Genomic DNA, 101,007 nt, shown 5'->3' with positions numbered 1-101,007 from the left:
AAAATTTTGTAAGCTAGAGTGTACACAAATCCGAAAAAAGTCGTTGTGAAAAACGCGTTTGAAAAAAGCTCGACCGTTCCGTATTACATGCCACTACATATACACTTAATCGTTTATAACTTTGAAACGACTTGGATTTTGACTTGAAATTTTGTGACATATAGTTTTTTAATAATTTTTTAACAAGCGATTATAAAAAAAATTAAATTGTGAAGCCTCTACACGTATTTCCCCCTTAACTAGACATTAGAATACATAGTAAATAAAAAAAAAGAAAATATGATTAAAAAAACAGAACAATGTAGGAGAAAATAGAAAATTAGTGGAAACAACAAGACATTTAAAAATACCGGTAACTAAAGATAAAAAGAGAGTTGTTGAAAATAATTCTATTAATCTTCTAGATATATTCCTCAGTATTGAACGAAGGAATAGATTGAAAAAAATTATAACTATTTTTTTTTACCAATTTAGAGCGAAAATTGCAGTCAAATACGAAACATTATTTCAAATAGACCCATTTTGTCAAAAATCAAAACTTTTATTATTCCTTCGTTCAATACTTTGCAATTATCTATCCTTTAAAAGAATCCACCATATTTTTGATATTAGATAATCCAAAAACGCTGAAATGGAGGGCAGCTGCTAAGGCGCCTTTTTTTAGAGGACGTTTCAGGAAATCATCTACAGGAGCGGTGGGCAGATTAATATTTTACATGATCGACGCGCTATTGAATTCTTAAAAGTAGGCTCCTATTTGAATTACCATCACTTATAGTTGATAAGTTAAAAACTTTTTCTATAAAAAATCATAAAAAGACCTCTTTTTTGAGCCCGCGCCAACTGGTATAACCCCTTAGGGGTAATAGTTGTCATCGACTTTATTGACAGAACGGTTAGGGACTTTGTGTCTATAATACTAGCGAGACTGACCGCTAGGATTTTTATTTTCTACAACTTAACACAACTGCCTTTTGACTCCGCCGTCACGAATGCATTTTCGAACCACGTTGTCGCATAACCTATGTGCAAGTAATAATAACGAATCATTTTGAAATCATTCTGCTTCCAAGTATCTGATTTTTGAGGAGGTTAGGAGACTAAAGGAAAAAAGTCCTGGGAAATGTGAAATTAACGTATATGGTCATTTATATACATAGAAGTAATTTTTACGAGTTTAAAAATTCTTCTTACAATTATAAAACGATTTGTAATTTTAAATTTTAAATAGAAGTATAATTCCTCTCTCTCTTTTTACGTAGAAAAAATCCGTAGAACAATGTTCCTCGATGTAGCATAAAATCATGGAGCAGGACGGGTTTCAAAAGGTATTCAGAATTAATTTAGTTAATTAAACTTAAACGCCAAGCTTTTTTTTGTTGAGCTTTCATTAGGCTATTATGATCTGCCAGTCATAGAAAGGATAGAAATAGTGGTGCATTAGTGATCGACATAGCCGGATAGAAAGTCTAAAGCCAGTCCCTAGGGACTAGCACAGCATTTAACATGTTTTAATTTATTAAATTTAATAATATTAAATTTAAAGGAAATACATAGCAAACCACAGAATATTGCAATCTGGTTATCAAACGCTGGCTTTAGATATAATGCAAAGAATGACGCTTCTTCAAGAAGCCGCTTTGGAGAGGTGATACAGATGACGCAGAGTCAATGTAAATATATAGAAAATGAACAGTTAGCACATTTACTGTTAAAGCGATGAGTAAATTGCAAGATAGACCTATTCTATTCAAGTACGTTGAACTATTTATATTTTGTAAAATAATTAATTTTTTGCAATTATCATTAAAACTTTTTATCAGATATATTTTAGATGAATATTGCGCTAATAGAAGAACAGCTCTTATAGGGTCTTTTATCAACGCTTAACGTTAGGTGAATCCATTGGTGGAACAACCAAATCCTATAGAATGCACGCTCATGATCTTAAAAGATAAGTCGGCGACATGCTTGCTTGGTTCATCAAGCATCCTATTGAAAAAGAGAACATATTTTTTAATTAAACAGGTAAGAAATGCTATTCATAAATTTCTAATAAGATACTGTATAATTATTAGGAATATTATTTTAGATGTATGATCAATTAAGCAGTGTCTAAGTAATTACGGAAGGATTTGTCATCCTCACAATCAAGAATAGAACACATAGTCTCTGTCAAAGCTCCAGCTACTGTCTTATATCCTGTTACAACTCTAATAAGATTTTATCGTGCTATAATTCAGCAAGTTATACCAGATAGCATTCTAGTTTCAACTTTGTATGATTTGTTAGTATTAAGCGAGAAATGTTTTCTCAGTAGATTACAAAGAGAAACTAGAATAGCTCTTGGGAAACGAGCTGAACCACCAAGAAATGATTTGGTACCGGCTCCATCAGTTTCAAGATTACTATACCTCTTGAATGAAATTCTATCCGTGGCTAGCATAGCTGAAGATAGAGAAAAGATATGCTTCAAGTAAATTCAATCATATTGATATAATACATTCAATCATATTGGTATTAACGCAAATTATATTTTACAGATAGTATCGTGTATCATCGATCCATTACTACAAGAAGTTAATGAAACAGCTTCGAGGTTACCTACGGTTAATAGGCTGTGTATCTTCTTAATTGTATGTATCAACTAGAATCAACATTAGGATTATATGAATATATGGATCAAAGATTAGAACGATGCAGGTAAACAATTAAAATGTAAATGTCTAATTTAAATCTTAATGTAATATTTTATTATTTTTTTCATGTATAATTTTTTAATTTATCAAATATAAGCTCACTCAGATGCTCAATTGATATGCTTACATTGGAACAAGTTAGCTCTTAGTCGCAAACTTAAATCTGCGATCAATTTATACTATTTACAAGGATGTAAACAGGGTCCTCTTTCTGATATTCCTGGAATGGATCCATTAAGTGTTAACGAATTCACGGTAATAATAAATCATATTTTCTGAAATTTTCAATTTAATTTTAATAAATAATTTTTATTGATATTTTAATATAATTTAATATTCTGATATATTAACATGTTTTGTAATTTCATTTAGAACAAATTGGAAGCATTTTAGTAATGCCGGATGTATTATTATTACCTCAAATAAATTTACTACAAAGTAACAATCATCGTGAGGCTACCATAAACGTCCATTTGAAGTAATTGGAGCTATTTACAAACAGCTTTACAAAGCTTGTCACGATCCGAAAAATTTATATAAAAATCCGACTGGTTTATTTACGAGATCACCGGATGAACTTTACAAATATTAGTTTCCCAATGATTGTGACCTTGGAGAATGAATATATTTAATAAAGATGTAAATATATAATCAGCATATATATAGTTATTAAAATAATTTATATTATTCTAACAATCGTAAAAAAACCAAAAAGGCGAAAGAATGATTAAAAATTGGATAACAATGTTTAAAAAAAATCTATTCTGTGTGTCATGTCTTACTTTTTAACTCGAACTGTTCTTATTCGTCGTATTTATTATATAACGTAACGCAAAGCATATTTTCTTCTTCAATCGCTTCGTAAGCATACTATGTACCATGTTTGTGTTCATTATTTTTGTAAATTCCTTTAACAACGTTTTCTTAAGCCATTTCCACAACTTACTGCACTTTCCATATCGCACGATTAATTTCGCCGATCTCCGCAATAGCTAAGAGTTTACTATAGACAAACAGCAATAAATCAATCCCTTGGTACTAGGCTGAGTTTCATAAATATGACTGCAAATCTAAATGTACCACAAATAGGCGTGCTTGTCATAAAAACCAATCGCTATGTGATGTAAAGTGTCACCAATCTTTAGATTGCACTATTAAATAAGCATAATTTTCTTTGTTTTGCAAATTCATTTCCTTAATTGTAATAAAATTTAAACCGTTGATTCTCTTTCTATTATAGTTTTTTAATTGATAGATGATTGATTCTATCAACTAATTTGTTGATTGTTTGATTGTATATTAACTTGATTTTTAGATATCGAAAAATAAATAAATAACATTATGTTAATTTAAGCATACAGAAACGTTTCTGTTGTTTCAGCAAAGATTTTATTTTCAATTTAACGAGTGCCTAGTAGGGAATGTGCAGATTATCTAGATAATTTTTAGAATAACTGATTCTGTACTTTGTCGGTAACATACATATAATCCGAGTAATACATTTTGTATTTCGTTGTTATTTATTATATATATATATAGAGTATTTCATAAATATATAACATAACAAATTAAAAATATGAAAAATTTTGAAAACAAACAATATTTAATTGAAAGTATATTTATCATTTAAAACATTGGTGTTTATCAAAACATATTAGATGAATTCTTTTTTTATATTGTACGCAAACTACAAGTACTGACAATAAACTGACAAAACTGACAAGTACGAACTACGAAGATGAGGTCTCGTTTTTCTTTACATAGGTAAAGATAAGCCCTATCGCGCTGCTGGATCTTTTCTCATTTCATTCCTAAAGCTCTATTATGCTGTTCGGCTTTGATCGTATTTTTGAACCTTTGGTACTTAAATAGTTAATGTTGTTAGACTTTTAGTTTATGCTAATCCTTTTTATGGCGTTACTATTTAGTATAATGGTATAAATGTTCGGCCCCCATCCATCCCGCAAAATAGGTTTTGAGGCTCCAAGAAAACAAAACAACTTATTATATAAAGAAAAAAAACTTGCATTACATAAAAAAACAATTATATATTATATAAAGATTATTATAAGACTTCTTATTAATTTTTTTATTTATTATTTATTAATGTTTATTAATAGCTTTTCTTAACAATTAAAGAAAAAAGAGGACAGGAATTATATATATAAATATATATTTATTTAAAGACTTGTTAGTAGAATCTCTCGTCGTATCTCTTAACGTCGCGTCAAACATAATTAATGTACTCTCTGAAAAGCCTTCAATCCCCTATCCTTAATTTATTTTTTTTTCATTACATTTATATATACGCTATCCTTCTCTATTGTCTATCGTCTTTTCTTTTTGGCGTATTTCACCTTACCTTCTTTTCTTTCTTCGAAATCTCTCCCTTCGCTCCATTGCGGATCGTATAATCTCTGTTTACGTACGATTATGTACGTATAAAAACGCACGGACATACACCCTTACAACTCTCTTATTCCTTTACACATGAAAAAAAGAATATTTCTTATAGCTTTACTTTCAAGAAAAACGTCTTTGACTATTCTAAAAATATCTAAATACTCACTTACAATACCGATAATTCTCTAATATAACGTCTTAAATTCTCTTGTTCTTATATGTATGTACACTTTTACTCTCGAATTTCTATTATCTTGACAATACAGTAAGTATGTGAAAAGTAAAAGATTTGTATTTTTACATTATTAATTTTAATATAATATAATATTTGCATGTCACTTACTAACATTAATAGTAAGTTATATAATAAACAAAAGTTTTAATTATATATATTTTTTTAAATTTAATTCTTGTAATATTTTATAAAAAAAAATTATTTTAAAAAATGCTCTGGTATTTAAATATAACTATGGATTTTATATTTGGAAGTTATACTTCTTTTGGCGCGTTTGTGGTGTGTGTGTGTGTATGGTAGCGTGGTATGGGTTGTTGTTGGTGGGGAGTCCGTATGTCTGGCTGTGCCTGTGCGCGATAATGTATTCTTTTCAATGTGCTTAAATAGTAATTTGATATTCTTTAGGATACCAAAGTTTTAAGTTGGTGCGTATGAAATGTCGGATTTTTAAGTGAATATTTAAAACTGCATTTTTTTTCAAAAACGTTTTATTTAATCAAAATATGCTCCATTCGCTTCAATATACTTTCCCCAACGAGATTATAGCACTGAAGTCGGTCTTAAAGAAATTCTGATCTTTAGAATCAATAAACTCTGATATTATTTTTTCAGTCTGCCTTCATCTTTAGATTGTTTAGCACGTAAAAATTGTTGTAAAGTTTTAAAAAAATGAAAGTTAGTTAGCGAAAGATCCGATGAATAAGATAGGTGCGCCAAAATTTCATATTTTCATTTATTTGAAAAAATTGGGTTAGTAATGATGAGAATACGTTTAATCGATCCAGTTTATTTCGCTTGGTTAGTTAGTACGGTATCCACTTATCCACTTTTTTCACCTTGCCAATTTCAGAAAGGTGTCGCAATATGTTGTATGATCAATTTTCATTCTGGTAGGAAATTCCCTTGTAGATAAAGTTGAATTCGTTTCTAAATATCGTTTTTCACGGACGTTTTGGGTCTTCGACGCGGTTCGTTTTGAAGGGAAAATTCACGAGACCGAAGTTTTTCAAACCAACGATGCACTTTTCGATCGTTACCAGTATTCTTCCTAAACGTCTGGTTTATATTGCGTGCAGATTTTGCACCATTATTACCAAGTTTATCATATTAAAAAATTAAACATTTTTGAGAAAATTTGTTTTGTTGAAATGTAACTCTGGCTGTCGACAGTACTACTATAAACGAAGTTATGCCAAAAATAAAAGAATAACGAAAACAGGGAGAACAAACATTCACATTAGGGTGCTTTTCTTTTTCAACTATTTTTTTTTTCAGTCTCATCGTGAAATTTTGTTGCAAGTACTCAAAAAAAATTCCCTTAAAGTTTGGGCCTTAATATTAATATTAAGTCCTCGACCAAGGCGTGTAAAGACTTCCCATTAAAAAACACAGAAACTCTGATTTTATATCTTTAAATTTCTATAGCTCAGTGGCATTTCATAGCATCGCTTCGACCATGGACGGGTTTTTTTCAAAATCGAATGCTCTATAAAAGTGTCCATTGCGGCCAAGCCGTAACTCGAACTCGGCGAGGTAGTACAGGCCTCTAAATTTGATTTTTCCATGAAATTCGCGTTTTTTCGCATTTATCTCGTGAATGAAAAGAGCTACAGAAAAAAAATGTGAATGATAAACTTGTAGAAAATTCAATTTCCTACAAAAAAGGTTTGTATACTCTCTCTCTCTACCTTATTCTCTCTCACTCCTGTATATTACTCTCTCTACTTTATATATCTGCCGTTAGCGACAAGTCGGTTTTTCCTTTATCACTTTTCAACGAACATATTTTTAATTTTGACAAAGAATCTAAATCATTGGTAACCGGTACGATTATATCGTCAACATACGTAAATACAACTTTGCGGCAGATAAGCTTCCTAAAAATATCTGCTATGTACCGCAAAAACTTGTAGGACTATTACATAACCCAAAAGACGGATCAAAGCTTTTTCTTCTCGTTCCGTTAACTTCTTTAGTTGACCTGAACAGTATTTATTTCTTATAATTCCTTCAGATTTCGATTTTTTAAGAATGTGTAATGTATCGTAGATCTATTTATATAATAATAACACCACCATAAAGCCCTGATATTAATTCGATTGAACATCTGTGGGCAATAATAGGAAAAGAATTACCAAAATTTAATATAACATCAAAAACAAATTTGAAAGACAAAATACTCGAAGTATGGAGTTCTATATCACCAAGTTTTACGAAAAATTTAGTAAAGAGTATGCATAATCGCTTAAAAAAGTTATTTGTGCTAAAGGTGGTCCTATTAAATATTAAAGGCTTAAAAATTATCTGTTCAAATACTTTTGTGGCTTCAGCAATCGTTAAGTTTGTAAGAAATAAATCATAACTATTGAATAATATTTCGATTTGTTTGAAACTATACCTGTATAATCTAGAGAGTCATAATTCTATCCAATATTAATAATATGTCGGTAAATATTCCATAATATACTTATTATAATTAATAAAATATATCATGGGGCAAATGTTTAAATACTTTCGTGAGTCACTGTAAGTTGTATTTAGAACGTATTAGATATATTTATAAATTGTAAACATTCGAAGAAGACTCGATAGAAATCAAAAAAGAAAATAAATATATTTCAAATTAGATATTTCAAAATTTGAATCTAAGGATATATAAAAATAAATTAACGCTATATTATGTTTATATTTATATTTAACAATGAGTAACATTAACGAATAAATATGTGACTTTTCCAACTTTTAAATAAAATTTCGTTAGAAAACTTATTATATATTTTATTATTATATAATATATTTAATATTTTATATAATTTTATTTATATAATATTTTAATATATTTATTATATAATAATTTATATAATATTTTTAACATACTATTTTATATATATTTGATTGATCTATATTATCTATATTAGTTTCACATCTGTATTATTTATAAATATTATTTTTAACATAATTTTAAAGTTACATGAGATAAAGTATGCTTAAAACTTTACTAAGCGTTAAAGATCATTTTGTGGAAGTTGCGTATGTGAAGAGTTGCACGTTGATGTAATCTTAATAAAATATGTATATATTTAAATATATTAAGGTTCATTTAAAGTGTGAAAGTGATGCAGATATTAAAAGGAATAAAATAAAAAAAAAGTAAAAAATATAATACTGACAATTCAAAACAATGAACCCATAATTATTGAAATTTTTAAAAATTATTAAATCTACTTCTTCTAAATACCAGAGCATTTTTTGAAAATAATTTTTTATTTACAAAAAATTGCAGAGTTGAATTAACAAAAATTTATATATAGTTAACTTTTGTTTATATTTATATTACTTGCTACTAATGTTAACATATATAACATGCCAACATATATATTATATTACAATTAAAATGTAGAAAATACAGATCTCTTTCTTTCATATACTTATTGTACGAATACTATTGTCGCACACTGTATATAATCTTTTACATATATTTGCTTTCATTTTTCTGATTTTTTTCTTTTATTTCTAAGGGAAATTAATAAACAATTATTAAATAAACTATAAAATTTAAAAAATCTTATTAATTCATTTTATTTTCATAATTAAATTGTAAATTGGAAAGCGATAGTTTTCTTAGTGATATTATTTCTACAAATATTCAATGAAAACGAGTAATTACAACAGATAATGAAGATAGTAATAGTGATTTCTATGAAATTGTTTTTTCACTTCGGAAGCAATGTAAAATCATATCTGATAACAAGGAAGAATGTAAAAATGATTGCGAAATTAATCTTATATCTCTAAGAGGAATGTATATGAAGAGACATTGAAAATATGAGCAAAATATGGTAATATTCACGAATTTCTAGAATAAACATAACGGTTAAACAAAATGTCATTTGCTTTACAAATGGTAAATGGAATACTATTACGATACTTTTGGAAAATCGTTATGAAAGAATCTAATCATTACGCGAGTCAAACGATCTAATTGTAAGATGAAATTCGCAAATTAAAAAAGTTTGAAGACAGTTTAAGAGATAAAAATATAAATGAAACAATAGCTCATTTTGTTTCATCTATTTGATGTTACGAGTGAAAAAATCAAGTGTTCAATCTTATTAGTCTAACAGAAACATAGTCGAGACTACCATATTTCGAAACACAATGCCATTTTGGAGATTTGTCCAACTTTCTCGCTTTTTACATTTCACTAACAACGAAGTTGTAGACAAAAATAATGGTCTTTTATATAAATTGCGAAGTATAATCGACTGTTTAAATAAAAAATTTAAGACTATTACATTCTCGAAGAATATGTATGATATAAGAGAAAAAATAATCAAATACCAAAACATAAAGACGTTTATAAAATACAATCTTCCAAATATAATAAAGTAATCTTCGTTTAATTCAAAACGCTAATTGTTCTACATATATTTATACATAAAATATATATGAATAAATATATCCTAATAAAACTTTAAAATTACAAATTGTCTTTGTAACTGTAAGAAATTTTTAAATTCGTAAAAATTACTTTCTAGTTTATATCAAAATGATTATATTCGTTAATTTCATATTTCACGGGAGTTTCTTCCTTTCTTCTCCTAATCTCCTTAAAATTTAGAACCAAAAACAAAAAATAATTATGTTACTGTGTTGTAGAGGTTGAATATGTACTCATTATGTTCAGACATATTTATTAGGTTTTTAATTTCTATTAGTAAGGTCAGTAAAGTTAGTAAGATCATAAATGGTTTCCAAAGTAAACGCTACCAAGCGGATTAGCGACTGGTGAAATCTGTGCAGATACAAACTTACTGGTACAAACTTGCGAATGCAGCGCGGAACGGCTGCGACGAAACGGTGGAGAGTGCTCGGTCCGCAAAGGGTTAAAAAGAAATCCGCTGAAAATAAACGATGATAGACGATAGAGGGGTATGACGTACGTATATAAATATATAAATGACAAAAAGAGGTATAACTTCAAAAATTGTGTTAAGAAGTACGACGTGAAAAATAGAGCAAAATACGACGATAATTAGTTAATGATTCGAGAGATTATAGACACTTACAATTCTATCAATTATATTTCATTTTTCTTTATCTACTATATCTGTTTAAATAAATGTATATATAGTTATATATAATTCTTTTTCGCTTTTCTTCAAATATTACATACAGCTATTAATGATATTAAATAATAATAAAAAACTTTACACTAATACTGTAATTAATATACTAATATTAATACTATATATATATATATACTATACTAAAATCCATGTATTTAACTCTTACAAAAGATTTACGTTCGTTGAAAAAGTTTTTTTTTTGGTCAAAGAATATTACCAAAATTATTCACATTTATTAATAACAGATGTTATTCTAATAACAAGAAAACAGTTAATATGATATATATGTACCTACATATAGATTCATATTTGGAATAACTGTATGAATCATATTCTGTTGGAGAATCAAAGCGCCCGTCTATCCTTTTAAATGCGACTTATTACCGGGAGGTGACAGCATCTACCGGTACAACCTATTAGGAAGAAAATTGAGCTTTGCTTGCGCCTGCGCTGTGATAGCTCCCGCGCTTCTTCTTTTCCGGCAATTTTCACATTCATTCCGTCTTAGAAGGTGATAACGTGAACTAGTGTTTTAAGAAGCAATTTTGTTCTTGGCTTTCTTCAACGGCTTTCGCCACCTTGGTCTCCCGAGTATAGTTAGTTCATTTAAATTCAGTCTACCTTTTTTTAATTGCTTGTGCAAAAGATAATTCATATTCAGTCAATTTTTACGTTACTCAATTTGGTACCGTTTCGCAGCTGGAATTGCAGGTGCAGTAGCTGCTCAACTTGAAAGCTCAATTCAAAGTCAGGTAAGGGATTATTTCAGCTTTGATGAGAACAAATCAACGATCCTCTTATCGAATGTGAGGTGATCTGTCTTTCTCGCTTACACTTTTGTGGCAGGATCTGCTTACCGGATTACATTAGTTCTGGTTTTTGCAAAAATAAATTTGCGATTTATTTCCATTTATCTTGCTTTGTTTTCCCTACTTATATCATCTTCTCCCCATTACCACCTCTTATCGTTAAGATTCGCCAAAATATTCATATTCTGATACCAATGATTATAACATAAATAATTAATTACAACATCATATATATATATATATGGGATTGGAATAAATATAGAAGCAAGAGACGTTGAAATATGAATATTCAAGAACAATCGAGTGTAAGTAAAATTGTTGTTCAGTTAGGTAAAGGTATAAGAAATGTTTTCCTTTTTTATTGTAGAATAATATAGAAGCAAGAGACGTTGAAATATGAATATTCAAGAACAATCGAGTATAAGTAAAATTGTTTTTCAATTAGATAAAGGTATAAGAAATGTCTTCCTTTATTATGGTAGGATAAATATAGAAGCAAGAGGCGTTGAAATGTGAATGTTCGAGAATGATCGAGTATAAGTAAAAAGTTTTTTTCGGTTAGGTATAGGCATAAGAAATGTCTTCCTTTATTATTGTAGTATGAAGGGAATGAGAGAGTATGTGTGTATGTATGTATTTAGCGTGGATGCGGGGAAGACAAAAGGAAGAAAGGATATAAGGTGAGAGAATGGGCAGAGGGGTACGAGTTTGACGAGTGTAATCTGAGTGTATTGATGAGTTTAATGAGTATGAGTTTGATGAGTTTGACGAGTGTATTAACGTGTGTAAAAAGTATCGGCGAGTGTAAGAGTTAAAAGAGTAAGAGTACCAATCAGAGTAAGTAGAGTAAGAGTTAAAAGAGTAGAGTACCAATATCAGAGTAAAGAGTAAATTAGAGTATCAGTAGGGTTAAAAAAAAATATTTCCTATATATATATGTTTTTTGATTTTATAGTTATTGTTTTATAATATTTATTATAAGGTTTTTTAACAATTAAAGAAAAAAGAGAAAAGGAATTATACATATAACTATATGTATTTATTTAAAGACTTCTTAGCAGAATCCTTCGTCGTACTTCATAACATAACTTCATGACATTTGGTCACCAAATATATTCTATCTACACTCTGAAAAACAATCTTCAATTCTATATCCTCAATCCTGTTGTTGTTTTTTTTGGTACATCTATATACGCTATCTTCCTCTATTATCTATCGTTTTTTCTTTATGGCGTATTTCACCTAAACGTTCCTTTTCTTCGAAATCTCCCCCTTCGTTCCATCGCGGATAACAGTGGGTCGTATGATCTCTATGTTTATGTTTAAAAAGGACAACATTTTTTTAGCTTTTCTTTCGAGAAAAACGTCTTTGACTATTCTAAATATATCTAAATACGCATTTTGAATAGCTACTGTTCTCTAATATCTACGTCCTTAACTTTCTCTTATTTTTATATATATTTTATGTACACATTTACTCTCGAAATTCTTTTGTCCTTGCATTATTAATACTAGTATTTAATGTTTTAAAATGTAGGATCTTATTTCGAGATTTGAAATCTGCAAAATTTAACTGCATTTTTTTTTTGTTCATTTCATTTACAATTTCAGATTCTATTGCTAAAGGAGATAAAATCGTGGAATTGTTCTTTTTTACTGGAATTTTCTAAATAATATTTTATTATCTTTATTTTTGAGAAAGATTTTTGTTACTGTCACGGTAACCGGCAAAGTGAAAAATAAAAATAAAGTAGTAATATAACATCAGCAAAATTTAAAGAAGTTGGGAAATATTTAACTATTAACAACATCGCAAATTTTTTTATATTTGAAATTTGAACAATTTATTCCCTCAGCATCGCAAAAATATTATTAACTACATTAGACTAACTGCTATTGATAAATCATTTAAGTAATTTGATTGGAGCGTCTCGGTAGATTTTTAAAATTCTACCTCACTTAATTTTGCTAATTTTACATGGGCATGAATGAAAAAAAAATCATGATATATTCTTCCTACGCTCTTGAAGTTAATGTATTTTTGTACTCCATTGAGGTTGCAAATTATTTGGTAGATCAAGAGGGAGAGGGGGGAAAGTAGCCTTATAAAAGAGATGGCCCTATAATGGTAGCCTTAGAAAACATAAACAAAAAATTTTTTTATAACTTTTTTTTATTGTAATGTACAGTCAATCAAAAACTGATCAACTTTCGTTTTAAGTATTTTTTGTCAGGTTATAGCAAGTACTTGAAAAATCGTGAAAAGAGTTATATGGGACACCTCGTATATATATACGTATTATAATATATAATAATAAAATATAATATATAATATAAAAATATATAATATAATAATTAAGTAATAAATAATATAATAAATATATAATAATAAATGTAATAATTAATAATATCTTCTTCTTCTTCTTCTTCTTTAATAATCTTTAGTATAATCTTTAAATAATAATATAAAAATTAATATAGTCTTTTTAAATAATAAATAAAAAAATAATGTAATATTATATTATTATTTTTTTTAATTTATTATAATAGAAATATTTTCTTTACATTATCCCTCCCCCTTGCCAAATTTTTTCTGTAGCTCGGACACACACACACAATATATTGGATACATACACAAATTTGGTAGATTATCTATTTTGTTTAAAAGTTATTAACCTAACATTTATGTTAATCCAAATTATTGTTCGTTAAACAAATTTTTAATGGAAAAATTGAGTTTTTGTAAAGTATGCTTCTTTTTTAAATGTTTTTACACACTTATATTGATGCTTTTCATAAAGTAATGGCTAAAAAATTGAAAAAAGTATTGTTCTTATAAAAAAATATAAAAATAAAAAAATAAAAATGTTGGTAGCGATTTTTGACGGAACGTAAACGATATAACCTAATTTCTTGTATATTGGATATAAATTAGAAATAAATTGATATTGTTTAAATTTTAATGACATGGTAGTTTTAGGATTTGTTTGTTCAAATATGTATGTGTAATTTCGAAGTTTTAAAATCAGTATTTAGAAAACATAAATTAATATTTATACGATAGTGTAAAAGGTTTAGTCACGTTGAGTTACGGGTTTCCATTCGATCATCAAAGTCAAGCAACTCTGGTCACGTTTAGGAGATGGATGGGTGACCCGTTCCGTTGGTTGGATTCGATTCCAGGAAAGGTTGGTTTTATACACAATGATGATAACTTTAACAGTTTGCTGAGATTCTAACGATTGAACCTCCAATAGGGGGATCTTGTTGAATCTATGAGATCTAGCAGCTGCAGTCATAGTTACTCTGAGTGTAAATAAAAATTCGAAAGAAATAGAAAATTCAGAAATATTTTTATAAAAATTTGTTTTTGTATTAATATAATAGATATGTTTATCTAATAATTATTATTATTTGTTTTATATAAATGAATATCTTTTGGAGATGAAAGAAATTTATTGCTGTACATTTTTTTCTCATTTAAATTTTATTCTTATTAGTAAATAAAATTTTTTTTAGTATTTTTATATTTTTAAAAAATATTGTTTATATTCAGCCAAAAGTCATTAACTACAATTTCATTTTTTTTTTATGAGAAATTTTTTTTTAAATTTACTAGGCATTGTTCCATAAAAAGTTTGTTTGACGAGCATTAATTCGGATTAGCATAAATATTAGTTAGTAATATTTAACTGAACATAGACTATATTTTCTTATACTTTCATTTTTAAAAATGTGATTGTTTTTTAGCAATTTTTTATTTATCATAAAATATATTTATATTATTTTATACTTGTTTTATGCTTATATATAATTATATATAAAGTATAATTTTTTTTTATAATTATTAGGTAGAACAATTAATATTTTTGTATTTATTAACAAAAAATATTTATTTATTATTACAATAGGACCTTAATTAACTAGCATTATCGGGATTAATAAATGACGTGATTAAATGAAAGTTTAACGGAAAATCGAGATCATGGTATAATTTTTCAAAATACGTTTTTTGTATGCAAAATAAGATTTTTTCTATGTTTTTTTTTTATTGTAATAGAAATATCGATACATTCTAATGAATATATTTAAAAAAAACACGAGTATGTGTACTTATGTACGCACGTAAAAATTTATACTTCTTTGCCGTAGCAAAACAAAATATAACCTCAATAACCTCAAAAATAACTTCAAAAATAATACCTAAGATTTTAACCCGCGTGCCAATATACTCTACATTTGTAGAAAATACAATAAAATAATAAAATTAAGATATTAAATACAATTTATAAAAGTTTAATTAATAAGCATAATCTAATTTATTTGTACATTATATTGTGCACAGATTTCTCCAGCATGGAGACCTCTTGCGATTGCGATAAACTATGATGAGAAAGAAGAATGGTTTAATTAAAATAAAAATAAAACACTTGGTTGAGTCAATACTAAATATAATACTTTACTACTGGTCAGGGAAAAGCCTTGTAGCATAAAACTTTGGTTGATAATTTACATAAATTGAAAATAACTTCAATAACTTCAAAAACAAATTACTTCACACATGACAAAAAAGGACAACATTTTTTTAAGCTTTTCTTGCGAGAAAAACGTCTTTGACTATTCTAAAAATATCTAAATACGCACTTTCAATAGCGATTGTTCTTTAATATCTACGTCTTAACTTTCTCTTATTTTTATATATTTTATGTACATATTACTCTCGAAATTCTTTTGTCCTTGCATTATTAATACTAGGATTTAATGTTATAAAATGTAGGATCTTATTTCGAGATTTGAAATCTGCAAAATTGAATTGCATTTTTTTTTGTTCATTTCATTTAAATTTTGAGATTCTATTCCTAAAGGAGATAAATCGTGGAATTGTTCTTTTTTACTGGAATTTTATAAAAAATTTTTTATTATCTTTATTTTTGTGAAGGTTTTTTCTGTTGCTGCCACGGTTATCGGAAAAGTTAAAAATAAAAATAAAGCGAAGAATAAGATAAATGAATTGAGGCCACTTTCACAGTCTGACATAAGAATTGGAATGACCAATAAGCATTGAAATCATAGTTAAGTTTGTTTATTTAAAACCTTCGTAGAAAAGTATCTAATATCCAATAACGTTCTTTTCTCCTCGCAAAGAAATCATCGGGAAGCGGTGACTGCCATGTTAGTCATATATGACCGAGCCCCGGTTTTTTCTATGGCTTCACGGTGGTCACTGGTGAACTTTTTACAATTGTAAAAATTCAATGAAAATTGTCAGTTAGTACGTTTTGAATATAACCGAGAGATAAATGAAGGATATTTATTTATATTTTCTTGAATACTTAGTATTTCTACTTTAACCCTTTACACTCGAGCGGCGTTGATACGGCGCCCGGCCGATTTCAAGTGTCAACTCAACCAAAACTAATTACAGAGTGTAGTATTTATCAAAGTTTGTTTTTTTCGACATATAAATGAATAAATTGATGATATTTTATTATTTCTATACGCTTGTTTCTTTATAAATGTTTTTAAAGTACCTGTAAAATGTCTACTTAATTTGGCCGAAATCGTCTCGAGTTGCTGGTTCGCGCAAGCGAAAAAGGCCTCGAGTGCAAAGGGTTAATACAGGGTGAATATTCAATACCACTAAATGTGTCAGATTTCGTAGGTTCTGTTATTAGAAGTTGTAATCGCAAACGTCGAAATTACGATAATTTCAAACTTCCATGTCAACTCTTTATCTAAAGATTTAATTTACATGGTTCACAATGGTAACATAAAAACTTACCAAAACGTAACAAAAAAAAGGTTAAGCGTTGACTGCTCAGATTGTCCAATAATTGAGAGTTTTTGATCTACATTATTTCATTTCGTAAAATGGATGCTGCCGTTTGTAAAATATCCTAGTCTTTTAAAGGATCGAATAATGAGTCGTTAATAGTAGTGATGCTATGAAGTGCAATTACTATTTTATGATGGAATTTTAATATTTGAATTTTACTAGCAAATTTATTACGAATCTTATCTTCTAAATATTATGCTGACAATATTGAACTTGATGACCCTTCCCTGTCGTCATTTAACTCTTTGAATGAATCAAGATATTTTTTATATAAGAATGAAAGAAAATAACAACGATATTTTTAATAACATTTTCTTCGACCACATCATTTATTTCCTCAAAAACAATTGCATGATTCTTTAGATAATTTTTTTATGTCTGTTCTGAATAATTTAGATAATTTTTGTTTGTCTGTTCTGAAAATGAAGCCGACAATTATTTTGGTATAAAAAACTTTTTCTTCAGTAGTATTTTGTAGTTTCTCTGCTATTTCATTGTATTCATTTGTATCAGCCTTCAAATTTTTCATAATACTTTGCTTAAACTGTTCTACATTGTACATAATTTTTTATTTAGTAAACATCGATAGAAGCATAAATAATATCAATTAAAAAAAAAAAAAGGTTTTGCTTGCCTCTACTGCAGACAGCTTGTATAACATTTATTTTTTTATTTCAAGTTGATGGTATTAGCAACTGTCATGAATATTGGTATTAGTTGTCTCGGAGACACTACAAAATTAAGATGTATATGCCATCTCATTAAAAAAACTAAAATTATTTGGTAAAATGCCGAAAAATTATCATGTTACCTGAAAATAACACTGACCCATAGAGGGTTAGTAACAATTTTTACTGTACTTTCTCTTTGATAACTTTGTCTAATTATTTTCTTTAATTTATATTCTGCATTTCTTTTTGTTGTAGCTGTTGCATCAGGAGAATAGTCCATCAACTTTCGTACAAATGCAATGGAATTCTTGTGACTACTGGAAGAGCTGGCCGAGAAATTTTATCAAATGTGTTATGCTGCCAAAATTTGGCACTATTGAAAATGTCAACGGCCATACCACGCTGACAACATTAGTTCCCATTCGATCACTAAGTCAAGCAGCGCTGGGCACGGTTAGTACTTGGACGGATGAACCCGCTTTTAGGAATACCGTGTGCAACCAGATCCAAGTATGTGTCCGGTCCTATGGGACCCCCAAGTCTATTGGCTCACAAAGCCATTTGCTCACTTCACCAATCATGTCCTGCTCAGGAATATAGGGCAAATATCCGCAGCCCAACTCTCCCCAATAACACTTATACCTCCAAACACGTGAGATGTTTTCCCACCTCATTTTCAATAGCCCCATTCGGAACATGAGATATTTTTTAACGCCATGCCGACACGTCCCCGCCGTGGCCGCTCGCACATTACGAGCAACTCGGGCCAAGTGCGCGCGACAATGTGCGGCCGCTGCGTATATGAGAATGTGAATGTTGTCTTCTATCACATCAGAGCCCAGGAAGCATACCTCACAAGGGGGTTGGGGTGGTATAGTATCACGCCGCAACTCCGTAAGAAATACATCAAACTCCATTCCCCAACCATTTACCCCTCAACCATAGTCTAGTTCAGTATAGTCCTTGTACTCGTATCACTTACGGGAAAGTACCGATGAAAATGATTCGTATGTCCATTCCGGCTCAGCGATTATGTCCTAGGGTCTTCTCCACTTACCTATTCTGTATCTGCACGACGGGCAGCAGCATCCTCGAACGCTGCCTAATCCCGTGGCAGTCCGTGTTCCTCCATGACCTCCAGCCTGTTCTCCAGTCGGGAAACGTAGCGCGCCGAGTTCCTTCACCTTCCAATTCTATGGATGCCCTCGCGTCCGGCCTTGCAATGACATTTGTCCCGGCAGGCTGGACTGTGCCAGGGGTATCTTTGTCCATTCGTAGACGTGTTAATTCGGCTTCCAGGGAAGCTATCTTCGCTAAGAGACCCGCACTGGTGGTTGTGCGAGTCTCCAAGCCTTTTCCCTGGGCGTCCTCCCTTACTGCTCCCAATGATGCAAGGGCATCATCCGCGACTTCTCTCCGAATATAATCTTTAATGTTGCTGTCTGGCTTGTGACACATCCATTACCAGTTAGTAAGGTAATGTTCGGAATTCTAGTGCTCCCCCCCCTAATCGCCGCATATGTCTGGTGTTCCAAAACCAAGGTCCGTAACTGTGACATGAGAAACATCTGTTACTCAAGAACAATCAACAGTTTCTATAGACGATGACGTCAATGTCGTCGTCGTGGGAGCTGTCATCGTAGCTGCGTAAGACGAGGAGACTCCGTTAGTATTCCCAGCACCCTTCCTAAGCATATAATTGACCGTATCAACAGCCAACAGCTGTGGCATGGCCGACGACTTAGCTTTCGCTTCATCCTCAACGTCACCGTAATGGATGACGATAACGCTGTAACTAAAGATTTAACACCTCCAATACCCTTCAATACCGTAACATCTTCATCCGCACGAGCATTCGATGGGTTAAGGAGAAGATTATGTATCTTCCCCTGTTTAAAAACCCTACCGGTTGTTGTATCTGTTCTTTGGGATAATGTAGCAAGGACTAGGTCTCGTAAAGTGTTATCACAAGCAGCAGCGAGCAATCCCTCCATCCTTTCCACTCCAAGAGAACAGCTTCACATTCTCAACATTTTTCTATTTCGCTTTTCTCGTTCCTGAATCCTCGTTGATTTTCTCCCTGAAAGTATAAGAATCTATTGGAGACTATGACGTTTCCATCGATGTTAACTCTACCAGTTCCTCTTGAACGTTCTCGCAGAACGGAATCGTATCTTTTTGGTTCTAGCGTGGGACATCTATCAGCCTCTTAACGATTTAAGACGAACCTTCTTTGGATTCTTTCAAAGGGTATCACTGCTGAAGCAAGAAGACAGAGCTCTTCGATCCTTTCTCAATGTTTATCACCGCTGCCAGTGTGTAAAATATTATAGGATTGTTATTCTCCCTCGTCCATAATAAATTTGTCACTGTTTAAATCTAAAATTGATTCTAAGTTGAATCTAAGTTGATATAAGATAAGTAAGATTTCTAAGTTGATTCTTAATACGGTGAGTGTTGAAGTGTTAAAGAAAACGACAGATTTAAAAAAGTGGCGAAAATACTCAAATTATTGTAAACTAAAAAACAAAGTACTTAAAATGCCTTATATATTGATAAAAAGATGTATTTGACAAAATACCGAAGACGAAGTTTCGAAAGCAGCAGAATGAAATATGGAAAAAATCAGTGGAGTCGTTGTTTTATATAATTGCCCTGTGATATAAACGTTGTTTATATATTTGCCTGATGAGTATTTGAGTGATGAGTACCGATATATCAAATCTTAATGGTACTCGATCTTTGGAGCTGCCACGAAGAGTGCAACGCCAGGATGAGCCTCTTGCGCACTGAGGTAGTCTGGTATTGCCGTTTTGTGTGGCTAGGAGTCCATTGATTTGATCATCCATGGTGGTGTCGTCCACCATAAGGGATGATCTGCGAGCTGTTGAGTTGTGAGGCCGCTTGAAGGGCCATCAGCTGGGTGGGGGTGCCAAGAACATGTCGCCATTGAGTCTAAGACACGAGTGATTGCTTTCTATGAAATGATTCGCCAAAGCTCTAGTTGAATTAACATGAGTAGTCCCAAATCTTTGTTGTAAATCTGATACTTCGTTAGATTTGTCATTAGCAGCTCTTTGAACGGCGGGATTGATCGTAGAATCTGCTGTTGTTTCCGTATTACTTGTTTTCGATGGATTTTTATTCGAAGTTGGTTATATTTTAGTATTCAAAGTATTATCCCTAGTCGTAGGTGAAGAAAAAGTTTTGATAATTTTAACATTACCCGACGGAGATTATTTTTTCTCCGTTAAGTTGGCTTCCTTTGATACGATACATTAGCATTGCTGGCGCTTTTGTAGCCCTCGACAACGTTGATGATTTTTGTCTTTGCGTTATAGGTACTACACTTAATTTATGGTTATTACCTAATACGCCCGGTGATTTTGTAATATTTTGATTTGAATTTGAACAACTCGAGACTAAATCTGGACTATTAAATTTACTGTAACCATCCTTATTGTTAGTACTAGAAGGCACACTTTTTACGGATGATCCATTAAACTCGTATTATTTGAATCTAATTTTTTTTTTATCTATGCTATTATTCTGTTTATTAATATTGCCATTAGATTTATTTTGAATTGACACTTGTCTCGCCTTAATATTTTTATATAAAGTATTTTTGATAGTAGTAGTTATAATATTGTTACCACCATCGGGTTTTTGTACAGACAGAAACAAGGAAACGGCTGAAGAATAATCCTGCCTCGAATGCGCTGAAAATTGCATTTGACGCGTTCATACTAAAAAATTTGTATCTCCGTCAATTTCCCTCGGATCGACTTGAAACTTTCACGGAATATTGCTGAAATATGGTATTTTCACCTTAAAAAGATTCAAAAAAAATACTAAATACCCTACCCCCCCTCCTTAAATAAAGATTCGCGTGAGATTTCAAATGAGACGCCCGCACCAATCACGCACTTACACGGTCACTAATTCTAACTTTGTAGTGTATCCCGGCTTGTAGGATCAAATTTTTGAAAAATTCCTCTGCCGATGGTACGCTGGGAACAAAGGGAATTCGCTACAAAGGTCTAAAATAAATACACGATATAAAAATGAGCTTTATGCCGATTGAAGCACCTTGCTTCAATCGCTAAATAAGGGGAGACTGTAGAATTCAGATAAGAATTTTAATGAAACTTGAGTGCGCACAGTAGAAAAAAGTACTATGAAAAATGAGACAAAATCAAGTACGTGCTTTCGAGATCAGGAGTAGGTAGACAATGGCCGATAGTGGCCGTTATTAGGAGAAGGGTGGTGGAGAAGTAAGAGAGTTCGGTGAAGCGTATCGTGGAAGGGGTGGTGGAGGAGGACGTTGATTATAAGCCAGCTAGGTTTGCTAGGCTTGTTATAAGTGGTTAGACTAGGCTAGGACTCGAACCACGTGTTGTTAGAATCCAAATCGAAGTAATGATGATGACGACGACAATGATGATGATGATGAGAAAGATGAAAGATGTTTTCTACACACCGGTGAAAGATATTGCAATCTTGCTTGCGATTATGTGATTTGAAGAATTTTGTTGGCTGCGTTAAGAATTATTTCGAAATCTTTGCTATTGCTAATGCTGCTAGTACTGCTTGTGCCGCTGTTAGCTGCTCTGGAAATGTATGGTAGTTTTTCTTCTTTTTGATATACGTGTTAAATCCCACCTCTGCTAGTAATAATTGTTAAATGATTGAGGAAAAATATCTTATAATATGAGTGGTAAAAGTTTAATAAATCTATATGTAGGATTTTTAAATGGAAAAACAGTTTTATTACAAAACGCAGATCCTCTCTCTTACAACGCTCAATACTCACTACTTAATTCATTTCATTATTTATAATAACGGAAGAAGAAAGTCTTTGTAACTATGGAAACATTAACGTTCCCATAGAAACGTTGTAAACCGTGATAGAGTGCTATCGCTAAAGAAGCTTTGCCCAAAGAATCAGCGGTGAGGATGGCAGCGCCAATCGTCGCATAGGATAAGATAGAAATCTGCTTAACGACAGCAGGCCGTACTCTTTGTCGCCCGTGCATTCATTTGTCGCATTCACACCGTCTTTTATTTCGTCCGCCGTATCAGGTTACCCAAAATCTAACCGATATTAGACACAGATAAAAGATAAGACGGCGACGCTTACCGTCTCCTACATATATATTATATCTATTACAAGTTCTTCCGTGCCACGTGCTATTACTTTTACTTTAACTATTTAATTCTTCTAACAGAGAGAGCTCTATACAGCTAGTCGCTGTCCCTTATATACTAATCTTACATGAAGTAAAGTGGAGAGATTTACATGTGTGCGTCTCTCTCACGAACAGTAGTACACCAACACATGCTCTTGCGCTACAGCACATACATTTAACTTTACAATAGAAATGTACACATCTCAACACGAATAATGAAAGCAAGGAATTCTTGCTTGGTAACGTCGCGCCACTTGTGCCAAGTTGATTTATGCGATAATTGTTTGTTTCTTATTTTCTTGTTGGCATAATAGTTTTTTTTATATTGTCTATTAATTCATTTGTAAAATATAAAGTAAAGTAATCTATGGGTTCTTTTATATCACCAGGATTTGTGGTATGGTTGTTTGGTGATGTATGTCAAACTATGCCAAATACTTAAATAAGTATTCGTGAAGAGATTGGATGGTGGGCCCTGGATAAGCTCAATGAATAAAGAGCAGTCGCCCGGAAAGCGAAAGATCCGTGGTTCGAATCCAAGTTCAGTCAGTCCAGCGGCCTAGATTTTTTCACGAATCTTACACTATCATGTTCTTCTACTTGAATATTTATTTTGCTAAATCTGTCTGTATAAATGTCTACCTAAAACTCGTCTTCATTACTGCTTGCTTACATCACGAGACTCACTGTTGTTTGATCGTTTTGCCAGTTTTATAAAAAAGAAAAAATAATAATTATAAAATGAAAGAAAGGATAAAAAAATGACTTGGAAATTACTAATGGTAAATTACGAAATCATAACACTGTCTTATTACTGCAAAGATGTTTACTATTCAACGCTTCAATACGATCTAAGTTCTTGTAAATTTCTTTCTTCTTTTTCCGGATTTCTTTTATCTAATAGAAAACTACAGGAAAACATGTGTTTCTTAAGGAATTACGGTGGAATAAGTTTATTCTCCGTAATTGCTAATAAACTTTCATGCCCCCTTAGAGGGGACAACCGAGTGCAAAGGGTTAAATAATTTTTCTCACATTTTTCGACGCCAAATCTTTGATAACATCATCAAAATCGATTGAATTTACTACTTCACTTTCTATTGACAAAATAGCCAGAGAAGAAAATTTCTCTTGGTTTATCGATGATCGCAGATAATTTTTTATTAGTTTCAATCGGTGAGCAACTATGTTCTGTTGAAGCCCCACGGTTACTGGCGTCGTTAACATAATTTGTAATGCGATTAATAAATTTGGATAAATTTGGAGAGTGGTATCATTGCTTATAATAATAATAAAAAATAAAATATTTATTTCTAAAGATAATTAAGTTAGTATTACTCTTGAGACGAATGGTCAAATAAGCTCCCTATCCTTTAGCATTGAGTGGCAAGCCGCTGGAGTCTTTTCTACATCGCTTGTTTCTTCTTTGTGCGCTTCCTCGACATTCACATGTTAGCCCACGATTTGCGCATCAATAACTAACGCCTTAGTATTTTTCTTGGCGATTATAACGGGCTTTCGGAGACCTGTCTCTGTTGCAAATTGAGGCTCCTCTTCAACCGTTTTAATGCGTTTTCTTGAGGGCTTTTTTGATGTACGCTGCGACGCCATTGTGTCTATCGATGCATGATCTATGCGTTTTGTAGCACTTTTGTAGGAAGTGATGTAATGTCTCTAGAGCCCTGGTACCCTGTATCCTGCATCCTGAATCCTACATCCAGCTCGATATGTACGGTCCACTCAGCTTCTCTTTCACAGTCCTGGATCATTTTGGCATTGGGTTTATCCTAATTTTTGCAGCATTGACAAAGTCTGCTCGATATGAATCGTGTTCCTTCGTGTATTTTCGGTTATCCCCTGGTTTTATTGTGCTATACTATATGATTATTTGCATGCCTTTCCATCAATCTAGTCATGAAGTTGTTTTGCCCATCACTTCTCGATATCTTTAGTGGAGCATATTTCCTCCCTTCCTCCACGTAGTCTCTTCTTCGATTTGGGGAGAGTTGTTGTTTCTCATTTTTGTTTCTCTGTGGGCGTGTACAATTATGGAGTGGCGGTACTGAGGAAAAGAGACTGAAGAGTAAAAAAGGAATCTGGAACAAATTATTCATGAGCTATCTCACAAATGGCACTGTCAGTCCCCCGTTTTTTGCGTTAGCGTGGAAGGTCAAGCCATTTCCTCATTGCCTTGCGCACCATGCTGTCATTTTTCTTGAGAAAGCTGAAGTACGTGATTCCGAGCGATAAAAGATGGTAGAATCCGAGTAGTACCATCACCCTTAGCGCAAACAGTCTCTATTGGGGCTTGAGCGGCGCTTTAGTAAGCGTTTCCAGAACTTACGTGAGTTGTTTATTTTCCCTACGACTCGATCGGCTTTCTAGTGTGAATGGAACCCACAAATATCTTCATTCGTCTTCTCTTTATAGAGCCGATAATACCTGTAAAACATCTGAATCGCGTAGATCCGTCAACTACCGATTTTTTATATGCGGTACATTTCTCATGGCAATTATGAACGATTCGCCTGGTGTTGATCGTAAGGGCAAATTTCGTCAAGTAGTTTGTGGCTATGTCTAGTAATATTTGGAGCCATTGAGGGGTGGCTGGAGGCAAAGAATACCAAATGTCTGTGAATGTCAATACATTGTAGTGTTCACCAAACACAATCACTTCGACTTCTGATGGTATAAGTCTGAGGAGCTCAATCATTATCATGTTGAAGATAGTTTGCGATAAGGGGTTTCCTGGTTTGACTCCTTATAATGGAGTAATCTGGTCAAATTCCCATCTGCTGCAAGTGAGCCTTGTTGTGCTTCTCACGTATGGGTCCATTATATTATTATATACCCGATTAGATGCCATGGAATGGCTTTTGTGGTTAGTGTATCCCATATGGTGTTATGGGTCACTGAGTCGAATGTCTTAGTCACGTCTATCGATGTCATATATAATGGCTTGAAATTCTGTCCATGATACCGAAGTATTATGTCGAGGTCAAAGATGCTTTCTGCTGTTCCATTTATAGGAAGAAATGCTCTCTGTCGTTTGTTGAATGAAATGAGCAATGAGAATTGTTATCTGATTATAGCCAATAATCAACGGCCATGCCGCACTGTTCCCGCAGCACTAGTTCTCGTTCGATCACTAAGTCAAGCAACGCTGGGCACGATTAGTGCTTGGACGGGTGAACCGCTTTTAGGAATTCCGTGTGCAAACAGATCCACGTATGCGTCCGGTCCTATTGGACCCCCAAGTCTATGGGCTCACAAAGCCTCTTGCTCGCTTCACCAATCATGTCCTGCTGAGGAATATGGGGCATATATCCGCAGCCCAATTTCCAATAACACTCATAACTCCAAACACGTGAGATGTCTTCCCACCTCATCTTCAATAACCCCGTTCGGAAGATGAGATATTTTTTAACGCCATGCCGACACGTCCCCGCCGTGGCCGCTCGCACATTACGAGCAACTCGGGCCAAGTGCGCGCGACAATGTGCGGCCGCTGCGTATATGAGAATGTGAATGTTGTCTTCTATCACATCAGAGCCCAGGAAGCATACCTCACAAGGGGGTTGGGGTGGTATAGTATCACGCCGCAACTCCGTAAGAAATACATCAAACTCCATTCCCCAACCATTTACCCCTCAACCATAGTCTAGTTCAGTATAGTCCTTGTACTCGTATCACTTACGGGAAAGTACCGATGAAAATGATTCGTATGTCCATTCCGGCTCAGCGATTATGTCCTAGGGTCTTCTCCACTTACCTATTCTGTATCTGCATGACGGGCAGCAGCATCCTCGAACGCTGCCTAATCCCGTGGCAGTCCGTGTTCCTCCATGACCTCCAGCCTGTTCTCCAGTCGGGAAACGTAGCGCGCCGAGTTCCTTCACCTTCCAATTCTATGGATGCCCTCGCGTCCGGCCTTGCAATGACATTTGTCCCGGCAGGCTGGACTGTGCCAGGGGTATCTTTGTCCATTCGTAGACGTGTTAATTCGGCTTCCAGGGAAGCTATCTTCGCTAAGAGACCCGCACTGGTGGTTGTGCGAGTCTCCAAGCCTTTTCCCTGGGCGTCCTCCCTTACTGCTCCCAATGATGCAAGGGCATCATCCGCGACTTCTCTCCGAATATAATCTTTAATGTTGCTGTCTGGCTTGTGACACATCCATTACCAGTTAGTAAGGTAATGTTCGGAATTCTAGTGCTCCCCCCCTAATCGCCGCATATGTCTGGTGTTCCAAAACCAAGGTCCGTAACTGTGACATGAGAAACATCTGTTACTCAAGAACAATCAACAGTTTCTATAGACGATGACGTCAATGTCGTCGTCGTGGGAGCTGTCATCGTAGCTGCGTAAGACGAGGAGACTCCGTTAGTATTCCCAGCACCCTTCCTAAGCATATAATTGACCGTATCAACAGCCAACAGCTGTGGCATGGCCGACGACTTAGCTTTCGCTTCATCCTCAACGTCACCGTAATGGATGACGATAACGCTGTAACTAAAGATTTAACACCTCCAATACCTGTCTCTTATACACATCTAGATGTGTATAAGAGACAGCCTCCATTACCCTTCAATACCGTAACATCTTCATCCGCACGAGCATTCGATGGGTTAAGGAGAAGATTATGTATCTTCCCCTGTTTAAAAACCCTACCGGTTGTTGTATCTGTTCTTTGGGATAATGTAGCAAGGACTAGGTCTCGTAAAGTGTTATCACAAGCAGCAGCGAGCAATCCCTCCATCCTTTCCACTCCAAGAGAACAGCTTCACATTCTCAACATTTTTCTATTTCGCTTTTCTCGTTCCTGAATCCTCGTTGATTTTCTCCCTGAAAGTATAAGAATCTATTGGAGACTATGACGTTTCCATCGATGTTAACTCTACCAGTTCCTCTTGAACGTTCTCGCAGAACGGAATCGTATCTTTTTGGTTCTAGCGTGGGACATCTATCAGCCTCTTAACGATTTAAGACGAACCTTCTTTGGATTCTTTCAAAGGGTATCACTGCTGAAGCAAGAAGACAGAGCTCTTCGATCCTTTCTCAATGTTTATCACCGCTGCCAGTGTGTAAAATATTATAGGATTGTTATTCTCCCTCGTCCATAATAAATTTGTCACTGTTTAAATCTAAAATTGATTCTAAGTTGAATCTAAGTTGATATAAGATAAGTAAGATTTCTAAGTTGATTCTTAATACGGTGAGTGTTGAAGTGTTAAAGAAAACGACAGATTTAAAAAAGTGGCGAAAATACTCAAATTATTGTAAACTAAAAAACAAAGTACTTAAAATGCCTTATATATTGATAAAAAGATGTATTTGACAAAATACCGAAGACGAAGTTTCGAAAGCAGCAGAATGAAATATGGAAAAAATCAGTGGAGTCGTTGTTTTATATAATTGCCCTGTGATATAAACGTTGTTTATATATTTGCCTGATGAGTATTTGAGTGATGAGTACCGATATATCAAATCTTAATGGTACTCGATCTTTGGAGCTGCCACGAAGAGTGCAACGCCAGGATGAGCCTCTTGCGCACTGAGGTAGTCTGGTATTGCCGTTTTGTGTGGCTAGGAGTCCATTGATTTGATCATCCATGGTGGTGTCGTCCACCATAAGGGATGATCTGCGAGCTGTTGAGTTGTGAGGCCGCTTGAAGGGCCATCAGCTGGGTGGGGGGTGCCAAGAACATGTCGCCATTGAGTCTAAGACACGAGTGATTGCTTTCTATGAAATGATTCGCCAAAGCTCTAGTTGAATTAACATGAGTAGTCCCAAATCTTTGTTGTAAATCTGATACTTCGTTAGATTTGTCATTAGCAGCTCTTTGAACGGCGGGATTGATCGTAGAATCTGCTGTTGTTTCCGTATTACTTGTTTTCGATGGATTTTTATTCGAAGTTGGTTATATTTTAGTATTCAAAGTATTATCCCTAGTCGTAGGTGAAGAAAAAGTTTTGATAATTTTAACATTACCCGACGGAGATTATTTTTTCTCCGTTAAGTTGGCTTCCTTTGATACGATACATTAGCATTGCTGGCGCTTTTGTAGCCCTCGACAACGTTGATGATTTTTGTCTTTGCGTTATAGGTACTACACTTAATTTATGGTTATTACCTAATACGCCCGGTGATTTTGTACTATTTTGATTCGAATTTGAACAACTCGAGACTAAATCAGGACTATTAAATTTACTGTAACCATCCTTATTGTTAGTACTAGAAGGCACACTTTTTACTGATGATCCATTAACACTCGTATTATTTGAATCTAATTTTTTTTTTATCTATGCTATTATTCTGTTTGACACAATTTTTTTTTCGTCACTCTCAACGAAATTTTGATATGGGACCGAAAAAAAAAAAATAGTCGATTTATTTGGCACAGTCTAATATATATATATATATGATGTTGTAATTAATTATTTATGTTATAATCATAGGTGTCAGAATATGAATATTTTGGCGAATCTTAACGATAAGAGGTGGTAATGAGGAGAAGATGATATAAGTAGGGAAAACAAAGCAAGATAAATGGAAATAAATCGCAAATTTATTTTTGCAAAAACCAGAACTAATGTAATCCGGTAAGCAGATCCTGCCACAAAAGTGTAAGCGAGAAAGACAGATCACCTCAAATTCGATAAGAGGATCGTTGATTTGTTCTCATCAAAGCTGAAATAATCCCTTACCTGACTTTGAATTGAGCTTTCAAGTTGAGCAACTACTGCACCTGCAATTCCAGCTGCGAAACGGTACCAAATTGAGTAACGTAAAAATTGACTGAATATGAATTATCTTTTGCACAAGCAATTAAAAAAAGGTAGACTGAATTTAAATGAACTAACTATACTCGGGAGACCAAGGTGGCGAAAGCCGTTGAGAAAAGCCAAGAACAAAATTGCTTCTTAAAACACTAGTTCACGTTATCACCTTCTAAGACGGAATGAATGTGAAAATTGCCGGAAAAGAAGAAGCGCGGGAGCTATCACAGCGCAGGCGCAAGCAAAGCTCAATTTTCTTCTTAATAGGTTGTACCGGTAGATGCTGTCACCTCCCGGTAATAAGTCGCATTTAAAAGGATAGACGGGCGCTTTGATTCTCCAACAGAATATGATTCATACAGTTATTCCAAATATGAATCTATATGTAGGTACATATATATCATATTAACTGTTTTCTTGTTATTAGAATAACATCTGTTATTAATAAATGTGAATAATTTTGGTAATATATTCTTTGACCAAAAAAAAAAAACTTTTTCAACGAACGTAAATCTTTTGTAAGAGTTAAATCGTACATGGATTTTAGTATAGAATATATATATATATATAATAGTATTAATATTAGTATATTAATTACAGTATTAGTGTAAAGTTTTTTTATTATTATTTAATATCATTAATAGCTTTATGTAATATTTGAAGAAAAGCGAAAAAGAATTATATATAACTATATATACATTTATTTAAACAGATATAGTAGATAAAGAAAAATGAAATATAACTTGATAGAATTGTAAGTGTCTATAATCTCTCGAATCATTAACTAATTATCGTCGTATTTTGCTCTATTTTTCACGTCGTACTTCTTAACACAATTTTTGAAGTTATACTTCTTTTTGTCATATTATATATTTATATACGTACGTCATACCCCTCTATCGTCTATCATCGTTTATTTTCAGCGGATTTCTTTTTAACCCTTTGCGGACCGAGCACTCTCCACCGTTTCGTCGCAGCCGTTCCGCGCTGCATTCGCAAGTTTGTACCAGTAAGTTTGTGTCTGCACAGATTCACCAGTCGCTAATCCGCTTGGTAGCGTTTACTTTGGAAACCATTTATGATCTTACTAACCTTACTGACCTTACTAATAGAATTTAAAAACCTAATAAATATATCTGAACATAATGAGTACATATTCAACCTCTACAACACAGTAACATAATTATTTTTTGGTTTTGGTTCTGAATTTTAAGGAGATTAGGAGAAGAAAGGAAGAAACTCCCGTGAAATATGAAATTAACGAATGTAATCATTTTGATATAAACTAGAAAGTAATTTTTATGAATTTAAAAATTTCTTACAGTTACAAAGACAATTTGTAATTTTAAAGTTATATTAGGATATATTTATTCATATATATTTTATGTATAAATATCTGTAGAACAATTAGCGTTTTGAATTAAACGAAGATTACTTTATTATATTTGGAAGATTGTATTTTATAAACGTCTTTATGTTTTGGTATTTGATTATTTTTTCTCTTATATCATACATATTCTTCGAGAATGTAATAGTCTTAAATTTTTTATTTAAACAGTCGATTATACTTCGCAATTTATATAAAAGACCATTATTTTTGTCTACAACTTCGTTGTTAGTGAAATGTAAAAAGCGAGAAAGTTGGACAAATCTCCAAAATGGCATCGTGTTTCGAAATATGGTAGTCTCGACTATTTTTCTGTTAGACCAATAAGATTGAACACTTGATTTTTTCACTCGTAACATCAAATAGATGAAACAAAATAAGCTATTGTTTCATTTATATTTTTATCTCTTAAACTGTCTTCAAACTTTTTTAATTTGCGAATTTCATCTTACAATTAGATCGTTTGACTCGCGTAATGATTAGATTCTTTCATAACGATTTTCCAAAAGTATCGTAATAGTATTCCATTTACCATTTGTAAAGCAAATGACGTTTTGTTCAACCGTTATGTTTATTCTAGAAATTCGTGAATATTACCATATTTTGCTCATATTTTCAGTGTCTCTTCATATACATTCCTCTTAGAGATATAAGATTAATTTCGCAATCATTTTTACATTCTTTCTCGTTATCAGATATGATTTTACATTTCTTCCGAAGTGAAAAAACAATTTCATAGAAATCACTATTACTATCTTCATTATCTGTTGTAATTACTCGTTTTCATTGAATATTTGTAGAAATAATATCACTAAGAAAACTATCGCTTTCCAATTTACAATTTAATTATGAAAATAAAATGAATTAATAAGATGTTTTTAAATTTTATAGTTTATTTAATAATTGTTTATTAATTTCCCTTAGAAATAAAAGAAAAAAATCAGAAAAATGAAAGCAAATATATGTAAAAGATTATATACAGTGTGCGACAATAGTATTCGTACAATAAGTATGGGAAAAGAAAAAGATCTGTATTTTCTACATTATTAATTGTAATATAATATATATGTTGGCATGTTATATATGTTAACATTAGTAGCAAGTAATATAAATATAAACAAAAGTTAACTATATATAAATTTTTGTTAATTCAACTCTGCAATTTTTTGTAAATAAAAAATTATTTTCAAAAAATGCTCTGGTATTTAGAAGAAGTAGATATTAATAATTTTTAAAAATTTCAATAATTATGGGTTCATTGTTTTGAATTGTCAGTATTATATTTTTTACTTTCTTTTTTTATTTTTATTCCTTTTAATATCTGCATCACTTTCACACTTTAAATGAACCTTAATATATTTAAATATATACATATTTTATTAAGATTACATCAACGTGCAACTATTCACATACGCAACTTCCACAAAATGATCTTTAACGCTTAGTAAAGTTTTAAGCATACTTATATCTCATGTAAACTTTAAAATATTATGTTAAAAATAAATATTTATAAATAATACAGATGTGAAACTAATATAGATAATATAGATCAATAAATATATATAAAATAGTATGTTAAAAATATTATATAAATATATTATATAATAAATATATTAAAATATTATATAAATAAAATTATTATATAAATATATTAAATATATTATATAATAATAAAATATATAATAAGTTTTCTAACGAAATTTTATTTAAAAGTTGGAAAAGTCACATATTTATTCGTTAATGTTACTCATTGTTAAATATAAATATAAACATAATATAGCGTTAATTATATTTTATATATCCTTAGATTCAAATTTTGAAATATCTAATTTGAAATATATTTATTTTCTTTTTTGACTTCTATCGAGTCTTCTTCGAATGTTTACAATTTATAAATATATCTAATACGTTCTAAATACTACTTACAGTGACTCACAAAAGTATTTGAACATTTGCCCCATGATATATTTTATTAATTATAATAAGTATATTATGGAATATTTACCGACATATTATTAATATTGGATGGAATTATGACTCTCTAGATTATACAGGTATAGTTTCAAACAAATCGAAATATATATTCAATAGTTATGATTTATTTCTTACAAACGTAACGATTGCTGAAGCCACAAAAGTATTTGAACAGATAATTTTTAAGCCTTTAATATTTAATAGGACCACCTTTAGCACGAATAACATTTTTTAAGCGATTATGCATACTCTTTACTAAATTTTCCGTAAAACTTGGTGATATAGAGCTCCATACTTCGAGTATTTTGTCTTTCAAATTTGTTTTTGATGTTATATTAAATTTTGGTAATTCTTTTCCTATTATTGCCCACAGATGTTCAATCGAATTAATATCAGGGCTTTGTGGTGGTGTTATTATTAAATATAAATAGATCTACGATACATTACACATTCTTAAAAAATCGAAATCTGAAGGAATTATAGGAAATAAATACTGTTCAGGTCAACTAAAGAAGTTAACGGAACGAGAAGAAAAAGCTTTGATCCGTCTTTTGGGTTATGTAATAGTCCTACAAGTTTTTTACGGTACATAGCAAATATTTTTAGGAAGCTTATCTGCCGCAAAGTTGTATTTACGTATGTTGACGATATAATCGTACCGGTTACCAATGATTTAGATTCTTTGTCAAAATTAAAAATATGTTCGTTGAAAAAAGATAAAGGAAAAACCGACTTGTCGCTAACGGCAGATATATAAAGTAGAGAGAGTAATATACAGGAGTGAGAGAAAATAAGGTAGAGAGAGTGATACAACGACTTTTTTGTAGGAAATTGAATTTTCTACAAGTTTATCATTCACATTTTTTTTCTGTAGCTCTTTTTATTCACGAGATAAATGCGAAAAAACGCGAATTTCATGGAAAAATCAAATTTAGAGGCCTGTACTACCTCGCCGAGTTCGAGTTACGGCTTGGCCGCAATGGACACTTTTATAGAGCATTCGATTTTGAAAAAAACCCGTCCATGGTCGAAGCGATGCTATGAAATGCCACTGAGCTATAGAAATTTAAAGATATAAAATCAGAGTTTCTGTGTTTTTTTAATGGGAAGTCTTTACACGCCTTGGTCGAGGACTTAATATTAATATTAAGGGCCCAAACTTTAAGGGAATTTTTTTTTGAGTACTTGCAACAAAATTTCACGATGAGACTGAAAAAAAAAATAGTTGAAAAGAAAAGCACCCTAATGTGAATGTTTGTTCTCCCTGTTTTCGTTATTCTTTTATTTTTGGCATAACTTCGTTTATAGTAGTACTGTCGACAGCCAGAGTTACATTTCAACAAAACAAATTTTCTCAAAAATGTTTAATTTTTAAATTTTTTTTAAATTTTATAAGGATATGAATTCAACCGATATTCATGTAATTTTTTAATATGAGTATAAACTTGGTAATAATGGTGCAAAATCTGCACGCAATATAAACCAGACGTTTAGGAAGAATACTGGTAACGATCGAAAAGTGCATCGTTGGTTTGAAAAACTTCGGTCTCGTGAATTTTCCCTTCAAAACGAACCGCGTCGAAGACCCAAAACGTCCGTGAAAAACGATATTTAGAAACGAATTCAACTTTATCTACAAGGGAATTTCCTACCAGAATGAAAATTGATCATACAACAATATTGCGACACCTTTCTGAAATTGGCAAGGTGAAAAAAGTGGATAAGTGGATACCGTACTAACTAACCAAGCGAAATAAACTGGATCGATTAAACGTATTCTCATCATTACTAACCCAATTTTTTCAAATAAATGAAAATATGAAATTTTGGCGCACCTATCTTATTCATCGGATCTTTCGCTAACTAACTTTCATTTTTTTAAACTTTACAACAATTTTTACGTGCTAAACAATCTAAAGATGAAGGCAGACTGAAAAAATACATATCAGAGTTTATTGATTCTAAAGATCAGAATTTCTTTAAGACCGACTTCAGTGCATTATAATCTCGTTGGGGAAAGTATATTGAAGCGAATGGAGCATATTTTGATTAAATAAAACGCTTTTGAAAAAAAATGCAGTTTTAAATATTCACTTAAAAATCCGACATTTCATACGCACCAACTTAAAACTTTGGTATCCTAAAGAATATCAAATTACTATTTAAGCACATTGAAAAGAATACATTATCGCGCACAGGCACAGACAGACATACGGACTCCCACCAACTCCCCACCAACAACAACCCATACCACGCTACCATACACACACACACACCACAAACGCGCCAAAAGAAGTATAACTTCCAAATATAAAATCCATAGTTATATTTAAATACCAGAGCATTTTTTAAAAATAATTTTTTATTTATAAAATATTACAAGAATTAAATTTAAAAAAATATATAATTAAAACTTTTGTTTATTATATAACTTACTATTAATGTTAGTAAGTGACACATGCAAATATATATATATTAAAATTAATAATGTAAAAATACAAATCTTTTACTTTTCACATACTTACTGTATTGTCAAGATAATAGAAATTCGAGAGTAAAAGTGTACATACATATAAGAACAAGAGAAATTTAAGACGTTAATATTAGAGAATTATCGGTATTGAAAGTGAGTATTTAGATATTTTTAGAATAGTCAAAGACGTTTTTCTTGAAAGTAAAGCTATAAGAAATGTTATTCTTTTTTTCATGTGTAAAGGAATAAGAGAGTTGTAAGGGTGTATGTCCGTGCGTTTTTATAACGTACATAATCGTACGTAAACAGAGATTATACGATCCGCAATGGAGCGAAGGGAGAGATTTCGAAGAAAAGAAAGAAGGTAAGGTGAAATACGCCAAAAGAAAAGACGAGAGACAATAAGGAGGATAGATAAAGTATATAAATGTAACGAAAAAAACAATAGATTAAGGATAGGGGATTGAAGACTTTTCAGAGAGTACACTGAATATGTTTGACGTGACGTTATGTTAAGAATACGACGAAAGATTCTATTAAGTCTTTAAATAAATATATAGTTATATATATAATTCCTGTCCTCTTTTTTCTTTAATTGTTAAGAAAAGCTATTAATAAACATTAATAAATAATAAATAAAAATTAATAAGAAGAAGTCTTATAATAATCTTTATATAATATAATATAATTTGTTTTTTTATGTAATGCAAATTTTTTTTCTTTATATAATAAGTTGTTTTGTTTTTTTGGAGCCTCAAAACTATATTTTGCGGGATGGATGGGGGCCGAACATTTATACCATTATACTAAATAGTAACGCCATAAAAAGGATTAGCATAAACTAAAAAGTCTAACAACATTAACTATTAAGTACCAAAGGTTCAAAAAATACGATCAAAGCCGAACAGCATAATAGAGCTTTAGGAATGAAATGAGAAAAGATCCAAGCAGCGCGATAGGGCTTGTCTTTACCTATGTAAAGAAAAACGAGATCTCATCTTCGTAGTTCGTACTTGTCAGTTTTTGTCAGTTTATTGTCAGTACTTGTAGTTTGCGTACAATATAAAAAAAGAATTCATCTAATATGTTTTGATAAACACCAATGTTTTAAATGATAAATATTACTTTCAATTAAATATTGTTTGTTTTCAAAATTTTTCATATTTTTAATTTGTCATGTTATATATTTTATGAAATACTCTATTATATATTATATAATAAATAACAACGAAATACAAAATGTATTACTCGGATTATATATGTATGCTACCAACAAAGTGCATAAATTAGTTATTCTAAAAATTATCTAGATAATCTGCACATTCCCTACTAGGCACTCGTTAAATTGAAAATAAAATCTTTGCTGAAACAACAGAAACGTTTCTGTATGCTTAAATTAACATAATGTTATTTATTTATTTTTCGATATCTAAAAAATCAAGTTAATATACAATCAAACAATCAACAAATTAGTTGATAGAATTAATCATCTATCAATTAAAAAACTATAATAGAAAGAGAATCAAACGGTTTAAATTATTATTACAATTAAGGAAATGAATTTGCAAAACAAAGAAAATTATGCTTATTTAATATTGCAATCTAAAGATTGGTGACATTTTACATCACATAGCAATTGGTTTTTATGACAAGCACGCCAATTTGTGGTACATTTAGATTTGCAGTAGACTGTGCCAAATGAATCGACTATTTTTTTTTTTTCGGTCCCATATCAAAATTTCGTTGAGAGTGACGAAAAAAAAATTGTGTCAAAATTTGAGCCCTTTATCTTCATTTTTCAGTTAGCGCTCGCTAAAATAAGAATTTTCGCCAAAAAAAGTTTTTTTTCACTTATTTTTTGGTTATAGACAATTCAATATACCAAATATAAAAAAACCCTTGGTATGGTTTTGTAGGAAATTAAATTCTCTACAAAGATGATTTTTTATCGAACATAAAAAGTCAACAGCTTTTTTTTTATAGCTGATTAAATTACATTTCGTTCTATAATTTTCATTTTTAATAATTGATGAACACTTATTAAACTTCTTCCTAACGAAAAGAACATACTAATGCAATTTTTCTAGGAATATTTATGATCTAAAAAAATAGTTTTTATGCCGTAATGAATGTAAATACTGTTGAGTAATTTATATTCTTTACTTTTAAAATAATGAATTACATGTCAATTCTATTTTTTTTTGTTTTTCACCTTATTGATTCAAAATTCGGTGAAATTTTTCTGTTTACAATGAGAATTGAACAAACCAATGATTGTATAAAAAATCATTAGTATTTTAATAAAAATAGAAAATTACTAAAAACGAAATATCTTAAAAAATTTTAATAAATTAAAAAAATGATATGCTAATCTTTATTATTGTCTTTATTCATATGTTTTACTAGTTTTAAAGAGCTTACATTTTTTAAATAAACATTAATATAATTATGATAGACACACTTTTAATCTTGTTATATAAATGAAACTAATAAGATCTTTACTTGAATTATTTTAAAATCAGTTATGAGATTCGAGTAAACATATTACTCACATAAATTTCGTTTGTTACAATTGGGATATTTTTAGCGATGCTCAGCAACAACTTGTAATAAAAACTGTTTTTGTTCTTCATCACAAGTGAGACTATCATTATATTTATCAATTAACGCTACAGCTCTTTCGGCAATATCATTTACAACTTTTATCGATCGAACAATTTTTAAAGATGCCTTGTACTCGTCATCGAATTCCCATTGATCTACAGGTAAATCAAGAAAACTTGTAGATAAACCGAACTTCTCGAATAAAACCATCGACTTTTGAGTAACAAAATCACTTATATCTTTTGAGCCGAATGATTTTAAATCTTCTTGTTTCAAACATAACTTTCTCGTATTTTCTGTTGTACTCTGTCGATTTTTTATTGCTTGAACCATTTTTATCTTGATGGCCGATGGAATTCTTTCATCGAAGAATGATAATGCCACAAGATCTTCGGCCAAGTACCAGAGATGTCTAAGAAATTTAGTTGATGCAGCTTCTTTTTTTAGATTAGCATATCATTTTTTTAATTTATTAAAAGTTTTTAAGATATTTCGTTTTTAGTAATTTTCTATTTCTATTAAAATACTAATGATTTTTTATACAATCATTGGTTTGTTCAATTCTCACTGTAAACAGAAAAATTTCACCAAATTTTGAATCAATAAGGTGAAAAACAAAAAAAATAGAATTGACATGTAATTCATTATTTTAAAAGTAAAGAATATAAATTACTCAACAGTATTTACATTCATTACGGCATAAAAACTATTTTTTTAGATCATAAATATTCCTAGAAAAATTGCATTAGTATGTTCTTTTCGTTAGGAAGAAGTTTAATAAGTGTTCATCAATATTAAAAATGAAAATTATAGAACGAAATGTAATTTAATCAGCTATAAAAAAAAAGCTGTTGACTTTTTATGTTCGATAAAAAATCATCTTTGTAGAGAATTTAATTTCCTACAAAACCATACCAAGGGTTTTTTATATTTGGTATATTGAATTGTCTATAACCAAAAAATAAGTGAAAAAAAACTTTTTTTGGCGAAAATTCTTATTTTAGCGAGCGCTAACTGAAAAATGAAGATAGAGGGCTCAAATTTTGACACAATTTTTTTTTCGTCACTCTCAACGAAATTTTGATATGGGACCGAAAAAAAAAATAGTCGATTTATTTGGCACAGTCTAATATATATATACTATACTAAAATCCATGTACGATTTAACTCTTACAAAGATTTACGTTCGTTGAGAAAGTTTTTTTTTTTGGTCAAAGAATATATTACCAAAATTATTCACATTTATTAATAACAGATGTTATTCTAATAACAAGAAAACAGTTAATATGATATATATGTACCTACATATAGATTCATATTTGGAATAACTGTATGAATCATATTCTGTTGGAGAATCAAAGCGCCCGTCTATCCTTTTAAATGCGACTTATTACCGGGGGGTGACAGCATCTACCGGTACAACCTATTAGGAAGAAAATTGAGCTTTGCTTGCGCATGCGCTGTGATAGCTCCCGCGCTTCTTCTTTTCCGGCAATTTTCACATTCATTCCGTCTTAGAAGGTGATAACGTGAACTAGTGTTTTAAGAAGCAATTTTGTTCTTGGCTTTCTCAACGGCTTTCGCCACCTTGGTCTCCCGAGTATAGTTAGTTCATTTAAATTCAGTCTACCTTTTTTTAATTGCTTGTGCAAAAGATAATTCATATTCAGTCAATTTTTACGTTACTCAATTTGGTACCGTTTCGCAGCTGGAATTGCAGGTGCAGTAGTTGCTCAACTTGAAAGCTCAATTCAAAGTCAGGTAAGGGATTATTTCAGCTTTGATGAGAACAAATCAACGATCCTCTTATCGAATTGAGGTGATCTGTCTTTCTCGCTTACACTTTTGTGGCAGGATCTGCTTACCGGATTACATTAGTTCTGGTTTTTGCAAAAATAAATTTGCGATTTATTTCCATTTATCTTGCTTTGTTTTCCCTACTTATATCATCTTCTCCTCATTACCACCTCTTATCGTTAAGATTCGCCAAAATATTCATATTCTGACACCTATGATTATAACATAAATAATTAATTACAATATCATATATATATATATATATATGGGATTGGAATAAATAGAGAAGCAAGAGACGTTGAAATATGAATATTCAAGAATAATCGAGTGTAAGTAAAATTGTTGTTCAGTTAGGTAAAGGTATAAGAAATGTTTTCCTTTTTTATTGTAGAATAAATATAGAAGCAAGAGACGTTGAAATATGAATATTCAAGAACAATCGAGTATAAGTAAAATTGTTTTTCAATTAGATAAAGGTATAAGAAATGTCTTCCTTTATTATGGTAGGATAAATATAGAAGCAAGAGGCGTTGAAATGTGAATGTTCGAGAATGATCGAGTATAAGTAAAAAGTTGTTTTTCGGTTAGGTATAGGCATAAGAAATGTCTTCCTTTATTATTGTAGTATGAAGGGAATGAGAGAGTATGTGTGTATGTATGTATTTAGCGTGGATGCGGGGAAGACAAAAGGAAGAAAGGATATAAGGTGAGAGAATGGGCAGAGGGGTACGAGTTTGACGAGTGTAATCTGAGTGTATTGATGAGTTTAATGAGTATGAGTTTGATGAGTTTGACGAGTGTATTAACGTGTGTAAAAAGTATCGGCGAGTGTAAGAGTTAAAAGAGTAAGAGTACCAATATCAGAGTAAGTAGAGTAAGAGTTCAAAGAGTAGAGTACCAATATCAGAATAAAGAGTAAATTAGAGTATCAGTAGGGTTAAAAAAAAAATTTCCTATATATATATATATGTTTTTTGATTTTATAGTTATTGTTTTATAATATTTATTATAAGGTTTTTTAACAATTAAAGAAAAAAGAGAAAAGGAATTATACATATAACTATATGTATTTATTTAAAGACTTCTTAGCAGAATCCTTCGTCGTACTTCATAACATAACTTCATGACATTTTAGTCACCAAATATATTCTATCTACACTCTGAAAAACAATCTTCAATTCTATATCCTCAATCCTGTTGTTGTTTTTTTTGGTACATCTATATATACGCTATCTTCCTCTATTATCTATCGTTTTTTCTTTATGGCGTATTTCACCTAAACGTTCCTTTTCTTCGAAATCTCCCCCTTCGTTCCATCGCGGATAACAGTGGGTCGTATGATCTCTATGTTTATGTTTAAAAAGGACAACATTTTTTTTAGCTTTTCTTTCGAGAAAAACGTCTTTGACTATTCTAAATATATCTAAATACGCATTTTGAATAGCTACTGTTCTCTAATATCTACGTCCTTAACTTTCTCTTATTTTTATATATATTTTATGTACACATTTACTCTCGAAATTCTTTTGTCCTTGCATTATTAATACTAGTATTTAATGTTTTAAAATGTAGGATCTTATTTCGAGATTTGAAATCTGCAAAATTTAACTGCATTTTTTTTTTGTTCATTTCATTTACAATTTCAGATTCTATTGCTAAAGGAGATAAAATCGTGGAATTGTTCTTTTTTACTGGAATTTTCTAAATAATATTTTATTATCTTTATTTTTGAGAAAGATTTTTGTTACTGTCACGGTAACCGGCAAAGTGAAAAATAAAAATAAAGTAGTAATATAACATCAGCAAAATTTAAAGAAGTTGGGAAATATTTAACTATTAACAACATCGCAAATTTTTTTATATTTGAAATTTGAACAATTTATTCCCTCAGCATCGCAAAAATATTATTAACTACATTAGACTAACTGCTATTGATAAATCATTTAAGTAATTTGATTGGAGCGTCTCGGTAGATTTTTAAAATTCTGCCTCACTTAATTTTGCTAATTTTACATGGGCATGAATGAAAAAAAAATCATGATATATTCTTCCTACGCTCTTGAAGTTAATGTATTTTTGTACTCCATTGAGGTTGCAAATTATTTGGTAGATCAAGAGGGAGAGGGGGGAAAGTAGCCTTATAAAAGAGATGGCCCTATAATGGTAGCCTTAGAAAACATAAACAAAAAATTTTTTTATAACTTTTTTTTATTGTAATGTACAGTCAATCAAAAACTGATCAACTTTCGTTTTAAGTATTTTTTGTCAGGTTATAACAAGTACTGAAAAATTGTGAAAAGAATTATATGGGACACCTCGTATATATATACGTATTATAATATATAATAAAATATAATATATAATATAAAAATATATAATATAATAATTAAGTAATAAATAATATAATAAATATATAATAAAAAAGTAATAATTAAGTAATATCTTCTTCTTCTTCTTCTTCTTTAATAATCTTTAGTATAATCTTTAAATAATAATATAAAAATTAATATAGTCTTTTTAAATAATAATATAAAAAAAATAATGTAATATTATATTTATTATTTTTTTTAATTTATTATAATAGAAATATTTTCTTTACATTATCCCTCCCCCTTGCCAAATTTTTTCTGTAGCTCGGACACACACACACAATATATTGGATACATACACAAATTTGGTAGATTATCTATTTTGTTTAAAAGTTATTAACCTAAATTTATGTTATCCAAATTATTGTTCGTTAAACAAATTTTTAATGGGAAAAATTGAGTTTTTGTAAAGTATGCTTCTTTTTTAAATGTTTTTACATACTTATATTGATGCTTTTCATAAAGTAATGGCTAAAAAATTAAAAAAAGTATTGTTCTTATAAAAAAATATAAAAATAAAAAAAATAAAAATGTTGGTAGCGATTTTTGACGGAACGTAAACGATATAACCTAATTTCTTGTATATTGGATATAAATTAGAAATAAATTGATATTGTTTAAATTTTAATGACATGGTAGTTTTAGGATTTGTTTGCTCAAATATGTATGTGTAATTTCGAAGTTTTAAAATCAGTATTTAGAAAACATAAATTAAGTATTTATACGATAGTGTAAAAGGTTTAGTCACGTTGAGTTACGGGTTTCCATTCGATCATCAAAGTCAAGCAACTCTGGTCACGTTTAGGAGATGGATGGGTGACCCGTTCCGTTGGTTGGGTTCGATTCCAGGAAAGGTTGGTTTTATACACAATGATGATAACTTTAACAGTTTGCTGAGATTCTAACGATTGAACCTCCAATAGGGGGATCTTGTTGAATCTATGAGATCTAGCAGCTGCAGTCATAGTTACTCTGAGTGTAAATAAAAATTCGAAAGAAATAGAAAATTGAGAAATATTTTTATACAAATTTATTTTTGTATTAATATAATAGATATGGTTATCTGATAATTATTATCATTTGTTTTATATAGATTAAATATCTTTTGGAGATGAAAGAAATTTATTGCTTTACATTTTTTTCTCATTTGAATTTTATTCTTATTAGTAAATAAAATATTTTTTTAGTATTTTTATATTTTTAAAAAAATATTGTTTATATTCAGCCAAAAGTCATTAACTACAATTTCATCTTTTTTGATGAGAAATTTTTTTTTAAATTTACTAGGCATTGTTCCATAAAAAGTTTGTTTGACGAGCATTAATTCGGATTAGCATAAATATTAGTTAGTAATATTTAACTGAACATAGACTATATTTTCTTATACTTTCATTTTTAAAAATGTGATTATTTTTTAGCAATTTTTTATTTATCATAAAATATATTTATATTATTTTATACTTGTTTTATGCTCATTATATAATTATATATAAAGTATAATTTTTTTTTTATAATTATTAGGTAGTATATTTAATATTTTTGTATATTAATTAATAAAAATATATTTATTTATTATTATACAATAGGACCGTAATTAACTAGCATTATCGAGATTAATAAATGATGTGATTAAATGAAAGTTTAACGGAATATCGAGATCATGGTAGAATTTTTCACAACACATTTTTTGTATGTAAAATAAGATTTTTCTATGTTTTCTTTTTATAGTAATAGAAAAATCGATACATTCTAATGAATATATATGTAGGATTCCTTTCTCTTCTCATCAGTCTTTCTACGAATATCTGAATATTGAAGATCAGGAATACTGGTGTTAATAATAAATTGTTCTTAAAGATGAATAGACCGTTTCAATGTAAATGCAATTTAATCTGATACAATACAATAATAGATGTTCGCTGCTTAAAGGCTAAACGATGACTAACTTAAATCTTTGTGCTTTAGTCCACTGTTTACTTACATAGCAACGTACCGCTGCACGTCGCTACAACCCAACGGTTCTACCCACCATATCGTATTTTGTTTCATAGCCCCTTTGTCTAATTTCCCTTCCCACACTCGGCCATATCTGCATCTCCTTCGGCCCCCGAAGGGAACTCTTCGAACAGTTTCATGTAATCCGCCGCCGTTGTGGTGATCTTTGGTCCTTCATCCCACCAACACGAATCACTTCATATCGGTTATTTCTCTTACATCTAGATATCTTATACGGACCTATAGGCCAGTCAACGCGGGCCTAACTTCCAGATTCTCTGGCAAACGCGTGCATCTTTGTCCTAAGGGTAAGTTGACGACGCTGAATCGAATGGTGCTACTTTATTTAAATTTGATCCCGAGGTTTTGAGAAAAAGGGTAAAAAAGGGTCAAAAATAACTTTATCTTAGAATCTAGGCATTTAATCGAAAAAAGTTTCAAACAAAAGTTGTAGAGAATTGAAAAATACTAAAAAAATGTTCTATGAGTTATCTTCGTATTTTCAAAATAAGCGCATTAAAATTGGATTGAAGATGGGAAAAAAATTGTAAGAGTGGGAGAAAGCAAGCTTATCCCTCCGTCGCGTTTTACACGCGAGCGAGCTAGTGTGCGTGCGAGCGTCCGTGTGCACTAATACACAAACGAAGGATCTTCGGCAATCTTCGGGACTCTCGGTCTTGAATGCAAGTGAGAGTGAGAGAAGAAACCGATATTTCCCTTTTCTATTTGTTTAGGCTATAACGAGTATTATTGTCCTTGGGAGCGTTCTAATATTTCTCTTTTTATATTTTTTCTTTCGGTAGCAAGAATTTACGTCTTGGCCATCGAGCGTCAAGCGTTTTGTATACGAGTGCGAGTGAGAAAGAAAACCGATATTTCTCTCTTTCTATTTTTTCTTTCGGTAGCGAGAATTTTTCGTTTTGGCCATCGTGCGTCGAGCGTTCTATATATCTATATATCTCGGCGTATACTCGCGGCACTTTTAAATCGTATCTTGATGCTTATGGCACGCCGTTTCTTATTTATTGTCAAAAATAATGAACCTTGAGTAAAAAAAAAATAATTCATTTTAACAGAAACTATTATTATTTAGTTGAGAGTAAAAATAATGAATTAATTTTGTGTCTCGCCATAAAATTAATTAGAATAAATAATTGATATAAATTCTTTGCCTCACAAAATTTATTTGTATATCAAATTGAATACGTATTCTCTTTAAGACGAAATTTAAAATTTAAATATTTTTTCCTATTAAATTATGTATTTTATAAAATTTTAAATTACTGACTTTTTGTCTCGTAAAAATTATTAGTACATTTTTGTATAATATAATGAAAGCAAAGTTAGTCGCGAACGTGTAAATAGCAATTATTTTGATATTTCTGAAATTGTAAAGAAATTAAATGGTTTATTTTTCCAAGTGTACTAAGTCACTTTTTTTTTAAATGAAAACTATGTTTCACTCAAGAATGGGTCGAACATTTAACGAAATAAGATGAGACGGAGTTTTATGAAACACAAAATCTTTTTTTTTAATCATCGCTTCAAAGAGTATTCGATTTTTATTCATCGTCTTCCTGCTCATTTCTTGAAACTCTTCGTAATTATAAACCTCGGGAGGGTCTTCTACTTTTTGAGTATTATCAAGAAATTCATTTCTTGACATATCTTCGTCATCATCGTCGTTTTCTTCTCCTGGAATTTCTGCCGTATTTTCGACTGTCTTGTCTGAAATGTTGGAGCATGATTCTCCTCCACAATATTTACAAAATTGGTGCAAAGTAGCCCACTTCTTCGGCAGCTGCACCTTAAGGTTCTGCATTACCTAAACAGGCACATTGTACCTAAACATAGACATGTAGGAAACATGTAAGGAAAAGATTAAGAATTTGCGTGCTCAGAGAATGTATAATGATTTTTTGTATAGTTCGTTCAAATTCGCGAAACATTAGTCGAACGGTATAGATTTTAAAAATTCGTGAATTTTTTGAAAAATCATTGAGTCTAATTTTTGGTTCTTTATCGAATAAAGTATAACAAAGATAATGTTGGTATTCAATTTATAAGAGAAACGCTATATGGTTCACATTTAACAAAATTATAGGATTTTTTATTTTCAAGAATTAACTCATTCGACTTGTTTCACCATTAAATTATTTAATCTATTCAATTTTTTTGAGAACCTACCACTTTCAATAAATTTTCAGGCGCTGAACCCTGGTATTCATGACTGGAATCATGATTGTAGCAGTTCGCTTCCAGCCCCAAATCCCGTGCGTCTAGTTTATTTCCCAACCAAGATTGGATTTGGTAAAACGTTCGACATCGAAATCCGAATTGTACAAGTTATGAAGCCATACATTTTGCAAGAACAATCTTTGATCTGTAATACAACTTTTGTCAACGATGGCGGTTTCCTCCTGCACAACATCTGTTGGCCACACGGAGTATCTTTAAAAATGATATGTGAAATTGTATTACTCTAATATTAGCGAGAACTATGGAGAAAATACTTTAGTCGTCTTTGACGGATATACCGAAAGAATACTTGGGAATAAAATCGTACGAGAGATACCGCCGAGGACAGCGGAAAATGGCACCGGATATTGAGTTGAAAGAACCACCATTATAACTTTGAATCAAAAAAATTTCTTTCAAATTTAAAAAAAAAATGGGACTTGTGAGGATGTGTCAGACTATTTTCGAATGAAAGGTCTCAACATCAAAAAATGCGGAAGAAGATGCGGACGCGCTAATAGTAAAGACAGCAATAGAGATTAAACAAAGTACGGGCCGCAATATTGCTGTTGTTGGAACAGACACCGACCTGCTAGTTCTATTTTTTTTTTTAAAAAAATTTCTTTCAAATTTAAAAAAACAAATGGGACTTGTGAGGATGTTGTCAGACTACTTTCGAATGAAAGGTCTCAACATCAAAAATGCGGAAGAAGATGCGGACGCGCTAATAGTAAGAGACAGCAATAGAGATTAAACAAGTACGGGCCGCAATATTGCTGTTGTTGGAACAGACAACCAGACCTGCTAGTTCTATTTTTTTGACTCAAAGTTATAATGGTGTTTTCTTTCAACTCAATCCGCTGTCCTCGGCGGTATCTCTCGTACGATTTATTCCGCAAATATTCTTCGGTATATCCGTCAAAGACGACTAAAGTATTTTCTCCCATAGTTCTCGATATATTAGAGTAATACAATTCACATATCATTTTTAAAGATACTCCGTGTGGCCAACAGATGTTGTGCAGGAGGAAACCGCCATCGATGACAAAAGTTGTATTACAGATCAAAGATTGTTCTTGCACAAATGTATGGCTTCATAACTTTGTACAATTCGGATTTCGATGTCGAACGTTTACCAAATCCAATCTTGGTTGGGAAATAAACTAACGCACGGGATGGGGCTGGAAGCGAACTGCTACAATCATGATTCCAGTCATGAATACCAAGGGTTTCAGCGCCTGAAAAATTTATTGAAAGTGGTAGGTTCTCAAAAAAATTTGAATAGATTAAATAATTTAATGGTGAAACAAGTCGAATGAGTTAATTCTTGAAAATAAAAAATCCTATATTTTGTTAAATGTGAACCATATAGCGTTTCTCTTATAATGAATCCAACATTATCTTTGTTATACTTATTCGATAAAGACCAAAAATTAGACTCATGATTTTTCAAAAATTCACGCTAATAAATTGTTACGAGACAAAAAGTCAGAATTTTAAAACTCCGTCTCATCTTATTTCGTTAAATGTTCGACCCATTCTTGAGTGAACATAGTTTTCATTTAAAAAAAAAGTGACTTAGTACACTTGGAAAAATAAAACCATTTAATTTCTTTACAATTTCAGAAATATCAAAATTAATTGCTATTTACACCGTTCGCGACTAACTTTGCTTTCATTCATATTATACAAAAATATACTAATAAATTTTTACGAGACAAAAAGTCAGAATTTAAAATTTTATAAAATACATAATTATGGGATTGGAATAAATATAGAAGCAAAAGACGTTAAAATATGAATATTCAAGAGTAATCGAGTATAAGTAAAATTGTTGTTCAGCTAGGTAAAGGCATAAGAAATAATTTCCTTAATTATTGTAGGATAAATATAGAAGTAAGAAACATTGAAATATGAATACTCAAGAATAATCGAAAATAAGTAATAATTATTATAGAATAAATATAGAAGCAAGAAACGTTGAAATACGAATATTCAAGAACAATCGAGTATAAGTAAACTTGTTTTTCAATTAGGCAGAAGTATAAGAAATGTCTTCCTTTATTATGGTAGGATAAATATAGAAGCGAGAAACGTTGAAATGTGAATGTTCGAGAACGATCTAGTATAAGTAAAAAGTTGTTTTTCGGTTAGGGAATGAGAGAGTATGCGTGTATGGATGTGCTTAGCGTGGATGCAGGAAAGACAAAAGGAAGAAAGGATATAAGGCGAGAGAATGTACAGAGGAGCGTTTTCGGTTCGAACACAGTTCAGTGTAAGTTCAGCTACGATATAATCAAGAGTTAGTGTTATATTAATAAATTACTTCTGATCGCACTCCTCACTATTTTTTTATTTAAACATCCTACATAATTTAATAGGAAAAATATTTAAATTTTAAATTTCGTCTTAAAGAGAATACGTATTCAATTTGATATACAAATAAATTTTTGTGAGGCAAAGAATTTATATCAATTATTTATTCTAATTAATTTTATGGCGAGACACAAAATTAATTCATTATTTTTACTCTCAACTAAATAATAATAGTTTCTGTTAAAATGAATTATTTTTTTTTACTCAAGGTTCATTATTTTTGACAATAAATAAAGAAACGGCGTGCCATAAGCATCAAGATACGATTTAAAAGTGCCGCGCTTATACGCCGATATATAGATATAGAACGCTCGACGCACGATGGCCAAACGAAAATTCTCGCTACCGAAAGAAAAAATAGAAAGAGAGAAATATCGGTTTTCTTTCTCACTCGCACTCGTATACAAAACGCTTGACGCTCGATGGCCAAGACGTAAAATTCTTGCTACCGAAAGAAAAAATAAAAAGAGAAATATTAGAACGCTCCCAAGGACAATAATACTCGTTATCGCCTAAACAAATAGAAAAGGGAAATATCGGTTTCTTCTCTCACTCTCACTTGCATTCAAGACCGAGAGTCCCGAAGATTGCCGAAGATCCTTCGTTTGTGTATTAGTGCACACGGACGCTCGCACGCACACTAGCTCGCTCGCGTGTAAAACGCGACGGAGGGATAAGCTTGCTTTCTCCCACTCTTACAATTTTTTTCCCATCTTCAATCCAATTTTATGCGCTTATTTTTGAAAATACGAAGATAACTCATAGAACATTTTTTTAGTATTTTTCAATTCTCTACAACTTTTGTTTGAAACTTTTTTCGATTAAATGCCTAGATTCTAAGATAAAGTTATTTTTTACCCTTTTTTACCCTTTTTCTCAAAAACGGCACTTTCCATTTAAAAAAAATTAGCACCATTCGATTCAGCGTCGTCTATTTACCCTTATATCAAGTTTCCACCTTCTTTCCTGAGATTCGAAGGAGATGGCCCGCGTTGACTGGACTATTAGTTGGGTATAGCCACACAAACTTAGAAAACCCATCTACCACTACCAAGATATGCTTATAAGCTTTACTCGTCGCTGTCATCGGCCCTAGATAGTCGACATGATAAGTCTCGAGCGGTCTATCCCCCTTCGGTATCGGCTGTAACTGACCTTCCTTTTTCCCCTGCTTACGCTCCGCTAATATACACGGTACACAACAGCTGATAATCTTTTCGATTTTTTCTTTCAGACCCGGTATATAAAATTCTTCTTTTATTTTTTCGGCTACCTTTCGTACAGAGAAATGACCATTTTCGTGAATCTTTCTTATGATATTAGACTGCATGCTCGTAGGCAACACTATCACGTTCTTATCGTTTACACGCTTCATCAAAATATTATTTTCTAAAGTATAATCTTCGTATGGCTCTTTTTCCACTACAAGACGTATGACACGTAATCTTTCCTCTTCTTCCTGTTTCTTTCTTATATTTTGTAATAATGTATCTTCGATACACATTACCGGATAACGACTAAGTGCATCTACATGCTTCATTCTTTCTCCTGGACGGTGTTCAACTTCAAAGTCAAATTCTTCCAATGACAACGCCCACCTTGCTACCTTCGGTGCTAACTCCCTTTTCTTAAGCGTCTTTTGGAATGCCTGGCAATCCGTAACTAACTTAAATCTTATTCCTAACAAATAGACTCTAAACTTCTGAACTGCTTTAATTATCGCTAGGACTTCTAATTCATACGAATGGTACTTCCTCTCTGCTTCCGACGTTTTATAACTCATGTAATGAACCGGATGGTAATTATTTTCGTTGTCGTATTTTTGCAATAATACGGCGCCAAACCCGTCTATACTTGCATCAGTATGCAATACCGTCATTGCTCCGGGGTCATAAATACGGAGCACCGGCTCTTGAGACAAAAAATACTTTAATCGCGAATACGACTCTCTTTCAACGGTATCAAAGACAAATGCCTTACCTGCCTTTAACAAATCTAATAATGGTCTTGCTATCTTAGCGTAATCCTTAATAAATTTACGAAAATATCCTGTCAGACCTAAGAAACTTTGAATTTGTTTTCTATTCTTCGGTTCCGGAAACCGCTGTACCGCTTTTATTTTCGTGGGTGATGGCCGAATACTCCCATTCCACACCACATGTCCTAAGAACTCAATTTCCTCCCGCAGGAACTTGCACTTCTTCCAATTTATAATTAACCCGTTCTGAGCTGCTACCGTTAACGTTATTTCCAACTTTCTACACGCATCTTCGTAATCGATACCTGGGATAATAAGATCGTCCATGTATGTTAACACTATTTTCTTCCTTACCAAATCGCCAAAAACCTCATCAATAAATCTTAAAAAACTGGCGGGACTGCTACATAATCCAAAAGGTGTTCTAAGAAACTCAAATTGCCCGTCTAGAGTAACAAACGAAGTGAATTTACGGCTATCTTCCTCAATCTTGACATGAAAAAACCCGTTCTTAAGATCAATTGTCGAAAATACCACTCCCTGTGTCAACGCATCGAGACAGTCTTCGATCAATGGCATTGGAAATCGATCTCTTATCACCTTTGCATTTAATTTACGGTAATCAATACAAACTCTGCAAGTTCCGTCCTTCTTAGGTACCACTACTACCGGACTACTATATTCACTTGTACTGGGTTGAATTATTCCCTCGTCCAACCATTCGTCTAATTGTTGCGTAACTATTTTTTTCTCTTTCGGAGCTAATCTCCTCGGCTTAGAACAAACTGGAATATTATCCGTCAACTTTATTTTTGTCTCTGTTCGCGCGTCTGGTTTAGTATTTGGCTTATAATTTTGTATTAATTCTTTTATGCGCACCTTGTACAGTTCTTTTACGTCTATTTCATCCGTATCTACATATTTTATTTCCATTATCGCCTTTATATCTTCTACTTCTTTATTTGCATTCATATCGTCTGTATCCGTCCGTCGCTCAACATAACCATAGTCGCTCGATTTTACCGATCCCTCGCTTATCTCCTCGCTGAGTCTTTTGTCTGGTCGTCTTATTTCTACTCGCCCTTTATTTATACGAACGTCTAACTCTTTCAGCAATTCTCTTCCTAAAAGAACTTCGTATCTCATATCTGACTGGCTTACTACAAATACATCCGTTTTATATCTACCGTCTTCGATATCGATATTCACCTCACATCTCCCTATTGGCTTTGTTATCGCATTACCAAACCCTACCAATCGTCGAGTGGTTTCATATAATCTTGGTCTTCCTAATTTATTATATAGCTCTGAATTTATAATGCTTACTTCGCTGCCCGTATCTAATAACGCATATGCTAACAAACCATTAATCCTGATCGCAATTCTATCCGTAGTAGATTGAACACAATTGATACTTGCTTTATTTTCCGACGGCTGCTGTGATTTATTACAATGACTCGCTATGTGACCGAAATTATTACATTTAAAACATTTGCAGCAAGAAGCAGCAAGAAGCAATTATAAACGTTGCAGCGCGGATCGTCCGAAAAAATATCGACAATCACAATTATGACAACGATTCTTATCAGCCAGCTGGAAAATTTCTTAATTCAGTTCAACGAGACATTCCTCCACTTCTTCGTGTACTTATTGATCAACTTATTGCACCGAATTCGATGGAAAATCTCGACGACGATGAAGACCGATATTTCGTGCAACGAAGTGCAGTAGCCCATTCTATTGTAGCTCTCATCCGACGTTCCGGTTTCATATCGCATCTACAGCTGGCACTCGGAATTTACATCCATCGCAAATGCGGATCAAAGTTGATTGATATCCTTAAGAAGATTGATATCCTTAATAAATTAGGCTACTGCGTGTCATATTATCAACTGCAACAATACGAGGCATCGATCATCATGGATCCACCGAAATTCGAACGTGAAGACGAAGTTTGTGTGCAGCATGTCTTTGATAATACCGATCACAACGTTGGAACGTTGGATGGTTACAATACGTACCACTGCTTAGGTGGAATAGCTATCTACACGCCGGAGGAGAAAATAAGCTATGAAGGTCGGACGAAAAAATTGACAAGAGCCACAAAAATATCAGCAGCAACGATAGCTTCACAGACCGTAGTGAGAACCATACCATGGACAGGACATTCAAACGGATTGGAAAATATCCAGTACGCTGACACAAAGAAACTCTTTTCCATAGATTCGCCCGTATTGCCAGCCGCATACTCGACATATCTATGGGCAAAACACTGCAACATAGAAAATGTACCGAGTTGGAGAGGTTTTATGGAGGTTTTAACGGCGGAAAACACTTATCATGTTTCCAAGGTTGTTTGTCTGCCTTTCATCAATCAGCCTCCTTCCAATATGAGCACTATCAACACAGCTTTACGCGCCGCTCTAGTTGAGGCTCGTCAAATTAAACAAAAAACGTGTTTCGTAACATTCGACCAACCATTGTACTATAAAGCTCGTGCGATTGTTGGTGCATCACAGGATACGCTGAAAGACGTTGTGGTTCGCTTGGGTGGTTTCCATTTGCTCATGTCCTACTTGGGCTCGATCGGTCACATTATGAATGGCAGCGGACTTGAAGACATCTGGGCAGTAACATACGCTCCAGCATCAGTGAAAAAGATGTTGACGGGGCATGCTTATGCTCGTGCGATGCGTGCTCATATCTTGACATTTACCGCTCTGGGAGTAATGATCTGCCGTGAAATCGAAGGTGAAATACGTCAACAATACGACGAAAATGTTAAAGCTTTTCTACAAAGTTGGGGTACAGAACCTCCGACTATCGGCGATTGTCAATCGGAACCTTCCATTATTTCGATGACAGCGGACTTGACTGCACAATTAGGAATTTTAAAAAATCGAGGACCAACAGCACAACTGTGGGTGCAATACTTTGAGTGTGTCGTAATTGCGTTGCAGTTTATGGAGGCCGAACGCTCAGGCAACTGGCAATTACACCTTCAAAGTATTCGTAAAATGTTGCCAATTTTCCATGCTGCAGGCCATTTCAACTACGCTAAAAGCGTTCAAATATATCTTCAAGATATGGTCAACTTAGAGCTGACAATGACCGACGGTGAATACCGAAGGTTCACAACGGAAGGATATTTTACGGTGCGAAGGTCTGACAAAGCTTGGTGCGGTGTGTGGACGGACATGGCGATTGAGCGAACATTAAACAGGTTCTTCGGTACAGATCTGAAACATGGGAGAGGTGTTACACCTAGTGTTATCGCGAGATTTTTATCTGTGATGCCATCGTCGTTCTCAATTATTGAGTGCTTAGAAGATTATTGCGGCGTCGTATCATCTACAAGCGAACAACACGTAGATCTCGCCAACCATCGAATGAAACGAGATGATGATGACACTAAAAAATTCATATTTTGGTTCGAGGAACACCGTCCATTTGAACCTCGAACTCTGTTATATTCCTTGTCGACAGGGATTGTCGGTATGGTTACTACAGATTGTCATCTAGCATTCGAAAAAGGGAACAAAAGTATGGAATCCATAGTGGGAAAGAGTGTTTCAAAAGTTTCATTGTCTGCGATAACGAGCAAAGTGAGAAATCTGACGGCTGCTCAAGTACAGACTCACGTTAACAACGATACGTGTATGGTGGACTCTTCTATACTATTTAAGCGGATATCGATTCTTTTTCATGGTGACGAAGTACAAACACGGAAAGCTTTTGAGTTTGAGCTTTCACCGTATCCGTTATCTCTATTCGACGAGTTTGGTCTCATGAGGAAGACATCGAAATCAGAATTATATAAAATATTTAAGCCGTATGTTATACAAGGCCAAACTTCTATCAGAAATATGGACTTTGTCATCGATGGCGGATTCCTCCTGCACATGTTCTGGCCGCATGGAGCATCGTTTAAAGTTATCTGCGAATTGTACCACTCCCACATAATTAATAATTACGGAAAAAATCCTTCAATCGTTTTTGATGGTAACAGTATTTTATTCCAGTATACTGGAATAAAATCATACGAGAGATATCGCCGACGTCAGCGAAATGTGGCACCGGATATAGAGTTCAACGAGAGCACACTCATATCTTTGAGCCAAAAAAGATTTCTGTCAAATGTGAAAAACAAAATGAAACTGGTGCAAATGGTATCGGAATATTTACGTAATCACGGTATAAACGTGAAAGTGGCACAAGAAGATGCGGACGCGCTTATAACAAGGACAGCGATAGAGCTAAGGCAAAATACTGGCCGCGAAGTGGCTGTTGTCGGTAATGACACCGACCTGCTAGTTTTATTGATCGGATTATCCGATACCAGTCCTCTGTATTTTTACAAGATATCGCCAGGTGGTAAGAAAAATACTTTGTATTATACGGAAGACCACGCACATTTGAAGCCTTATATTTTATTTGCCCACGCATTCGCTGGATGTGACACGACGAGTGCCATGTACGGCAAAGGAAAGAAGAGCATCGTCTCCATTCTTCAAAAGAATAAGCATCTGCAGACCGCTGTAAAAATATTCTATAATGCTGAGAGTACAATTGAGAGTCTGTGTGAATGTGCAGGACAAATAATTGCACATTTATACAACTTCGAAAATCCGAATCAGTCGCTCAGTGATGCTTGATACAAAAAATTTGCATCGCTGGCCGTGCACACCAACGTGGATATTAGATTGGCGGCATTACCTCCAACGCAACCCGTCCTGCGAGAACACGTGAAACGCACATTTTATCAGGTGCAATCGTGGTTGGGAAACAATTTGGATGCTCGGGAATGGGGCTGGAAGCGAACTACCACAATGATGATTCCTGTTATGAATCCTAAAAGTACAGCACCTGACAATTTGTTGAAAATGGTAGGTTCTCAAAAAAATTTGAATAGACTAAATAATTTAATGGTGAAACAAGTCGAATGAGTAAATTCTTGAAAATTAATAATCCCATAATTTTGTAAAATGTGAACCATATAGCGTTTATCTTGTAAATTGAACGCCAACGTTACTTTTGTTAAACTTGAATCGAAGAAGAAAACAACAATTAGTAAAATATTTTGAATTTAGCAAAAATTTGCACGACTCAATGATTATTCCAAAAATTCACGAATTTTTAAAGTCTTTACCGTTCGATTAATGTTTCGCGAATTTGAAATGAACTATACAAAAAATCATATACATTCTATGCGCATGCAAATTCTTAATCATTTTCCTTAAATGTTTACTACATGTATATGTCTAGGTACAATGTGCGTGCACGGGAGACTGCAAATCTTTGCGGTGCAGCTGCCGAAAAACTGGGCTGCTTTGCACTCAACTGTGCAAATACTATGGAGGACAATCGTGCTCCAACTTTTCAATCAGCACAGATCAGGATTTAACAGAGATTCCAGCAGAAAAAAGACACGAGGATGACGAGGATATCGATAGAAATGAATTCCTCGATATTGTCGAAGAACTGGACCTCGAGGATTCTGATTTCGAGCAATTTGATGAAAATGAGCAGGAAGACTATGAAGAAATCGAATACCCTTTTGAAGCAATTTAGATAAAAAATTAAATTAACTTCGCCGCTACTTTTCTTAACCGTTTGAGTCCCAGACGGTATTGAAAAAACACTGTCGAAGAATCCCAAACGGTGCGATCGCGCTTTCCCTATATATGTACGAAAATACCCAAGCAGCGCGATAGCGCTTGTTTAATTTATGTCGACAATACGTAACGCACCGTCAGTTGTCCACAATGCTCGAAGTGTGCTGGGTTTTCTCGACATAAAATCTGAACAGCGCGATCGCGCTGCTTGGGATTCAAACGGTTAATCTTAATGTTTCTTTATCGTCCTCCTATATCACCGTTACCAACACTACCGATTACTTCACAACTTTACTTTAGTATTCACTCGTGGTCAACTTTCCTCGCGCAACACTCTTAATCAACTTAGAATCGGATTCACACTGCTGGTAATTGTAACGCAACTTTCGACTTGATACAACTTTATGCAACTTCACACGACTTTATACGACTTTATACGACTTTATACGACTTTTTATTGCACACATGAAATCTATTTCTCTTTTAATCCCGGCTGAGCCCCCAAATGTAGGATTCCTTTCTCTTCTCATCAGTCTTTCTACGAATATCTGAATATTGAAGATCAGGAATACTGGTGTTAATAATAAATTGTTCTTAAAGATGAATAGACCGTTTCAATGTAAATGCAATTTAATCTGATACAATACAATAATAGCTGTTCGCTGCTTAAAGGCTAAACGATGACTAACTTAAATCTTTGCGCTTTAGTCCACTGTTTACTTACATAGCAACGTACCGCTACACGTCGCTACAACCCAACGGTCCTACCAACCATATCGTATTTTGTTTCATAGCCCCTTTGTCTAATTTCCCTTCCCACATATATTTAAAAAAAACACGGATGTGTTTTGTAACGGGTGTGTTATGTAAGCACGTAAAAATTTATACGCTTTGGCGTAACAAAACAAAATATAACCTTAATAACCTCAAAAATAACTTCAAAAATGATACCAAAGATTTTAATCCGCGTGCCAATATACTCTACATTTGTAGAAAAGACGATAAAATAATAAAATTAAGATATTAAATACAATTTTTTGATAAAAGTTTAACTAATAAGTATAATCTAATTTATTTGTACATTATATTGTGCACAGATTTCTCCAGCATGGAGTCCTCTTGCGATCGTGATAAGCTATTATATTATGAAAAAGAATAATGGTTTCATTAAAATAAGAAATAAAACACTTGGTTGAGCTAATAGAAAAAAAATACTTTACTAGCTCGTCAGGGAAAAACCTTGTAGCATAAAAACTCTGGTTTATAATTTACATAATTGAAAATAACTTTAATAACTTCAAAAACAAAATAACTTCAATATTACTATATATACAATTTATACATATTGAAATTTAATTAATTCACGTCCATTAGTTAATCTGTTTATAATTAAATGGACATGTGAGTTACAAGAGGCCTATGGTAGCTAAAATATGATACAAATTATCTAGTAGAAACGTTATCTAAATGTCGTATAAATACAACATCAATTGTAGTACCATGTCGGGTTGTAGAAACAGCTTAGTCATTATTCATTGAAAGATTTAAATATTCACGTAAAAAGTTGATGAGAGAGAACATCAGAATTTTCTGAGTTGAAATTAACATTAAAATCTCCACTAAAAATCATCGGTAACCTATCCTCACCTTTACCCATATTATGCCCCTCCAATTGTTGTCTATGGAAATAGTGTCCATTTTGATAAATGAATAATATCTTCAATTTTTTGATTTGGAGAAATATAAATTGCTATCAATACAATTTTTTTCCCATCTGTTTTACACTCCGCTATACAAAAATCACCCACTTATAACGTTTCGCGTTTGTTTGTGCTGAATACTTTCTTTTAGATACATTTTTATAACGATAGTAATAGGCATTACACTTCTCTTCATATTTGTATCGATATAAAACACGTGTTGTGTATATAGAAATGTCAGTATATAGATATCAGTCCACACATACTAAATGTAAGGGAGATTTATCAACTTACTTCATGCAGTTAATTTCAAATCACTTTGCCCGCGCATCATAAATACTGATAAACTTTATACGGTGAAATCTGTAAAAAATCTATGAGATAGCTACTATTATGAAGATAAAGTCTGTAAAGGTTCAAATTTTTTAATCAATTATTTTGGCCGGAATAAAAAATTGCCAAAAAATTCTATGTTATTCAGATGAGGAAACTTAAATTACTGTGTAGCAATGATTAAAATTAAAATAAAGACTTAAAAATTCGGAGAATATTTTTTTTTTTATTTTGAACCATATGATTGTCTTTGAAAGTATAAAAATTTAAAAATATTCAAAATAAGAACTACCACTTAAATTTACTTATCACGTATAATTTAGAATATGTCCGAATTTTGTTTTAGGGCGATTACATCAGGCACCCAGTTCTTTACGAACTGTCGACCAAGTATGGTGTTGCTGGCAATGACCAGATGCCCTTATCGGTTCGGGAACACATACGCAGAGAAATACGTATGATACGTATGTATACATAGGGTGTCCTAAACTTGCAAGAAGAACGTACGGTTGAACACAAACGGATTAGTACAAGATTTGGTATATCAGTAATATACCTCAAAGATGTTCTCGCAGTAAAATATTTCATAGAATTGGCCAGCCAATTTTGAGAAAAAAAGCTTTATTAGGAATGTTGATTTAATGCCATCAGAAATGTTCTGGAATGCGCGTTCTAAAAACGTTAGACAACAACTTTTGTCGAGTTATCAAAGCCACATGAGGCCGCACATTGTCCTGCTGAAACACGGCGCCCTCCCGATTTGCTATTTCTGGACGTTTTTGTTCAATTACTGTCTTTAATTCGTCTAATTGGGAACAATACTTCTCCGAATTTATCATCTTGTTGTTTGGTAAAAGTTCATAATACAAGATTCCAATCCCACCAGACACAGAATATGACCTTCTTTGGATGAAGACCAATATTTCGGGGTAGCTAAAGGTGGTTAATTTCACTTTTTCCAAGATCTTTTTTGCTCAACACTATCATAAATTATCCATTTTTCATCCCCCGTCACTACTTGCTTCAAAAATTGTGTCTCCTCGTTGCGTTTATAGAGCGAGTCTCAAATGGAAATGCAATCCATCAGATTTTTTTTCGTTAAATCGTGTGTAACCCATACATCAAAACGGTTTATTTAGCCAAGCTTCACAAAAGCTCGTGGAATGTGAATTTTGACATATTTAACATTTCTGCTAATTTACGTGTCATATAGCGTGGGTTATTTTTGATCAGTGGGTTATATCTGATCATCATCTGTGTTGGAGTCTATCTCACTATTCGTCAATCTATTGCCACTCTTGCGAGGCGATAGCTGATTTTAAACTTTTTAGCCCGGCCGAACGGAACAATTGACAACGCTGAGCATTTAGAGGTGTTAAACGAGAGCCCAACACCCTTTGCTCTCTTCGACCAGCTTTTACCAGCATACCCATTCCTTGGACTGTCGAGGCTACCAGGAAAGTGTCGTTAGCATATAGCAAGGTGTTAATGCGTGTGCCTCCCAGATCGTATCCGACATCAGTTGAAAGTGTGTGTACAACTTTGTCAAGTACCAGACAGAAGATAGGGGTCGACTGCGGGTCGCCTTGGCGAACACTTCTGCCGACGTGCACCGACTCTGATCGTGAGCTTCCGACCTCTAAGTACGTTATACTGTGCGAGTTGGTTTGTTCTATGTACGATATCATGCTGTCTGGCAAACGGTTCTCCCTAAGTATTGCAATAACAGCCTTGTGACTCACGCTGCCAAATGCTTTTGCGCAGTCCAGGGAAACTACATGTAGTTCCATGTGCCCCTAACATTGGAGGGGCCACCTAGTGTAACCACCTAAAAAAAAGTGATTTTTGGGAATGCTTGTAAAGAAAACTACGTTTTTTCTTATAGAGCGTGGACGTTCTTGAGTTCATTTACGAAGAGGTCTATGCTCTCGATCACCGCTCACAGTTTGGCGGCCGCGTCGCGCTTCTCCATGGGCGGTCAGAAGCTCGGTTCGGCCGACGGTTTTTCTCCTTACCGTTGCTTTGTGAAATCTCGCAGTCATGCATTCGCGCTCGATGAATTTTTTGGTGGCGGGAAGTCTTCAAGGAGGTCGGTCGCGGCGATGGTTGTGATTTTGTTTGTTTGTCCTCTGTGTCCCGGTGGACCTAGTGCCTCTGCATGTGGCGTGAGTGTTGGTTCCAGGGCAACTGTTGTCTGTTGCGCTCCTATGCTTTGACGGGAAGACGGCGATCTCGCAATGCTTTTGCGTCTCTTAAACGGATCACTCTCCTCCCATCGTTGGATCTGTTTCAGTGTCCAACCCACTTCTGTAGTATGCTCTCTTGGCTTTTTGTCCTGGTGATTGGCGTCTTTTTGCGCTTGACTTTGTTTCCGGGCAGGTGTTTCTCCTCCTTCTCTCTTTGTCCATTTTTTGCACTTCGTTCCTCAAGTTGAGCTATCTCTGCTTTATTTATAATTTATGCAATTTGTAATCTGATTGCATATCATCAGAATGTTATCTCCTACCTTTTTCACCACCTCCAATGATTCGAGCGCCTTGCGTCCCTCCGACACCGTGGAAATAAGTGTGTTGAGTCTCTTAGCGGATTTTCAAGTGAGCGGAGTGAGTTGGCACAGCTTGTCGAGCTGGGCCTGGATTAGTAGGCGCTTGTTTTCATATCGGGCGTTGAGCATTTCTCATGATGACTGCATTGAACTGCCAGTCAGGGGAGAGTTCGCTATGTGCCAACGTTGAGACACCACCCTGGTGAGTCTATCTTCCCCTGGCAACAGCTTGACTACTCTGGCCATGGGCCACTTCCCTGGAGGCAGCCGCTCATCAGTGAGTAGGATTAGAGAGCCCCCACCTGTATGTTGTTGTGAGAGTGCTGCCACTTCGAAATGGCTTGCAAGCGTTGCAAGTATTGAGTAGACCACAAGCGCCAGAATTACTGCATCCGCTGTTGGATAAATTGCTATAGGGATAGCCGATTGACTCAGACGTCTAGAAGTGAGCGCTCAGGGACCGCATTGAGAGCTGTCCCAATGAGAAAATTCCCTGGGGTTAGCGCTGTCGTGTCCTCTGGGTCATTCTGAGCGGTTCGAGAGGTCTTGAATTTAGTATTACTTCTATTTGAGCAAGGAGCGTGGATGCTTCCTCGTACGGACATCTTTGTGATGTCCGTATTCCTTGAATTTCCTTTCCATGTTCAATAATATCTTTACTCTTACCTCCTCTTTGAACTCCATACCTCTCATATATCTTGATTCCTTTATTCTCTCTCTTCTTATTATTCCGACCCTCATCTTTGACTCTTTCCCTATTTTCTCTCTTTCTCAGTCCCTATCCCTTTCTCTTATACATTCCTTCACCAATTGTATATCTGAATCCCTTATCTTCTCTTCGAATTTTAACGCTCTTCTTAATGCTTTAATTCTCATTTTTTCATATTTACATTCTTCCTCCACTATATAATTTGGCGTATTACTATCTAACCCTAAGGTCCATTTCATATATCTTCTTTGTACACTTTCCAACCTCTCATCTTCCTCCCATCACCATATTTCCGCTCCAAATAACGCTACATTCTCCACTAACGCTGTAAACAATTTCTTTCTTCTTCTGTAGCTTTTTTTAAATATCCTTTCTCCTATACTCCACGCATTCTTCATCACAATTATTGCTTTCCTCTTTCTCTCCTCCATGTGTCTCTCATTCCTTCCATTCTTCTGTAATATGTATCCTAAGTATCTTATTTCCTCCACTTCCTCTAATTCTTTGTCTCCACACTTCCACATTCTATCTTTTCCTTTTCTTTTTTCAAATACCACAATTTTTGTTTTCGCTTCACTTAATATCATCTTCTTACTTTCCAGATACTCTCTAAACCTTCTTAGCATACCTTTCAGCTCTTCTTTTGTATCTGCTACCAAGACAATATCATCAGCATACGATACACTCCATACCTTCTCGTTTCCAACTCTACATCCTCCTACTTGCCCTTTTCTCATCTCCTCCTCTAAGTCCGTCATATATATATTAAAAAGAGTTGGAACTAACGGACATCCTTGCCTTACTCCCTTTTTCGTCAAAAATTCTTCCGCTTCTTCTTCCCTTACTTTGATTACATTTATCGTTTCCCTATATATGTCTATAATCCTCCTACTTAAATGAACCCTCGCCTCCATCTCCCTCAACCTCTCTTTTAACACTACTCTGTCAACTCTGTCAAATGCCTCTTTAAGATCTACAAAACATGCAAATACTGTGAAAATCTTTGTTTTCAACAATAAAAATGTCTTCCTCTTTTTCAAGGTGGAACATTTTTAATTTTATTTTTTTTGATCCTTTTGTAAGTGTCACACCACTAATTGTTTTCAATTGTATTTTGTTCATATCTTTTTTCCTGTCTATAGTTTTTATTAATCTTTTATTTATTAACGATATTTGAGATCCTCAGTCATAAACCCCTTATCTCTCTCTTGCTTTCTAATACAATTTTGATCTTGATTAGTGGTGTGTTTACTTGTGTTGAGGTACCGGTGCCCTTGATCGGTAATACGCTTTTTATTTATCGTGAAGATGCCGTGATGTTCGTGTTCTCGATTGTTGCTGCGTTGTATTTCGCTGTTGTCGGAATCCTACGATGCGCTGGCTTCGGTTTCGTTGAGTTAAGTTCTTTCGTTCTGTCGTGATCTTCTGTATCGTTCGGTTACGATATATTGAATAATTCGTTAGGATGGATATTCTTATAATGCTAAGGTGCGGGGCGGCACGGACTCTTATATTTAGGGAATGCTCGTCATCCCTTTTCTGCGCCCGTTAGCCAATAGAAAAAAAGATAATCTTTATGTTATAGTCTCGCACGAATAAAATGTATAACGGCCGTAGACGTGGAGACGACGCATCAGTAGGAACGCATTGAAATAAAGAAATTCACCCGATACGACGGCGCCGAGTGTTTACTTAGTAAGTAAACGTCGACCCAATAGGTCTGAAGCACGAAAGGACCGTTGCACCGATCCTCAGATAGCCCTTTTGTTCGATATATCTATAGTTTTTTAAATATGAGCCTTTATACGTTGTTCGTGCTTTTCATGATATTGAAATCTATGCTATGCCGACTTCTTATGTAGTTGCGTACCGACGCAACAACTTGTTTTTTTTTTTGTCATATAATTCTACTTTCAAAATGGAATTGTTATTTACCATTTTTCCCCTTATCCTCTTCTTTTGCTTTAAACCAGTACTTTTCACTAGTGTGGTATTTTACACCTTTACCTAAATTCTCGCACATCTTACATGGTTTTCTTTCTTCAGATTTTTTGTTAAAGTCTATTGTAGTCTGTTTTTGAACATTTTTCTTATTTAATAAGTTCTCATGCTTTCTCAGCTCGTTAAAGAGATCCGTTGTTTTCTTTAATTCTCCTCTGTTTAGTCTGTTTAATAGAAATTCCGGTAGTCCTATTGCTATCAATGCTATGAGTGTTTTTATGTCTATGTCTCTATGAAAATCTACTAAAAGTTTTTCTTTCTTTATGGCGTAAACAATTAATGAACTGTCATTGTATTTAAATGATAAAGCTTAAGTCACATTATTCCATCCATTATTGGCAAAACTTTCTAAAAATCTATTCTTCCATTTGGACCATATAACAGTTACAGTTAATCCCAGTTATCATCATCGTCCCAGTTGCCATCTCATGCAGGGTTGATTCTTATCGATGAGAATGACGGCATTCTGCTCGAGCCTTATATTGGGAGTTAATCCATTTCTAGCGTTTCTGAAGCTCGCGCAGGTATTCAATATGCCACCGTTACCAAAAATCCTGCCGCAACTTTGCAATATGTTTCCATGAAGATAGCCTGTTTGGTGGATTTCTCGTAATTTTCCTCCAGTAACGTGTTAAGTGTTCTTCTTACTAAAAAATGGGCAGGTGTTAGTGCTGTAGCATCGTTAGGATCTGATGAAATGGGACATAAAGGTCACGAATTCAATATAGCTTCGATCTCGATTGCGAATGTATTCAATTCTTCGTACGTTAATAAAAGTTCTCCTACCACCCGTCTAAAATGGTGTTTCAAAGATTTAACGGCAGCCTCTCCCATAGACCTCCGAAATGAGGTGATAGTGGGGGGTTGAAATGCCACGATATTCTCTGGTCGGTCGCGAAATTGTGTATCTTCGTTTTGAACTCGTCCGATCCGATTAAAGCATATAAATCCCTTAATTGGTTATTCGCCCCGACGAAATTAGTACCGTTATCCGAGTACACATGTGATGGAATAGCTCTTCGCCCCGTAAAACGCCGGAAGGCGGCCAAAAACGTGTCTGTTGTCAAATCACTAACCAATTCGATATGCACGGCCCTTATGCACATGCAGACGAAGATGCACCCGTATACCTTAATGCGACCCTTATTCCGATGTTTTTTCTCTTTCGCGTAGAGTTGACCGAAGAAATCCACTCCAGAGTGGAGTGGAAAACGCGATAGTTTCTTGGACTCGAGATTTAGGTAGATTGCCTATTTTGTACCCTATGCCAGACGAACGGAATCGAATGCAGCGTACGCAATGACGTACGATTCTCCGCACTTGATTCTTGCCGTCTAAAAACCTAAATCGCTGTCGTATGGCGTATAGGGTAGTTTATGCCGGCGTGAAAATTTTGTTCGTGAAATTTCCGATTGAGAAGATCGGTCACGTGGTGATGAGATGGTAACAATATTGGGCATTTCTCCTGAAAAGGTATGAGTCTTGCACTTTTAACTCCTCCTGATTCAGTCAATCTTTCCCTTTTCGGCGCGAAATTGTTCGTCTTGTATGAGTCTGAGTATGTGTCGTTCCGTATCTATTATTTCCGCGGTCGAAATTTCTCCCCGATATGAGTTAGTTTTAAACCATCTTCTACACCGTGCTGTGATTTCTAATAGTAGCGTGTAGTTGGAGAATCGCTTAAATATGATTTTCTGGTTCTATCTGTGTCATCAATACTGGGATTCCTTTTACTTTGGGTAATTCGTCTGTCTCTGTTTCGGTCTGAGTTGGCCATTCGGATTCCGGTCGGCGAAGCCAAGAAGGGCCGTGAAACCACGAATCGTTTTTTATGAATTCACAAGAAAGCTGTCCGCGGGATTATTTTCCGTTCGCACGTGCCGCTACGTGATTCCTACACCAATTTCTTGGATTTCGCGTACGCGATTTGCCGTGTATAATTTTAACATGTTGGGATCCCTTCTCAACCATCCTAGCACAATCATGGAATCGGACCAAAAGATTATCTTATTAGGTCTTATTCCGCAAGATGTTCGTATTTCTCTATGTAATCTAGCAAGCGTTAAGGCTCCACATAGTTCTAGTCGTCGTATAGTCGTGTCTTTGAGTGGAGCCACGCGGCCTTTCGCGCAAAACAATCGCACATGTATGTTGCCGACTTAATCTCGTGATCTTACGTATAAATTACCACCGTAATCTGCTTGACTCGCATCGCAAAATCCGTAGATCTGTATTTCATTGTAATTATCGACTGTCAAACGTCTTTCAATTGTTAAGTTATCAATTAGTTCTAATTGTTCCGCGAACCTTGTCCAGGAGGAATGTAATACACTAGGTACCGACTCGTCCCAGTCGACCTTGGTTTTCCAGTAATCTTGTATCAAGATTTTGGCTGTTAATATGATGGGTCCTAATAATCCGAGAGGATCATAGATTTTCGCGATCTCCGACAGAATTCGACGTTTCGTAGTTCTTTCGCGAAGATCTATTGGTGTGACTGAATAGATTAAATGATCATAATGGACATTCCACGAAATTCCGAGTGTTTTTAAAATGGAGGTTTCTCCGGAGCAGAATTCGACGTTGACGTTTTTCGTATCTAACTTGTTGAGAATCGACCGATAATTAAGAAGCCCATTGACGCATATTGAAGCCGCCTCGTTTTAATATCTCGTTGTTCTGATCCCTTATTTCCCCGAGAGTCTCAATATCATTAGTTCCCGTGATGAGATCGTCGACATGCAAATCTCCAGTTAGGATCTCGGCTCCGAGCGGGTAATTGACGCCTTCATCTTTCGCGAGCTGTTTTATGGTCCGGATGACCGAAAGGTGCTGATGCTACACCAAATGTGACCGTGTTGAGTTCAAATGTACGAATCCGATCGTTGTGAAACCAAAATATACGCTGGTATTGCTGATCGTCCGGGTGTACCCATACCTGACGATACATTTTTTTCTATATCCGTGGTCAATACGTACCGATATGTGCGAAATCGTAATAAATGTTCTACCAATGTGTCCTGTATCGTGAGTACGACTAGCAATGTACTATTGAGGGAAATTCCCTTGCTATTTTTCGCGAAAGCGCCGAATACGACTCGTACTTTTGTCGTCGTGCTAGTTGATTGGATAACGTTGTTGTGGGGGAGATAGTAGCCTCCTGTCAAGTCGTCTCCGACAAGTGACATGTCCTAACGTTAGGTATTTTTGCATGATGCGCTTGTACTCTTTCTGAAGTTCGGGGTTCGCTTTTAACTTTCTTTCTACGATTCATTACTACAGTTACGTTATGCCGCAACATACCGCCCCCCTTGAACGGATCACGTCTAAAATTACACCATTCACAACCCAGAATACAAATTCACTACATGCTATCAATATAATAATTACAATACATATATTTTCGCTATACAAAAGGGTTGCTAAATCGCGATCTGATTGTTTAAGTCGCTTTCTTTAGTTTCTGTATCAATGAAAAACGGAGAAAGTCTTTTGAAACTTCGTTTTAGATAACCTTTAGCAGTTTGCACTGTTATCACTCTCGTTATACCGTCGGCGCCGGTATGTAACTCTTTCACTCGACCTAAAGTCCATTTTAGAGAAGGGGAGTTGCCTTCTCGGAGAGTTACCAATGTGCCTATACCTATGCCGTCCGCTATGCTCTTGTACCACTTCCTACGCACCGTTTGTTCGTTTAGGAATTCTTTATTCCATCGAGTCCAAAAATGTTGTCGCATCTGTTGCAACTGCTGCCAGTGCGATAGTCGGTCGCATGGTATGTCCCGGTAATCGTGATCTGGTCAACTTGTTAGCGAGTCACTTATTAGGAAATGACCAGGGGTGAGGGCACGCAGGTCGTTTGGATCATTAGAAAGAGAGGTCAAAGGACGGGAGTTAAGGATAGCCTCTATCTTGAGCACTCTATCGTGATCAGCATTTAGAAGACCTCCGGGCAGTGAGGGCCTGTGATTTTCTGCTTTATCCATGTTAAGGGTTTTTTGGTCATAACTCGCCACGCTGGCCATACGGGTTGACGAGTATAAAATTATAGGATATTAAGAAGGGAGAGAACTGACACTCTGTCTCGGAATAGGACTGATCTACAGATGACGACACATGCAAGGAAAAGGACGACGAAAAGGACAACGAATTGGAAAAAAGAACACATAATGCGTCTGGCTACCTGGAACATCAAATCATTTAATAATAAAGATCAAGAAACCCTGAAAGAACTGAAAGATAATAACATCGATATATGCGCCTTACAAGAAACCAAAAAGAAAGGCACAGGACAAATACAGTACGACGACTACTTAGTGATCTATAGTGGTGTAGAAAAACAAATCAGGGCAAAAGAAGGGGTAGCAATCGCAGTATCCAAGAAATATAAAAACAACATACAAGAGTGTAACTACATATCTTCACGAATATTGGTGGTAAAAATGAAAGCGGAAGACCAAAAATTAAATATAGTGTCAATTTATGCACCCGAAGATAATAAACCGAAAGAAGAAAGAGAAGCCTTCTACGACCAACTACAAAATTTAGTCGGATCATTACCAAGTAACCAACAAATGATAATCCTTGGAGATTTTAACGCCCGCATCGGAAACGAAATAATACCTGGAATAAAACAAAGGTTCAACGAAAACGTGTTAAATGACAATGGAGAACTAATGACACAGCTATGCACATTTAACGAGCTAAGGATTAATAATACATTTTACAATCATAAGGAACACTATAAATTTACATACAGCAACACCAGAGGCTTCAGGTCTACAATTGATTATATTGTTACCAACAGATACGTCCAACCAAACCAAATATTAGATATCAGGACGTTAAATTCCGCGAATGTAGGAAGCGATCATAGCCTGCTATTAGCAAAGATAAGAATGAAGTTTAAACCCCAAAGAAATCTTGCCCGAGCAACTCAAGAATTGAAAATAAACATCGAGTCACTATGGAACTTACCAACCAAACAACTATACGAGAACAGGTTGAAAGAAAAAATCAAAAAAAAACCCAATAAAAGAAGAAAATAACATAAACATAGCCTGGAAGAAACTAAGAACCAACATTTTAGAAGCTGCATATGAAGCCCTGGGAACACGAACTGTAAAAAACCGGGCTAGAATGATCAAAACTCCTTGGTTCCGCCCAGAGATTAAGGAAATATGCAAAAAAAAGAAAATAGCATACCTTAACTATAGGACATTAAGAACACCTGAATCATACGAAACGTATAGACGAATCCGGAATCAAACAGCGACATTAGTAAGGCAAACAAAGCAAAATTATTGGGAGATTTTTTCGAAAAGAATGGAGAGTGACTTCTATGGACTCCAAAAACAAATCTGGCGATTTATTAGAAATCAAAGAAAGGAGGTCAATGAAATGATCGAAACAAACCAGATCACAAAAGAAAATTGGATTAACTATCTAACAGAGCTCTATAAATCAGAAGAACCTCAAACGGAACTAAATACGCCAGAAATAATAACTAGAAGCGACATACAAATTGAGTCCAGTGATGTAGAAACAGCTATTCGAAGACTAAAGAATAGGAAGAGCTCAGGGCAAGATGGCATCCAAAACGAGTTACTAAAATATGGTGGCCAACGTCTCACACAACAATTAACATTCATAATCCAAAAAATACTACGCCAACAAAATACCTGACGAATGGCGAACTAGTACAACTATAGTTATGTTTAAAAAGGAGACAAAAAGCTGCCTACAAACTACAGGGGAATAAATCTTTTAAACACTTCATTAAACTAACAACAAAGATTATAACGAATAAAATTAACAGCTTAACGAATCTAGAAGACGAACAACAGGGATTCAGATCAGGCAGATCGTGCACAGACGCGGTTTTCATCATAAGACAGATAACAGAAAAATCAATTGAATACAACAGACCAGCATATATGTGTTTCATTGATTTGGAAAAGGCATTCGACCGAGTGCAGTTAAAGGATGTTATACACCTCCTCTATAACCGGCAAATTCCGAATAATCTTATCAAGACCATAGAGGACATCTATAGAAACAATAAGATCCAAGCAAAGATAAATGGCGCCTTGACTGAACCGATTGATGCAGGTCGTGGTATCCGACAAGGGGATTCCCTAAGTCCCCTGCTTTTTAACATCATTATGGACGAAATAATAAGAAACGTAAGACTGCTAAAAGGATATAAAATGGGCAGTGAAGAAATAACCATCCTATGCTATGCTGATGACGCTGTATTAGTGGCCGAAAATGAGGATGATCTACAACGTCTACTACACCGATTTAACTGCATAGCCAAATCATTCAACATGAAAATATCGGCCCAGAAAACTAAATGCATGACAACATCAAAGACACCGTTAAGATGCAAACTGGAAATTGAAGGGAAGGTTATTCAGCAGGAAATGAGATTTAAGTACCTAGGAATAGAAATCTCAGGATATGGTGATGTTGAAGCAGAGGTAAGAGAACAGACAATGAAGGCATCCAGAATAGCGGGTTGTTTGAATGACACAATATGGCGAAACAAAAACATTGACATAGAGACCAAAGCAAGAATTTACAAGGCAATGGTAAGACCTATTATGTCACATACCGCAGAAACTCGACCAGACACGGCGAAAACGAAACAGTTACTAGAGACAACCGAAATGAGAGTTCTTCGCAGAATAGCTGGAAAAACACTACTGGATCGAGAGAGAAGTGAAGATATAAGAAGAACATGCAAAGTGGAAAACATTAACGAATGGATACTAAAAAGAAAAAAGAATGGAACGAACATATCAACAGAATGGACAACGGAAGAATTGTCAGAATTGCACGGGATAAGTCACCGGTAGGCCGCAGAAGCACGGGGCGCCCACGAAAACGATGGTGCGACAATTTAACAGTGCAATAGGCAGAAAAACGTCGTTACGAAACAGGCAATTTGCCTAAACTAAAGAATGAAGAAGAAGAAGAAGGGAGAATTTGTGGGTTTGAAAGGTGAGTCAGGGATAAGACAATGATTTCACCGATAGTGTCTTGGGAAATAAACCAAGGCTCGCGTGGGCAGGGACGGGTCCCTGAAGTAGATCTGTCAACTATCGGGTTCCTAGTTGAGTATCTACCCGCTACCTAGTTTTACTAATACCTATTATTATTATTACTCCTTTTGCTCTACCTTTATTATGAGTTCTTGTCACTGCTATGTATTTCCAATCGTAATTTTTTGACAGCCTACTTTCTAGTCCTGACCATTTATCCTTTTCTAATTACGTTTCCACTAATATTATCACATCGAAATCACTTAAGTATTTCCACACCTCAAAGTCCTTATTTAAAACCCTCATTATATTCCACGCACAAATACTGACTCTTCTTTTATTCCCTCCCTCCACCCCTCTTTCTTCTTGTTCGCTTCATTCTTGACTTTTCTCCTTTCTTTCTTCCGGGAATTTCCATTATAGTTTCTTGTCTCATATCCCCTATAATTATTATTAACTTTATTATTTCCTAATGCGACTTTTATCCACGCATCATGATCCGTTATTTTCGGCTCGTGTTTCACCTGTACTTGTGTGTTTTTATTAGCGAACAGCAGATCTATAGTAGTTCTACTGTCTTGCATTATTCTTGTTGGCTTAGTAACACATTGTTTCATCTCTAGGCACTGCAATCCTGGTATTAATTTGTTTTGTAGAACCTATTATCAAACAATCACCTTTTATTGTTAATATTCCTCTGCTATGTTTTCGATATGTCTTACAAAATCAGCATCTGAAGTAATTGTTGAATGATACACGGCTACTATGACCCCTTTAAAGTGTTTGTCTTTGACCTCTATCCCTGCACACCAACAGTTTGATTCTATTTTATTTACCTGTATCATATTATATTTGATATCGTCTCTTACATATATGATAAAACCGCCTGTACTGCTTTTTTCGGCAACACACCTAATGTCACATTACGCCGAACCGAGCAGCCTACAGCCGAGATAGAAACTATTTGTATAGGAATTCTAAAGGAAAAAACCTAAATAAATAAGTAATATAATCTAAAGAAAAAACCTATAATAAATATAATAAAATAATATAATAAAATAAAATTCTAAGATATTCGGTCTCCTCAAAAGAAAGGGTTTCATGGTCGTTCCCCCCTTAGGTAAACAAATGTAATTTTAAACGGGTAAAATTCCGATAGCTTTGAAAGATACTCTCTCGCTAAGGCGTTACAGGCGTTAAAAGAAAGAAATAGCGATGACCAATAGGGAATCGGTGATTTAATAAGAAACGCCCTGTAGGAAAAGGAGAGTCCTTCCTCTCCCACTATATGCGGGGTATAAGAGACGGGCACCAGACCGGAAAAGTGCTTATTATTATTAGAAGTTGTACAGAGCTTATTATTAGAAGTTGTACAGGGCTTATTATTAGAAGTATATCAAGAGTAATATTAAAAATTTATATAGCTTATATAGAGAGACCCACACAAAGAGTGATATACGGATAGATGCATAAGTACGAATAATTTGTAATAAGCCTGAAGTCAGAAAGTTTTTAAGTTTTAAGTGCGACGATATATATAAAGGGAGTTTTTTACTTGTATTTTGTTCTATTTTCTTGTGTTTTGTTAAAATACATGATACATATTTAGTACTACTTCGTCAAAACTGTCATTCACCCCGACCTTTAATCGAACACCTAACGACATCCTATCCCGGCATGTGCACTTCACTGTCTCCCATTTCGCCCGTCACTCTGGTCTCTGATAATGCTAAAATTACAAACTAAAAATTACAAAAAGAAGAAGAATTCTTCGAAAATCAAAAAAAAAAAAACAAATCACTCCCCATTACATTTTCCTCAACGCGCCAAAAGAAGTATAACTTCAAAAAAATGTAATTAAACTGTTTGCAAAAATGTTCTTATTATATGTTAAGGCATGACGCAATTGTAGTAATGAATCGTATGACATAGGTTTTCGATATTATGTTGGATCGCAAGCATCGTATACGACGATGTAGAAGAGACATTATAGCGCATTTTGAAGGCTGTAAACCTGTCAAGCAAAGCCCGAGATTATCTGAGAGCCGACGGAACGTTCGGCCGGCAGACTTTCGAAGTGGTGTCGACTGACTAAGTAAACACACGCGTTCCTACCCAGAAAAACGATTTCCTTTATTCCGAATAAGTTTTTTCCGTGCCTTGCCTCCACCACCATAGATATTAACAACTTTAATCCTCTGCATTGATGAACTACGAACTTTTCTGCTATTGGATTTATCAATCTAGGGAAGGAATACCGATCATCCTTCTCCCTATAAAAACTCTTGAAACAATAGCATGACAGCGTATTCAACGAGAGCATTACGAGAAAAGCATTTTAACAAGCTCAACATCACGAAGAACGAATTTACGAAGAACGCATCGGCCCCGGACGAGGAAGCAAAATAACGAAAAAGATCACGCAAGCATCACAGCAACACATCACGACTCAACAACGAACGACAAACCGACAACACTTGACATCACATATATTAGAAGTACAAATAAGTTTCCGCAGTTTTGAGAAAAATGGCATTGCACAAGGCTTACGTTAGAATTCGCAGATGATAACCGACTTGAAAATTAGGTTACTCATTCAAGAACAACATAACCCTATCATATTATTAACTTCGTATTAGCATCATATATTTTTTTTTATCCAAAAATGTCTAAATTTGAGCCAAATAAGCATAATTTGCGGGAATTTTTAATTTACTTCTTTAATTTAAAAAAATCTGCAGCTGAGGCGCATCGATTGCTCGTAGAAGCATGTAATGAGGCTGCCTTCAGTGAGAGAACATGTTATGAGTGGTTTGAAAAGTTTAAAAACGGTGATTTCGACGTAAAAGACAAAGATCGCAGTGGAAGGCCAAAAATTTACGAGGATGCAGAATTGGTGGAATTATTGGAGGAAGATTCGTCTCAAACACAAAAGAAACTTGCACTTACTTTACAAGTCACTCAGCAAGCAGTCTCACATCGTTTAAAATTGCTAGGAATGATTCATAAACAAGGTAATTGGGTTCCATACGAATTAAAGCCGAGAGATGTTGAACGCCGATTATGCATGAGTGAAATGCTGCTAGCTAGGCACAAAAGAAAAGGTTTTTTACATCGAATCGACACTGGTGATGAAAAGTGGATACATTATGATAATCCAAAAAGAAGAAAATCATGGGGACTACCTGGCCACGTGTCAATATCCACAGCAAAACCGAATATTCATGGAAAAAAACTCATGCTGTGTATTTGGTGGGATCAGCTGGGTGTGGTGTATTACGAGTTGCTTAATCCAAGCGAAACAATCAGTAGAACTCTCTACCGAACACAATTGATGAGATTGAGCCGAACTGTGAAGGAAAAACGCCCTCAATACTACTCCAGACACGACAAAATTATTCTTCTACATGATAATGCTCGTCCGCATGTAGCGGTTCCGGTGAAAAACTATTTGAAAACACTTGATTGGGAAGTACTACCCCACCCGCCGTATTCACCAGACATTGCGTCGTCCGACTATCATCTGTTCCGGTCAATGGCACATGCTCTGTCGGAGCAGCGGTTCACATCATACGAAGATACCAAAAATTAGGTTGATTCGTGGATAGCCTCAAAAGATAAGGAGTTCTTCAGACATGGAATCCGAATGCTGCCTGAAAGATGGGAAAAAGTAGTTGCTAGTGATGGACAATACTTCGATTAAATTTAAACTACCGTTCTTTCACAATAAATATTATTTTTTTGACAAAAAACTGCGGAAACTTATTTGTACTCCTAATACAACGGCATTATTTACAATAAATAAATAACGCAGTACCGTGCAAGGCACCGGTACCTCACCATTATAAATGTAAAATACAAATGTACCTTCAATACCACCAAAAAACAAATTCAAATTATCGATTATAGGATGAGCTTTAGGTCCCGAGAATCTTTTGACCATATTATATTCACGGAATTTATTAAATAAATATTCAGTTACGTAAAATAATACAATTATTATTGCTGTTGAAGCAATAACTGTAGTAATATACCACATGTTCAATTGAATGAATTAAAAATTATAAAAAAGGTTAAATTTAAAAAAGAAAATACTAGACTGCCACTTGTACATTAGGAACTGATATTATGTTAATGCTGAGTAGAAAATTCTAATTCACTTTGCGTCTTAACACAAATTAAAAAAGAATAAGCAGACGGGAAGCCTATTTAAGGGGTTATACGCAGTTAGAATTTTCAAAAATCGATTTTTCTTTTTTGCATTTTCGGAATGTACATATATTTAAATAGTATATTCTCTGAAAATTTGAAGCTGATCCGATAAATATTTTCGGAGATATACCTTCATTTGTAAGTCCGTATCAGAGTGCTAGAAAGCAGATAGAGTAAGAACCAGAGTAGCAGTTGCACGCACTGCGCGCGATACTTGAGGTTCCTTTTTCTATTGTGTTTTCTCGTAGAAGGCGAGTATTATAGGTTTACTAAGTACTTCAAGGTCACAATCAGTACTTTCAGGGAAATGTAAACTCACGGCTAAGCTAATTGATAAGCTGATAGTTTACTATGGTTTGGCAATAAGAAGAAATTGTGATTCTGTTAATAATATGTACACTGTAATTTGGGGAACGTATTATCACTATTGTTCGACTGATGAGAAACCTCAACACAAAATGTGCCCAGGTGGAGAAGGTTCATGGTGTAGTTGGCAGCAAGCGCTAGCAACAAACACGTTATCTTCTTACACCCATGATTATCAAACTTTATCAGCTGATGTTGCTGAAGCAATATTTCCCATTTATGAAGACCTTAGCAACGAAAAATTATTGGAAAGGTGTGTTGGTGGATATACACAAAACAATAATGAGAGTTATAATCAATTAATATGGAAAATAACTCCAAAAATTGTTCCATGTGGATCTAAAGTAGAGATAGCGGCTTACATTGCAGCTGGAATATTTAATGAAGGTCAAAAATCATTATTGTACTGTATGAGTGCATTAAGACTTTCATTAGGCAACGCAGCTCATGCTTATATCGACAAAGAGGACGCAGAGCGTGTGATGATCGACGCGAGAGCGCATGGGAGCACGCGAGAAGGAAGAATGGCTCGACGATAACACCAGCTGAATTTATTAGAAGCTATCAATACTGCAGAAGGTCCCTCTTATTACCCTGGAATAGATGATACAATGTAAGTTGAAGAAAAAAAATTTTAACTATGTGTAAACTACTTCTGAAACTTTAAACGCGTTTTTCTCAAAACTGTATTTTCAAAGTCGGTTTCAATCTCGATTTTTCAGAAATGGCTTAACCGATCGGTTTCAAATTTTTACACAATCTTTTTAGATATATTCCTCAGGTATTAAGTCGAATGAATAATTTTAGAAAAATTTATTACTATTTTTTTTTAACAATTTAGAGCGAAAATTTTAGTCAAAAAAAAAACTTTTTTTCAAATAGACGCCATTTTGTCAAAAATCAAAATTTGTAAAATTCCTCCCTGTTAATACCTGCATTAAGCTATTCTTTAAAAGAATCCACCATATTTTTTAATTTCAGATAATCCAAACCGCCAAAATGGAGATCACCACCAAACGTCTTTTTTTAAAGGACGTTCAGGAAATCATCTACAGGAGCGGTGCAGATTAATATTTTTACATAATCGACGCGCTATTGTATTCTTAAAAGCTGGCTCTATTTGAATTACCATCACTTTTGTTTGAGAAATAAAAACTGTTTCTATAAAAAATTCATGAAGAGACATCTTTTTCGAGCCTCGCAACTGCGTATAACCCTTTATAAATCATCAAGATAGTACTTTGCCACGATTTTAAGAATACCTACAACACGTGTAGACAAAGTGAAACAAAAAGCTAATTTATATCAATTAATTTAATTTGTCCGTATGAATAATACTAGTTTGCATATTTCCAACCAATCATCTACGTAATTTTAAAGAGTAAAATAAGTAAATTAATGTTATATACGTGGTTTTTTCTTAAATAAATCTTTTCAGTTTCTTTTAATTTGTTTACTTCTTTTCTTTTGTTCGACATTATATTATACTAATAGATAACTATTATATAAATTATTGATTAGTTATCAGATTGAAATGACTTTATTTTGCATCACTGCATAAATATGTGTTAGTTTTAATTATTCAAGATAAGATACATAGTTTTTACCATTTGTAAATGTTAAATTAATGTGTTAGAAAAATTAAGATTTATTCCGAAGTCTTCTTCTTGTCATGTTTTTTGTGTATTTTTAATACGTTTTTTAATATCTCGTTTGTTAATAATTTATAATAATAAGCTAAGAAATTATTGCATAAGATTTTTCTTTTTCTTGCCTAGACAAACTAAATTTATTATTAGTTTTATTTTTTCTGACGTTCTTTTCGTGTCAGTTTTCTTACATTTTGGGCCAAGATTTGTTTCCTGAAAACAGTGATTGCACATTATTTCTCATACGTACAATGAAATTTCTTTATTTTCTCTGCAGTAAGTAAGTGCCAACGAAACATAGTGTTCGGCGATATTTACGTTGTTAGAATAATTTATATTGCGCGCGGAATAGGATAGGCGGCGTATGCGTTAATTAAGTTGCGAGGGCGCGCAAGGGCTGTCGAGATGCGTGCGGACACGCCTTACCATGCATGAGGCAGGGGTGAGCGTCTTGAGGTGTGCGGGGGGAATAGGATGCGTGGGGCCGTGTGCACGCACGAGTCTCATTCTGTTGTTCACTCTGGTTTGAGCTACCAACAGTGGGTGTTTTCTCATCTTGAGCTTCTCGTTATCTGGGCTTTTGTTCTAGGCAACGTGAATAGAGCGTGTGTGAGTGAGTGAGGAGTGCGTGGAGTTTTTTGGTTTTTGTTCCCAACAGGCTCTCCACGTGGGCTTCTAGTCGGGCAGTTGTACGGATATCTACAACCTGTCTCCAGGCTCCCCACGTGGGCGTCTAGCTGGCCAGGTGTAGCGAATTGTCTGCAACCTGCCGTCCGGCTCCTCACGTGGGCTTCTAGTCAGGCTCCCCACGTGGGCGTCTAGCTGGCCAGGTGTAGCGAATTGCCTGCAACCTGCCGTCCGGCTCCTCACGTGGGCTTCTAGTCGGAGCGTTGTACCGTTTTATCCACAACTTGTCTCCAGGCTCCCCACGTGGGCTTGTGGCGAATTATCTGCGACCGGTCACCAGGCTACCAACGCGAGATAAGGTTCTGGCCAGACAGGCCATCGTTAGGTGCGGTAAGAAACCGCGTGCGTTCGATTGTCGTCTTGCGTCGGAAGCGAACGGTAAGAGAGCTCTCTAGCGTGCGACCAAAAGGTACCTCGCGTCGTTTATTCTATTAATATATTTTCTTTCAGCGTTTTGTTTGTAATTGTATGCTTCATCAGTTCATTGAATAAAGTGTTCTCTTGCCCCGGCTTTTCTCTCAATTCCGTGAGAGTTTTTATGCCGAGGCAAGTAGCTTTGTGCCGTGTAAAAGTGTTTTGCTCATTTATCTATCCTGTCCTATCTCACTCATTCCAGCGTTAAACTGTTTAATAGAACTCATTGGGAGGGATTCGACCATTTTCTGGTCACGTATATAATTGCTAGAAACACATAGACTGGTTTAAAATTAGGAATGTAAAATTTAACAGTAAACTAGTGACGAAAAGAAAATTTCAAAATTAACACATTGATCGTCGCTCAAATTCTTAAGATAATCCCAATCAGGCCACGCGTGTTACTTACTATTGAAAAAATAGTTGAGTGTCAGTCACCGGATACTGACGCGACCTAAACTGTTTTTTCAATAGTAAATAACGCGCGTGGACTGACTGGGATTTGCTGATTCTTGATTATGCTACATTTAGACGAATCATCATGTTTCTTCATTATAATGGTACTTTCTCTCTCTCTGAAATTCTATTTTTTAACAATATTTCAATGTAAATCATGTAACGGAGTAATATTAGTTAAGGATAGGCTATAGGATAATCTAATCTTAGTTTGTTTTACGATAGAATAGAGAACTTATGGAACTATAGAATTCGTAAGAAAGGGTCCTCTTAAGAAAGGAATATAAAATTTATTTCCGATCAAGTAACGTCTGATGGTCTAGACTGTGGAGATTACGAGAACGCTTTGTGCGCACTCCCACTCTAGGGTGTTACGTAGATTTGGAAGAAAGACGGTTGATGACCAATAATGGGTCGGAAGGGGGACTAGGACCGCCTTGCGTACCCTTTCCCCCTCCGTCGGCGGTAGGACCGATGCATAAGAAAGAGAGTTAGTCTTATGATTGCACTGGAGTTATGTATTATGATTAAGTATTAAGAAGTCTTATGGTATTATGTCGAGATATTAAGTGGTCGTATTATGTTGAAGTGTTATGTGTTATTATTGAGTGATTATTAGTTCTTATGTCTTATGTGTTACGTCTTTATGCTTTATGTTTCTTACGTTTATGATATGTTATTTTGAAGCCTTATGTTTAAGTGATTTTATGTATGATAAATTATGTGTACTCTTAACTATTAATCCTGACAAACTGTTATCTAAATAGTAACGCCCTTTAATCCTTGCATCCAGAAGAAGATCTATCATCATCATTCTCAATCTTTTTTTTCGTTTACAATCAGTAGTAAATATTTATCATTCTCCCTTATTATATTTTTTTATTAATCATATTGAAATCTTATTTTAAACAAGGATTTTATTAGATAAAATTTACGACAGTGATTATATTTATCGCGACGCGATTCGAGTGGAATGCGATGGCCTTGCGATTTTCAATGCACGTGGTTGAGCAGAGTGTAAATGATGGATGATCCATTGAATGAGTCTTAGGCAAATTGCGCACCAATTCAACAATCGTCAAGATGAGTGCTCAATGAATAAAACGGATTAGTTAAGAGAGCCCTATAAAATGCTTTGAAAAATTAATTAATAGGGAAGTGCCACAATCGTTCGGTGGCCCGGGAAACTCGCTCCTCTTACAATGAGCGTGATTCCCAAACATATTTATATTACAAATAAAGGTTTTGTTACACAAGTCGGACTAGGACTGCATTCGCAAGAGGTTATCCTTTTTTGCATTAGTCAATACTGCGATTGGATGCATTTCACTAATAGCTATAAGTTCATGTATGTGGGATTGGAATAAATATAAAGCAAGAGGCGTTGAAATATGAATATTCAAGAATAGTCGAGTATAAGTAAAAAGTTGTTTTTTCGGTTAGGTATAGGCATAAGAAATGTTTTCTGTATTATTATAGTATGAAGGGAATGAGAGAGTATGTGTGTATGTATGTATTTAGCTTGGATGCAGGGAAGACAAAGGAAGAAAGGATATAAGGTGAGAGAATGGGCAGAGAGGTATGAGTTTGACGAGTTTGATGAGTTTGATGAGTTTGAGGAGCTTGATGAGTTTAACGAGTGTATTAACGAGTGTGTAAAGAGTATCGACGAGTGTAAGAGTTAAAAGAGTAGAGTAAGAGTTTAAGAGTAGAGTACCAATATCGGAGTAAAGAGTAAATTAGAGTATCAGTAGGATTAAAAAACTATTTCCTACATGTATATAATTAAAAAAATCAAATGTATTCGTTATAATATACTTCTCTAAAGATTTTATCTTCTTACTTTCATTACTTTTTTTATTTTTACAATCTTTACGAAGAAAAATTTTATATATATATACATGTAACATTTACTTATGTATTTATTTAATTTATTTATTAAGATTTAATTTGATATAATGAGACGAATAGAATAAAATTGTAAGTATCAATAATCTAAATTATTAATTTATTAATTCATTGTATTATGTGTTTCTTTAAATGTCATAATTAACGAAGATATCGTCGTACTTAGTTCTTCGTTGTCGTCGTTGTTTGTGTTCTTTCGTCTTCTTTCACACACAAAACTATCCTCGTAATAACAATACTATATTAACACGCTCTCTTATCCTCACATATTATATGAATAAAATATTATTTTATGGTAAATTAGGACAATTTACAATAGGAATGATTATTTTATTATACCTCGTTAGTTATTTTATCAGAGTGTGATAAACGTTCTTTTAGTCTTTTTTCCCCAGAGATCAGTTATAAAAACTAATATCATGATTTAACCAGATTTTGGACCTCTTTGAATACGTATATCAATCTTTCTAAATAAACAAAAAAATCATTAAGACAACAAATATGGAATTATATTGTTTATATTTAGAAGTATTTAAATATTCTACTTATTATTACTCTGACTATATTCATCAAGTTTACATTCCGGATTTTTCTGCAAATTTATATCATTTTTAATAATTTAATGAAGTACACACCAGAAGTATCGCGGATTATCGAAAAGATTACGATAAAATTTAAATGATTTTTAGTGGGGATATTATTTTAATATGAATTTTGCATCGGATATAGCGATTTTATTATTTATTTTAAACTAAAGAAAGTACAAACAAATGGAACGTCTTACACGGCAATCAGAAATAACATATTACACGGCTTTTGGAATTACGTCTTACACGTCTTGTAAACCAGGACGATCGGCCTACTCTCTCTCTCTCACTCTTGTCTTACTTTTTTTTGCTTGTATCCGTCGCAACGGCTTTACTGCTTGCCCCTCGTACCAACACACACACTCACTCACGCACACACTCATTCATCTCCATCCCACTAACAAATCGCTGCACTGCTCATGCCGTTATTTATCGGCGGTGGCCTGACAAAAGTAAGTTTCTTATTCCGTCTCCACACTAATAAAAATTATTAAATAATCCAAAGAAATCAGAAGAATAGTAAAAGGTATATTGATTACGATTAGATTGAAAAAACTTCGTTTTGCATTATTGTAAATGCAATATGTTGATCAGTTTTAATTATTCGAGATATAATACACATAGTGTTTCTCATCTAATTGAAATGATAAATTAATGTGCTACAAAAATTTATATTTCATTGCACTTTCACACAAAAATTTTGCACAAATTTTCTTAATATTGTAGCAACTATTCCCTTCATATCGATCATTGCAAATGTTTGACCTGTTAATGTGATATTAAATACATATGTATTTTGCAAAATAACTCTTTCGAATATGAATTCAAGAATCTATAAAATGTAGTATTACCTATGCAATCTCTTCTTACAGAACCGAATGGTAAAAAACATTTAGGATCGTAATTGCCTGGTAAAAACCGATCGGGATTAAATATTAAAGGGTCCTTCCAATATTTATCGTTTCTATGAAGTGTAAATATAATAGTATTAGATCACAATCTTTCAGTATTACCACATTCTCGTCCACTAAATAAATTAAATAAATACATATAATGAGTACATAAAATAATAATGCGAATGGTAAAAAATATATACATGTAGTCATGCAGTATATGTAGGAATACCTTTCACATATTTTTGTAAAACTCGACCAAGGATAGGACCAGCAGGGAAGAGACGTAATGTCTCCTTGAACACGCTCCAAATACTTCATTTTTTTAATATCTTGAAGTGTAATAGAACATTTTGGGATCGCTTGAGCCGTACATTTGGTACAACTCTTCGTATACTCGTTGCTGAAATCAGAAATGAGAAAAATATAATAAAATTTTAGTATAAAAATATATTTTATTTTTTACATACTATTCAAATGCCATTTGTGCATACTTGAATTTCCGGAAATGTCGCAAGCATTAAAAATAGAAAAGCAAGTGTTCCAGTTGTTGTTTCGCTTCCCTGAAAAGTAATAAAATTATATTTCACGTTTACTCGATTCAAAAAATTGTATTTAATCTAAAATTAAAAAAACTTACTGCAAAAACCAATTTTAATTTCATCATGAATGTCTTGTTCCGAATATACTCCTGTCTCATAAAATGATTTCAATAGCAAATCAAGAAATGTACTTGTATTTAGTCCTTTATTCAGAAAAATATATAATTTTTATTTAACATTGTTATAAAAGTTTTCTATTCATAAATGGATCAACAAAGAACTTGTTTTTAAACTGTTCTACCTACTTTCATCTGAAACTTCCAATTCTGGAGTAATTTTATCTTTTTGCATTGACTCTTTTTTTTCCCGCATAATCTTGACGAATGAAAGTTATATACATTATAATAGGTGATTTTGTTTAGCAATAGAATATTCAGATAAGATTAAATAATATAAAATAAGAATAATCTTCTTATTTATACCTCGTTCGTGATTTTATTAAGGAGATAAAAGTTTCTGTAATCTCTTTCCCAGCGATGAATTGTTAAAAATAATATTAGGATGTAACCAGACTTTGACGATCCTTTAAAAAGCATTATCCATGATTCTGAATAAGTATAAATTTCAATAAGGAAAACAAATATGAATAAAATTGCATTATATTATAAATATTAAAATATTCTTTTATTTTATTACTCTGACATATATTCATCAAGTTTGCATTCGGGATTGTTCTGCAAATCAAGATCACGACCTAAAAAGCTATCTGTCAGTACAAAAAAAACAATATTTTAATTAACTTACTTATTTTACACAAATAATTTAAACATTTAAGAATTTCAAAAGCTTACCATATATTATATCTAAAGTACATAGATGTATAATGCATGATATCTACATTTTCTCCGTTAGTAGTTTCTAAAATTGCTAGTCTGTTTGAATTTTTTAATATCGAGTCTATATAGGTTGAATGAAATTTTTCTTTGAATACTGGACTTAAGATTTTTCGATGAATTTCCCAATTTGATGCTTGAAATAAAAGAATATTTCTTACTTAAATTTCTTACGTTGTTTCTCTTTTATATATTCATCAGTTAAAAATTAGGAAAAAAAATTCATTTTATACGTATATTTTTGAGAGACTATAAACAGTATATGTTCAGATAAAGAAAAGTACTACTTTTACCAGAAATCCTCTGTAAACATTTAAAAATATTCTTTTGGATTATTATATATATATTATAAAACATTTAACATGTTGATTACCTGGAACAGTGAACAACCCATTACCCAGAACAGGTTTGAAAAATTCATATGTCAGATTTTTTTCATAACTGTTAGACCTTTTTGTTATAATCTAAAAAGAAAACAAAAAATTCAACAAAAAAAAAAGCTAAGAATAACATAAATTAAACTCGCGTTTCCTCATTAAACGTCATTACGGTAAACTGATGAATTTTACCTCAATACATTTAGGATCATCAAATAATATAAATAATTTTGGACCTATCCAGAATCGCCATGGCGATGTATATTTGGTAGATAGTTTTAACATTTTATTGGTAACATCTAAAATAAATATCTTTAAAAGCGTTAACATAAGTATAGATATGACAAATATGAAATACAATCATACCTTCCATGTCCCCAAGAAGCAAATATATGTTTCCAATGAGAGGAAAAGCTTTTGGTCCCGAGAATCCTTTGACCATATTAATTTCAAAAAATTTATTTAATAAATATTTAATTATATAGTACAATATAATTGTTATTGCTGTTTTAGCGATAAGTGTATCGATATACTCCATGATGAATAAGCAAACTAAAAATTACAGAAGAAGTAAAATTTGTTTAAATTAACACTAGGACCACCTTCGTAACTTTGGATCGAATATTTGTAAGAACGGTGCATAAATTAGTACACTTCGCGTCTTAACAATAAGTGACAATGTATAGCAAACGGAAAGCCTATTTATATAAGACTGGGAACATAATTTATCCAACGTCAAAGACTGCCTGTAGAATACTAATTTGCATATACATATGACAATGTATGCAAATATGAGTTCCAAGATTAGAGAAAAAAATAATAGAATATAAATCATCTATTTTTAAACAAATCTTGTTTCTTCCCTTTTTTTATTTGATTTCGTATTATACTTATAAAAAACTACGAGGTAATCAAGAAAATCTACGAATAGCAAGAAGTATATTGATATGATCAGATTAAAATAACTTCGTTTTGCATCGTTGTATAAGATTGAGGATTAGTTTTTGTTATTCGAGATGTAACACATAGTTTTTCCTATCTTATGAAATAATACACTAATATGTAGAGACATTTTTACATCTGGTCGCACCTCAGCATTTTAAAGAATGCGTCAAAGTTTTTCTTGGATTATTAGCGTTTTCTCAGAGTTTTGTCAGAATGAACGAATATTTAGCTCCCAGCAACTTTTACACGAATATATATTTATCTACCAGTACAGATGCGATTGAATTGATTTATCGTTTTCGATAATGTCCCTTGCGATAATCGAGAAATAATGGGAGAGTACTTCTCGGTGGAGACACATTTGAATACAGATCCTTTTTATTTATCCCAATCTTATTCGCAAATTCCTAAACTTTTAATTCACATACGATAACGTCAAATTATTAATTATATTCAAACAAAATAAAACTAATTTATATCGACTAAAAAAAACTAATTGATATATTTATATTTTATGACGTACGATTATTTTCACGATCCATGCATGATATTTTGATATTAAAAATATTGGTTTTTATATTAGGCAAGGATAGTTATATTCAAGAATAGAAAAGAATTATAATTTTTTGTAATGTTATTTCACTTGTGTCTGTGATATACTCCGTAAGAATTCGTATATGCTTACGAGGAAAGAATACTTTTATCTCTAATCGTTTTTTATTCTTTTTTTCTCTTTTCCCTCATTATTACAATTGCTCTGTTTAGATGTTGATAATAATAAAAATTATGCTAATGTGTGTATATAAAAATATGCTAATGATGTTGATAATAATAAAAATTATGCTAATGATGTTGATTATACAATTCTACAGTAGACGTAAATAACGTATAAATTTCAATTTATCCACACATAATATCATGTTTAGGCTAGACTAAACGTGTGTTATTACTTTACCATGATGGTCTATTCTCCAAATAAATAATTATTCCTCGAATGAAAGATACTCAATAACTTTTAGATAAAAATGTAACGTGATTTGCTTCTATCGATAAGCAGAAATTCTTTGCAAAGTTACAGGTTTTTACTAAACGAACTTTGAAACGGCATTCGATTCGTGTGCGCGCGGATGTATAGATAAAAGTAAGAAAGAAAGAGTATTTAATTAAATACAATAACGCAAGGCCGTGTATCGTTTGTACGTACATAAGAAAAATAGTAATAGGAGAGAGGGGGTGGTTATTTATATAGAAGGGGGTAGACGATACGACGAAAAAGAACGTGTGGAAGAGAGAGATAGAGATAGTAATGGAGGGGGTGTAAGATGGAAAGGTACAAGCAGAATTACTTTACTCAGGAAGAAAGGAAGGAAGGAAGTTATGTGTAAATTTCAGTCTAATTATAAAAGTAAAACCGCGCGAAATACCACAAACAATGTGACAACTTTTTGTAATGAGTGCCTTCATAAGCGATAATTATGCATTCATTTTTTTAAGAAAATTCATCGCTATATGAAAATATAAGACAAGTATAGGACATACTTTCTATTTCGTATTCACTTTTGTACGTAGCTTTTATTTCAATTATTCAAAATAAAATAAAATCAATTTATTATACGCATTCATTTTATTTTTATTTAAGGGGGAAGAAAAGTGTAAGACGGCGTTTTTACTGTGATTATCGTGAATTTTTTTTACACATATGGAATTCTTATTGATATCGTAAGATCATTTTAAACATATATTTGAGAATATATTCTGAAATTTTCAAAGATTTTCCTCGAAAAGTAACGGAGATATCAGCTGCAGCCCATTGTAGGTCACTATCCGACTTAGCAGTTTGTGTACATCTTGGAGGCTGTAATTTTTATTTTAAATTAATCGCACAGAGAACTTTCTTTTTGAAGTGAAACTTCTTTGCACGCATGAGGGTACAATTTTTACGGATGAAACGCAATAATATTAATATTAGTGACAAGAAAATGTGAGACGTTTTTGTCCGAGAAGAGTGAGAGAGCGAGCGATTGAGACCGATTGAGAAGAGTGAGAAAGGGCGAACGTAGCATGAAGCGAGAGTAGGGAGCAAGCAAGTGAGAAAGATCGAGAGAGAGAGAGAGTGAGATAGAGCGAACATCGCATCACGCACAGTGCCATGGAGCAAGAGATGGGAGAGAGCGAGTGAGAGAGAGCGTGAGAGAAAAGGAGATCGAGAAAAAAACACGCTATTGGTTAATGTATTCGTTTAGTAGTTAAATATTAGAACTTTAGATGGCAATTCTGTCGCATAACGTCTTGTACTAAAGCAAAAGCAGATCTTTTTATTTTTTTTATATGTCATTAGTATATATACAATGTGTAAACATTGAGTTAAATTTATAAATAAAAATTTTGTGATAAATTTGTAAATCGTCCTATACTAAGCAGTTGCTCAGAGTAAGTAATATATTTGTTATCTTTTTGTTAATTTACAATTTTTTATGTAATTAAATTTTTTCAATTAACTTTCTAGAAGAATAATTTACTTTACAGTTAAATAATAATCCAAACATACCAACTACAAATTAAGGAACGACAATAGATGCTATTTTTACAAGATATTTAGATAATGTTGAAACACGAACTTATATTTTGCATATTTTAGTTATCGTAATGCTTTGGTCACAACAATTCCAATAGAAATCGCATCAATTAATGTAAATATCGAAGAAATAAATTAAAAATATTAAATTTATAATTTGTATTAATTTTCGCGCACACTTTTATTATTCTAATTACAATTAAATTCATTAAGTTCCTTACATACCTTCCTTTCTCCCTCCCTAAGCCACGGAAATCTAAAGCTTTTGATTAGTATAAATATAAACGAGATTTAAAAGTTAGCTTGCCAAAGAAGTTTCACTTCTGACATGTGTACTTTGTACGCACACACTTTTTTATATGTGTCTCTTATACGTGAACTTCATTTTCCGTAAAAAAAAACTGATAATAAGTATTTTTAGAAGGGTATGAACATAAAGCATGATTTTTTCCATTTTTCCTACTTTTTTTAGAATAAAAAAATACTTTGAACAAAGATATTGTTAAGATTTTAGTTCAAACAGAGCGCGTTTATATGAAAAAGTTATATACCAGATTTCAAAATGATTAGTGGGAAACTTTTTAGCTAGAATGTACACAAATTGGAAAAAGTTGTTTCGAGAGAAACCGTTTGAAAAAAAACTCGACCGCTCCGTATTATTACATACAACGTGCTCCGACATTTGAATGAAGGATGCTCACATAATCGCTTATAACTTTTGAACGAATTGGAATTTTTACTTGAAAGTTTATTTTTCAATAGTTTTACAAGCGATTTATAAAACAACACAGGTGTATGTACTTATATACGAACGTAAGAAGTTATACTCTTTGGCGTATAACAAAATGTGACGTCTTGCTACGAACATAATTTCTTAACATTATTTTTTTGCCTTTCTAATATTCAATCTCTCTTAGTACTTTTCCACTACGTAGCATACCGGGAAGACTCCTCCCTACTTCTGGCATCTATTCGACCTATTTGTCCTCTACGGCGGTACACGCGCCTTCCAAAAGTGAAATCCCTACGTATGCCTAGACGTACATCCGCTATGCGTTAGAATAAGAAGGACGGATGAGCGTTAGAGAAACGTTAAATCTATCAGCAGAAACTAAATATCTGCGACGGAATAAAGTTAGAAACCGTAGGTGCCAGAGCGATCAAAAATATATATTAAATCATATTAATTACTGCAACTGCATGATATGGCAAATGCAGACTCCGCATATACGACTTCTTGAAATGCTCATGGAACTGATTATGACAGCGCAATGCGCTCGTGGGAATAGGTGCAAGTAAACTCCCATCAGGGATAATGTTAGTACATATAAGAAGCTCTTTTTCAGCCCTGCGTAGTTTTTTCTCTTAATAGTTACAGTCACAATTATCAGTTAACAGTTTTAGGTTTATTCATAATTTTAAGTATTCATCATTTGCTTTTTCTTGCTTGTCATAATTAAGTAATCGTCTTTTCATGTAAACGTTATAAAGTTATTACTGTTCCAATTTGGAAATCCCTTCATAAAAGGTGTTCATCATTGTGCTAAAGTTATTATTTCACGAGAATGAGCTAACTCCGGAAGTTGCCAAACAATTTTTTATGCGATATCGGAGAAATATCGATTTCTACTCTCACTCGCACTTGCATTCAAGGCCGAGAGGCCCAAAGATTGATCAAGATCCTTCGTTCGTGTATTAGTACACACGAACGCTAGCACGCAACTAGCCCTCTCGCGTGTAAAAACCGATGGAGGGCGGGACTTGCTTCCCCACTCTTACAATTACTTTTACCATCTTTCTCTCGCTTATTTTTGCACATACGAAGATAAACCGTAGAACATTTTTTATTCTCAACAACTTTTGTTTGAAACTTTTCTCGATTTAATGCCTAGATTCAAAGATAAAGCTCTTTTATCCTTTTTAACCCTTTTCCTTAAAAACGCGCTTTCCGATTGCAAAAAATTAGCACTATTCGATTTACCGTCGTCGAGTTACCCTTAGATCAAATTTTCGAATTCCAGCCTAAAATTAACGAAATTTTGCCCTTTTTGACTGGCCTAGACGCAATCAGGCCCGGGTTTGAAGTTAGTGGCGAAATACTTTAGCCCAAATCGCATTACAAAAACATTGCGCAATAACCGATACATAGTGGAAAGAGTAGGGAATCATAAAGGCCCTCAGCAAACGACCACGGTGGTCGATTTCATGAAGCCATGGGTAGAACCGAATTCCGACGAAGCCGACGAAGAAAGTGATAGTGTTAAAGACATATCCAAGAGAAGCATCTAAAAATTGTTGTTAAGACTTGTAGTTAAGACGCGAAGTGTACTAGAGTTTTATGCATTGTTCTTAAAAAATATTCTTTCCAAAGTTACGAGAGGTGGTCCTAGTGTTATATTTAAACATATTTTACTTCTTCTGTAATTTTTAGTTTGCTTAATTCATCATGGAGTATATCGATACACTTATTGCTAAAACAGCATAACAATTATATTATACTATAATTAAATATTTAATAAATAAGTTTTTTGAATTTAATATGGTCAAAGGATTCTCGGGACCAAAAGCTTTTCCTCTCATTGGAAACATATATTTGCTTCTTGGGGACATGGAAGGTATGATTGTATTTCATATTTGTCATATCTATACTTATGTTAACGCTGTTAAAGATTTATTTTAGATGTTACCAATAAAATGTTAAAACTATCTACCAAATATGCATCACCATGGCGATTCTGGATAGGTCCAAAATTATTTATAATATTTGATGATCCTAAATATTGAGGTAAAATTCATCAGATTTACCGTAATGCCGTTTATTGAGTAAACGCGAGTTTAATTTATGTTATCTTTGCTTTTTATTTTTGTTTAATTTTTTGTTTTCTTTTTAGATTATAACAAAAAGGTCTAACAGTTATGAGAAAAATCTGATATATGATTTTTTCAAACCGGCTCTGGGTAATGGGTTGTTTACTATTAAGGTAATCAACACGTTCATATGTTATATATATATATAATAATCCAAAGAATATTTTAAATGTCTTAAAAAGGAATACTGGTAAAAGTAGTACTTTTCTTTATCTGAACATATACTGTTTATAGTCTCTCAAAAATATTACGTATAAAATGAATTTTTTTTTTCCTAATTTTTAACTGATGATATAAAAGAGAAACTTCTTCTTTCTTCTTTTTGGTCTCTTTAACTGATGAATATATAAAAGAGAAACAACGTAAGAAATTTAAGTAAGAAATATTCTTTTATTTCAAGCATCAAATTGGGAAATTCATCGAAAAATCTTAAGTCCAGTATTCAAAGAAAAATTTCATTCAACCTATATAGACTCGATATTAAAAAATTCAAACAGACTAGCAAGAATTTTAGAAACTACTAACGGAGAAAATGTAGATATCATGCATTATGTACATCTATGTACTTTAGATATAATATATGGTAAGCTTTTGAAATTCTTAAATGTTTAAATTTTTGTATAAATATAAGTAAGTTAATTAAAATATGTTTTTTTTTGTACTGACAGATAGCTTTTTAGGTCGTGATCTTGATTTGCAGAACAATCCCGAATGCAAATATATGTCAGAGTAATAATATAAAAGAATATTTTAATATTTATAATATAATGCAATTTTATTTCATATTTTTTTCTCTTATTGAAATTTATACTTATTCAGAATCATGGATATTGCTTTTCAAAGGATCGTCAAAGTCTGGTTACATCCTAATATTTTTAACAATTCATCTCTGGGAAAGAGATTACAGAAACTTTTATCTCCCATTAATAAAATCACGAACGAGGTATAAATAAGAAGATTATTCTTATTTTATATTATTTAATCTTATCTGAATATTTTATTGCTAAAACAAAATCACCTATTACTAATGTATATAACTTTCATTCGTCAAGATTATGCGGGAAAAAAAAGAGTCAATGCAAAAAGATAAAATTACTCCAGAATTGGAAGTTTCAGATGAAAGTAGGTAGAACAGTTTAAAAACAAGTTCTATTGTTGATCCATTTATGAGTAGAAAACTTTTATAACAATGTTAAATAATAAATTATATATTTTTCTGAATAAAGGACTAAATACAAGTACATTTCTTGATTTGCTATTGAAATCATTTTATGAGACAGGAGTATATTCGGAACAAGACATTCATGATGAAATTAATACATTGGTTTTTGCAGTAAGTTTTTTTAATTTTAGATTAAATACAATTTTTTGAATCGAGAGTAAACGAGAAATATAATTAGTATTACTTTTCAGGGAAGCGAAACAGCAACTGGAACACTTGCTTTTCTATTTTTAATGCTTGCCACATTTCCGAAGTTCAAGTATGCACAGATAGCATTTAAATAGTATTTAAAAAATCAAATATTTTTATATTAACATTTTATTATATTTTTCTCTTTATTTATTTCTTTCTTTATTATATATTTCTGATTGCAGCAACGAGTATACGAAGAGTTGTACCAAATGTACGGCTCAAGCGATCCCCAAAATGTTCCTATTACACTTCAAGATATTAAAAAATTGAAGTATTTGGAGCGTGTTATCAAGGAGACATTACGTCTCTTCCCTGCTGGTCCTATCATTGGTCGAGTTTTACAAAAAGATGTGAAAGGTATTCCTACATATACTACATGACTACATGTATTATTTTTTACCATTCGCATTATTACTTTATGTACTAATTATATGTGTTTATTTATTTTATTTAGTGGACGAGAATGTGGTAATACCGAAAGATTGTGCTCTAATGCTTACTATATTTACACTTCATAGAAACGATAAATTGGAAGGACCCTTTAACATTTAATCCCGATCGGTTTTTACCAGGCAATTACGATCCCAAATGTTTTTTACCATTCGGTTCTGGAAGAAGAGATGCATAGGTAATACCACATTTTTATAGATTCTTGAATTCATATTCGAAAGAGGTATTTTGCAATATACATATGTATTTAATATCACATTAACAGGTCAAACATTTGCAATGATCGATATGAAGGGAATAGTTGCTACAATATTAAGAAAATTTGTTGTACAAATAGATAATCCAGTAATAGTTAAAGATATTAACCTAAAATACAACGTTACTTTGAAACCAGCGAAACCTATATTATTGAGATTTTACAAAAGATAATACCTGACATTCATGTCAATACTCTGTTCCAAAGTGCAACAGGAATATTTGTGGGCAGACACCTCTCGACGTAACACGGCTCAACTATCTAAAATAAGATATAAAAATTATAAACTGACGTCTACGTTTTCATAGGTTGTGCCTTGTTCGTAGCCCCTACATAACGGCAAACTTGATAGCTGACGACTAGGAGAGGCTAACGAATTCGAAACTAGAAAATAAGAGCAAGCGAGTCGTCGAGTAGGCAAAAATTGCGATAGCAATTTCTAACATTGTTGCCAAAAATGGAAATCTCCTCGCCATAGAGGAAAAGATCGACACTCTTTCGCCAACTCTCCGATAGCTACGTTCAATAAAATCTTTTATTGCTTTTATTTTATTTAACATATATATATTAGTAATATCTTTTTATTTTATTGCTTTACTTGTTAACTTTATATTTCTTTATTTGTTAGAAGCGATATCGTTCAATGTTTTAATATTAGAGTATCTATTACCCTACTCTATATTCGACTTTTGTTCAATATTCTTTATTTTACTTCTTAATTTTACTTTTGTATTACATTGCATGTATAGATTTTATTGCTTCTATTACGTCCTTATTATTATAATTAATCGTATGTATTTTAACTTACTATTCTTTAATATACCACTTCTTATTAAAGTTATATTTATTTTGGCGCGGTTGGGAAAAAATGTATAGATTGAATTTTTACAATGCGTGCGCATCCCGACCAAAATAAACTTCCGAAAGCGATCAATGTCTACCGGTTTTTACAATGCGCTGGCAAAGAGATTTCAAATTTACAGCATGAAATAATTCGATTTATCTTCCTTACATTTAATGTGGACTGATATCTATATTCTGATATTTTTTCAATACTAAATAACGTGCGTGGATTGACAAGGATTTTCTTTAGGATTTCGTGTGGCACTCAACGTTTTAACGATCTATGTATGATCCATAAATATTCTAGAATCTTAGCATATATTCGAAATACGCGCCTCAATTATTTTGAAAATATCGTAGGGAGAATATTCTTTCTTTGTGAGAATATTGAGAATATCAAAATGTTATCGCGCCTCCCTCTCTTCAAACCGTTGCTAAGCACACCATGCTGGGTCCATTCACAAAGATACTCGTTCTTTTCTTCCACTGGTTTATTATAATTATTTCATATGGTGGTGATTGATATTAAAAAAACTGTGAATATTTTCAAAAATATCTGGAAACACATTGACTATTTGATAATATTAGTAATAAAAGTCTTTTTTGAGGTTAACGAAGGTATGTTTCTTATTTTTTAGTTTTAATTCGTTTTATTTCTCCTCTATAGTGATCATCGAATTAGGTTGAAAATGTATAAACTGGATAATACACTGTGCGATTTTTTTTACGCCTTAACAATATAAAGCTAACTCATTTTTGAAAAGATAAGGTTGCGTTTTATTTTATGTTATCGTTACTATTTCTTTTAACTGAAAAAAACCTAAAAAATAAATAATATCTGTTAGAAAAATTAAAAGGAAAATAAACGGATGCTATACGAGTGTATGTGCTACAAAAGATTGAGATAAATAAAAAAAATAATATGTAATCAAATGTGTCTCAAGCGAAAAGTAAACTCCCATTATTTCTTATTATCGTAATCGACAATATCGAAAAGAAATTTTCAATTCCATCTGGCCTGCGCGGAGTAATAAATATATAAATTTGTGTGAAAGATGTTAGGAGCGTAATATTCGCTTCATTCCGGCAAAACTCTGAAAAAACGCTGATGTTTCTCTGACGCAAACTCGATGCAATCTCGAAAAACGCTGATGTGCGATTAGATGTAAATTTTTCTAGCACTATTTTATCGATTAGGAATTCTTCGTTCAATAGTTAGTAAATACGGACGTGCTTATCTACGCTCCCGAAAATATAAGTATTTAAATAATAAATACGTTGAGATACACAGTATAACATAAGTTAGGTTTACATGGCAACTTCAAGGTCAAGTGACCAGTGTTGTAGCGAGGTAACACTGCACCCACGCGGGTAACCGCATGTTTAATCCTATGGCAAAAAAGCTTTGACCATGAAAATTAATAACATCCCACCTCTTAAAATAGTTAATAAGGAGAGCAGGTATATTATTAGAATAAAAGCTAATATCGAAATAGGTCAACCATCGATGGAAACAAAACAATCCTCTAAACTTGCTCGTACAGAAATGAGAATAATCAAAATAGATAATAGAAACTCGTGTATGGAAAGTGATATGGATACAGACTCCGAAGATTCGCAAATCTAGATTCCCGCTTACATAGTTCAAAAAGCGCAAGATGGTGAACCAAAAAACAGTAATAATAACTCTTCCGCATTATTACCTACAAAATGGCTTCTAAACATACCCATAAGCAACTCTTATGATCTACTCGTCCAGTCAACAAAACCAAAAAATACTACCGAAAAATTGGAAGGTAAAAATGCAGTAAAACCACCACCAATATAAATTGACGCGGAAATCATCGACCCTCTGATCGAGTTATTGAATGAGACAGCTGAACAAAATAGCTATGTAATAAAACAACTTATAGAGAACAAAGTTAAAGTTCAAACTACTCCATCAGATACGATCAGAAAGGTAATAAATGCACTAAAAACTTAAAACTTGGATACCACAAGTATCAAGAAAAAAACGAGAAGAGCTATAAAATCGTAATTGAAGGACTTCATTCCAAGTCAAATACAGTTAAAATAACAAATGAATTACACAAACTTGGTCACAAGGTAAGATGAATAAATAATATATCAAAATTCAATACCAAACAGCCGCTACCTTTATTTTTTATCGAACAGGCTCCTCAGAATAATAAAAAAAACATATACGACATTAATACCCTGCTTAATACAATAATTAAAGTCGAACCACTTAAAACTAAAAGAGAAATACGTCAATGCAGACGATGCCAAGCTTATGGAAACACAAAAAATTATTGCAACAGAAATCCTGCCTGTTTAAAATGTGCAAAAAAACATTTAACAACACTCTGTCCTCAAGAGGGCAAAATCGAAAACCTCATATGTGTAAACTGCAACGGTAATCACCCAGCAAATTATAAAGGATGTCAGACGAAAAAACTACTACAACAAAATTGTTTTCAACGTTAAGAAAAAAAGTATTGGTAAAACCTATTCTAGACGATACTTACAAGGAAATTCCTTACTATAAACAAAACAAAAATGCACAACAGAGATAAAGTACCAATATATGAACACACTGAATCAAGAAGAAGCTACGCTAAAGTGACCAAACGAGCACACACATAAAAAAGACTTTAACACTGATGAGAAATCGAACATTAAAGAATTATTAAAGCAATCAATTAAAACTACCGAAATCAAAACACTCACGATAATAGAGTAAAATTCTCTCTTCACACAACAAACGCAACAAATTACCACAATGCTATACGCCCGAACGTTCTTAGAAGTTTCATTTACATTATTCAGCGCCTGGCGATAGGCAATACTTTCGTACTTTTGTGTAATAAGTGGCAATCGACTAATAGAAGCTTTTAAAAGAAATTACCGTGCGCATTCGATACATTTTTTCAAAATTTATGAACGTTTATGAATATCTATGATTCCTCTATTTGTAAAACAATAGTCTTGTTGGAGCTCTCTTTAGGGAGGAGATACAGTTAGAGGAGTGAAATTTGTAATAATTGTTTTTTATAATAATTAAGTTTGCTTATAAAACTGATTAACAGAGTTTATATTATGATTCAACTTAACTTCTACAATATTTCAAAAATAAATATTAATTATTTATATAAAAATATCGCCATCTTTGTTAGACTCCGTTTCGCAAGGAGTGCTTTGCGGTGACATCAGAACATCTTACTGGATCATCAAAAAAAAAAAAAAAATATAAATTATTAGTTTTATAATAAATCTAGTTCTTTTTTAAAGGTTTTTTTTGAAAATTAATAAAATGACGGTTTTTGTTATTGTTTTGATTTTCGGCAGAAAAATTGAGTCTATTGTAAAAATAAATTGAAGTTTTTCATCTAAATGAAAATCCTTCGATGAAGAATCAGTTTTTAGTGCTATTAATAAAGAGTCAAATTCATTCTTAAAATCCATCGAGTTGTTATTGAATTATAGTGGTCACCAACTTGACAAACATAGTTTGGAGAAAAAGGCATTTAAAGATTTTTGATGTGGATACGGTATTATATTTTCGTAACATTTGGCGCTATATGGATGAAGCTAAACTTTTTTATCTATTTTGATCCGCTGAATTCAAATTTCACCATTTTTTGGCGAAAAGTGAACATTCAATTCTTTATAGCCGATTGTTTAAACAAGTTTTCAAAAAGTTATAGTTTATCGAGATGAATTATTTTCTTTTCATATTTTGGACAATTGCACAACGAAAGTATTCTATAAAAAATCTTGCTAAAGCTTATAGTTTTTGAATCATAAATTTTTGAAAATTTCTAGAAAAGTTTTCCTATCTTACACTTAATTTATGTACTTATAGAAATACTAATTAAATAATTACTTACATTATTATATACAAGAAATGTTATCGTTAATACAATCATCACGTGATATTACAATTTTAAATCTCGAACCACGTGTGCTTACTGTCTGAAATTTCACATCCACATTACACTATTTTCCTATTGCAAGATTCGAAATGGTCGTAATACAGAAACAAAGTTTATTATTTTATATTCAACCAACTATCTTCAGGTACATCATCTTCTATGTCACATTTTAATTTTTTAGCTAATGAACTTGTAACACTTTCCACATTTTCGCTGTTTTCGAATTGAAAACACTTTTTGTTGTTTCCACAAGACTATTCATAAATATAATAGGCGTATCGAAAACGGTTGCTTGCTCCTTCTGTCCGCTACCTATCAATTGTAGAATGTCTCGGAAACTATTCATCGGATTACCTTCAAATTTTCAGAGATATTTTTGAAACGTACTTTAAGAAAATGTAAAAAAAACAATTCTATTTTTTGAAAATCTTGACTGAATCTCACCACTTAAAAGAAACTAAGCACTACGCTGATCTTTATAGTAACGGAATATAAGAATAATTATATTTATATAAAATATAATTATATATATATTTATATTATTATTAAATAATAACTTTATTTTTAAGATAAATAATAACTTAAATAAGTTATTTAAATCAATTAAATTATTTACAATTCTAATAAGTTTAAATAATAACTTTATTTTAACACAATAATAACTTTATTTAATAATAATAATTGAATTCGTATTTTTTTCTATATTACCTTCTTTTACCTTTACAATGTGGAAGTATGGAAGATTAAGTTTTTAAAGTTAGACAGAGTTGAGAAAACGCGTGCACAGTACGGAAAGTGAAGATTATTTGATGATCATACGAACATACACCTATCGTTGTTTGTTTCATTTCCTACTCTCTTTCCCCTCCATTAGCTTTAAAAATAGCAAGTTAAAGCACATTTCATAGATTAATCAAAACCTTCTACGCATTCTATAGATTTACCGGAATATATACATTGACCATAACATACAAAAAATGATATCGAAAAAATGGATTGGTTCGCGTACTTCGTTTAGGGGCAAAAACGTTGAAAGAAAATTATATTACCGCTGCTGATAATAAGTTTTATAAAGAATCGTTTCCACATTTTTTCGGCGTTCCGAAAAAATTTCTTCGCTTGGTGCCGGCTGCGTTACTTCGGATTACTTCTCTTACGATTGGCCGTTCTCGGAAGTAGTAGCTCGGTATGACGGTCGAAATTTCGACGTTTTCTCATGAATTTTTTTAAATTTGAAAATAAAATGCAATCGTTTCGAAATTTTTACATGTTTTCATAGGTGTCTTGAAATGTACAAAATAAATTTTTTTAATTAATTTTATATTAATTCGTCAATAATTTTTTCCGTCTAAGTTGAGCCCTCGAAAAATAGTTGAATTGTTTCGGAGAAGCACACAATCTTCCGTAGTCATTTGAAATACAAAATTAAAGAGACTATTTTCTAAAGGCTCTATTCTAATGAACTATTTAATAATATGCATATTAAAAAAAAAATAAAAATAGCGGACTTTTAAAAAAAAGGTTTTCAAAATTGAATTTTTCTTTTGATAAATTTTGTAAAAAAGTTAATTTATCATAAAAAATGTAATGTTTTAAAAGTTATGTATTTAGCTATGTGTGTTTAAAATTACAGGTTCAATTTTTAGCATAATCGGTGAGTAGTTTTAAATCAGTGCTTTCCCGAAATTCCGTAAACGTGATTTCGAGAAAAACGCGTTCAAAGTTTTTTATATTCATACAAACTACAGCGCGCTTGTTTCTTTTGGCTATAATTTTGAAAATATTCTACATTTTGATCAGAAACCTTTAGAAAATATTTTCAAGATGTTTTACTTGCAAAAAATGTAAAAAAATTAATTAATTTTTTAAACCCGTTACACCGACCTACTACCTAAAGTTATCGAGAAATACATAATTTATGAACGTTCATGAATATCTATGCTTGCTCTATTTGTAAAACATACAGTCTTGTTGCAGCCCGCTTAAGGGACATCACTAGTGCGAAATTTTGAAAAGTCGATTTTGTTGTTGTTGCATATTTCGATAGTCTATACCTTTAAAAATAACTACAAAATTTCAAATGTCTATCTCAAATAGTTTTTGAGTTACTCCATCTGAAGAACAACATACTCTTACCGTACAATATCAGTAACTTAAACTTTAAACGCGTTTTTCTCGAAATGACATTTTTCAAATTTAATGCAGTTATAATTTGAAGACAAATCATCCGATCGATTTGATTCTTTTTGCAGCTTCTTTTATATATGTTTCTCCTACCAAGAACCTCCAGTTTTTCGATCGAATATAAAATGTAATTTTAAAGGCCAAAATCATCAAATTTTCGTCAGTAGTTTCGGTACTGTTTTGAACCCTGGAAGATTGCAAATAACTTGCTGAATTTTTAATTTTTTGATCCAAAATTTTTATTATGTACTTATATAAATTCACAATATTTCCTTTAAATATTAAACATTTCATGCAGTAATTTTCTTCAAAAAAATTCCCAAAATCACCTTTTCAGGAGGTTACACTAGTAATCCTGCCCCTTTATGATTTTTGAATGTCCGAATGCGACTTCGTGGTAAAGCGCTAGAATGGATGCATTCGCGACCTGAATTTCTGGAAACCAACCTAAACGATTTGATGGAGAGATTCGAAAACATGTTTTATCACCGGCCCAGTAAGTTAGTTTTTGAACACCGGCCAGATAGTAAAATGATCCATGTCAACGCTTTAAGTGGACATCCTCTTCCATTATTAGTTTTGCGTTGATTATGACTGGCCCGAACAAGCCTAATGGGTCAAAAACTTGCGCGATTTCTAGAAACTATATTTTGTTTGCTTATCTTGTATGGATTGCTCTATTGTTTTACCGTATAATCTATGGTATTCTCCACGGCGTTCCAATTTACTCCCAGCGTTTTAATAGTGCTCGAAACATCTAAACTTTCGAGCTTGTTATTGGTTGTGTTATTAAGACCTCTCAAAATTTCCGCGTTATTAGAATCCCATTGTCTCAATTGCATTCCTGCTTTATTTGTTAGGTTAATAGGCTCGTCGCGGATTTGCTTCGCTTCGGTACAGTATGAGCTCCCGTCAAAGGTCGTCTACATAGAAATCTTCCTTTAAGATGACGGAAGCCCTTGGATATTGTTCGAACTCTTCGTTGGCAGCTTATGCAGGGTGCGAGTTGCTAGAAAAGATGCAGATGCCGTTCCGTTTATTACCGTGTTTAGTCTGTAGGTTTTCATCGGCTCATTTTCATGTTGACGCCAAAGAATATTTTAATACTTGCGGTCACGCGAATCCATTATTATTTTTGTCTGTACATCTTTGCTATGTCCGCCGTGAGTGCGAACGCGTGTGATCGAAATCTTGAACCAAATTGTGAACAGATCTTCTTGAATGGTTGGATCGACCATAATATATCGTTTAAGATAGACCGTTATTCGATTTTGCAGACGCGTCGAACACTACCCGAACGTTCGTGGTTAGGCTAGATTGTTTTATTACTGCGTGTGGGGTAAATAATAGCCGTCATTACGGCGGGGGGGGAGTGGATTCTTTCCATGTGACTAAATTTTCGCATTCGATAGAATTCCGCATATTCCTTTCGCCTCTCCGGTTTGCCATTCTAAATATGTCTAATGTATGTAATCTTCTAACGCATTATACTATGAATCGTTTTAATTGATTTATGTCTCCCTAAATGCAATCTCACGACATACCTACCCTTTGTCCGCGCAAAGTGTTGGTTTTGTAATTATTTTCGCAGCATTCCTCTTCGTGAGACCTGTACTTTTTTCTGGTGTTCGTTCGATGCGCCAAAATTTTTCTACTTGATCGTGC

At 33.2% G+C, this 101,007-nt stretch overlaps 1 protein-coding gene and 1 pseudogene across 1 annotated transcript; both read left to right on the top strand.

Annotated features, from left to right (window-relative positions):
• The first annotated feature begins 1,304 nt into the window (after positions 1 to 1,304).
• On the top strand, positions 1,305 to 3,349 carry LOC122525250 (annotated as a pseudogene).
• A 7,657-nt stretch (positions 3,350 to 11,006) lies between these two features.
• On the top strand, positions 11,007 to 57,232 carry LOC122525249. The gene is made up of 4 exons (XM_043647926.1): positions 11,007 to 11,062; positions 39,895 to 39,947; positions 52,438 to 55,825; positions 56,205 to 57,232. The coding sequence occupies exon 3, from the start codon at positions 52,616 to 52,618 to the stop codon at positions 55,592 to 55,594; it is 2,979 nt and encodes a 992-aa protein (XP_043503861.1). The 5' UTR covers positions 11,007 to 11,062; positions 39,895 to 39,947; positions 52,438 to 52,615; the 3' UTR covers positions 55,595 to 55,825; positions 56,205 to 57,232.
• The last annotated feature ends 43,775 nt before the right edge of the window (positions 57,233 to 101,007 follow it).

Source organism: Polistes fuscatus, unplaced genomic scaffold (genome assembly GCF_010416935.1).
Source record: "Polistes fuscatus isolate 324 unplaced genomic scaffold, CU_Pfus_HIC Scaffold83, whole genome shotgun sequence".
Classification (NCBI taxonomy): Eukaryota; Metazoa; Arthropoda; class Insecta; order Hymenoptera; family Vespidae; genus Polistes; species Polistes fuscatus.
The sequence above is the reverse complement of the archived record's forward strand: the minus strand, read 5'-3'. Positions and strand labels throughout refer to the sequence as shown.

What these genes read in the sequence shown, in the direction of transcription:
- LOC122525249 (XM_043647926.1), top strand. Translation starts at nt 52,616, where the DNA reads ATGGAAAATCTCGACGACGATGAAGACCGATATTTCGTGCAACGAAGT.